We start from the raw sequence: 144179 nt of genomic DNA on the forward strand, positions 1-144179 counted from the left end.
GCTCCTGTTTCAGAGCCTGCCTTTAAACACCACAGAACGGTAGTGACAAGTTGTCTGTAGGCTGGATCCAGAAAATTAGGACCACAAACTACTCAGTCCACAGTAGATCTTCCACTGATAATGGGCTTGTTCTTGGAGTGATGAGCACTCACTTCCCATTATCTTTCATGGGAATTGCAGATGGCCTGAACCTCAGGAATAGATTCAATGTGAGTTTTACATAAAAAGAGAATGTAGAATTTTTTTTTTTATAATTAAACTTTTAGGGATTGGAAATCCCAAAAAATGTTAGATGTGATCTAATATTAGAAGTGATATTATGATGTAACAAAATCAAGAACTACAGGGCATCTACGTTAAATTCTGTTGAAAACATTTTAATTTATTTTCACATTTACAGTACAAAAGGTAGACAGACAAATATTTAAAGTCATATTTACATATATACAAACACCTAAAATTTAACATACAATTTGGAGAAAAGTGACAAACCATTTCTTTAGCAATGTCACAATCTATTTTTTACTTTTTGGGATGGAGTCAGTATGGCAAGAGTCCTAGGTCAGTTTGTAGCTCCTTGATCATACCAGCAGGGGAGGAATGAAGAAACACCAGTCAAATCCAAGATTAATTTCAGGTAAATCATCAGACCAGCTAGTGTTTTGAAAATTAAACTAACGTACAGTTACAATTTTAGACTGATGAGGAAAAGCTCAAACGCAAAGCACGTACTCTAAAACGAAGAGTCCCACAACTTTTTATATATAAAAGGACCTCATTAAGATGCACACTCCAATTTAAATTTCCACTGTAAACTCATTTAAAAGACTTTTCTGGAGCAATAAAATCAAATATTATTTAATTACAACAAAATTTAATCCTTCAAACAATTCTTCCACCCGCCATTGAAAAATGCTAGCTTCAGACATGTAGGAATACTTGCCAAAAATGACCAGTTAACCTTGCTCTTTTTTTTTTTATAAAGTTAATAGTTAAGAACATTTTTTAAAAGACACTGTAGAATTCATATCCAAAATTTTCTTTTAAATTTTATAAATCAGTAAAAACATGTTTGGGTATGGACAAATTTCTGAAAATTCTCAAAAGTTTTTTTAAAAATTGCCTATAACTGAGAAATGGATCTAGAATATTCAACTTATTTTCTTTTTAAAAACAGATATTTACTAAGAACCACTTCCACATTCACTTATCTTTAGTGATAACTTTCATCTCTGAATTAACCTCGGTGATATAATAGCTGCTCCTGATAGCACAACAGATCACAATCTCCGCAAATTTTGTTTGCTCTTTTTGGTGCCAGGAAGAAGTCCTAGCTGAGAGCTTGATTTCACAGGTTTGCCACTTGCACAGTCTCTGGAATTGTGGTAGCAGCACAGGCACTTGGTGCAAAAGTCAAAGCTACAGCTTTCACGGCTGCATGTTGCCCTCTGTAGATAGGAGTCATATTTTGCAGGTGAGCTGCAGCGACTACAAACCTTAAGGCTTTCAGTGTTTTTCAAGGTCTTGGCAGCCTATTAGGAAAATATACATTTATTTTTAGTGAAATAATCACTGGAACAAGTAAATGCACAAACAACAAGTCTTCCTCCTTGTTTTATAAGAGCCTGAGTTTATTAGTCTCCAGGGAATGTTGCAAGACCCTTCTTTTCTCCCTTCTCCCTAAGGATGAGTGAAAGAGCTGGAGAGTGGTAGTGTGGAACTCTGGTGAGGATTCTGTGGTGAGGTTAATCAACTTACTAGAGTTATACTGTTAATGAGCTATTGGATATGTACAATTTTAGGGAAACAGATCTAAGACTTTTAAAAACATTGTCAAGGGTAACCAAAACATTGGACTAAGTCTCTCATTGCAGAGTAATATATAAATAAATAAATACAAATAAGGCCTGGATGCCTCAGCCCTCATCTAAAGAACATATATGATGGGGCCTCAACTACATTTACTTTCATAAGGGACAACATCCATTTAGAATTACATTCAACTTAAAACGCTGTAAATAGAACTAATTTTCAGAAGTGGTGAGCACCCACCCTCTGGAAATCAGCCGCTGCCTCCCAAAAGATGCCTCAAGTTGGGCACTCAAACAGAGGCAGTCAAAAAATCACTAATCACTCTTCAGATTACATTTCAATTTTAGTCTTATGGATTTTATGGAAAACATTATACTAGAGTTTGATGTGGAATGGCTAAAAGTAGCAGCAAAAGAACAGCAACACTGAACGTTATGAATGTGGGTTTACAGAAACTTTATACTTGTTTGTATTGGTGAAGTCAGTATCTAAATGTATCATTAGATGAAGTAACAGATCTGCCTAACCTGGACACTTTGCTGTGGACTGTAATATTTGTAACTTATTCCAATTATGAAGCACTTGGTTAACCTCAAAATCATCTCGAAACAGGTAAAATACTGAATTTGCAGCAGCTATTAGCCAAGCAATACACCCAACTAAAATGAAGTAAGAAACTACTCTGATTTGAAAGACACCAGGCAAATGAACTGAACTGGAAAATGTGGAGGTTAGTACACTGTTGAACAGCAAAAGCCACTGGTCCTAAAGTGCAGATTCAGCACATCAAGGACAACAGTCCAGTGGCAAACTATAAAGACAAAACAAGAGATACAGTTTACCACAGAAACCACACAAATCTATGCTGAATATTCCATACAACTTGATCGGGGAGGAGTGGGGGGAGATTCAGCACATGTATTTGCAATTCATCTTTAATGAGTAATTAGAATTCTCTCTTTTCACCATTTATGCTTCTTGGGAGATAGACTGGTGTGTTTAGTCAGTTTCACCATCTGGTTGACAATGCTGTTATTTGGGGAACAACATTTTTAAAACATAGTTGTCAAGAAGTTTCATTGAAACACAGATTTAGCCTAGTTTTAGAGGCATGGCTATGATCCCTTCTATACAAGATGAACTGTGTTATGAAAGGCTTCTTCAATGAAGGTTGCAGAGTAGGTGAGGCCTTACTCTTGGGTGAGTAAAGGGGCTAAGAATACAAAACAAAGTTTCAGCAGTCTCATTATAAGGAACGCTAGTATGTACATTTTTTGAAAAAGTTTTTTTCAATTCCATACAACTAGAAGAGAAGCATAGCATGGGCAGGCAATATACAGATTTCCTTCCACAGTTATGCTGATATATGTCAATCTTTAAAAATAAGCTAGTACAGGCCTATTAGTCATTGACTTTTCTTGAGTAGTCACTGCTAGTCATGTTATATTACAAAGTGAGACAGTTCTTTGAGGGCAGGGACTGTATCTTACTGTATGTTTGGAAAACACACTGTGCATAGATGGCAATTAGGGGGAAGCCACAAAATTACTTTTCGCTTGTGCCCTGAGCTAAGCTTTACACCCAAGTATTCTTCTTATTCAATGAAGAACATCCCATTGTATTATATAACTCCCCACCCAATTTTATACATATAGCAAAAACAGGTTCCATAATCTAAATTTGACAGTTATGCTTGGAAAGTGTTACTAGCGGTTAGAGTTGTGGTGCTCATTTTAGAAACGCGAGTTAAAAACTGCTCATGTGCTATTCTTGACTGCACATCAGTAGTTGAAGAGGAATAAAAACATCAGCATTACCTCAGAAAACTCCATGTGTCGGCTGTAAGAACCATTTTGATTGCTCTGGTTGGATGCTTTGGATCTGGATGCTTTTTTGGATGAGCTGTTTGGAGGGGCTGCTGTCTGAACAGAAGCTAAAGCTGCTCGATACAGAACATATTCCCTTGTTACAGTATGTTCTGAGGGCTGTACACTACCATCCTGTCAAGAGGTAAAATGAGGTTAAGCTTTAACAAGGCTCCTCTTTAAGTAACAGTCAAAATAAAAATTTAACTTTGATGTAAAGTAGCTGTGTTGTCTTTAAAATAAAGTATTGAGGTTTTCTTTGTAAACTTTTCTCTGGCTACCATGGACTTGCTAATTTTTTCAAACCTTGATAGTAAGCTACGTGGCTATCATTTTACCTGTACCTTTGGTGTAAGTAGCTATTCTCATTACTATTTTAAAGTAGGGCTGTCAAACGATTAAAAATATTAATTGCAATTAATCACAAGATTAAAAAAATATGATTAATCACACTGTTAAACAATAGAAGACCAATTTAAATTTATTATAAATATATTTGGATGTTTTTCTACATTTTAAAATCTATTAATTTCAATTACAATGCAGAATACAAAGTGTAGAGTGCTCACTTTATATTATTTTTTATTACAAATATTTGCATTAAAAAAATGATAAAAGAAATAGTATTTTTCAGGTCACCTCATACGAGTACTGTAGTACAATCTTTTTATCGTGAAAATGCAAAAGATAGTGCAATCTACAAGTCGAAGCATGAAGGGGCATAGGAGCATTCAGCATATCTGGCACATAAATGCCGGCTACAACACTGCCATACAAACACCTATTCTCACTTTCAGGTGACATTGTAAACAAGAAACGAACTGCACTACATCCCGTAAATATAAACAAACGTATTTATCTTAGCAATTAGCTGAACGAGAAGTAGGACTGAGCGAACTTGTAGGCTCTAACGTTTTACATTGCACTCAAAAACAAAACATTATGTAAAAAAAAATAATTCTACATTTGTAAGTTGCCCTTTCACAATAAAGAGATTGCACTGCAGAACTGAAAAATACTATTTCTTTTTTACAGTGGAAGTGAGCACTGTACACTTTGTATTGTGTTGTAATTAAAATGAATTATATTTGAAAATTGGTATCTATTATTTAAATTGATATCTATTATTGTTAAAAGTGCGATTAAAACTGCGATTTTTTTTTAATCGAGTTAATTTGTTTCGAGTTAATTGCTTGAGTTAACTGCAATTAATGGATAGCCCTATTTTAAACATCCAAGGGACAACATGGTTTAGGCCACCATTAACTTCAATAGTCTTCAATTATGCTGAACATTATTTCCAAGTTACCACAACTTTTAACCATTTAGACAAATCATGAGTCAACAGCAAAATTTTAAAACAACAAAACAATTTTTTCATCAATATTTTGTTGTGATGAATAGGAATGTTTGTATCTTTTCCACCAAGAAGTGAACTTTTAGTTCAGATTTTTCAGGTTTGCACTTCAGGTTAAAAAAAAGGATGTCAACCTGAACAAGATTTCAACACCTCAGTTTAAATATCACAGGACCCAGCTTAGAGAACACATTTTCAATATATAATCAAATAATTTTTTTAAGATCTTCATCCTCAAGAGCCACAGCTAGCCCTCAGGCAACAGGTTGTATATCACTGATTCAGATTTAAGTAGTTATCAAATGCAGGAACTTACAGAAAGGCTTTTCATTGCTTTACTATACACTTGGAAAGCCCATTTATCTTCCTTCAGAATTTTCTTCCATGTTGGACTCACTTTAGCCACACTGTAGTGAAAACACAAACATCTTAACAACTTCTGAAAGTAAAAAAGAAACTTGTTGCTCAACAATATGTCCAAGATCTAGTCCACTAATGTAAGTGTCCTCAAGAGACTGAGTCCACACCCTCTCCCTCATCCCTGCCCCCCCTTTCAAGAGGCAGGCTACTCCATCACCTCATTACTATTTATATCTGGCAGTACTCAAAATGTCCTAGACTTGTGCAAATATAAAAGGTGACAGGGTGCCTGTCCAAATGAGCGTACCATATGAATGGAGAAGAAAATTTTTTTAAATTTTGAACAAGCAAATAAACATTGTGTCATGGTAAGGGCGGATGAGCAAATTTTGGTAGCTTTTCCTGGTAGTTTTGTAGAGCTGGAGTATTATATATTATAATTTTTCTATGAAAGATGCACATCACTACTATATAGGAACATGCATCATGTTGAGTAATGCAACTTTTTAGAATACTTTTGAAGTTATAACATAATACTAACCAATGTGCAGAAGTCAAGCTCATATGGACAGAGCAGCATCCCTTCTGGTTCCCACTAGCACTATCCCTTTCCCAATGACAAACTCCCACAAGGTTAGTAAACTTACTTTATTAAGTCCATCTCCTCAAGATGTCTTAAGATGTTTGCTAAAAGATGTCTGAGATCCCTTTGGAAAAGTTCACCAAGAATGTCTATTGCATTTAATCCCATTTTCCTGCCAATTAGATTCCTAAGTCCAACGCTTCCCCGGGAAACAATTCTGTCCACAATAGCCCATGATTTAAGATTTCTTTTACCACTTTTTTTCAAAGTTGAGCAAACCAGTTCTTCAAAATGGGTAACTGGTAGCAAGGTTTTTTTGGAAAGCTGTGCTTGGCTTTGGTTCATGAGACAGTGATTTGGTGTGCCATATATATTTCCTGCCAGTAGTATACTGTCCTCATGTTCTGTTGGATCATTGTACTCGCTGCTCAACATAGAGGAGTAACCACTCTCCTCATTAAACCTACTGTTTTCTAATGCCTCCATTTCACAGGCACCTTCCCCAGATCTGTACAATACTTGCTGGTTTTCTTTGTTATGTACAAGCCTTCCTTCAGTTTTGTGGTCAAAATTCCTGGGGGTTGCATTCTGCAGTTCACTATGCAATAGCCTCTGAGATTCTTTAACACAGTCTTTACAAGACCCTTCCTCATAATTCGAGATAGAGGATTCTTCTAGTCTTTTCTTTACTGCATCAGTCTTTAACTGTGCGAGTCCAGAACGGACATGGTTACAATTAAAATCACATTTCATTTTGGCGGAGTGGTTAAGGTTTGCTTTCATTATTTTCTGGTTTGTATCCTGCAACAAAACAAAAAAGTATTAATCCAAAACAGCATTACCCAGAGCAAGTCAGTTGCATAGTTAATCCACATTTCTCTACGGCAAACAAGTATTGTAGGCTTCCACCTAAGTGATGAGATTCCCTGTGACAAGAGGATTCACTAATCCCTATGCTAAAAGTACACAACACCAAGAAGAAAATGTTTAAATTGGAAGACATTTACCGTCATATAAATACCAGGACAACCTGCCAAACTACTTGGCTCACCTGTCCATCTAAAATTCATCCTATATAGAAATGCTCTAAGAACCTATCAATACAAGACATCCGTCCTTTCCCAAGAGGCCTTTACTCAAAGAAAAACATTCAAATAAATGTTTGTATCAAATTTAATACTACAGAATAGATTATGATGATCTTTTTAATGAAACAGCAAGTAAAATAATGTATTTGAATGTTTCACCATGCGTCTTACACTAATGGACAATTTGTATCAATTTCCAGTTTTTCACAGAATACACACCTATTCTCCTATACCTTCTGAGATGTCTGGGATGGAGAGTACTACCTTCTCACTAGCTGCTAGATAGCATAAGTGGGGAGGGGGAACTTTCCTCTCTATCCTTAGAGAAAAATGCTGTGAAGGAGGGAAAGGTATCACATAGCTCCGCTTCATTTCTTTTCATAGTAGATAAACTCCATTTTATAGTTTCTCTATTTCTCTCCTGCAGACATGAAACTCCAGAGTATCTTGGACCATCTGGTATGTGCCTAGTCAGCCAGCTGCTCTGCATTGACTGAGTGAGCATGTGTCCCTGAGCTGAAGTTCTACTTATACTGTCTGAATTTAGTCAGAGCCAGTTCTTTTAATGGGGCTCCACAAAGACCCAAATTCCATAACTGGGAATTCCATCTATCATTTACAAAACTGACATTCACAGCACATTTGAACCACTTGACTGCAGCCAATTTGGAATGAAATGCAGAAGCTATTTTAGACCAACTCCACTATACATTTTTCAGAACAAAACTGAATAACTTCTCTAACTGAATATGCAGGAGGGTGAGTTAGTGGGCAGAATGCAATTTCCAAATCGTAATTTGGATACAATACAGGCATCACTTTTAACTCTTGCATAAAGTGCCATCAGATCTTATTATGAATAGCTAGCTCTTCTCCAAATCCACACAACAGTACTTACTGAAAATAGTACTAAACAAAAACGTATCTTGCCAGTTTTCAAAAGCCAAGCACAGTTGGGCCAAGTCAGTACTTGAAGGAGACCCTGGGAGAGGAAAACAACACAGTGCTGTAGAAAGTCAAGTAGGTGATTCAAAATGTGGCATTCTCTCCAGAGACAGTTCTGAAGCTATACTCCAGCATGGTGTTAGGGCACTCTACTGCTTGAGTGCATGCCTTTCAGGTCCCAACCAGTGATAATTAAAATTCCAACAGCATCTTTTCATAAGAATAGTGTGTTACCCTGGATATAATTGTGCTAAAAATAATTCACTCAAACTTTTCCCCCCCTGCCTTTTAGGATGGATATAATGGCACTCACTTCCTGTCTTAAACGCCATGGTACAATTCAATGTATTTCCAAGTGGCCCCTAGAACAGTGGTTCTCAAACTGCAGGTCGTGGTGGCTCTGGTCAGCACCGCCAACCGGGCAGGCTAGTCTCTACCTGTTCTGACACCGTGCTGCACCCCGGAAGTGGCCAGCAGCAGGTCCGGCTCCTAGGCAGGGGGACCACAGGGCTCTGCGTGCTGTCCCACCCCGAGCACTGGCTCCGCACTCCCATTGGCTGGTTTGCACCCCAATCCCAGCCCAGAGCTCCTTCCCACACGCTAAACTCCTCATTCCCAGCCCCACCCCACAGCCCTCACCCTCGCATCCCAACCTTCTGCCCCAGCCCTGATCCCCTCCCACGCCCCAAACCCCTCATTCCCAGCTCTGTTGGGTCACAGGCATCAACAATTTTCTTCAACTGGGTTGACAGAAAAAGTTTGAAAACCACTGCTCTAGAAGGAACAGAGTGTTAGTGAGAGGGTTCCATGACTTAAGGAGGACAGTTGGGATGCAGCCAGAAGTCAGGCAGGCAGCCACTGAACTGGACATACTGCTTCTTGGATATTAATTTGCCAGCAGGCAGAACCATAATAGGGGCTCCTGCACAGAGTACCAGGCCAAAATACACTTCAGAGGCAAGGTGGAGGTGGCCCAACCCCCCACCATGAGGGGGCGGAAGTGGTGGTTGAGGGGGAGGAGAAGCCACCCCCAGGCACAATTTTGTTGACTGGGGGCAGGGCATGTGTTTGGGAAGCTAAGAAGTATCCCTTAATGAAAAGATCCCTTCATATATGTTAATGGTGCAATAGGAGGGGACCCCATGTATGCTGTGATGGATATTTCTCCTATGTGTTCATAGTGTGGGGAAGAGAAGTGATCTCATACACACTGGGAAGAACCTGAGAAGTGTCCTTCCATGTGGTCAGAGTACAAAGGCAAAACCAACTCATGTGTTTGAGGAGACTGAGGAGTCTCCAGGATTTGTATGTGGTTACAGTCATAGGCATTTCCAGGAGTTTGGGGAAAAGGGTGTTCTATAAATTTTTGAGGTGGAGGGAAGAAGTGTCCCCTGTATATTTAGGGTGATGCATATCCTTTTTTTTGGAGTGAAATTAAAATAATTGGTTTCCTCTGTGTACTGTGAATGGGGCAACGATGTGGTTCTTGCCTAGCTGAACTAGTGAAGGTGAACCCCCCCCCTCCGAGGTGTGGTTAGAGAAGGTGCCCCTAAAGGCCTAGGTTGCAGCACAGATAAGGTCGTTGCCGCCTTCTGGGGTCACTAAGCTACATCAGCTCAGTGCATCTGTTCCTAGCGTGGTTAGTACATTGCAGGGTCTGAGAGCTGTCAATCTATTTCCATGCCCAACACCCTGTGTCTGAGCTGGGCCGCTGCCGGCAGAAGAGCCCCCAATTCTGCCATCCTCACACCGAGACAGGTCTTGCCTCCTCGTTCCCTCATTTTTAATCGTTTCCCCCCAAAAGGAGGCCGTGGGGCCAATCTGCCGCCAGTTTGGGCAGTGTCCCCTCCCGGCGGCATGGCCTGGGCGGGCGGGAGACGGGGCGGCGTGGCTCCTCCTCAGCCTTCCTCCCGCCCGCCGAGACCCTCAGGACTGGCGCTTCCCTCTTTTGGGGGGAGCAGCGCGGGGCCCGCCATCCCGCGGCAGGGGGGGGAACCCGAGGGAGTGACCGGGGGGAAGTGGCTGCAAGGCCCTGAGATGGGGGGGGGGGGGGAGAGTGATGGGGGGCAGGCGGCTCCCCAGGGACCCCCGGGCTACCCGAGTCTGTGCCACTCGGCGGCTGCCCTGGGGAAGCCCCCGCCCCGCGGCACGTTCGGGTTCCCCAGCACAAGAACCGAGGCCCGGAACTAGAGCCCCGCTCCCGCCATCCATCCCCCGGCGCCCCAGCCCAGGGGAGGATGCCCGGGCACCGAGCCCGCCTTGACCCGGGACGTGTCACAGCCCCGCGGCCCACCGCCTCTGAGACGGGGGCAAGTCAAACCTCCCACCGCTGCGGCGGCGGCGGCTCCTCAGCCCCGTTTCCCCCCCCCCGGTCCGGCCACAGTACCTGGGCGCTGCTCCCTCCGCGCGAACCGCGGCCGGTGAGTGACTCTGGGCGGCTACCGCGCTTGCCGGGTACTTTTAAAAACTTTGAATTTGGTATCCAAAATCCCGGCGGCCAATCAGGTGCCGCCCCACGAGCTCGGCCGCCAATAGCGGGGAGGTTGTAAACGGCGGCCAATCCCGGGCCTCGCGCTGAGCCCCGCCTCCCTCGTATTTTCCCTCTTTTGAGGGAGAAGAGCGAGGCAAGCGCGAGCCCGCGCCATGGGCGTGTCCAAAAGCAGGGAGGGAGCCTGGCAGCGCGCGCGCGCTCTCTTCAGGGGTGGACACGTGGAGCGCGGGAGAGAGAATGCGGCGCCGCTCCAGAAGCGGTGGCGGCTTTTCTGAACCTCCTCATTGCCTCCCTGCGTCCCAGCGCTCGCACTGCTCCATATAGTCACCCCGCGCCTGGGTTCTCTGCACTGGCTGTGCGGATCACTTTTTCAGGGGAAAGTATTTACTGCAGAGGACTGGGACATGCGGTTGCTACTGAGATTTAGTTCTAAGTTCTCTGACCATGGGTAAATCATTCCCCCATCTTTGTGTCGCAGTTTCTCCAATCTATAACGTCGGGGTACTTGTACCCCATTGGCAGCCTGTAGGGCGGCCTACCACCTATGTAAACTCCTTGGGAACATCCCAAGGGAGATGCGGAAATGAAGATCATGCCAATGTGCTAGCAGAAGTAGAGCAGGCTCCTGTTAACCATAAGCTGCAGTGTAGTCTACTCCCACTGGAATGCTACACAATGCAGAATTAATATTCTCTGCAAAATTTTATTTTTTCCTGCAGAATTTCTTCCCCCCTCGTCCCCACCACCAGCACTCCCTGGCAGAGGCAGCTGGGGCTCCCACAGCCAGAGAGCCTAGGTCTGAGAGCTGGAGCATGATGATACTGTGTTATTCTGACAAATAAGATGTGCTGAATTTTAAAATATTTGGTGCAGAATTCCCCTAGGTGTAATATTCCCTGCAAATTAATGTTTCCTGCCCCTTTATATGTTATGCCATTTAATTATTCCCTTGAACTACAGGAGCTGCAGTTTCACTTACCCTTTGCTGTGGTTTGGTTTATGTTATGTTGTCAGGTTCCAACCTTCTCCCTCACCCCCAGTTGTGAGCTGACCAAAGTTCTTCAGTAACCTCAAATATTCAGTGTCACCTAGACAATAGTGGAACAGAGTTTAGCAGGCAGAATCCTGACGCAGCACTGGCTTGTCTAGCACTTCTAGGCTGCACAAAATATATTTAACAAGGATCCTCCATGTGAGCAATGTGGGATTTACTTTATTTGGAGGAAGGAGAGGACGAAACAGGTTGCCATGCTGCCCCCATAATAAAACCAAAAATCCACTTGCTTTAGACTCTGCTTGACTGGCTACTAAATAAATTTCCAAGGCTATTAGAACAATGGCAATGCTTATTCCTTTAAATACTTCTGGTCTATAAGATGCTCAGTTGCAGTGGAGAAGCAATTCAGGATTAAGTCCACCATCTGCATAAGACAAGAGTCCAGGTCTAGAACTAAGCAGCAGCAAAGGACACTGGCTGTGGCCAAAGGTCTAGCTGGCAATGGAGGACATACTGTCCACATGGGCAACTGTTAGGTTTAAATAAGCCCTTCTCTTTCCAGCAGCCATTTTGTTCCCTAAGTGATCCTGTATTCTGACCTTAGTCAGAATGGCAGGGAGGTGATTTTAAGAACTCAAGAACTTGAAGAGAATGGGGGTTGCACTTACAGATACACAATATGACCGTAAACTTCTGATTTTCCATATAAATATATCAAAATTGTGAAGAGTAGGGCTCCATTCTTGCAAAAAGTGGTGCAGATACCTAACTGAGTGTAAGTACTCCCATGACTTCAAAGGAACTAATTTAACGGGTAAAGTTAAGCTTGTGCATCACTGCTTTACAGAATAGAGCTTAGTACGAAGACCAGCATACAGGATCATCTTAGGAAACAAAATAGCCTCTGGAAAGCCAGGTTTAAATGAGCCCTTAATTTTATACAAAGAGCTTGTATATTTATTGGTTCAAACTAGAGAAGCAAGTAAATGTAAGATAATGGAATGTAGATATAAACTTGATTATATTTCGTTTTATAATTGCATTCCTTAATTTACAACACATTAAATTACATTTTATATATACTTTATTGAATTTATGCTTTTTATAAGCAAACTCCTGCTAAGTTTGTTGCAAATACTAACTTATTTTTATTCTAATATGTTATGGTGATTTTGTTAAATAGAAGTCGGAAGTAAATATTTTTACCCGTAGCAAATTTTTTCCTCGTTATATGACTCAGTTGTTGCCCTATAGATGTTATTATACATGCAATACATGATGGTATGATCTGGTATAAAGATTGTGCTGAGAGAGAGAGTGTGTGTGTGTGTGTGTGTGCATGTGGTCACAATTGTTTTCTGTGTGTGTGGACAGTCACAATTGCTTTCAGTGTTTGCATACCCAAATATAAATGTAATGTTTCTCATTTATCCTCTGTTTTAACCACACAAAAAATACCAGCATATCAGAAAGGCAGAATTTTTCTTTACATAAATCATGATTTGTTCCTATACCTGATACTGAAATAAGATTCACCCCTCTATAATTTCCAGGATTACCTATACCACCTTTAGAAAGACAGACTCAAATATAATTGCTACCTTCCAGTTCTCCAGTACAGTAGCTGATTTTAAGGAGAGAACAGATATTTTTGTTATCAGCTAAGATACTTTATATTTAGTTGGCATTTGCCTTACACTTGCAAGAATTGCCATCTTTAATGACACTGGCAGGACAATTTGCATTGCCATCCCCAGGCTGGACCATTCTGAGTAAAGGACTTCAGATCTCCAGGGCTGCTAATGTAACACTTACGCAGCAATGATTAATCAGCACAACAATGTATAGAGACAATAAAAACTCCACCTTTAAAACTGAGATTAGCATCTTGCTGAAGGTTACAGAAAACAGTCTAGTCACCATTAGTTTTCTAATAGCATATAACCTTGATATGACTGATAAAAAGAGGAAAGCAAGAAACAGAAGATCTGAAGTTCAGGCTTTAAGAAAGTACATCCAAAATCCACAAAAAAGGAACATGGGCATTGCAATACTGAGCCTAGCTTTCAGATGCCTTGAAAATCACTGGAACCACAAAGCCTATGTTAGGTGCTTAGGCTCCCTATACAATGCATGGGGAGAGAGAGCACTGGAAAATGGGATCCACGAATGTCAGCAAGCTAGGCACGGTAGGAAATGCTGATGAGAAAGGTGTGTCCTAAACCCGGTCATCTCAGGTGCCTGTTAAAGTTCAGTGCCTAAATCTGGTCTGCAGGGAGGCACCTATTTCTACTTGTGATCCACAACCAGGAACCCCTCTCTTGGAGTCAGGTGACTTAGGTGCCTAAGACATTTTCACAAGAAACAGTTTAGGTGCCTGTCTCACTCCACACAAAATGGCTGTGGGGAAGAGGGGGTCTCCTTTGTAGTTTTTAGCTCAGTGCTTGAGGTACTCAGTTGAGATATGGGAGACCCTAATTTAAATTCCCCCCTTTGCCTGATGAGAAGGGATCTGAATAGGGGTCTCCCACCTCTCAGGTGAGTACCTTAGCCACTGGACTATGGAATATTTTGATGTAGGTCTCTCTCAATCTCTCGTTGAATTCATTTTAAGATAATTAAATATTAATTAGTCCAGAGACAGAAACAGAGTCTTTGTATAGTCAAGTGGCTAGGTCACTCACCTGAGAGGTAAGAGTAGCCCACTCACAGTTGAGCACCCTAACCACTGGCCTAAATGTTATAAAAGGGAGGCTCCCTGCATCCTTGGCTTTATACTGTATGGAATAGATTTTTATGCTCAGATGAAGCCTAGAACTAGAAGCAACTCAGTTTTTCTGCATACCTTTTGAGAGTAGAGCAGCAATGTCCTCAGGTGAGAAAGTAAAAACTGCAATCACTTCAAACTCAATCATATTTACTTTAGATTTTCTACACTGTAGTCATCTCATACACAAGTCTATAGTCTTCTACTCCAGCAAGTAGGAAAAACTGTTTAGCAGTCATGAAGAGATAAATTAATCCTTTTTGATGATCTGAAATGCAGTTTACACCTCCTGTGTGATGCTCCAGCAAACAGCCATGCAGCTAATTTGTGTCAGGGTAGCCATATCTGTCATTACAGGGCTTAGCAAAGAACAAAGTTCAGGTCAGATTTGTTTTTACATTTTCTGAAATAATTTCCATTAAAGTTTCATAATCAGCATATTCCCTCAGGGATGTTATCATTTCATCTAGCAGTTCTTCCCCTAACATAAAACTTTCAATATGATGCACTGTTTTGTTTATCCTGTGGTCAGTTACACGATCCTGTGGAAAGTTGTATGTTCTGATCTTCTCGGATCTTCCTTTGGTCCCAATCTACCACATAAGAAGAATCAGTTTATTATCATGGTATTCTTTTTAAGCATAGAATAATATACTGGTTAAGCATTTGAACATCAGTTGTTTACTTCCTAATGGAAATACACAATATTCATGACAGAGATTTAGTAATAGGATTAACCTACAGACCTGTTCACTATAGCTATGGCTAAGAAAAACAAGTTCCTAGAATTCTTAGATCATATATATTATATATGTATGAAGAACTGTAGTGTTCTTATAGTTACTACAAACCTATATGAAGTGCTAGAGTAGCCATCACTGGATAAGAAATGTGCTGTATCCTATTGCAAAGCCTTAAGTTTTTCCTTTCTAATGGCACATAGTTTCTAATTGCGATGGGTTATCAGACATCAGACCTTTACCCCGTCATTGACCCAGGACTGAATATTGTCCATCATCTACCTGAGATATTTTTCAGGTATGTTAATTTAAAAAACAAAGTCAACAGTTTGAAAGCTATTCAGAGATTTAATATGCGTAGTACTATGTCCTGATGGAACTAGATGAGTAGTCAAAAGTGCAGAATGCGTGATCATGCTGCTATTGACATTACATGCATGGTAGATAAGTTTTTTTCAATCCCTGTGTATGACAGCTAGCTCAATGTGTAAGATTACTAGCCAGGGTGAAAAATACCTGTGCCACCAAGCCCTACCCAATCCTTATGCACTGCAATTTAATGGAATAAGACAGCAGTTCTCAAATTGTGAGTCAGGACCCCATTTTAATGGGGTTGCCAGGGCTGGCTCAGACTTGTTGGGGGCCAAAGCCTGAGCCCCACTGACTGGGACTGCAGCCAAAACCCAAGGGCTTCAGCCCTGGGTGGGTGGCTCAAGTTACAGGCCCCTGTCTGGGGCTGAAGCCCTTCAGCTCCCCCCCCCCCCCCTCCCCGGGACAGTGGGGCTCGGGCTTTGTTCCTGTCACCGGGGGGCAGCTGGGCTCAAGCTTCAGTCCCCCCTCCTGATGTCATGTAATAATTTTTGTTGTCAGAAGGGGGTCGCGGTGCAATGAAGTTGGAGAACCCCTGGAATAAGACATTTGTGCACTGCATTTAACTATAATATATAGCAATTAACTTTCTTTTTAATCTAATTTTAAAATGTAATTTGCTATCAGCAGCCCCACATGCACAGAGCTATTCATTTGCAAAGTAAATCCTACCTGAATCTTTCTGGCATTGTATCTCTTGGTTGTCTCTTCTTCTACTTTGATGTTGTATAGTTTAGCACGAAGCATCTGCAAAGCCTTCTCTTTATTTTTGATTTGAGATCTCTCTTGTTGACATTCAGACACTACACCTGATTACAGCAAAAATGTAATCAGATTTAACATTTAATAAGAATAAACAAAAATATTGTTGTGATTGCATCTTCAATGGAGATTATTTTTATTTTAAAAGTAAAAACAAGCTACTACCTTCTTTACCACGTTAAGGGAGGCAAAAAAATAAAAGCCAAAATCTATAATAGTTAAGGATGCGATTTAATCAGGGAGGTCACGGATTCTGTGATTTTAATAGAGCTCTGTGACTTCTTCGGCTTCAGATTCAGCCCTGCTCCAGCTTAGGCTTCAGTCTCGCTGTAACCATGCCCTGATTTTTTCCTTTTTGTACTATGACAATTCTGTGAATTTTGCTTAATTTTACTGTAACAAAATTGTATCCATAGTAAAAGTTTAGCCTGAGATTCAGATTAGGGTTGAATTGCGCAGGTCCTTTACCACACACACAAGATGTTTAAATTTATAATTGAATATGATACGCTATAGGGAGTCTGTGGAAGAAGAGATGAGTGATGTAATCTGATTCACTGGTGTGGAAGATAATCTTAGCATCTATGTTTTGCATGATCTTGATTAATGAAATTTTGAAATTAGGGAGGCCAGGGAAGAAGAGGCTGCAGTAATCAATGTGGGAGAATCAGGGTGGGACAATTATTATTATAGCACCACACAAATGTATGCTAAACTCTTCTGCCATAAAAAGACATGGTCCCCACCCCAAAAGCTTACAGTCTAAGCTGAACAAGGAGCAAGAGGTGTGAGTAATGAATACCGGGAAGAGAAATAAGCTGGTGGGAATACAGGGGTTGCAAAATAATTTCATATAATTTCTTGGATTTGTTTATATATCTATCTTGCTGGCTCTGATAAGATTGTGTTTTTAATACTGATTGTTTATAACATAGGTTAAAAACTATAATTTTTTTTTCTGTAACCATAAGGTAGTGTGAATGGAGCTGATATGATAGGAATAATGGAAGTGGGAGAAAAGGAACATGAAAGGAGGAGGTGTGATGTAGACAGGCACAAGAGGAAAGAAGAAACGAAATGGTATAGGAAAAGATCAAGAGATGAGGTGTGGCATAGCATGCAGATCAGATTCATTAGCTCATATAGCAACCAATGTAATTGGTTGCTGAAGTCCAACATCTTGGAGTGTAAGTCTAACGTTAAGAAAACAGTGACTGTAAAGATATGATGCTGCTGCTGTTCTGGTTCCCAAGGGAACTGGGATATTTAATGCTCTTTGGGGACTTGGCTTCCTATGTGCGTGTTCCAATGTTCAGTGGAGGATGAAGTGAGGCTTAAGAAGATCTAAAATGCCCATTGCTAGATGGGACAAGTATTTTAGTAATCAGAACAGAGTAATAGTTGTCCTCTTCTGTAAAATAAGTGGTAATATTCTGGATACGTTGGGAGAAGGAGGAGTAAGAGATGACTGATGTTGCAAGACTGCTGGCAATGGGAGAATAGAGGGAGCTCAAATAAAAGGGGATGCCAAAATAATGAGAGAAGAATGGAACCTTTGAAAGAGATATCTGAGAGGTCGGAGGAGAATCTGGACCCGTCACGGCTATGAGAACCAAGGGAAAACAAGGTGTTGAACACTGGAGTGATCAGCAATACTGAAGCTGCAAAAAGATCAAAGAGGAGAAGATAACAGAGATTCTGGAATTTGGCTCTGATGATATGTTGGAGATGTTGGTGAGAGCAGTTTTGGTGGAGGTGAAGAGAGGAAGCTAATAAGAAGGGTCCAAAAGGATGCTGGATGAGGGGAAGTCAAGGCAGCTGTTGTAGATGGCACACTAAAAGAGCTCAGAGGTGAGTAGAAAGAAGATTGCGTGGCATTTAAGGGCATTTGAGGATGAAGATACGAGAGCATACCTGTATGCTATGAGGAAGGAGCCAGAAGACAGATGAAAGTCAATAGCTGAGAATGGGAGACAGGTGGAGGAGTTGCAGTTAACTGCATTAAGGTAGCACCAATGCACTTCAGTTAGGAGCGGGGCCCCACAGCAATAAGTATAGTGTTAAATGGAGAAAGACACTGCCTGCTTCAAAGAGCTAACATCATAATGCTAAGTAGAAAAGGAGATACTCTGTTCTCCAGATGCTGAGGGGGGAAGGGGCGAACCACCAAACACAACTGTTCAGTGGGTCTCAAGCTGGCTCCTGAAGATCTGTCTTCTACTGCCTCTCATCCTTTTTTCAGCTGCTAAATTGCATTAAAAAACTAAAAATATAAATTTTCCATATAAGCAACTGCTGCAGTTGTCTCAAGGACGTTATTGTGAATAAAAAGGGAGATGGTTTAATGAACTGGATTGTAAAAGGAGGTGGTCTGCAAAACTGTGAATGGGGGAAGAAGTGGTCGACAAGACACTTTATATTAATGAGTTATGAAAACATTTGAGAATGGAACTCTAGTGTCTTCAAGGTTTCAGAATAAGCTAGAATTGTGTCAAAAGCAACAGAAATTGATTTGTGTGATAAAATTATCATTGCTAACTAAGAAGAGGTAAAACTCCAAGTATAGAGTACTGTACTTCCACTCTCAAGCAAATCATTGTCCTAATAGTCTACCCTGCTTTTAAGCACTACTTCTCTTTATATGTAAAATTTAATAAACATGGAAAGTGATAAACTGTAATCAAGAGGATTGTAGGCACCCCAATCTTCAGTTCCAACACTCTAATAATTTAGTACTGGACCTATGAAGCAGAAGCCACCAGGTATGCCAAATGGGATAGTGGTTTTGTACTGTGGAGAAATGTCCACTGAGATCTAAATTTGGATGTAGTTTTATAAAGTTTGTAGAAATGAATGGTTATTTCATTAACCCTTTCCAAAACCCTTATCCCATAAGGATTTTACAATATTAAATTACATGAATTTTTGTCTTCCAGTACTGAAAATTGTTCTTACAAAGAGAATGAAGAAGTAGGAGGAGAACATAGGTAGAATTATTTAGCTTTTTGACCTTTCAACCTGATAAGATATCTGCATTTTAGTTATGACAATAGTTTTACATTGTAGATCCTTTATTAGGAGTAACTTTTAGGTACCTGTTGGAATATGAACTATCCGTACAGCACTGTCAGTTGTATTTACATGCTGGCCCCCAGCTCCACTGGCTCTCTTAGTTTCAATTTGTAAATCTTTAGGATTAATTATCAGATTGATCTATGATAGGGAAGAAAAAAAAAAAAACCACACACATCTTTGTTTTTCCTTTCTAGACAAATGACAGTTATTTTTAATATAAAAACTTGGATATTTTTTAAACAGTATATTTCAGTAGGAGATCAAAACCATTTTAAGTTCATGAGGAGTGTGATGCAATAACCAAACAGTTTCAGAAAGCACAATACAGTCCTGGTGATCAGATTGCAGTGCAAGCTCCTGTGAGGCAAAGATCAATACAAAGTTTTAATTCTCAGCTAGTTCAGGGTTGTTAGCTCAGCAAACCCCTGATGAGAACAAAATTCTCAGCAAATCATTTTAGGAGGAGGAAAATATGGAATTTAGAGAGAATGCATAGGTAAATGAAATCTCTAAGTTCCACATTTTTTTGTTCCAGTTTTTTTTGTCACTGTGTCAGAGATACAAGTCCCCGTTGACATACCTCTGCTGAAGTCCAGCTAGGAAGAGCCAAAATTTGGATGAGGGATTCCTGAGACATTTCCCTCCTTTCTCTCCCCGTCCCCAACCAATTTGTATTCCCACTTCCCATATATTAAAGCAGGGGTCGGCAACGTTCGGCATGCGGCACACCAGGGTAAGCACTCTAGCAGGCCGGGCCAGTTTATTTACCTGCTGACGCGGCAGGTTCGGCCGATCGCGGCCCCCACTGGCCGCGGTTCGCCGTCCCGGGCCAATGGGGGCGTCGAGAAGCGGCGTGGGCGAGCGATGTGCTAGCTGCGGCTTCCCACCGCTCCCATTGGCCCGGGACGGCGAACCGCGGCCAGCGGGGGCCGCGATCAGCCGAACCTGCCACGTCAGCAGGTAAATAAACTGGCCCGGCCCACGAGGGTGCTTATCCTGGCAAGCCGCGTGCCAAACGTTGCCGACCCCTGTACTAAAGCATTCTTCTGGAATTGTAATAGACTTTGGTTCTAAAATGTTGTTTTTGAATGGAACATTTTTCATGCTTAGCAAACACTTAGTGTATATAAAATATAGAAGCTAAAGAGATCTTACTTCATACAAAGTAATTTGCCACAAGCTATGTAAGAGAAAATCCTATTGAACTCACAACAGTTTGTTGGTGGGAAAATTTTGTGAGGCATGAATGTGAAGAAATCTACAAACACACACACTTGTGTGTGCCCCTGCTATCTAGCCTCTCTGGACATAAATATGATAATTAGACACAACATGACTTGGGGTTTTGGAATAACCCCATAAAAATCAGGGAGAGGTCAAAAGATTGAAAAGGGAAAGATTTTACATGTCTTCAAGATGGCAGATAATGGGGGTTGTTCATGGGACAAGTAGTTATATTTAAATACATCTTACCTCCACGGGTTGGGGTAATAGTGCGATAGTCATTGTACTGGTGTGAATACGGCCTTGCTTTTCTGTCTTTGGCACTCGTTGAACACGATGCACGCCTCCTTCAAACTTCATATGCTTGTATGCTTCAAGACCTGCTATACTAACAGCTGCATGTCTCAGGCCACCTTAAAGACAAAGAGAAAATTGTCTTACTATAACTATCCTATTATAATTTGAAACATTTTATTTAGATGATACTGACATTTGTTCTTGGGAAAAAGTTAGGAATAATTTATCAAGTGACTTATGTGTAGTCTGAATCAGGCTTTACTTAATTATAAAGTACCTCCTCACCAGCCAACCTGTGTTCCATTCCTCAACATTCTGCAGCACTCTTGCTTTCTGTATGTTGTCTCATGTATCTTTCAGTGTTGGGGAAAATCAAGATTGCTGATTACACAATGAAGAGGCAGACTTGTCTGAGTGTTCTACTAGGAAATTTCCATAGGAATTATCTTCTAATTTTTTTAAAAAATAAGCAGTTAACAAGGAAAAATGTTTTAACTAATATATTCAGTCAGGTTTATACCCAATGATGAAAAAAAAAAAAAAAAAAAAACGCCCAAGAACAAAAATTCCCTGCAGGTTGTTTGTTAAAGGGAGGCGTGTCAAATTCATTCTGTGGAGGACGCCAAATGCCATTTTAAATTATGTCTGTGGGCCATGATATATATTTACAACTACATATCTCCCTCCATTCATGGAACTCCCACTGATGTCAATAGTAAGTTTACAAAAAGATCATGAGTGGAATATGGTCTCTGTATAGTAACAAACTTACTTATTATTTGTTAGTATCTTGCCATATTCTGCATTACTCAATGGAAAAATTTGCTCAACTTTAGGACCAAGACTATTTTTGTTCTTTGTGTCTCTTTCCCATCCACCTTTAGTCCTCTTCCCCTCTTCCCCGTTTTTGTATTTCTCTTCCTTTCTTCTTTCTCTGCATTTCCTTTCCTGCTGAGAGGTAGGAAAAACCCTCAATTCCCAACCACCCCTTTCCAGTCACTAAAATTATCAGCAATGAAATAGTTAAGGCTGACAATGTGTCACAACTGGAATTTGGAGATAAACCCAATGAGATTAATAGGAATGGGAAGGTACATATCACTAAAAGCCATTCCTGCATCAGTATACATGTTAGGTTATCTCTTCAAGGGCTAGATAGAAGCTTTCTAAAATGAAAGCCAAAACAGTGCAGAAATCTGACTATGCAATCTAGGCCACCAAAAATACATTTAGCAGGCCAGATCCACGTTGTGGAACTGGTGTTTGACAACTGTAATTAAGGGGTTTGCAAATATTGCTGTTCTCTGCAGACTCTTAATATTCTATTAACATTTTCTCACAAAAAAGAAATAAGTTTTGATTCCATTAAGTCAGTCTGTAGGGAACACCCTCTCCCCTCCCGCCCAAATGGTCTGTATGCCAACCTTACCATTTCCCTCCCTGCTTCCTTACAAAGCCATCTGACCTATCGTGGTGATTTCTTTTTAAATTTTACCTATACTTGCCAATAAAATAGGGTTTTATATGAATTTGTAAATGTATCGCTTTGTTACCTCAATGCATAATTAAACAAACTTTATAGCTTAAGTTATTTGTCAGCATGTATCAGTTTATTATGTTAATGCTGTATGTTAAATCCACCACTTAATACCGACACTAATAAATACAGCTATCCAAGATACAGTTTGGATATGTCTGTTAAATAAGAATGGCTGCCAAAGAAATCTGAAACTTTAACATACGCTCTCCATGCTAACAATTCTTGTGAAATCTTTCAATTGTATAATATGGCCATCATCAGACTGAGTAAAAGATTTATTGCTGTATATTCAAGGATTCTTGCTCAATTACATAGAATGTAGGCTTACTATAATATTAATGCTTAAACACATTTATTTCTAATTAAAAAGCTAAATAAGTATCTCTTCTACATAGCAAGCTGAAGAGGAAGTTGATTGATGATCACAGTAAAAATATTTGAAAGTGCACTATGGTATTAGTGATTATTAAGTTAGTTTCTAGTGTTTTTTAGTGATTCAGCTTCTTCTCTATCTTTCCCATGTCTTATCCCAAAAGTTAGTATGTTTCCAAAATAGGTGAATGTTTAAGCTATACAGGTCAAACATCTTATTTGTTTACCATTTGGTGAACCTACAGTCATGTCTTTTGTGAAATGTTTTAGTGAGTTAATCTGCTTTAGTAAACCATTGTATATTTAATTAGAAGCTACCACAGCATGTGGAAATAAAAAAAAATAGAATGGACATTAATTAACTTGATTAAGAAACAAAGTAACACCTACACCTAAGGCATACCCACAGGAATGCCTTATACCATCTGTACTGTGACTTGGAAAGAAAATGTACTGGCAAACTGGGTATGCTTGACCACAACAATCAGTTTACTTGTGATAGAATTAGTCTACCTGATGGATGTCCTTGAATTATAAATCTTGGCATGTTTAAGAATTAGCACTTGGGGAATTTGCTTAATCCAGTTAACAACATCTCTAGAAGGAGATTTTGAAATAATAGAAAACTTGAGCTCATCACAGTCATTCGAAACTAGCAGTCCAAATTTCTCAGCTGACAATGAGAAAAAGAACTGAAGAAGACTGTAGCATAGACCAGTTTTATATATTTGAATATTTCTGCTTTTAAAAAAAATCCTGTTACACAATTTAACTTTACTAGATTGAATAAAAGATACAAATGTATAAATCCGATCTTCATTAAGATGGAGTCACAAGGATGATTTTACGACAGTCAGAAAGTGACCAGTCTAGCTTACGAAGAGGATGGGTTTCACAAAGGAACCAGACCTACATTTTCAGAAGTACAATTGCATGCAACAACTAATTCATGTGTACAAGGTTTGCCCATTAAAATATGGCCCTATAATTCCCAAAGGGTAATATTCATTTCAGTGAAGAGTTCCAGGGAAAGGTCTTGCACACTATTTAAGCCTTTATCATAAGAGTTATATGGTTAAATGGAGATCATGAGGTTTATGTAATGGCTCAACCTTTAAACTTACTGTTCAGGTGAATTTACAATTGAGCACATGTGTGATATTGAGCATGTGCATTTTTGGTGCAGATTAGTGAGGTTTTATTGTACATTTTTACTGAAACAAAACTTAAATGGATGAGAAAATATTTGGCAGAAGACAACATTTCAGATAAATTCAAGATATTTCAGCTTAGACACTGAATATAATTTTAATTAAATAGTGCCCCTTTTTGTGCCAAAGCACCCAGAGCACTGAACAAACATTCAGAATACAACAGAATGAATATATTATAAAAACAAGAATATTAAATAGCTATATAAAACTACTGTTTCCAAATCAATAAAAATATACTTAATATATAAATATACCAGTATGCAGAGATCTTCACCCCAAACATGTAACTTCAATTCATATTGATTTTTCTCAAGCTACGCCAACTACATTGTGTGAAGCTATAGATTTTCATCCTTTCATTCTCACAGTAAAAATTGAGAAAAATCTTGTTTATATATTAAAACAGCTCACTGATTCTGTTTACTTAAATTTGGAAGTGAAGTGCTTGTAGGCAGGCAACAAAACCCTCCTGTAAGTACATTGCTTTTAACTATACAACTTTTCGATTCAAGTTATTAGAACATTAATTACTAACCTATTTCACTTGGAAAATATTCCAGTATTTCAAATCTCCAGTTTTTATATGCAGCATATTGTTGGTACATATCAAATATATCTGCAGTGAACAGCATGGCTTCCTGTCCACCAACTCCAGCAGTTACTTCCATGACCAAATCACTGTCGTCTGTTTCTTCTGAAGGAATCAAATGCAATACTATCTGTAAATACAAAAATTACACACCTTTTTACCTGTTTAAGGGCTTGTCTACACTAGCAAGTTTCTGTGAGTAAAGCAGCTTTTTGCACTCAAACTGCAGACGTGTACACACTGCCAAACCACTTTGTACGCAGAAACTCCTCAGCCGCAGCGCTGAAAAAAAACCACCTCGACAAGAGTCGTAAGGCTATTTGCACAGAGGCTCCAGCTCTCTACTGCCAGTGTAGACACTTGATTGCTTTCTGCGCTGTAATTGGTCTCCGGAGCTGTCCCATAATGCATCAAGTGACCGCTCTGCTCATTGTTTTGAACTCGGCTGCCCTGGAGACATGCGCCCCTTCCCTTTCAAAGCACTGTTTCTGACAGCGGTTGTGTGCTGTGCTGATCTGCTCCGGGATACAAAGCAAACCATTAATGTGGAATGCTTGCGCTGTTGAACACAGAGGTAGGTAGGGGTGCGTGTGTGTGTGTGAGTGTGAGAGAGAGATTGCAGTGCAGAGAACCCAGAGAGGGAGGCGGGGGCTGATGTCAGGGTTTCCCCCTGCATTAGGACTGGCTGCTTCCTGTCGCTGTTTAAACTTACAAGACAGCATGCTGACACACACTCTGTCCCCCAGAACACATTGTCTCTCTCCCCCTCTCCATACACACACACACTCCCTGTCACATACTCTTCCCCGCCACCCCTTCAGTTGAAAAGCAGCTGGCAATGTAGTCGGATACCCCTGGAACAATGGGATTGGGAAACCTGCATTATGTGACGCTGTGCCTGCCCCATGAGGCATTGCAAACCCTTCCCAAAAGCACCCTGTGGCTAGTTGCACAGTGGGATAGTTACCACAATGCACTGCTGTTTTTGCCATTGCAAGAGCTGCTAATGTGGATGCGCTGCAGCGTCACAAGGAGCACAGTGTGGACACGCACCAGCGGTTTAATTCCAGCGTTTTAATAAAAGTGGTATAACTTGTGGCGCAGAAACTTGCCAGTGTAGACATACCCTAAGATTTTCTTCCCCTGACACCTCAATGCATACTTGAAATATTTCACTATGTTCAGATGGTATGAAAATGTCATACAAGCCATCAATCATTTTATTTTGCAGTCTGTTACAGTAGCTCCTTGACATTCTCCAGCTAGGTAGTTTTCTTAATGCTCTTTCTCCCTACTCAGTGTTTAAGTTCAACCTACTTTTTTTGTACTATAATTTTCCCCAGGCAACTCCCATTAATACATGAGTATATAATACTTACTAGCATTTATCTGTAGACTTCAAGGAAGGTAAGTATCATTATCCTCATTTTATAGGTAGGAAACTGAGGCATAAGTGAAATAACCCGCCCAAAGTCATACAGCAGGTCAATGGAAGTCCTAGGAATAGAACCCAAATCTCCTGACTTCCAGTCAGTGCCCTTTTTGTTAACACACTACCTCCCTGAAGACTAACTCAAGTCAAAGGTGCGTTTGTTGAGAAAAGCCTTTTTTGTGTTTGTCTGTGATGGTGAAAGGCTCTCTTCAAGTTGACCAACAAAACCTTGTACAGATTTCCATTAGCCAGAAGAGGCCTCTGCTTTTGGAGACTACAGAAATCACTGACCAATATCTGGAAACGGAAAGTCTTTTTTAAATTGAGATTTTCTTTTAACTCAATACTAGCTTATCAACTAAGTAGCTCTATGACTGAAAAAGTTCGGAAGTATGTCATGGAGTTGTTGAGGATTTTTGTTTTGTTTTATTTTGTTTTTTTTTTTTTTAATCAGGAGAGATGTGAATTTGTATTGAATCACAAATTAAAAATGCACTGATATTAAAACCTGAAAATACACCATTAATAGCCATTATAAAACAATTTTACACATTGGACCAAGCTCGCTTTAAACACTTCCCTGTAATGTTTTCCACCCATTACTGCTTGCTTGTACTGTGTAAAGTTTCTCTATATATCTTTGTCCTATCTGTTCTTCCTGTACATCTATACATTTTTGTATGTTTACAAAAAAATAAACATATAAACCAACTGTCATTTTGGTGCTGGATGAGCATGTGGCAAAATTAATCAATTTTCTTTAACAGATCAGATTTAGAAAAAAGCAATAGCTTTTTATCTTGTTATTGTGCACATTCCAGAGGAAATTATTTTGATGAAACTTACTACTATGCAGATGCCTATACAAACTAACAAGTGGGAACTAGTTACATAGTTTAAACATGTCTTTTGTAAAAGCAATAGCCTACTCTCACAGTGATCCTATGTGTATTTGCCCTGATCAGTTGATAAACGCCCTGGGCTCATATATATAAGCAGTAGAACTAATTAACCGTTTCTCTTGCAGCCAGAGAACGGAGGAAGCCTTATTAGCGTTTATAGTTTGAAATTCTTGAGAGGTGCCCACATAGGGCTCTATAAATACAAATAAATGCCTTTCAGGGATGGTCTAAGGATATTTGGTCCATGGAGGGATGGACTAGATTACCTCTCAAGGTCCCTTCCAGCCCTGTATTTCTGTGATTTTATAATATGTCAACTTTGCAGTTCTTAGAATGAAACACAATCCCATGTTTCTAGCAATCAACTATAAAAAATGAAAAACTAATTTGAATGAGGTTGTATGGTTGTAAATGAGGACAGGATTTGGCTAGTGCTCATTTAACTTTGGATAGTAGACAGATATATGAGGTTACTTTACAAAGGACTATACCTGGCGCTTCAATTCAGTTATCTCTTCCTGACAGGAAACTATTTCCTCTTCTGCAAGCTTCTGCAAATCTTCATTCTCATCTGCAATATTGGAGTGGGTTAATCCTCAACATCTATGATTTACACAATCTCATTAATCCTCCCTCCACAATAGCTGTATGACAAACCACACTTCTTACTGAATAAAAACATATTTTGCATGTCATTAAAAGTTGAAGAATATGATATGTGATTACCTTAGACCTTAGTCCATCCCGTGCTTTGCTGCACATTGGGCTACCCGCACATTTGCCATAATATGTGATAGAGATGAATAATTATTTTAATAGTATTTTCTGGTATTGTCTAGATTAGATATGGGGAGATCCACCCTATTTAATATCTCTCTATTCTCTCCAGAAAGAAATGTGAAAACTAACTAGGAGTTAAGCTTAAAATTCTCTATTTACCTAAGGGTTTGGTTGTATCACAAAATTCCCACCTCTACCCCACCCCTCAGCACAGATAACATTCCTTGTGCCACAGGACTGGGGCAAGCTCATCACACAGTCCCATGAATGTGGCTTTCCTCATCCAAAAGTTCTGCAGCCACTGCTCGTCATCCCAGACGTGACTGACAATGTGATCCCACCACTTGGTGCTTGTTTCCCAAGCCCAAAAGCGGCGTTCAACTGTGGTCAGCACCTCTGTGAATGCCACAAGCAATCTCATGTTGTACCTTCTACGCGTGGCGAGAACAATGTCGCACTCCTTTTGCCTTTGTAGTTTAAGGAATAACTCCACTGCCACTTGTGACGTGTTAGTCAGAGCGAGCAGCATACTGCTCAACAGCTCAGGATCCATTCCTGCAGCCTGAAGAGGCAGGGTGCACAGTACACAAACCATTGAAAGATGGCGCCAAAGGCAGATGGAAGCTAAGGGATTTCTAGGATGCGAAGCAATGCATCACAGGTCATTGGGACAGTACCCAGGATGCCCCACGATCCCCTCCACCTTCCCACAAGTCTTTGCAGCAGAAGGGAAAGAGGTGCTCTGTGGGATAGCTGCCCAGAGTGCACTGCTCTGAATACTGCTGCAAGTGCCGCAAATGTGAACACATTATTGCGCAGGCAGCTGACAGTGTGAACACACAACAGGTGTTTCCCTTCAGTGCTCTCTAAATGGCGCTGTAACTGCTGCTGCTGTAACTTTGCCAGTGTAGACATGCCCTTAGGCTACCAAATACAGTTTCACATACAACAAAACACCACACCCAAAACAATCTCTTAAGAGAACCCTCTGACCCCACTGAAAGGAGAAGGCTCTTTGTGTACAGTCTACTCAGAAAATGAAGGTGTGACTGGAGTGGGCATATCCACACTAGCTTTAATCCAGCTAGCATAGATAACAATAGTAGTGAAGACATGGCAGCAAGGACTTCAGGGCAGGTTAGCTCAAGTATGTACACAGGGTCCTTGGTGGGCTTGTACTCAGGTGACTAGCCTGCACTGAAGTCCATGCCACCACATCTTCATTACTGTTGTTATCCATGCTAGGTAGATTAGTGTGGGTATGACTACCTGGGCTACAATTACACCTGTGTAGATATACCCTCAAGTGTCTGCTGCTTGAACACAGTGTGGGATAAGGAAAGAGTATCAGCATGGATTAAGCAGGTGTGCGTTACACACACACACCTTCCCTCCCCAGTTCAGTTAGTAGATACAGAGCATCTCTTTCAATGAGTCTGCTCTCTACACTGCATTGCTTCGGCTGCACTGCTACTCTTCGCTGAGAGTCTTTCACTCCCCTGCTACGTCTGTTGGCTTCCGAGTTTAAGTCTGAATTAATCTTTTGACACAACAAGCCTAGAGTAACATAGAAAAGATGCTCTGTTACATTGCCAGCCTCAGGAAAATAAAAATATCCTCCGAGAGAACACTGGTAAAGAGTGCAAAAAGTGGTGTTTGCCTATTTGCTAGATGTGCTAATGCAGGTTAGAAGCATAAATTGTCATGCACACTCAAAAGACCAGATGATGCTCTAAACAAGGATGGATGGATGGACTCAAAACTGATTTGCAATAAATGCTTTTTTTATTGTGATTAAGAAAGTAGCTGTATCTTTTATCTTTCTCTGTCTAGAAGGGAAATGCTGGGCACTGTCCAGTTACTGGTGCTTCATTATTTCCCACACATGTCCAATTCTAAATTGACCTGCAAGTATGTTTAAAGGATGGATCATTAAATAAAGCTGGTGATCTGCATTTATAGAAAGGCTCTCAACACCACGTAAGCCTCATGTTAAAGGCTTAAGTAGTGTGTAAAACCTTGAACTGGCACTCTTCACTAAACTGAATATTACCCATTACATGTAGCGTAGTAGCCATGTTAGTCCCAGGATATTAGAGAGACAAGGTGGGTAATGTAATATCTATTACCCCTTGTGAATTATAGGGCCATATCTTTATAGGCAAAAAAAGGTGAAGTTTTGAATTACGATAGCTTAATCAAGTTATCTTAGCACAGCCAAAAGCCCCATTAGGCCTTACTGTCACTAGGAAAGAAGGTATGCTTTTAACAGATTAATTTAACATGTGTTAAAACTCTAGTGTAGTCAACGTTATTTTTAGTTTTAACATGTTAGTTGGTCAAGTAAACTGTAGGCTCCCCACTATGGTTTACCTCAATCAGCTAATGTGTTAAAGTACAACTGCTTGTCTACACTAGGATTTTAACGTTAAAATACACATTTTTCCTAGTGACAATGAGGTCTAAGGCTATATCTTCACTGCCAAAAAAGGTAGGTACCTTTTTGCAGTGAAATAACTAGTGCAACCAAAACAATCTAAGAAGAACAGCAACAACAAAACAATCTAGGGGCCTGAGCCACACTAAAACTTATTTCTACATAGTTACAGAGCTCAGGGCTGTGAGAAATCCACACACCTGAGCACTGTAGTTATGCTAACCTAATCCCCAGTCTAGACACAGCTAGGTTGATGGAAGAATACTTGTGTGGATCTAGCTATTGTTGCTTGGGAAGGAAGTGTTTCTGCAGCAACCGAAAAACCTACTCCATCACTGTAGGCTGCATCTACACACTATGAGGTTATGCTGGCATAGCTATTCCGCCAAAACTATGCCACTATCATCCCCATAGCATAGACATAGCCTATGATTAAAAAGTCAAATGATTGCCAGGTGGAGGTGGCTGAATTATTTCTATTTAAATCTTTTCATTTGTAATTGTTCAATGAAGAGCCTATACAAGCAAATTTTAGCCCATCATCTATTTGAAAACTGACAGTTATGATCTTTTATAGTCTGGGGAAAATATACCATGTTAGTAAATATTAATTTTGGGCCTGCACACACTAGGATAAGGTAAGTGTTTTTAGACTGCATTGGCTAGCACATTTTAACACAATACTGCCAACATGCAAACATTAAAAAATCATGAGTCAGGCCCCTCAAAAACATTAGTTTTTCTAAAAGTAATTTTAGTATTTGCTTTCTTGTTATGGTGCCTTTAAGGTTCACATTTGCAATTTTTTCTCTGCATCCCCGAAGGCTGGAAACTTTGTTTTTATTCAAGTGAAAATCACAGCTTTCATTTTTGAAAAAATCGCAGGAACTATGGCCCAGATCCCCAAGGGGATTTAAATCCTAGACAGGACCGTCAGGAACACAAGCCCAGTGAACACTCACTGATACTGAAGAAATTATTTCAGATTAAGGTAAAGTGTGAATTTAAAGCAGAACAGCTATTGCTGATTAACTCCTTGTGTGCACGCTCTTATTCTGCAACAGAAGTGCCTTAATCTGATTTGGATTAAGCTAAAATGCAATAAGGCACTCTTCATTCCGGAGTTAATCAGGAACTAACTCCCCGTGTAGACAAACCCCGGAGTTAGCAGCCACAGGCGCGCGCACACAGCAAGTTCACCTGGAGTTTGCGTGTCCGCGCGGGGGGTATCCAGCAGAGCAGGTAGGCGGGGCCAGAACCAGGGGGCGGGGCCATGCGCGCTCGGCCGTTGGTGGGGGTGGGGGTCTCTCACCTGCTCGTGCCAGCTCTTGCGTGTCCCGCAACTCCTGCTCCTTTGCCCACAGCCGCTGTATCCGCGCTCCCAGCTCGGGGCCGGCTCGACCCCTCGCCTGCTCCTCTAGGAAGCGGCGCAGCGCGGGCGCGGCGAACAGCGTCTCCAGGCCGGGCCAGGAGCTCAGCGGGCGCCGCGTCTGCTGCGCGGCACGTCCCCAGCACATACCGGCCCCGGCGGCGGCCCCGCGGCAGCTCCTGGCGGGGGGCGGGGCCTCGCGCAGCCCTTGCGCCGCGCGGAGAGTACGCGCGAGCAGCCGCATGTCCCAGGCGAGGGACCCTTTGCGGAAAAGACCGAAGAGACTCGGGTTGGTCTCCAGCCGCGGCCGGAAACGCTCGGGTGACATCCCTTGAATACCGGAAATTGCCGAAGGCGCTCGGCTCCCCACAAGCTTCGGAAATAGCCGACGAGGTTCGGATTGGTTGTAGCAGGGATCGGATTGGACGACCAGGAGACGGGGGCGGGGCGGAGACCGACCCAAGCGACACTGACGTGGGGGTGTCTGAGCCGTCGGCTCCTCTCTCGCTCCAGCACGCGGCAGCCGGAGCCTTCGCTATAGGCTGGGAAACGCTCAGGGAAGCGAGACAGGCACCCGTGATCATCACCCGGCATCCCCAGAGCCCCTGTCCCCCTCCTAGCTAAATATCCCTTTAGCCCCTATGCATCCCCACAGCCCCTGCTCTCCTCCTAGCTAAACATCCCTACAGCCCCTGTTCTCCTAGCTATACAGCCCCTATGCATCCCCACAGCCCCTGCCCCCTCCTAGCTATACATCCCTACAGCCCCTATATATTCCTACAGTCCCTGCTCTCCTAGCAATACATCTCTAGAGCCCCTGCTCTCCTCCTAGCTAAACATCCCTACAGCCCCTGTTCTCCTAGCTATACAGCCCCTATGCATCCCCACAGCCCCTGCCCCCTCCTAGCTATACATCCCTACAGCCCCTATATATTCCTACAGTCCCTGCTCTCCTAGCAATACATCCCTACTGCCCCTGCTCTCCTCCTAGCTAAACGTTCCTACAGCCCCTATATATTCCTACAGTTCCTGTTCTCCTCCTCGTAATACATCTCTACAGCCTCTGCTCTCCTCCTAGCTATACGTCCCAACAGCCCCTATACATCCTACAGCCCCTGTACAGTTCCTAGCTATACATCCCTACAGCCCCTGAACCCCTCCTAGCTATACATCCCTACAGCCCCTGTGCCGTTCCTAGCTATACATCCCTACAGCCCCTGTGCCGTTCCTAGCTATACATCCCTGCAGCCCCATACCCCTCCTAGCTGTACATCCCTACAGCCCCAGTACATCCCTATAGCCCCTCTACCCCTCCCTTTTAACATCCCTCCCTCCTATACTTTGTCACAGCAGCCCCTATTCCCCACCTCTCTATAGATTGATACAGCCCTCCTATCTATACATTGCTAAAGCCCCTGTACACTTCCCTCCCCTACATCCCTGCAGCCCCTCTTCACCTCCCTCTCCTACATCTCTACAGCCCCTCCAGTTTCTCCACAAACCATATTTGGTGCAGTAGTAGTGCAAGCTTCCATCCACTGCCCACCAATATGTCCACAGTCCTAACCTTGAGGCCCTATATCTATGGGATAATGATAGTTCATTCTCCATTCCTTCTGAATGTTTGTCTTTAGTGCGGAGACTGACAACAAGAGTACCAATTGTGGCAGTGATTTTGACACGTGACTTTTGCCCACTGGGAGATAGACTGAACCATTTCTTTACTAGTAAGTACATCTTCACATACATACATGAGCTGTCAAATGTTGTTTCAGTAAGGTAACTGTATCATCTCATTGTCTCTAATGCTTAATCCTGATGCACTTAAGGGCAGCGTGAAGGCTGCTAGAACTCCACAACCAATCTTACTCTGTTAGTAGATTTTAAGACTAGAAGGGACCATAGTGATCATCTAGCTTGATCTCCTGCATAGCACTGGCTGCGGAATTTCACTCAAATGCTGCCACACCACTTGCATACTGATGGAAGGACCACCATCTGACTCTACCCTTCTATGAATAATGATGGAGAGCTTTTGTGCATGTGCAGAGGTTGACTCTGGAAGTAGCAGGGAGGATTTCTTCCCAGGATTAACTGCACAAGAACACACCTTGACTGAAGAGAGGGCAGAAGATATGTCATCCTATTCTCCCCCTCTCCCCAATCAGCACTAGCTATTTTTTCCTTGTAAAGGCATTCTTTTCTCCTTTGGGGGTAAGCTCAGGGATCTAACCCACTCCCTTTCTCCCATTTTGTTGCTGTTCCATATGGGTAACAGTAGGAACCTCCATTATTCCAGCATAGAAACAAAGGGAAACATCTGAGGGACAGGGATCTTATTTCCTCAAACTCCTATGACTTAGATATATGATGGACACTGTAGATAAGCCCAAATACAAAAGCCCAGATCCTCCAAGGTAGTTAGGCATCTAACTCCCATTGATTTCAGGGAGTTAGGTACCTACAAACTTCAAGGATCTGAACTTAAGACCCCAAAAAACACTGTGGATCCCACACCTGCTCAGACCTGGTCACTTCAACCCCATACTCAAATCAGAGCAACTATCCTCAAAATAAGGGCTTGTCAATATTGAAGAGTTTTAACAGTTATTCTAGTATAATCCTATGTTTACACATTTTCAGGTATAAGAATTGTTGTTTGTTTTGTTTAGTTTAAACCTTTCCTGAGCAACATAAGCTAACATGAAAAAGACGTACTGGAATAAGAGTCAACGATGTTTAGACTGGTATAACTATATTTGTTTAAATTCATACCTTAAGTTATTTTAAAAAAGGATAAATAAGGCCCAAGTCAGTTTACTGAGGCGCTGGTCAGCATAGGTGTGAAGTGTTTGTAATCCTATGTAAAAGCTGTACCAGGATTGGGCTCTTGTTATGTATAATTTCCGAGTTCTCAGCCACTCCTCCTACTATAAGGAGTCCTCAAAATATAGTGGTGAAGGAACATCCTTAAAATAGTTTAGGCATCTTTGCATATGTATCCTGTAGTTACAGCAGATGCAAAAAATCAAACATTCAGAGTCAAAGCAGAACTAAAATGTTTTGTAAGAAAGAGAGAAGGGCAATTTTCAAGAATTATTTCAGTCAAAGCTCAGTGGATAGGGACATTAAAGATGACCAGTTTCTAAAATACATCTGCTAAATACATTTTAATGCTCAGTTGAATTGGAAATGTAAAAGCTATACAAAGAGGTCATTTAGGAGGCTGTGGTGTGATAAAAGATTGTGAGATAATACCAGACTGCAAAAATAAAGTTATCAGTTCATCCCTTCTGATATCTCCTTGTGTGCAAACAGTTTGCAATAAAGTCACTTTCTTTTGGATGACATCAGAAGTAAGACTCTCAGCTAAACTCAGAACATAAGTAGTTTAAAGAATATACTTTATTATGTTATAAAAAGGTGCAATTATCCGTAAAATTGTGTTGAGCAATAATCTTATAGTACAGCCATTGGAAGGAATCAAATCAAAGTATTCTGTTCTTCCTTTCATATTCACAACTTAAATTAACAGAAGTAAATAAGCATACTTTACAACTAAATTAACACATACCTGTAGAGTAACAGTAAGTTCTCCCAAGCTTACATTAGTGAGTTGTCAATTTCAAAAGATTTATTTAAAAAAAAAGTTAATGTAATGCATATTCATGTAAAGTTGCCAAAACAGTCAGAAATGAAAATTTGTAATCCAGATCAATTTTGGAAATCCACAGGAAATACATTCAACATGAGAAAATGGTTTGTGGATATTAAAATGAATGGGTGATCAAAAATGGTAATTCTGCAATGTTTAGAAAACCATTTTCAGCAAGTCTGTCACTGTATACAATTGGATTGACAAAATACATTGTAACAGCAATATTTTTAAAAGAAGAAAATTACACTTAGAGGATATGCAGTGAATTTACAGTCTTTGAAGTTAGTCTGGCATTAAGAAATAGCCTAAAGCACTGCCTCTGAAATCTTATTCATGCATGCAAAGCTTCTTTGTGATCCACTGGTACCTGTCAGTGGAGTTCACTGAAGTATGATGGATAATTTAATACAGTAAGCATCGTTGTCAAAGGGAGAAAAGAAAAATGATGAAGTTTTATGGATTTCATAGGACCAAATACTTGAGTTCCTATGAATGTTAGAATTTATGAAATTCATAACTACTATGTATAATTAACATGCTTTGTGACAAATAGTCAAAAGCCAGGAAATTTAGAGTACAGGATGATTTAGTGTAAATTAAAGCTTGTAAGGAAAAAAGCCAGCATGAATTAATGACTTACTGTCAGCAGTTGAATTATCTGGCTTGTATCACAATTTTAAATTGTAGGGAAAGTTTTTGTGCTGATATCTTAGTTTATGGGACCAGTAGGGTCAATTTCTGGCTCCAGGCATTAAGCTAGCGTACTTGTTTTCCAAGTGTGTAAACAATATTAATGTGAATTCAAACAGTTATGGATTTTGGCACCACCATGCACTGTCCTCCCACCCCTCACAGATTACTACTGTTATTGGCAGAAGTATGCAGGATAGGGTTGAAGGGGTTGAAGCTCAGTCAGTGGGCATACATATTAAAAACACAGGTCTCCTAAGCCCCACATTGGGGTTGGTAGCCAGGGAGGAACAAGCAAGTTTAAACTGACATTTTGGTTATCCATGTATGTAAATTCTAAATCCATTCAGTCACTGGGTTCCATCAGCAGGATACCTGCTGTGGGTCCTTGCCTGCAAGGAGAAGGTTTACAGCCATTGATACTGCAGGCCTTACTCCTTGTGGGACATGGATTCTGATTCAAAGGCCATTGAAGCAAATAGTCTAACAATTTCAGTAGGCTTTGAATCAAGCTCACTGAGCACATATCCTAGTCAGCCTCTGCAAAACAAGCCTTCTAGGAAGCTCTTACTGTAATTTAAAGTTGCTCTCCCCTTTATGGCCCCCCAGCCTGATGTATGGCAGCAATTATATCCACTTGCTCTCCCAGCGAGAGCATCCCCCTCCATAGCACCTGCCTGTGAAGGTAGGTGCAATCTGTGTAGACAGCCTATGCCAGGGGGAGAAAATATGGCTCCAAGCCAGAATTTGGACCATATTTATTAAACCTGAAAAATGGGAGTAGCTTCCTGCATACTGTTGGCTTAGAGTACAAAACCACTATGCATGTGAATAATTTAAACAGAACCATTTATTGGCTTCAATAAGACTATTTGGGAACCCTAAGTTACTCACGTGGTCCCCAATTCAGCAAAGCCCATATTTAGTTTCTCTGAAGCCAATGGGATTTAGGCATATGCCTAAATGCTTTGCTTATTCAGGGCCATGCATAGGTGTCTGCAGGATTAGGCCCTATGATGTATGTGCATTTAAACTTATTTTTTTCTTTTTTAAAGCTTACATTTATATTTTGAACTTGCATTTCAGTTTTTCATGAGACCAGAAGTGGCACGGTATATACATATATGTTATTCCAGTCTATAGAGTAAGCATATTGGGCAGTTTAAAAATTGTATTGTACATTATATGTACAAGTAAATCAGTTTTCAAGTTTAATAGCGTGGCTGTTTACATTTTTTTCAAAATACTGTACCAAAAGCAATGAGATTGTGTTATGACCTAATTTGTTGTCAATATCAATTTCAGAAATGTAAACAGTTTGAGATATCCAATAAGTTGACATGGACTGTAGTTGACTATTCATATAATTTTGAAAACACCAATTATTTAAGTTTATATTAACAGTAATTATATTAATACTTACTCCTTGGAAGCAAGATTCTATGTCATAAATAATGGTCAGTTTATAAATCCCTGAAAATAGGGGATTTAGAACATAATCTCATTGCAATATTACACTGAAGACCTATGTAATATTTCTTAAAATAATGTAACAGTTTCCAGATATAGATTTCTGGAATGCCTATGCTAGAAACCAACATGTATTTTAGGGCCCTTATCTTTAGTTTTAGTTAGAAGTGTCCTAAAAAGGATGAACTGTCTGTTTTGACAAGAACATCTACTTGTCTAAAGTATCTTATAAAGATAGCTTATGGCTAGCAGGTCACCATCAAATGGTAACATCAAGAATATTCAAGTCTACATTTTTAAAGGCTTATACATGCAGTATTGTCTTATTACACATTGTCTAGTTGTTTGCACCAAAATGCATTGTGCCTCAAACACTAGCAAACCTAAAATCATGCCATATAAATATATACATATATGATGCTATATTTGTATAGTACCATAGTAAATATCATTCTAACTAAATGGCACAGTAGATATGTAGGACCAAATTTAATTCTAATTAAGAAAAAGCATCTTAAATTCATTTTTAAAATTGTATTTCACAGTAGAAGGAGGCAATTCTTCCTTGTTGAATTCCATCCCCCCCTTCAGGAAGAAAAGTTTTGTAAACATCATAGCTATTACTCTATCAATATAATTGAATATTTTATTCATAATGGTAAATAGCTAACCAACATGAATAAAGTATGTCATAACACAACAACACTTTCAGACAAAACAGGTATTTATTAAAAGAAATATTTATAAATATTATGTCTTGCATTTTAAACTACATTTTCATAAACAACAATATTTAAAAGTGCTGAATATAGTAGGATAGTCAGCAACGCCACTGTAAACAGAATTTTGTTTTCTGCCTTGCAGAATTTGTTTAAAATCCCATTTTGTCATACACTACAACATTTAAAATATTTGCATAGGGAATAAAGAATAGCCCTTTTAATAATCTCCTGAATTCTATATAAATTACAAAACCAAATGAGTTTAAGAAACAATTCTTCAAATTGTTCATATTCATCCAGAAAAAGCACACAGGTTTCAAGTAAAAATAATTTAAAAAATTCCCCAAACCGGCTATTTGAAACATATTCTATAAATAAAATAATAATAATAATAAATGTGTGAGAGAGGTAGTAAAATAAAGGAAAAAAATAACCCCCAGAAAATAAACTAAACTCCAAATCCTGCAAGTTATTCCATGCAAGCAGATCCCTGTGTCTGTATCATATTGACTTCAATAGGGCTCTGTACAGAGGTCAGCCCATCAGAAGTAATTTACAGACTGAGGGGAAGGGCTCAACATTTCAGGGCCAGATTCTGCTCCATTACAAATTGGTATAATCTGTCAACTCCAAAGTTAATGGAGTTACTCCATATTTCTATGGGTGTAAGGGAGAAGACTCTTGCCTCTCTCTAAGCCTTAGTATAAGGACAATGTTCCCAGTAATAAGGACATTTAAAACTTTTATTCAAAGCCATTCTATCATTTATCTTTCAAGATAGTTTGCAGGGGATGCTAGCACTCAGAATATAGTTTTGTGTACTTTAAGCATGAAGATGGTGTTTTGTAAGTTACAAGTTATGGTATATTTAAACATCAAAGTGCATATCAAAATAGGACAATTTTTTTTAAAAAAGGCCAAGCCAGACACCTGCAAAAAATAGCCTGGCAGCAAGGCGATTTGAGCACTATGCTGCCTTCTTAGTTCTGATTGTACTGGGCCGTTAATATTCGGAATTCTTTACCCAAGAAGGACACCTGTTAACTTCAACTTTTGCCTGGGTAAGGAGTGTAAAATCATAAGCCCTTGAACATTAATCTCTACAACCCCTTGTTTTCAAGGAGTTTTTCAAAATCAAAGAGACAACAAGCTGAGATAAGTCTTCCTTAGCCCCTCTCCCCCTTTGTAAAATACTGCTTTTTAAAAAAAACATCTTTTCACTGGATTTCTCTTTAAAAGAAAAATATCTTACAGGACAGATGCAATTCATCAAAATGTTCTAAAATGCTCTAAAATGCTACATGTAGGCAATCTTTTATTAAACTTCTTTATTCAAAAACTAAATTATAAACTTTTTTTTTTTTTTTTTGCTGAAGTACATAACATTAGACAACAGTGTTAGAACTGGATCGCCAGTCTTTAATAAATCAATTACAGTATCTGACATCTGAAGTGTACATTGAAAATCTTTGTTCTTATAACAATTAAACAATATCAGCGCATAAATTGTGTCACCCAGACATGGATCCCTTTAAGTGGTTTGTGCTTTTTTTTTTTTTGACATTGCAAACGCTAATGAAAATGCCAGTTTTGGCAGTGACCAACCAGAGGAATCCCCATTTTGATTTATTTTAAATAAACAGTGATAAATAGCTCTTTTTCCCATACAGAATTATTGGCTTCAAAAAGTCAGTGTATTGTACTCAGTAGAGCATGTTGAATAATGCTACACGTGAAAAATTGGCTTTTTTCTGTGTTAGTGATGTTAAAAAAAAAAAAAAATAGCAAGCCTCTTCCTGGTTTGCTGCAATTATTTCTATGTACCATAATACTGTATTGCACAAAAAAGTTCTTAAATACAGATATAATTTATGTTATTGAATTAAATATTGCAACAACTAAGTGGTATGTGAAGCAATTTTATCTTGCACATGCAGTGTGAGAATACACAAGGAGACTGTTCATAAAACTACAAATACATCATTGCAATCTTGACTGCAGTTAAGTGAAAGGAGTGTGAAACAAATGTATTTTGGCAAATCCATTGTTCCCTCCCCCGCAAACTCAAGCAAGGGGGACCTTGGTAAAAATGTAGACAGAGACCATCATATGTATTTGTTTTCTTCACAGTAGCCTGAGTAGTGCTAAACTGTAGTTCTCCAGGAACTCAGCGCCAGATGTTATTAAACTACTTTTATTCCCTCCCACCCACCCAAAAAACCCCAAATTATTTTATCCAAAAATTAGAACTAAGTTTCAGAAGTAGAGCCTACAGTACTTTCGATGAGAGACTTGTACATCTGAGAGTTCAAAAACCTTGGGAAAGAGTCTCTGTGCATTAAGGTGTATATCTGAAGTTGGGCATCTTCATACATGTGAGGACTGGGATCCAACAAGTTTCTGTTGATCACTTCTCGCACCCGAGAATCAAGACTAACCTGAAGAGAATAGAAAGAGATGTCTGTTAAACAACAGATTTGGAAAGGGCCGTATAAATATCTATATTTTCCACCCCCCCTATCTCCCTCCCCCCCAAAAAAATCCACAGAGGACCAAGAGCTCAGTTTCCTTTTGTCAGTTATATTTTTTTGTGTACTTGGCTTCTTCAAAAGTCAATTTTATACAAGTATGGGCAAAACTACCCATTTTGATTTGCCTTGGTCTTTGTGTTCACATTAGGTACTATGAGAAAAAGATGCCATTATATCACAGCAAAAATGCAGGGCAGTTAAAGCTATACATTAACATGGATCTCTCCATATACATTTCATTTTACATTGATCAATTTACTCAGTTTTTCCAAACTTAAACATATTCCTCCTGGGAAATACTGAATGAGTCATTAATTGGCTGAAATGCTTTCTCCTAGTTGCTTTTGTTCAGTCTTCTGAAATTTTCTGCTTACTGTACCATGGTTGTTGGGTTTTTTGTTTTATTTTTAACACTATACTTACTAGTCACAAATTACCAAAAGTTTCTTTTTTATATTGTTGTGCTAATGTTGCTATTAGTCTTAAGTCTCTTTTTTTTTTCTTCCATTCAAGGCCTTTTAGATTCTGGTAATTTCCTCTTTTAGGCAATTTTATATTCATATTTAACTTGGTAGCAATTTTGCAATTTCCACTTGAATTTCTGACTTTATATTCCTTTTGTAATGAACTCTGACATCTAGGAAGGACAGAGGCACATTGCCCCTGATGTTCTACTAAAACACAAGATTCATATTAGATTAAGTAAAATATGGATGCAATAGGGAAAACTATAAATGGGTCCAGTTAGGAAAATATTAGTTGTGGAGAAAAAAGATAGAGCATTGATATGGAAGAGCCAAGAACAATTTGTTGCTTTGATCCTTCTATTTGAGCCATGCAATGAACTTCAACGGGCCTATGCTATTTAGATCAGCTGAGATTCTGGCTCTATATATCTACACTTTACCCATATTAAAAAAAAAAAATTATTGTCCAAATATATTTAGTCTATATAAACCCAAAAGCACCCTGATGTTAGAGGAACATTAAAGGTACATGGTAAAGCATTAAAAAAAATCAGGAATGAATATTGCATATGCATTGCAATAAAGTCTTTAAATATATAACCAAATACCATATTGAAATAATTAAGATAACATGCAAGTTTTCTCTACAGCCTTACGAGTGACATGTAGCAACCGATATTTTTTCCATTCTTGTATGCTTGTACTATTGTCATAATAGTCTAATACATCTTTATTGGCTTAGTCTTTGTTTAGAGTAAGTCCACTTCTCCAAGATGCATTCTATAGTCTAATCATTTATTAGTCACAAGGCATTATTATGATGCCAACTTAACTGCAAATATCACATTCCTAGCAAGTTCTTCTATTACTTTTTTATATTTAGTCTGTAGAATATTTTGTGTCTTGTTTACTATGTACTTTCATATAAATGTCTGTTGTGAACTCTGTCCTATCATGCACACAGCACTATGTGATGCAACATACATCACTAAAGCTGTAGACAAGATAGTGTACAGGTCTGTCTCATCTTACGCTGGGGTTACGTTCTGCAGTCAGTGCATAAAGCGAAAATCACGTATAGTCAAAATTACATTGAGTGTAATGGCGGGCGGAATCGCCCGCACTACAGAAACAGTATTTAAATTGTTATTTTTCTCTTTTTGGGGGTTTTGTTTTTGTTTTTGCCGACCGCGTAAAGCTTAAATCACACATGTTAAATGCACCTAAGATGCGACAGACCTGTATTGTATTATAGTACTGAAGAAGCAGCTGCAAAGGGCAGTATTGCAACCTTGGAACTTGCTTGGGGCAGATTTCAACTCCTGACCAACTGAACTTCTCTATCCTAGACCTGAAATTCTTAGCTTTAAGTGATTTTTCCTTGGGTGATTTGCCTTTGAGTACATGAAGTTAACAGCATTAGGCTCTCATTTTATGCAGCTAGCAGATTAATTCTCTTTGTTAGAGAAAGTGGCATCAAGTAGTCCTTATTGAAGATATTTGCTGGTGAGTGTTCTGGTGAAAATTGGTTGAGTTTATGGAATTTAAAAAAAGAGTCACCTTTCACACCTGTAGTCTATTTTGACCAGAATTTTCTCAATGACCCTGTAAAGTGTGCAGGCAGTTTATATGCATAACTGAGTGCTGGTTGTGACACTCTGTATCTTGGGGGAACACCCTGCATCTCCACGTTCATCCTTATAATATGATTGTGGGTGGGAGGGCAAAGCCAAGAGGGAAGAAAGAACATGATAAAAGGGAGAGACTTTTGCCATGCTCTTCCTCTCTCTTCTACCTCCATCTACAGACATCACCACCAAGCGACTGAAGCGCTGATCAAAGGGGGAGCCTGGCTGAAGAGCAAACAGCCTGCCTGTGGTAGAAGCATCTAAGTTTGTAAGGGCACTAAAAGTGTTAAGATCAGCTTAGAATGCATTTTGCTTTTATTTCATTTGACCAAATCCAATTTCTTGTGCTTTGACTTATAATCATTTAAAATCTATCTTTTGTAGTTAATAATTTGTTTGTTTATTCTGCCCGACACAGTGCGTTTGGTTTGAAGCGTGTCAGAGACTCCCCTTGGGATAACAAGCCTGGTACATATCAATTTCTTTGTTAAATTGATGAAATCATATAAGCTTGCAGCGTCCAGCGGGCATAACTGGACACTGCAAGACGGAGGTTCCTAGGGTTGTGTCTGGGACCAGAGATATTGGCTAATGTCATTCGGTTGCACAATCCAAGCAGTTTACATACCAGAGGCTGTGAGTGAACAGCCAGGAGTGGGGGTTCTCACAGCAGAGCAGGGTAAGACTGGCTCCCAGAGTTGAGGATTGGAGTGCCCTAGCAGATCACCGGTCCAGATAACACTAAAGCTTTTGCACTAAAGTGGTTGTAAACAGCTATAGTTCAGACAAACCCACAGCAGCATAGGGAAAAGGGTGCATAGTGGCTGGGGCAAAGGTTCCCAGCTCACATGCCCGTCTAAGTGGTTTCAAGAGGTCTCCTGCTTGCCTCTTAAGATCTACAGTAATGGCAGGAGATGATTTGGGATAGCCATTGAAACTGAAGGGGATCTGCATGGAAGGTTTTATGTACACTGCGCATGAAATTTGTTATCACTTTTGAGCTATTAATGATGAAACTAGAATGCTACAGCAGTCCTAAAAGCTGGGGAGAGTTGTGGGCTACATGATGGCTTAGAAAGCCATCTGAGTATTAATAAGTGAAAGAGAAAAACATTATTAGCTTAGCATACTACAAGACAGAAGAAAGGCAAGATAATGACAATGGAATCTATTACCTCTAGCGACCATCCTGGAGGATAAATGTATTGGGCCAAGTCCTCAGCTGGTATAAATCAATATAGCTCCATTGGCTTAGAGCTAGAATGGTTTACAAAAGCTGAGGATCTTGTCCAAAGTGTAGGGAAAGTAAAGGAACTAATTGTACTTGACACGATCCAAGCATTTATCTAAAATATTGAGAACAACAAACAAATAGTGATTGCAGGACATCACTCCACACACAACTTTTTAAGTATTATAAGAGATTATTCATTGGGATGTCACAGTTGTTGATTGGCACCATCTCCTCAAGTCTTCTTCCCTGGCTTACTCCCTATCTCTAAAAGGAACTTTCCGCTACAAAAGCAGAGAACAACATGCATCTGCTGGCCTTGTGATCACTGAGCCTTGCTTCATTACCCAGAGATTTGAGAAGCTGGAGTGAATGATGCCAAATGCCCCCAACCCTGGCCCCTTTTCATTGGCTGGAGATCCTCAGTGTGAAGAATCTGTCTGATCTAGCAAGTCAGGTATGTTTTCTGACCCCACCACATGAACCTGCAGCACTGCCATCCTTGATTACAGCAAATGAAAGTTTAGTATTTCCAGCTTTACCTCTTTTGGTGAAAGTATAGAAATATAATCTTCATATATAAGCCTCGCCTTTTCTTCAATAACTTTCTTGTTCTGTTCCTTCTTTAGGTCTTCACACGCAAGCCAGAAAAGTAGGTTCTCTTCGCTGTACTCTGTTCGAAGAAACTCTCTGAAAAGGTTCCTACCAGCTGGTGTTTTCATCATCTTGTCAAAATTCTGAGCCCAAGACATAATTTCATCTGCAGTAGGGTTTTGGCTGCAAAAAGAAAGTATCATTAGAATATGCTTCTGTTTTTGTAATAGTGTTTACATACATTGGGCCAAATTCTCCTCAGTTACGCTGTAGTCAAGAACTAATGAAAACAATGGGGCTTCATTCATAACTATAGAGTTTTGCACGGTGTTCACTTCTGTGTTCATAATCCCAATACCAATTAAATTTGTTTTATTTTAAGAGGCAGGGTACCCTGGTTTTCTATTGATTTTCTGCCAAGATTATTTGTTACCCATAAAACTCAAGAATAAAGTGACATTCCCACTTTTAGAAGAAAGCTTATCCCCCGTTTGTTATACTTTAAGCACTGGATAGGTGATCAGAAGACTACATTGTTTAATATGTAAATGATAAACTGGAGGGTTAAGTCGTTCAAGTTATTTAACTACTATTAAATTTAATACTGGGTACTCATCCTGTCTTTCCTGCACGATGGAAGCCTCTGAAAGTTCCAGTGTTTAAGAGCTTTTGAATATACATCTCACACAATAAGCAGTATTCGACCATATGTCTAGTGCTCAAATCCATTTAATCAACCTTTATTTTACAAGCCATACAGGATATACAAGTTATTTAATATTTATACTTCCAGAAAGCTATCCTGAGCAAAATGGGTATAACTTTTTAGTTAACTAATACAGACTCCATATTTTCTGTTCTGTCAGTCAATGATAATTTCTTGGACTCAGAGGCCTGGATTCTCTTCTCAGAATGGTCAAAATAAGAAGCAACTCCACTGAAGCTAAAGGAGTTTGTGGCATGTATACATGCAATGTCCACAAGACAGCACTTCCAGGAAGTTCAGAAACAGGTAGAAGTAGGATAGAGTGTCTGGAATTTATTCAGAGTTTAGGGATTGAGTAGGGCATCGAATCTGGTTTCATCCATTAAGTTCCTTTTTTTGTAACCATTAACTCATTGCTCTAAAACTGGACCCTCCTTGCTTCGTGAATATTACAGTCTGATGAAGATATCTGAGCAAGATGGCACTATGCCCCAGAGTTACATTAATTTAAGAAGAGAATAATAAGTAGAATCTTAAATTCAGAAAGTTAAGGCTAAAATCCTTTCTCCAGCATTTATTCCAAATAACTCAGCTGGATGCTAGGAAATTTTACAGAGAGAAGGAGAAAAATTTCTGCTCCCCAAGGTCTTGGAACAGCAGCAGTTGCACTCAAAGTTGGAGCAGCAACTGCATGACCCCTGAATTTGTGTATATGGAAGGAGGGCCAGAAGATATGTAGTGACAGTTCCTCTAGTCCCATCTTCTCTCCTCCCCACGTGTTTGGGCAACAACATTTTCACAACTGTATTTAAACAGTTATTTTTGTAGGTAAGATAGGACTTGGAATGCCTTTACTTGCGTTTCATCATCATGTCTGCCTTTTATCCAAAGATTTAAGAAGGGAACATCAGATAACTTCCTAGAATCCTCAGATCAAGTGAGGTTTTGATATTACTTACAGACAAGTTAGAAATACAGACATTTGATTTACTGGATAGCTATTGTGAGCACTGGAAGATTTAACGTGACAAACTTACCATTCCTCTATGACCTGGATACTCTCCATTTTGGTTGTATGTGTTGGCCTTCCTGCATTGTCCCCTCTATCTTCATTCCTAACAGTGAGGCTGCAATGTAGTACAACACTTTATTTTGTCTAGAGAAAGTTAATTTAAAATAAGGACTATAGCAATGCTCCAATGTATGGAGTATGAATATATTTAGAGCTACGTTTTCCAAAGTGGTTTCACACCAGCCTCTAAATATGAACTGAGTTTTGGGAGAGTTTTTCAGTCACAAATTTTTGCATGCCCCAGAACTCAGATTAGGAGGTACAGATGCTATTTCCATATGCAATTTACTACAAGTTCATAGTTGTGCACCCAAAAACTAGCATAAATTTAGAGATCACTTTTGGAAAGATTGCCCTAAGTGAAGTCAGAATAATACTGGTAACAAGTAAGAGGAAAGGAAGAAGAAAAAAGAGAGAGAGACGGAGAGAGACTTTATTGGGCACTTACAAAAATGCCCCAGCAATGTTGGGGATTCATTCATTCTTTGAGTAACAAAATTTCCCCCACATTAAGATTATGTTGTGTGGTTTCAATTACAAGATTTAGCATGTAGCTGTTCTATAGAATTCCTTCCCTCTTTAACCAAATTTGTGAGGACTCCTGGACACATTACTTTGAAAACTGACTTTTATTTTTAATGGACTGCCAACTTAGCAGATATCGTGCTAAATGGATTACACTTCATTAAGTGGTAAGCCATTTTGTCCATATGGCAAGTACTAGTAGTTTTTCATACTGATAAAACTTACTGGTTTTTCAGTAGAAAGACTTCCATTAGCGTTCTGTAACTAGGAGCTGAGAGAAGAATGACTTTCCTTTTCTAAAATAAATAAATTCATACATCTTCAAAGCTAGGTGAAAATGTAAAAAAAAATCTGCAAATATTTGTTTCTGTTTTGAATCCTATTTGCTTCATTTTTCTTTGCTGTCTATGAATATTCTAGCAGGTAAAATTACTAGCAGGAACATATACAGCAGGGATCAGCAACCTGCAGCCCACGAGGGTAAGACCCCTGACAGGCCAAGACTGTTTGTTTACCTGCCGCGTCCGCAGGTTCGGCCGATCACGGCTCCCACTGGCCATGGTTCGCCGTTCCAGGCCAATGGGGGCTGCGGAAAGCGGCGCGGGCTGAGGGATGTGCTGTCCGTGGCTTCTCGCAGCCCCCATTGGCCTGGAACAGCGAACTGCGGCCAGTGGGAGCCATGATCAGCCAAACCTGCGGACGCGGCAGGTAAACAAACCGGCCTGGCCCACCAGGGTGCTTAGCCTGGTGAGCCGCGTGCCAAAGGTTGCTGATCCCTGATTTACAGAAACAGAATTAATTGAATACTGGAAGATGCTTACAGGAAGCAAATTTTGTATGGCATCAATATTTGCATGGGAAATCTGATTATAAGTTAGGCTTGGGAACTGGAACATACCACGTGAACAGTCTGTCCAATGGAAAAAAAACACAACCATTATAGCTCAGGTTTTGAATATCAAATATTTACAATGCCCCTGATCATCTTATGTAGTTGCAAGTATAAAAAATTGAAATGGTTTCTCGAGTACCTTCCACTCACATTGAAAGAGAAATCCATCTCTGAGTCACTCTAACTGTAAATAAGGTTTCCCTCCACCCCTTCTTCACTCAGGTGCGTGATTAACACTTTTATCATCAGTTTGGCAGAGTGTATGGTGAACTCAAGGGCTCTTTTAAAAATCCACAATTAAAAATCCCAAATATTGCAGATTACATATTAAGACTTAAACATTACAAAGATATACACTTTCAAACAAAGCTGCTTGAAATCAGTTGCTTCTTCACTTACCTGCCAAGACCTGAGTTCAGGCCCTTGGTTCTGCTTCCCCTGTTACAGCGTAGGAATGCAGCTCCTGTGCTGCTTAAGGTGTTAGGATGTCATCAACTGCTGCAGGAGAAACAACACATCCTGAACTCTGGGGTTGGCAGGTAAAAAGCTTTTTCCATCTCCTTTTGACCCATTTCCTGTCAATCTATAAAAGGAGCACCCACCGAAGCCAATGGGAGTTCCATGTATAGAACAAGAACAGGATATGGACCATCCACTTTTTACATCTTGTAATCTTTAAGTCCACACGTGTAACTGCTTAGGGTCAGTTTGTACCTGTTTAGAGCACAAAGGTTTATTTGGGGAGGAGGGGGAGAAGATGTCACAAGAAGCCTCCCTCCCTCTGTCATGGCCCCTACACTCCTCTAGATATAGGGTTTCAGTGCCTCTGTGGTCACAAGTCACTCCATGGAGGAGATACAGAAAGGTGACCGGCAGCTCCCAGCCAACTCCACTGGTTGGTGTAGGGTAGGAGCACAAAAGGATAGTATAACAGATGTGCTCTCCCTTGTGCTTCTCTGAGGGATTGTACCCAAGGCACAATCCCTCCCAAAGCTCCCCCTGGGACAATACAGCTTTTCATCACAGACACAATCCTGCTTGCTAGGTACAGCAAGCTCTTATTAATTTATGATTGCAAACAGTTTTTTAAAAATAGTTAAAGCATTATGATTCACCACATCCTACTCATCTTATTCATGCAATTTTAATGGGAGCGCTCGCGTGATGGGTAAGATGAGGAAGATTCAACCCAAAGAGAATGAAATGATCCGTCTTTTTTCTTCTGCGTTGTGAGCAGCAGTTAAACTGCACTGAGTTCATCAGCCTGCCTCAGGGCTGAGCCACTCCAAACCACCCACACCCCAAGTTTTAAATGGGGCTCCAGATTTCTCAACCGAGAGGTGTAAGATTGTACTGTTAGTTTAAGTAGATATTTGGGGTCAAATGCTACTTGCTTTGCTCATGCAAAGCTTCTGCTGAAGTATGAGAATCATGACTGGCTGCTGAAGTTGGAAAAAAATGAATAGGGTACTGAGTTCCAAAAATGAAATAGGAAACTAGACACCAAAGCTGTTATTTATCAGAGCAGTAACTGGGATAGGAGCTCTATATTTTGCTTTGTTAAGAGCTTTGGTATACATCTAGATAGAAGGTTAAAGAAGGACCAAGAATATTTTGTCATCTGCGATTTTGTAGTTGTGCTAGTGTGATGGTATCAAGTACATAACTGGCACTAACGCGTTCACCTCATTGTTAATAAATGAAGTTCAATGACCGAATTAGTCATTATTAGAATTAAAATTAGAAATAGCCTTGGAAAGCTCAGAAAACTCTGATGGGTTGATATGGTCAGTTGGAACAATTTCTCAAATTCAATTACTTTAGTGAGAGATGCGCTAAGTTCACAATAGTTGTTGACTGACATTTTCCATTACATTTCTGGCTATCTTGGTTTGAATGATTTTAGTACAGTCCAACTTGATTTTCTGCATTTGACAGAAGGTTAGTGTTTCATCAGACATATGACATCTTCTTGATGCGAAGGCAACTTTCATTTGAACAAATGAGTTAATGTCACTCAGGATAGTTCTTTGTTTTTTGCTCTAGAAACTGGTCACTTTCATTTAAAAAAATAATACATTTGCATAAAGTTTGTGAGATCTACAATTTCCCCACAGAGAGAGTCTATTTTCAGCCATGTAATGAAATGTAAAGAACTTTGAATGCCAAGCAGTTTTTCATTTTGAGATGAATATTTTGAATGCATCTAATTTTAGTGAAACCACCTAGGGCAAGATATTCAAATCCGGGTGTTATGACTGTACCTACAGAAACATGAATAACTGTGAGCCCAGTACCAGTTTTCTACTTTTCATTACTTGTTACCTTCATTAATAATATTGCATTGATATCAGCTATGTTGCAACTTTCGTGATAATGTAAAAATAAATAAATAAAATTAATTCCTCTCTTTTTGTGGAAATCAAGCAGTCCACAATGGCAAAGTGTTTGCATATTCCTCATTTTGGGGGACCTGAAAACCTCAAGTTAACATAGATGCAGTAGTCTGCGTTGGAAACAAGTTGCAAGCAAGTTGTGTTATAGAAAACTAAACAAACAGGATAAAACTCAGTTTTACCAAGCAACTGATTGTGAGCTTTTAGGAAGAGAAAGTGTGTCCATTGGAAGGTATCAGGCAACAGTGAAACAATAGTAAGCTGATCAACAGTCGGACCCCATAAATCAGTGGATAGTGCCCTTATAGTGTACTGTACTTATTCAAATACATCCAGCTAACTTCCCTGAAAAAAAGTGTAGTCTATAGACACAGATTCTACATGCTAAAGTTGCATCAGAAATAATAATGCCTTGAAGTGGATAGGTCTGGAGTGCATAGGGGCATAGTGAGGAATGAAAAGTGCTGCCACTTAATGGATTTTAGTTCCAGTTCATTGAGAGGTTGTGCTCCATGCCTATTTTTGTTCTTGTTTTATTGTTCTGAAGAAAATACTAAAAACATTACAACAGGCCAAATGGGGTGACTTTCTTCTTGCTTTCAATACACCATGAGCTTCCAGCTTTCTGCAATAGCTATAACCATCTTACCAACTGCAAATAATATTATTGAAAGAGTAATCCATGTTTTCATTTGGAACTTCATGACCATAGCATCTAAACATCTGACTAATCAGACACTGCAGTACACCATTTAAAATAAATGTACAAATTCAAATGCAAGCAAATACCAGGTTAAACTTGCTCAGAATTCCTTGTCAATGATTTTGGATCAGCTGTTGGGGATCCTGGTGTTTCTACTCTCCCTTAGTCTCTATGTTCAACAATTATATATTTGTCCTGTCAAGTAATTATTTTACTAGGCCAATATTGCAAGCCAGCAGTTTTTGTACCTCACAATACACTGAGTAGAGATATCAAAAGAGCCTAAGTAATCTAGGAGCACAAATTCCACTGAAAGTCTCCAAAACTCTTTTGATAATTCCACCCAGTTCTTTCAGCCACTCAAAAAGTTCCAGAATGTCCTTACAGTGAAACTTTTGTCCTCCTGCTATTCTGAAACAATGGAAGTAATTTACATTTGGGACCTGATCCTTTATGCTCTGGGAATCCAGTACTCTTGTGGATTTAAGATGATGCATCAGGAGCCAGATTCTAATCTCAGTTACACTGGTCTAAGTACAGTGAAGTCAGTGATGTTACAGCAAATTTACACAGGTGTAACTAAGAGCACTATTACTATGTTATTGTAACTAGGTGATTAGGCTGATGTCCTATCTATGCATGGCTGTCATCAGTTAGTATTTATACAAGCATGATCTCAGTTATCATCTCCAAACTGTTAAGATATTTTTGAAATCACTACATACCCATCAATGCACATTCTATACCTCTATCAACATAAAATAAGGAAGTTATTAAAACTCTTTCCCTGGTGTCATTCAATATGCTACAGGGTATATGGAAAGTAGAAGTCAAACTAAGAAAGCATAGTCTAGTGCAGTGGTGGGCAACCTGCGGCCCGCGTGCTGCATGTGGCCTGTCATAAACATACAGCTAAGGGTAGCATAAAATCCCTCTTTATCCTGTAAAGGGTTAATTCCTCTTTTACCTGTAAAGGGTTAAGAAGCTCAGATAACCTGGGTGGCACCTGACAAAAAGGACCAATAAGGGGAGAAGATACTTTCAAATCTGTGGGGGAAGGTTTTTTGTCTGTGTCTCTCGGAGCCAGCCAGGAAACAGGACAGGGAAATTACATCTCCTTAAGCATATCTGAACTAAGCATCTAGTACTGTAGAAATAGTAAATAATAGGAAAGAAATGCGTTAGGTTATCTTTTGTTTTAGCTTGTGAATTTTCTCTGTGCTAAGAGGGAGGTTTATCCCTGTTTTTGTAACTTTATGTTTTGCCTAGAGGGGAAATCCTCTGTGTTTTTGAGTCTTTTGTTATTCTGTAAAGTACTTACCATCCTGATTTTACAGAGGAGATTCTTTTACCTTTTCTTTAATTAAAATTCTTCTTTTAAGAACCTGATTGATTTTTCATTGTTCTTAAGATCCAAGGGTTTGGGTCTGTGTTCACCTGTACCAATTGGTGATGATATTTGGGAAATGTAGGGCTCCAAGTGGCCCTCCCTGAATGTTTGTTTTAATCACTTGGTGGTGGCAGCGATACTAAGGCAAAGAGGGAATTTGTGCCTTGGGGAAGTTTTTAACCTAAGCTGGAAAAATAAGCTTAGGGGGTCTTTCATGCGTGTCCCCACATCTGTACCCCAGAGTTCAGAGTGGGGAAGGAACCCTGACACGGCCCATCAGGGTAATCTGATTGCAGACCACAACACCGACCGCAGCTCCCAGTGGCAGCAGGTCACCGTTCTCAGCCAATGGGAGCTGCGGGAAGTGGCAGGCTGCAGGGACGTCCTGGCTGCCGCTTCCCGCAGCTCTGATTGGCTGGGAACGGCGATCCGCAGTCACTGGGAGCTGCGGGGGGCCATGCCTGCAGACGGTCAACGTCAGCAAAATGTCTTGTGGTCCACAATCAGATTACCCTGATGGGCAGCACGCGGGTCGTAGGTTGCCCACCACTGGTCTAGTGGGAAAAGCACTGGAGTGTCAGGAAATTTGTATTTTATTCCCACTTCTGCAACCTTGGGTAAAATCCTATCACTTCTTTGCACCTGTTTCCATCCCATCCTTTGTGTTGTATGTTTAGATTGTAGGCTTTTCATGGCAGGGACCATCTCTTACTATGCATTTGTATAAGTAGTGAAATGGGGTCCTGATCTTGGTGGGGCCTCTGGGCACTGCTGTAATAAAAACAAGAAATTTATCCTCACCACGGCCTAAGGACCAGATGAAGTCGATGGAACTTGCATGCATCCAAGGACAGAATTTGGCTCTAAAACTAGAAATCAGCATTGTATACATTTAGTATCAATGTATAGTTTCAGCTAAACTTACTGGGGGCTGACAGACATTCTCACATGTTTCTCTGTAACCTGTTTGTCCTCAGGAAGTGTCTGTTTCACGGGGTTATAATTCATAGTATTCACAGACACTTCCTGCTGCTGGGAAGTCTAATTATCACAGAATTAAGAGACTGGGAAAAAAAGACAGTTAGGTTATAGATACATATATTTTAAAGACAGATGGGACCATTGTGATCATCTAGTCTGACCTCCTGTATAACACAGGCCAGGAATTAATTTCCACTTCAAGTCCAATAACTGGTTGAACTAGGGCATATCTGTTAAAACATCCAATTTTAATTACAAAAATCACAGTGAATATACCACAACCCTTGCTATGTTGCTCCAATGGTTAGTTACCTTCACTGTTAAAAATATTGCACCTTATTTCTAGTTTGATTTTTTTCCTAGTTTCAGCTTCCACCCGGAGGATCTTCTTATATCTGTCCTCCAGTTAGTTACTAGCTCCTGCATTGGCAGGGAGACTAAGAACTATGCCCTGTAGCAAGCAGTAGCGATGGAATGGTCATCCCCAAATCAAGACAAAACTAAATACATCTCACAAGATACTAAGGGACAGATTCTGAAGCCATTGGAATTAGAGATTAATGTAGTGCCATGATATTGCAGTGCATATGAGCAGATGACTATTGGCTTTTTTTTTATACAATAGAAAAGAGAATGAATAAGTTGTCTGGCGCCTTACTTATAAGTCAGCTGGAAGCTTTGAGCCATAGGCCAGTGAAAACTAGGCAGGACAATGTTTATTTAGGAGCAGAGAAGCATGACAATGTTGCTCTATTATATGAAAAGATCACTGAAATACCAGTAAAATTCACTGACAAAGCTGTATAACTATGAATGATACAGCCAGGCAACCTCCAAGCTATGTTATACAGAACCTAGCTAGTCAATAAACCTCTCTCCTACCTCCCTATTTATGTTTGCCAAAAATAAACTTATCTGCTTGAAATTTCACACACTCAATCTTATACAGCGATAGATTTTTTTCCTTTTGAAAATGTGAAGCCATAAGGAGAATACCAGTATTAGGTTTAATTAATTTAATATTTTCTAAATTGTTTTTGGCTTGCCTCAGTTCCTAAGACCTAGAGACTCCATGTTTATTTGATCTTCACAAGAATTGGTACCCAGTGCTAGTTTTTTGGGTATAGAGGGGTTTCTCAGCAAGATTTAGAAATTAAAGTTAGTTCATGCATGCACTTTGGGCTCTGCAGTATTAAATCCTCATGCTGGCTCTGTATTGTGGATTTTTAGAACGCTGCATGGTGCAGCTACTTTGGTGCCAGCTTCAGAAAGCTCATGTTAGAGCAGTTCATATTCTCTTCTAATCTAGGTGATGCATGCAGAGATACGTCTCAGAACCTGACCCTGTTTTCAGTTGCCTATAACTTTGTAAACTTTAACCATTCGACCTGAAGTTTTCCATTCTGAGTGTCTGCCTCACACTGACTTTTCCTGGAAAGTTTCAGCAAATAACAGTTTCTCCAAACAATTATAAGGAAAAATATATATTTGCCCACATTAAAAAAAAATTCTATAACTGTTTCATTGAGAAGCTCTAGCATCTCCATATGTTGAAGCAGGGACTAGAAGTTCAGTGGGTTGTTGATGGTAGGAAATGCTTCTGGTGTCAGGGATGTGCCTTTTGCATTCTGAAAATACACCCTCTTTGGGGCAAATTGTGAGCATCTGAAAATTTAAGTTCAGGCATGCTCAGTAAAGACTTGTTAAGTGTTCAGCAGCTAAATTTTCTGGAGGACCTATCTGCACTGAGCATGATCCAGCTCCTCACAGATCCCACTTGCTGACCAGACTGTGCATGCGCCATCCTGGGCTGAGCGGGTCTTTTCCTGTAGTTGCTGCTCTGGAGACTGCAAAAAAATCTGCTGGATTTTAATACAAGAACTCTGAAAACTAAACCAGGTAACTTCACTCACTCACTAGGAGGACAGCTGAACAAAGCATTTTAAAAAATGAAGTGTCATGTATTTCACTCCTGATCAGTTATTTTTGCTTAATTCTTCTCAAGAAGGTCTCTTTATAGGTTCTATATTTAAGATGTTTAGCTTCCCTCTTAATATGAGGTGACCAGTCAGTATACTACCCCTTAATGCACATTCAAGGGCCAAACACTGATGTCCATGATCAATTTGGTCTGTGGCTTGTTGTAGTTTTGCATATGTATGTTTTTTGTTCCACAATCACTAGTGTATTATTCAAAAAGGTTTGTTAGCCACCTGCTAGAAGACAGCAATTCAGACAGTGAAATATGCATGAACATGCACATCACCATGAACAGGCAAGTTAGTCTTCAGCATGCAGTAAGAGTCTCCATGATTTTTAGAAAAGTTTTATAACCTTTAAAGGTCACCTCCTACTAGGCAAAACCTAGCAGGTAGTTTGAGGCAGGTTTCATTGTATTAGCATGCAATTAGTTTTGGCTCATATTCCATGAGTAAGCTCTCATATAATTTGACTTACTCTTCTCTTCCCATTGAGGATAGTGAGAGATTGGCAATTGGCTTCAAGGAGAGTAGGATCATGCCTTTTATTTCTACATGTCAAACTGAAGTATGGTCTCTATTAGATACTTCCTCACCCTAACAGAACCTACAAAAGCAAGAAGTTTTGTTGAATTGTCTTCCTAAACCTGGGGGTAGAGAGGGGTAATGTGGTCCTGCATGAGATTCTGCAAGTCTTTCAATAAACTAGTTACAATGGAATGAATAGAGGAGAGAGCTTTAGCCTTTATTGTGAATTTCCTTGGTTTAGACAGTGTTTTAGTTTTAATATGAAGTGGTGTTGGTGCCGTATATTTGCTATTGCAGTATACAATCTATGTACTTCTATATAATATGAGTTTAATAAGAGTGTAGGGAAGAATTTATTGCTCTGTACATTCATATGCATTTTCCCAATTAGATAACAGAAATCTATATTACAAGAAACTCTGGTTTTAAGTGGAGCCTTTCATCTCAGCATCTCAAATCCATTAAGATGTCATTAGATGCTGGTGGTGGTCCTGCCATGGAGGCAGACACAGGAAACATTATGCACCAAGCTGCAGTTAGCAGCCTTAGTATTAGACTGTATTTTACTGAAGGAACTTTGATCAATACTCTGAAATTCTATCCCTTCCCACCTCAACTCTGAATGCGCCATGGAATCTCTCTGCTGCCAAGATAGCCAAAGATGTGGAGAAGGGACCCCCCTTTCTCTGCAGTATGGCACCTCTAAACTCATCTTAGTACCATGCTGTCAGGTATGAGCCTAGGTGCCGATGCAGTACAGCATCCTAATAGTTCTACTTACAAATATGCACTTATTTTCAGGTTTTGAAGTTGTTTTTCCATATGTGCCAGTATATTACTACTTCTTGGCTTTCAGGATAAGGGCAATATGTAGATAAATACTTCTCTGATGCACTGTATTTACTGAGGGACAACCAGTCCTAAATGCTCAATTACTGAGGGACAATCTCCACTCATTGCTATATTTGCTTTCTACCACCAACTCTCTGTAAAACTTTTCATGACTGATATACCCAAATATTTGGATGCTAACACCTAAACTGTATAATTAAATTTATTAATCTAAATTTGGGTTATTGCTGATTATGTACTATATATATTTTATGATTTTTAAAGCATACTTTGTACTTTTGAATGATTTAAGCACTATACCCAGATGAACCAACGCAATTCCCTTAACCTGTGCATTATAGAATTTTAACCTTAGCTTTAATAAAAATTCAGATTGTGAGTTTAGTCTTTTTCAGGTAATTTACAGTCATTATGATCATGTTTATAGAGAAAGATTTGAGTTAAATGTTACAGTTTGGGGGCTATTTTAACAAAATTTAAATGAAGAAATACCTGTTTATAATTTTATTATATATATTATTTTGTATATTTTATATTAAATTATATGGATATTATTTATATATTATTATATAAAAAAGGTGATGGTGGGAGATGATTTTGAGGTCATTGATGACACATGTGAATTTGAGGACATACAAAAGCAGACAAGCATTTTAAAAGGTCTAATGATACAACACTGTCCACAAGGGGGCTTTACTAAACCCTGATTATTTCCTAGTTGTCTCTCTCCTCCCAGAATTTCATAGTGAACACTGATGGAAGAAAAAAATTTTCAACTGACCTCCGTCATAAAGAAATCACACTGCTTTTATGTAGTATTTACAGCAGAAGCTATTAAATAAATATTTTGGAAACTTTTAGTCTTCTCTCAGAAAAGGTGTCCTATTTTAGACTCAAATGTGGAGTGCACTTTAAGAAATCTACTACTGCAATCTGGTGTGCTAAGTCCTCTTACCATTGATTTTAATGGAATTATTCTGGTTCTATTTCACTACAGCAGGGCTGGCCTCTGGTTCATGAACTTAGGCAAATATTAGACTTGGGGTGGCCTTACCCTACTTTGATCTCCATCCCACCAATTCACCCAACAGTCCACTTGTCTCCCTGTCAGTTTCATTTCTTCCTTCAAAAGATTGTTGTTCTTTATATTCTGTTGCGTGCGGAGGGTATGTGTAGTTTCTAGACATGCCCCCGAGTCCTTAATACTGACTGCAGCTATTCTACAAGTGATTGGTGTATTTGAAAGACATAAAGGCACCTGTCGTCTAGGTCTCAGAGAACTAGAAAGGACACTAATTTAAAGGGACACCAGGTGAACAGAAGCTTCACCATCAGAGTGGTTTGGAGCAGTCTTTTGGCAGATGACTTTAGTGATTCCAATGCTATTCCAACAAATGCACATTGGGTCTCAGTTCTCTGCTGCCTTACACTTTGTATAGCCACTTACATTTGCTTTGCACAGGTGTGAGTGACTATCCAAGATATAAGGCAGTGGAGAATTGGAGCCCATTAAGAAGTTGTCAAGGGCATGATGAGAGTTAGCTTTGCTAAGTCCATCCACTTGTTGCACTCTTGTTGCTTCTTTCACAATGGGGAGAGATGACCAGAATGTTCCTGCTAAGCTCTCATAGCTTTATTCAAAGGTATTATTAAGTTTTTGGGTTAGGGAGTCTAAGTTTTTTATAAAGATTCCTATTATGAGATTGAAGAACATACTATCTTAATAAATTAAATCGGATTAAACTGGTTTTGCACAGCATTGCATTATATTTTGTTACAGTTTTGAAATAACGGTTTAAATGGTTAAGTAGGACCTTCAGTCTTCCACTTCCACAGATACAGATTGAAACCTCCAGTAGGTCACCTACAGAGAGGAGCATTTAAAATAGCCACCACACAATTTAGTACAGATGGTCTCTAGCAAGAGAGAGATTCAAGACTGGATTATAGCAGAGGTGTTGCTATTTGGGACTGAAGTACATTGGCAGAGTTAAATATAAGTGTTTATATACTTGCCTATACGCTTCAAGTCAAATTAGGGATGTTACCCCTTCATTTTCATTCAACCATTCATTTTTTAATTTATTTTTCAAAACACTGCTGGGTTGAGATCATTAGATTGGTCTGTATGGATACAGACAGAAGTTTGCCCTATTTCACAATGGACTTCAATTGCTATTTTTCAAATTTTCCATAGAGCGAAGGGCTCAATTGGAGTAGCATGTGCCCCCAACACAGAGACGTCAAAGGGAGTTGAGGGCACCCTACATTTGCTAGTTTATAACCACGAATGCTGCCAGCTGGCTATGCGTTTGTATTTCCAACTCATATTAAGATGACTAGATAAGACTGACATCACCTTTTTTCTGCCTTGATGAATAACTGGCCTACTTTTAGCAGAAGATTCTCCATCTTCTGGGTTTTATCTACTAGGACTTAGCCTCCAAAGACTCATTTCCATGATCTAGCCTCATTTTTATTTAAAAGCCCTAGACATTTATTCCTGTTTTAACTGACATTTTAAACTGATTTGGAATAATACATAGTTACATGATAAACCTTTACCAGTTGGAAGTTATGCTGCTAACAAATTGACTGGAGCTAGTACCTTTTCCCTTTCAGTTAGGAACCAGTGTCTTATTTGGATAAGAATTTCTCCTGATAGAAACTTAAATATGTAATGTCCTGTTATATGCCACTGTTGAATAAAATTGAAAACTTACACAATTTCCCCTTGTCCTTTAAGGTACCATACAGAGTGTCCTAATTCCCACTTTATTTTCAATTTAGGCCTATGTTAAGCCTCTCCCCTTGCAGCAGTTTTGTGTTTTTTTCAGGGTCTGAAGTCAATGCATCTTTGTGTAGCTATATAAATGTCACACCTGAAAGGAGAAGACAAAGCTTCTTCACAATATGTTCTGGACTGACATGGGGCCAATGCTCCTACCCACTGAAACTCACACAAACTGGATTCTGGTGCCCTAGCTCTCCAGTTTCTTTTCCAGCACCACAGCTTTGCTCATCTGTCCTGGTGGCAGAAAGTCCACCCGTGGCAGGACTATAACACTTCAAGCCTCCCACAGCCCATTCTCCGCAACCCTGGAGCTGAATGACATTGCCCAGAAGGTGGGTGAGGTTGGCTGTGAAGAGGGAGAGCTAGGATGCCAGCATGATGTGCTGAATCAGCACATCTCCCTGAGGGTTTTCAAGCTACCCTCTTCTGATGGAGGGGGTACCTGCACTCCTTGCCTTCCCCTCAGGGATGAATTTCTCCTCAAGGTCAGCTACCCCTACATGCACAAGTGGTGCTGCAACAGGCTGGAATCAAGATCACTTTCTAAAATTAACTAGGTTTAGTCTTAGATCTCCTTCTAAGAAACTACTGCCAGCAGCTTAGGTGTGGCTGAATAAGATTAAGAGTCATGTGATCCTACATATTTACTCTTCAAATCAGGGGGATTGTGGGTCTGATTTTTTACACCCTAATTTTCCCAGCAATTTCCAATTGTTTGTTTGAAATGGGGCCACCAGATTTTCATTGTGGGGGATTTCAACTCTCCCTCTTATTTTTTCGGACTTTGCTATCAGAATGAGGGGGGTTCTGAATTTAGCACTATTGTATACACCAGGGGTCAGCAACGTTTGGCACGCGGTTCGCCAGGGTAAGCACCTTAGCGGGCTGGGCCAGTTTATTTACCTGCTGACGCAGCAGGTTCAGCCGATCGCGGCCCCCACTGGCCGTGGTTCGCCGTCCCGGGCCAATGGGGGCGGCGGGAAGTGGAGCGGGCGAGGGATGTGCTGGCCGCGGCTTCCCGCCGCCCCCATTGGCCCGGGACGGCGAACCATGGCCAGTGGGGGCCGTGATCAGCCGAACCTGCCGTGTCAGCAGGTAAATAAACTGGCCCGGCCCGCTAGGGTGCTTACCCTGGCGAGCCGCGTGCCAAATGTTGCTGACCCCTGGTATACACAAAGGTATTTCCATTTTGTTTTGTGATACTTCAGTTTAAGTTATGGACTACCTGCTAATTCCATACATTTAGGGTTTTCCCATCAGCCCATCCTTCCTGGGTTACCACAGATGGACAAGTCATAGTAAATACAGACACGAACCTCAATGCATCTCAGAACTAATGTGAACTTTTGAGGTTAGAAAAATTAGGTTACCATTTCAGAAACACACCCCTTCCCTCCCACCACCCTAACAACTGGCCAATAACAGTGCAACAATTTCCTAGAATACTGCAGTATAGTGTCTGTTCTATATTGCTACATGTTAGATTCTCCAATTCATCTGAATCAAAACTCAAATTCACAAGTGGAATGGCTGAACGTAGGCTGTGACTTTAAATGCCCCCCTCCCCCTCCAAAAACCCCAAACCAAATAACTCTTGTTCTGAAGTCATTGTGGAATAGTTACTTAAGTAGTTAAGTAGTGCACGTGGTACCCAATTGAACCCCCACCACACCTTGTGTAATCATTTACACAAGCACAGAGTGGGTATGAAGTACTACCAGTTAGAATGGTACCATTTTACACCCACTTTGCACTGGTGTAAGTGACAATAAGGTGCCGGGCAATGATCTGTCAGTTTCTTGGTTATCTTTGAAGTTCTTCAGCCCAGATCTCTCTCTTTCTCTCTCGCTTAAACCACACGTGAGAAGTGTTTGTTAATCTCAGCCTACTAATTGCTGGAAGTTTGCCCTTTTCATTAAACCAGAACACAATCTGGCACAGTATATCAGGCAGGGCCCAGGCCCAAAGGTTTGCAAGGCAGACTGCGATGCCCTGGGAGAGTTGTGTAAACAGTGTGCACAGAGCCACCTGTTTCTAGCCCTGTTACAAGCACTAAACATTCATAAGGCTCCAGTACAATCAGCAGGAAAAATCCTTGCCCCTGCCGAATGATGATTTGAAGAGTGAGCATGTTTATTTTTAATGTTATATACTCTAGGACTATACATGTTTCCCCCCCTCTGCTGTTTCCCTGTTGCGGCAACAGCTTTCTTTCTTTCTTTCAAAGAAGTGTTTGGAGTATCGCTTAATTTAACCAATTAAGGCATGAAAAGAGTACTCTAACAGACAGAATGTCTTCTTTTTGGTTGTCCAATGCTGAAAGTTAAGTTTTCCCATTTTAGGTAGCTTGGAGAACCTTGAGTGGGGCCAGTTTTCAGGACTAAGTAGTTAAATCTCTGCCCTGTCCCCCCAGTCTTGTGATGCAAAAAAGAGAATGTTTGCTAGACAGCTCTGTCTAGCAACCTAGAAACTATGAGTTAATGGATCCAAAGAGAAGACAATTTAGAAGATTGTATGTACAAGAACATTTTCTGCATAGTGTGAGAATTAGGCCCAGATTGTGAGTTTTATTCAGATTTTACTGGTTTCATTGGGAATTTTGCTTGAAAGGGAGCTCCGGTGCACTCCCTTATAGTTACTCTGACACAAATCTAGCAAGACTGGCCCATTGAGGTAAGAGGCATGAACTGAACCAGCTAAGCCCATTGTGACCTAGAATGAATTAATTCCCATGGAAGAGAGGTGATGTTTCCATCAAGGTATTAGACCTGGTCAAAAAATGGAAAAAAAGAATTGTGAACTATTCTGAGTTTGTTTAGCAGGGTTTGAAATGGAACAATTTCTATTCAACATTTTTTTTTAAATCGCCTTCTCCCCTTTCCCCTCCAATCCCCATAGTGTAATAAAACGGAGTCGTGTCCAAATTTCTTTTTCATTCTAAGTCTCCAAAGTCAGAAATGTTGACATGAGTGGTGCCTTTCCATTTTCCAGAAGAGGAGGGTTCGAGAGATACCTTCAGAAGCTATTTGAATGAGACCTTTAAAAAAACAGATAAGGCCTTTCAGCCTGGGAGTTTGTATCAGACTTCAGAACCAAGGAAGGCTTCGTGGCTAGCTTACTCTTTCCTGGGGAAGCCATCTTAGAAGGTCTCCCAAACTCATGTTACCAGGTTCTCTTGCAGGAGCAGATCTTGAACCAATCTTTTGGTTTTGGTGTTGAAGGAAGAGGAATTTGCAGACATCATACTTTGGTAGAGTATCTTTCAAAGGTGCAAGTTGTCCTGCTAAATTTACGAGGAACACCTTTTAAAATCCTTTAGATGCACCTGCCAACTTGGGTAAAACCTCAGCAGAAACCAACTAAAAGAGGCAAAATAGTTAACTTCCATATATGTGTTCAGATTTAGAATGTTTTGAACTTTGCAATTTACAAATATTTATACTAACATGACAGAAAGGAGTTGGCTCTGTGACTGCTCTACTAGGTGTTAAGTGGAAACAAGGGACTGTTAAAGAAAGTAGGTATGTAAAGAGTATGTGTATTTATTGGCATATAAAGCTCCAATCCCCTAACTGCCAACTATAGCTAAAAATGATTAGTTAGTATTAGAGCTAGGCATGCAGTTCCCACAGTGTGGAGCCAACACTGAAAAAGTTAATCTCCTAACATGGTAAGTTAATCATCTTCAGTCTTTACTTCTTGTAAGTTTTGCATCTCTAGGGCCAGTCAAACAAATCAAAGTGGTTTATGTTGGCTAAGCCTTTCATTTCTGGCTCTCCAGGTTTCTTGCGGTGCTACCACCATTCCATAGAGCATTAAGACATTCTAGCTACTGTACATTTGACAACACAGCAAGTTTGCTCACAAAGAATCTTTAACTATCCAAGAAGACAGACAGATGATCCTTGCTGGGGATTCTATACTAAGAAGAATCAAATGAACATTCTGCAAGAGACAGGCATGCCTTAGGACGATGTGCTCTTTTCCTGGAGCCAAGACACGAGATCTCTCTCTAAGATTGGATGAGCTTCTGAAATTGATGGGAAAGGATCCATTTGTGATGGTTCCTATCAGCACTAATGAGAGTACATCACGGGATAGGTCTCAGACAACAGATGACTTCAGGGAAGAGTGCTGAAGAAAAATCATATACAAACAAACACTCTCCAGGGAGATCCTTCCTGTTCTGTGAGTGAATGAAGACAGAAGGCAGAAGATTCTGGAAGTGAACCACTGGTTAGATAAGTGGTGTAGGGTGGAGAGTTTTGGTTTTGTGGAACATTGGTTTCCCCCTCCTGCTGAGGTTGAGGACATCCAAACTATACAGTCCCCTCTCCCCATGGAAGGTGGGCCAATCTCCTCGGGGGCAGGCTGGCTAGAGCAGTCAGGAGGGCATTAAATTAACAGCAAAAGGGAATGGTAAAAGGCAGGAAGACATGAGTTCTCAATTAGCACAAAAATGAGATTTGAGAACAAAATTAATCAAGGACCAAAGGAGAAGAAATTCTTTAAATTACATTCACACCAGTGCTAGGAGCCTGGATAGCAAACAAGAGGAATTGGAATTGCTCATTTATGAACATAAGTTTGATCTAGGTAGTATCACCAAAACCTACAGGGTGGAGTCACGTGACTAGAATGTTATAGCCATTGATTTTAACCTCTTTAGGAAGGATCAAGTGGGCAAAAGGGGAGGAGGAGTGACACTATGTCAAAAGTGGCATCATCTGTTTCCAAGTCATTGCTAACTCAGAAAAAAATTATCTTGAATGCTTATGGATCAATATCCTAACAGATAAAGCACAAGATGTTACAGACCACCAAATCACCCTAGGGAACAGGATGACCGCCTGCTTATGCACCTAACTATCAAGTGTAGGGGGGAAAAGCTGCGTGATTGGGGCGGTGGGATTTCAATTTGAGTGACATATGGGGATCTCATGAATTTCTGAATATTATAGGTGACTATTTTCTAACTCAGAAAGCTTTGCAGCTAACATCTGTGATTTCTATATTAGAGCTTGTCTTGACAGAGAAAGAGAAATTGATTACAGAACTAAACATTAATGGTAGTTTAGGTACAAGTGATCATAATTTGGTCTCATTTCTAATGTGCAAACAGAACAAAGTCCAAACCAATTATATACATTTGGGACTTTAAAATGGGCAAGTTCACAAAGATTAAATGAATTATGAGATAAATCAATGTAGAGGAAGAATTTAAACCATGAAAATGTGTGTGATAATTGGGAATAGTTCATGAACACTTTACTAGATGCCCCAAAAGCTATAATTCGACAATCAAGGAAGAAGGTCATACTGGTAAAAACACCTAACTGGTTTAGAGGGGAAGCAAATGCAATGATCAACCAAACAACCAACCAAATAATGTGTATATTTATATAACAAATGGATGAAAGGGGAAGTTGATGGTAATGAATGTAAATCAGAAGCCAGGAATTATAGAAAATTGATATGGGAATCAAAGAGATACAAGGAGAAGTTGATGGCCAGCAGAATTAATGACAAGAAGAAGGAGTCTTTTTAAGTATATTGTGAAACTGAAAGAATCCTAACAATTGTATTGGTCCATTACTAGATGGAAATGGTAGAATTATCAATAATAATACAGAAAAGGCAGAACTGTTCAATAAATATTTCTGTTGGGGGGGAACAGATGATGTAGTCATATCATATGATAAGACTCTTTCCATTCCAATAGTATCTCTGGAGGACGTTAAACAGCAGCTACTAATGTTAGACATTTTTAAATAATCACATCTAGGTAACTTGCACCCAAGAGTTTTAAAAAGAGTTGGCTGAGGATCTCACTGGACCATTAATGTTGATTTTCAATAAGTCTTGGAACACTGGGGAAATTCCAAAAGACTGGAAGAAAACTAATGTTGCACCTCTATTATGAAGGGTAAATGGGATGACCCTCTAATTATAGGCTTGTCAGTCTGACATTGATCCTGGGTAAGATAATGGAGTGGCTGATATGGGACTCGATTAAGAGAGTAAATGAGGTTAATAGAGCTGATGCCAATCAACATTGATTTATATGAAATAGATCTTGTCAAACTAACTTGGTATTTTTTTTATGATATTACAAGTTCAGTTGATAAAGGTAACAGTGTTGATGTAATATACTTAGATTTCTTTAAGGCATTTGAATTGGTACTGCACATTTTTATTAAAAAAATTAAACAAATACAAAATTAACATGGCACATGTTAAATAGTTTAAAAATTGGATAACTGATAGACCTCAAAATGTAATTGTAAATGGGGAATCTTAATCAAGTGGGTTTACTTCTAGTGGGATCCCGCAGGGATCAGTTCTTGTCCCTGCGCTATTTAACATTTTTATCAGTGACCTGGAAGAAAACATAAAATCACATTGATAAAGGTTGCAGATGACATACAAATTGGGAGTGGTAAATAATTAAGAGGACAGGTCACTGATACAGAGCAATCTGGATTGTCTGGTAAGCTCTATGTAAGCAAACTACACATTTAAATATGGCTAACTGTAAACATGTCCATACTTACATGATGGGGGTAAAAGAGTGACTGAAAGGGCGTCATGTTGGATAAATCAGCTGTACGTGAGCTCCCAGTGAGACACTGAGGCCAAAAGGGCTAATGCAATCCTTGGATGCATAAACAGGGGAATTCCAAGTAGAAGCAGAAAGGTTACTTTACCTCTATTGAGCACTGGTGCTACTGCTGCTGGAATATTGTGTCCATTTCTGGTGTCCACAATTGAAGGATGTTGGTAAGTTAGAGAAGGTCCTGAGAAGAGCCCTGAGAATGCTTAAATTAGTAGAAAACATACCTCACAGTGGTACCCTCATGGAGGTAAGGGGTGACCTGGTTACAGTCTACAAGTACCTACATGGGGTATAGATGTTTAATGATGGGCTCTTCAATCTAGCAGAGATAGGTATAATACGATCCAATGGCTGGAAGCTGAAGCTAGACAAATTCAGACTGAAAATAAAGCACACATTTTAAACAGTGAGAATAATTAATCACTGGAACTATTTACCAAGGGTTGTGGTGGATTCTCCATCACTGGCAATTTTCAACTCAACATTGGATTTTTTTTTTAAAAAGAGATGCTCTACTTCAAGAGGAATTATTTTGGGAAAATTCTATGGCATGGTTACACAGGACATGAAACTAGATGATCACAATGGTCCATTCTAGCCTTGAACTCTAGGAATGTGTTTTTAAGTGTAGTGAAATGGTTAACAGAAAGGGACAGTTTCTTTCCCACCTCTCCCTGTAACGGCCAGCATTGACAACCCACACCAATAGCGCTGGAACACTTTTTATAGTGGGGGTGAAGAAAGTCAGCTAACTGTAAAGCAGTGGTCCTCAAACTTTTTACCTCATGCCCCCCTTTACCCCTGTCCACGCCCCCCGCCCCCCAGAGCTGGGGCCGAGAGTGGGGCCATGGCTCTGGGAGAGGAGGATGCGGACAGGGGCAAGGGGGCTAAGGTAGGGGCCACAGCTGGGGTGGCATGGGGCTGGCAGCTGGAAGTGGAACCCCAGGCAGGGGGCCAGCAGCTGGGAGTGGAGCCCTGGGCGGGGCCAGGAGCAGAGCTTCAGCACCCCCGGCACCTATAGTTCCTGCCCCTATGACCAGCACTGTTTTGTCCTTCTAAACTACTAATGCTTCTATCACTGGACTTCCAGTGCTATTGGAAATAGCTTCCAAAATTAACAGATGACACTTATTTAAAAAATACATAGTTTAAAAAATATAACCCACAACATACCTAATCATTCTCATAAGGTACACGGAATAGCTTTCTGAATAAAGACCTAATGCTGCTAACAAGTTCTCTGTTAGGAAAGATATTATATCCACAAACAAAGGTGTGGGTATTTGACTAAGTTGCTATGTAAACAGAATCTTAATCCTCATTTGACTTTAACACTGGGTGGAATGAAAGAAAACTGAAATATCACATGACTTGCTAGGATATTTTTAGAACTGTAATGACTTGTCCAGAGCTGTCAGCTAATGAACTAGCACCTTGAACAGATACAGCCTTGTTATTGACAAAAGTGAAAGCATTCATTATAAGCTGCGCAAGCCACGCTCCAAGGTGGGCAAGTATTATACTTATTTTTTAATAGCAAGGAGATTGAGGCACAGAGAGGGTAAGTGATCTGAATTGTCTAACGTCACACAGGTTGCTGGCAGAGCTGGAAATAGCCAACAGCGTCAGTACTGGCAGGTTCTATTAGAGCATTGTCACCAGTAATGAACCCAATGATGTCTCCATAAAGACATCTGGTGAGATTCATAATACTCCAGATAGAAGGACTGATGGAACTGGGGAGAGTCTGGGTAGGTTTAAGGCCAGCATAGTCTGTTATGATAATCTAATATGACTTCCTGCATAATATGGCTCCAGAGAATTTCTTGCCTGCAAGAATAATCAGCAAGTCCGGTTTCTCATGTATGTTTTTTAATATATATAAAAGCTATTAGAGAAAATGAATGAGGGAAATAAAGTAGCATGCTGGCTCCCTGTAGCCATAAACAAGCTCACAAGACAAATTCCACACCAAGACAAATATTTCATTTTGACTCAAGCTCTAAAAGGGCCAAAATTGCCTTTCAGAAATGACTCCCCCTCAACCCCTCCTTCCCCTCACATGCCTTCTTTGGGCTTTAATCACAGATTCAGAAGTTAGAGGTGGGAGACCCATTAGGTCATCATTCTGCCCGTGCAGGATTTATTTTCACCATTATATTTTCCAAATATTGTCCAGGTTAGTTTTAAGAGTCATAAGCAATGGCATTTCCACTACATCTCTCAAGCTAGCCTGTTAGACTTTACTTTTAAGATAGAAAATAGGCTTAGCCAGACAAGGTTCTTCATGCACAATCAAGTCCACATTAAGAAAAAAAAAGTCAGGATCTGATCAGCAATAAACACTTCTACAAAAGCTGTTGAGAGTACACCCAACATTGTAATGCAATGATGGATCATATCTACACTGAATATGCACACGCTGTTCAAATGTATGGGAACCATACTGCTCTGGAGGCTCTCCAAGGGAAACAAAGCTCTAAGAATGTGTGAGGAGAACTGATTATTCAGATATCTATCCCAGTGCAGCCTATAAAGATCCATAAGTAAAGTCGATACTTATGGCCCCGCATACCCTTTACACAAGCCAGAGAAGAGCAGAGGCAGCACAGTGCTTGTCTTCACATTTAAGACCCTTTCAGACTCTCTGTGTTGTATGGAGTGAACATATAGCAAGAAGCAGGATAGCTTTCTAATAGCATGTCCTCACTCACTCTTTCTTGTTCCCACGGATCCTCTGGTTCTGTGAGAGCTGGAAGTTTGTGCCATTCTGTTTCTGCCCCTGTAGCAAAGAGGAGGATGTGGCAGGGAAGTGGTTCAGAAGAGGCTGTTCCACCATTGTGATATTTGGTACCCTCTGATGTGCATTTTTAGATGCAGGAAAAGGAGCAAATGGCTGACTTAAGTGTAAAATAGGAGAGATGTACACAGAATGGCCACTCCAAAAAGACTCAGATGATTATATCTTTGCATAGGCCCCTGAGCAATTCTGAGGGTAGCTTTATGCTTCATTAGGACTAGCAATGTGTGTAAAATTAAGTATGTATATAAATTGGAGTCTTCTATATTACGGCAATAGATACCTTAGACATACAGCTCAGCAAAATGATTAATTAAAGTTATTTTGAAACAGAAGTTCATAGATTTAAGCTTCAAACTCCCCAATCCAATTCTTTCTTTAAGAATAGCTGAGTAGCAACGATTTTCCCTGCTAAAATAGTGCTTTTTGCTAGTTGGAAGATCACAGTGGAAATCCATTTTTTTATGCTCTCAGACTAGAGAATTTAGTTAACAGTTTATTAATTCAACAACTAAATTGCTACAGCACTATATAGTTCCCATTTCTGTCCATTTACCTCCCAATGAATGCAAAGATAAAGTGTTTTGAAACATTTCTTATAGTTTAGAGTGAACAATGTAAATACTAAAAAATACAAACTGAGACAAGAGTGTCTTAAATGTAAAATTAAGACATTTTCAAGATCATCTGCCCAAACCCATCTGAGTTTTACACCTGCTACTTCCTCATTTTATGATAATAACTTTGCAAAGGGGGCAAAATTAAAGTCGTATTTTCAATCCCCGCTGCCTCATCTGTAACACAAGAGGTCCAAAGAGCAGAGAACTATTTAATAAAATTTGTATGTAGAAAAATAAAGTCTGACTTTCAGCAGTATCACTCTCAGAGAACTCCATACAATCCCAGCAACTGGTAGTTTTCACTCTCATTGGTTACCTGTGTTGAATAGGATACCAAGTACACTACGGGACATACCATGAGCAGCTGCAACAACAGCACCAACAAAAGCAACATGTGTTGTTGGGCCTTTGGTTTCCAGGTGCTTGAGACACAGCAGATGTTCCTTCATTTTGTGACTGCTGCCTTTTTCTCATTTCAGCTACTTCAGTACCCAAGTGGCTACAAGAACACAGACATAAGAGATTTATAGAATTACTACAGACAAACATGAAGTACAATCACATTTTCTACATTAATTATATTAAGTCTCTCAAAAACTTTTGGCAATGAAGACAAATAGCCATCATCTGTGCTGCCTAAGTAGTAATTTTACAATAAAAATATTTTGCTAAAACAATACATTCCAGTGACGTGCTTATGCTCCTGTTCTGATCACTTTGACTAGAATAAAAGGCTGTTTGTTATCCTTACAATCACTAGCACACACCTCACCACTTGTTAGAGCTTAAAATATTAATGACAATATGACTATCCAACTTTTTTTTGTTTTTTCCATCTCTCTAAAACTATTGTAAGATGGTAATTCACTTAAAAACATGAGCCTGACTTTGATCTTTGTTATTCCAGTGTAAGATAGAATTAAACTGCCCTGAAGTCAGAATTGGAACACTACAACTGATGTGATGCATCAGTCAGGGCTAATACCTATTATTTACCATTAATTAGTCCAGATTAGCATTACTGTGGGTTTGGCTACTGGAGTTATCTGTGCAGCCAAGGAAAAGCAAACATTTCAAATCTTTCCCAGTGTTAGGCTTTTTGGCTAGGCAAGTTTTTCCTTCCCTCATCACCAGTACTTCCCAGATTTTCTGAAACCTAGCTATTTTTTCCTTCCAGTGGTTTGTACTTATTCCAGCTGGAATTAATATTCCATGTATTAGCTGAACTTTTCATATGAAGAGAATAAGAGTAAAGTTAGGTTTATTAAGGGATTTTATTAAGGGATTTTTTTTCCACTGGTGCACACAGTATGACTCAGTTTGCATACACCGAAACAGCAACAGTGAAAGTTAAACCTTAAATGGCTTCTTTCTAAAATCACCGAAGTATTTTCAGCATTACATTTCATAACAGTCGCTAAGGGAGTCTGTGGCTATACAGCCACACATTCCCACCTGTCATGTGACAGGGGTATTAATTACATCAAGTCAAGTTGAGAGACTGGGGCTTGGAAGCATTTCAATTTTTTGCCAGAACTGGTGTGCTTTCAGACTCTCATACCTTTCTTAAGTGAGTTACTCACAATCTCCATCCCCTCTCCCAACTCCCCCCCCCCCAAAAAAAACCCCACAACTCTCTACACCAGCAGTTTTAAATCAGAGGTCTGGGGCTTCCTGAGGAGGCTACAAGCAGATGTCAGGGGGTCCGCCAAGCAGGGCTGTTATTAGACTCACTGGGGCCCAGGGCAGAAAGCCGAAGCCCTGCCACACAGGGTTTAAGTCCAGGACTCTGAGCCCCACCACCTGCAGCTGAAGCCGAAGCCTGAGCAATTTAGCTTCATGGGGGCCCCTGTGGTTGGGGCCCCAGGCAATTGCCCATCTTCCTACCCCCTAACTCCAGTCCTGGCTTTTATATGCAGAAAAACAGTTATTGTGGCACAGGTGGGCCATGGAGTTTTTAGGATTCAAGTATTTGATCAAGTTAAAATGAAAGATCATATTAAACAGTGATTGATTTAAGTGAAAGCCACTACATTATATATATATATATATATAAAAAGAACTATCACTTCCACCATTCAGGTATGAATCTCAGAAGTCATGCCCTGCATGAAGGTGTGTGTTAATGTTACTGATGCTATTTCTTATGGTTTATATTTGCAATTTATAGGGAGCCATACACTTGTGTAGCGCTGGTTGAAGGTTTAAAAAGGTCAATTTTTTGTAAAATATTGAAAGTTACAGGAAAATTCTTAATGTTTCAGCCAGCTCTAAGTGTTTATTAACCCTATACATTTGCCATAGCTGAGAAGAATGCCTTCATTCTTGTGATAGTGTTATATTTTGTTTGCCAATAACAGAAGGAGGGAAGAGTGCTACAGCATGACAACATGTAGTTCAAAACATCTGACATGTATAATGTCACTTTCCCTGAACTAAATATAGGGACGACTCTGCTGGGCACGCATGATGCAGTTAATCTGCTTTATAATTACCATACCATGCTCTGAATTGAACCTACAGAAACCATGCACTGACTAGTATATGGGTGCTGACGAAGGATCTTTCATATGGTATGTTCTCTTCTTGAGGCCAACACCTGAATTCTTTGGACATAACTTCCCATAATTTAGCAGTCTCAGAAATCAACAGGACTACTCATGGGTCTAAGTGTTTGCAGGATTGGGGTCTTTGTCAACAAAGAAATATTGGGCCAGTAGGATAAAAATGAAAAAATTCTCCATATTCCACATATCTTTAAAGTTGTACAAGAAATGTAGGATTGTTGCATGTCAGAAATACCCATTCCCCACATTTCCCCAGGAAGAGCAACAAAAGAGAGGTTCAGGGGGCACAGTCTCTTCCAAGTGCTCTGACTATGCTATACAGGCTGATGTAAAGGGTGAAGAGAAAACACTAAACATGATGGCAGGGCATACAGCGGTGCAAAGGCTTGTGTTTTGTGGGGGGTCGAGAATGTGGTAGATTGACCACACTCGTGCCTTTATAGTCCCAATATACAGACACTCCCTGACTTACGCACGCATTCTGTTCCGGAACGCCTTGCGTAACTTGAATTTTGCGTAAGTCGGAAACATATCTCCAACCATTATGCCAAAAAACCAAACAAACACCATACCTCTTATTTCTAGCTTACGGAACTTTTTCCATAAGTGTGGATTTGCGTAAGTCGGGTCTTGCGTAACCCAGGGAGCGTTTGTAATGTTCAGGGAATTTGGTGGCACAGAGGGCTTGGGCACTATTTGCTCTCTGCAACCCCATCAAGTTCATTTTTGGTCACAGTTGATACAAGTTTGGAGCCTCAACCTCATTTCATAGTACATTTATCTGAAAATACAAAACATTGCTTTAATTTGCAACAAAAATGATTAGGGGTCTGGAGCACATGACTTATGAGGAGAGGCTGAGAGAACTGGGATTGTTTAGTCTCCAGAAGAGAAGAATGAGGGGGGATTTGATAGCAGCCTTCAACTACCTGAAGGGGGGTTCCAAAGAGGATGGAGCTCGGCTGTTCTCAGTGGTGGCAGATGACAGAACAAGGAGCAATGGTCTCAAGTTGCGGTGGGGGAGGTCCAGGTTGGATATCAGGAAAAACTATTTCACTAGGAGGGTGGTGAAACACTGGAATGCGTTACCTAGGGAGGTGGTGGAGTCTCCTTCCTTGGAGGTTTTTAAGGCCCGGCTTGACAAAGCCCTGGCTGGGATGATTTAGCTGGGAATTGGTCCTGCTTTGAGCAGGGGGTTGGACTAGATGACCTCTTGAGGTCCCTTCCAACTCTGATATTCTATGATTCTATGATTCTATGAATTTGACGTGACTGGCAGTCTGCTCTATTGACGTTCAAGACTAGAATAGCAGAGGGTGTTGCTCCCACTGACTGAGGTGCATTTGCAGAGCTTACACAGCACCTGGCTTAAGTCAATGCTATCAGTCCTACACTTCTGTGAGCATGACATTCCCTCAGATCCTATAAGGGAAAGTTTACAAGCAATCAGCAAATCCCAAGGGTGGTGGTGCAAGCCAGACATTCATTTACTGAGCACAGAGGTGCGGGGGTGATCAGGAGTCAAGCTTTTCGTCTTTGCTTGCTTTGACAGTTAACTATTGTATTTGCAAATATCAGACCTGATCCTATTGTCTTCTCTGACAAAATTCCCATTGATTTCATTAAGTGTTTAGGCTGTAGGAGAGGGATTATCAAACTCATTCTTTGGATATATTCAGTGATTGAGCTATGGAATGTAAACAGTGACTTAGTCATATGATGGGGATGCCTTTTGTCTGATCCAGGTTATGAAAATGAAGTTTAGAATTCTAAACTCAGATCAATCTAGTGAGATGATTGTTTGACTGGAACCAAATGTAAGGGAATGACAATAGAGATCCAAAATTATGCGACCTGATTTTGAACAGAGATTCTGTGATAGTGATACAAGCTGGAATTACATATTTTGAGTTTGCATTTTAGCTTTTGAAAGGTCTCACTCTTCTTGAGATCCCAGAGAGAAATTAGCTCTGTGCTGGGCATGAACACTGTGGAAATAAGGGGCAAAAGTCCATCTGCCCAATAGAAGCAGCATCTCTTCCTAGCACTACAAAGGAGATTAGATAGACTCTCCTATATCAGGCAGCACACCGTGGGCCCAATTCCCTTCTCACTTTTTAACATCTGGATATTCCCATTTGCTTCAATTTTATGACCTCCAATTTGTGAGATCAGAATCTGGCACCATTTTACACAAGAGTTCAATTCACTTTCTAGGGGTTATCTAAGTACTATGGCCCTCATCACCATAGCATCTGAGCATCTCATGATAATTAATGGATTTTATCCTCACAGTGCCCCTGTGAGGCAAGAAATAACTATCCCCATTTTACAGATGCAGAAGTATGGTACAGGGTAGATTAAGTAATTTAGTAACATTTACATAATTTTTTAAAGCAGCAACGCAAGAGAAACATATGTATCCTTTGTGTGCAGTCAGACCCATATTAGTTTAAGATGAAATGAACAAACCCTGTAAAACTTGGAGTCAGGCTCATTGTCAGTTGTATGGAGTTGACTGCACTAAGACTCCTACTGACATATTTAGGACATAATTACCACAAAATTCACTGTAATTAGTACAGAAATCCCCTAGTGCACAGAGCAATATCTTGGGACGCGATCTCAAAAAGAAGGGAATATATTAAGAAACATTTGCTTCATTACACACCTTACAACTGGGAAAGCATAATGGATATTGACTGAGGAGTTCAAACCCCAAATGATTCATCCTAGAGGATAAAGAGATGATCCTTCACAACCCATTTCACATTCTTGTCCCCTACCATCTCACATGGGGCTTACACTTAAATTCTTAAATTTCTTCCCCAGAAATTCCCAAGATACAGCGTTCTTCACTCGCCTGCCTTTTGGACATTGCACCAGACCCTGACCACATCAACTCAATTGTTCTATTGGCTCCTCTCCTCTGATGCATCAAGATCAAGCTTCTTGTCCCTGCTTCAAAGCCATGCAGAACAGTCCCTCCTCGTATCTGAGCTTTTCTTTTGATATTGTCTCGTCCCCCATCAATTGAGCTAGTTTTGATACCCCATTTACCTGCATCTCCTATAAATGTTCCTGCACTTTCTTCCACACTGCCCCTTATGTTGGAAAGTCCTTCCTGATTTGCAAACTTTTTCCTCCTTCCCCAACCCTCACACCTCATTCAAGTTTCTCCCCCATCACCCTTCTGCTGCAACATCTACAAGAAGTTAACCAGGACATCCATTTAGTCAAATAAAACCCACCTTCTTTATTCCATCATGCGGTGCAATAGTCCTTGTTTGAGGCAGTGTTTGAGGGAGGTTTAGGTTGGACATTAGGAAAAACTTCCTAACTGTCAGGTTGGTTAAGCACTGGAATAAATTGCCTAGGGAGGTTGTGGAATCTCCATCATTGGAGGTTTTTAAGAGCAGGTTGGACAAACACCTGTCAGGGATGTTCTAGATAATACTTAGTCCAGCCATGAGTGCAGGGGACTGAACTAGACGACCTCTCGAGGCCCCTTCCAGTCCTAGGATTCTATTATCGTAGTGATGTTGCCCCTAGCATAAGCCTTAAAATAATGTTTTATTTAAGGGCGGACCCACTGGTATACCAGAGCAGTGCAAAGCTGCCAGAGTGCACCAGCCTGTTAAGCTGGTTGACAGCAGCTTGTGCTGCTCTTGTGATGCAAAGCAGAACAAATCTGGCCCTTCCTTTACAATGTACTCATGTTTTTAGAGGGCTGTGTTAGTGAGACCAGTGCTAAGTGAAGGCAGGCAGGGAGAATACAGTCCTATTGTCCATCCCTGCACTCCTGCCTCCTTTCTCCTAGCAGTGCTGCCTCAATGCACAGTGGAGCCAAGGCCGCATGCCATTGGGAACCTTTCAAGCACTGATGCCCAAGCTAGCATGCAGCTACAGAATTTTTAAAGAGCAGTGACAGTTGGCTCAAGTAATTTGCCAATGAGAACTTTAGACTTGTGTTCAGTCTCCCTCACACCAACTCATTACAACCAATAGACTTTGCAAGTTAGGTGTAGAGGAATGGTTGTTGGTTGAACTACCTTCGATGTCACAATGAATGGCCCCACTTGAGTTACCTCAGCCTAGATGTTAGAAGTAATTAACTTAGCTTAACTGCCACTTAGTTTCTTAAAATATCAATTATGCATAAGATTTAAATGCATTGCAATTATATGGAAAGTGTTTGCATTATGCACTTGTTAACATCATTTGGGAAGAAGAGACTGACAGATGCCAAGTTTCTTAAAGGACCCCTTTAAATTGCAACTCAAACTGATTAACACATTTACTTGTAAGTTCTCCAGAAATTCATTCTGCACTCCATAAGTTCTGTACATTTGAGGATACATTAGTTTGTACCAACTCCCTCCCTCACAAACCACGAGATTGAATCCTGCTTTAAGTGCAAAATGAACTGCTTGAGCTATGGAGTTACAAGCTGCAACTTCATAATATACAGTGTTAATGTAACATGCCGATCAGCGTGTTAACATAGAATGGGAGAGGTCAGTCCAGAGGATGTGTACATTATAGCTCTTGAGCTAGAGAGATGAGCTTTCTAGCTAAGTCCTAGAGACTAATGCTTTACACTTTGAAGGCCTCCCAGTGTTTGCCAAGATGGCAGCCATCATATTATGAAGCCTTGTTTTTCTTTAGTTTTCAGAGAGGTCATGTAAATACCTCATCCTGCCTCAAATACTTGTACTCCCCCAAATTACCTCCTCTCCATTATGAATGACAGGTCTAAGCCTCCTCTTGGTCCATTCCTTTTACAGTTCTATGTTGTAAAATACTTGCTTGTCTCTTAGAGCAGACTACTTCTCCGCCTACTAACTTTTCTTCAGAAGCTGGAGATCTCAAGTAGCTTCATAAGTAGTCTTATTGCCTCCCCATGACTAGAAGTTTTGACTGCAGCTGCTCTTGCTGCACCTCTTTCTTTCCCAAGTGAACTCAAGATAATGCGAGTTTTCTGCAAATAAAACATCTTTCTTATGTCAGGCCCTTCTATTCTGGATATGTTTGGCCCTTCAGCATGGTTTTTTAAAAACCGGTTGGAACATGGTCATAAAACAATTTGAGGTCACACAGAAACTCCCTAGCAGTAATTCATTTCAATGTTAGATACTCTCAAAAGCACAGTATTTTTGCATTCATGCATCACATTGCATCAGTTTTCACTGGCAGTCATATGATTTGTAGAGCTGGCTCCTACATCTATCTAGAATGCCTGATCTTTGGTCCCTAATTTAAATTGATCCTAGCCTGCTCTGGTACACAAGCCCTGAAAACTCTTGCATTTAAGAGTCTATTCTTCATACATTTTTGTCTGTTTCCTCAGTTACAGGAGCAAGCATTTTTCAATTTGTGAATCACTGAATACAATAAGTGGAATTGTAGGGAGAAGAAGAATTGCTGTCAGAGAGTTATAATTTGGTCACATCCCAAGCAAGTCAATCTCTTGAAAAAACAAAAACAAAATTGTTTTCCTAAATGCTAGCCACATGAAGTAGTCATATGCAGCCTCTTTTCAGAACTGGACCCCTTGTGTCCAGGAGCGAAGACAAAGCCTCCTAGGATATTAAGAAATTATATAGAAGCTGTTCAAATATTTAATATTTTATTGGACTATCTGGGAATGCTAACTCAGCCCTACCAAAACCAGCTTGAGTAATTTGTTTGGACACTACAGAGACCTTGCTCTGTGTACAACAATGCCTTTTTATGAATCTGCCAGACAGCCTTCATGGTTGAGAAGGTTGACTGAGATGTCTTGTTATCATTTTATAGTGAATTTAGTACCCTGAGGAAGCCCCACTTAAGTCTCTACATTACAGTGCAGCTATGGATTAATACTTCTAAATCAGACAGTATTGCCCAGCTACTAAAGATTAAGCCTGACAGTAATGCATTATTTAAAAGTTTGAGATGGGTACATGAACAGTTTTTTGCTTCAGTGTTTAAAAGGAAACTTAAAACATTTAACAAGCTGTGCTAAAATTATGAGGAGCACTCTGCAGCCTTCAGGAGCATTTTATAAGTGCAGGATGTAAAACTCACCAGGAAGCCTTCCATATTTCCCAAGCATATTTTATATTTGTATGTGTAGCACAGCATTGGAGATTCCCATTTGGTGCTTCACTTATCTATCCTGCTTCTTTGGCTAGTACTGACTTTGCCAAATAAAGCCGCTGGTTGCAACTGGTGAAAAAGTTATTTTCCCTCCAGAGAGGGCTTGCAGATCCTGACATAGACGTCTTTGGTCAAGTCTATAATGTACTCCACTGAGAGCTTACTCACGGGAGCCTTGAATGACACAGAAAGCAAGCAGCTCTGCTGAAGCCACCACTGTTGTAGCTCCTACATAAGCATTAGATTTTTCAGTGCACTAAAAAAGCCAGATCTCATTTCACAGTTCTACTTATTTTACTGCTTTGTGACCTGCATAGATCCTGTACAATTTAATCAGAAATTTAGAATAAGTAGGTCAGTCGAAGAATTTTGACCAGAGTAAGGAAAGGAAGATATTTGTTCAAGAATTTTTTTTTTAATTTTTTGTAGGAAGGTTTCTGTGGGTTAGTGTGAAGAATACCCAGAAGTCACCTACTACAGGACAGGCCCAACAAAGAGAGTAACAGAACGCCACTAGCCGTCACCTTCAGCCCCCAACTAAAACCTGTCCAGCGCATCATCAAGGATCTACAACCTATCCTGAAGGACGATCCCTCACTCTCACAGATCTTGGGAGAAAGGCCAGTCCTCGCTTACAGACAGCCCCCCAACCTGAAGCAAATACTCACCAGCAACCACACACCACACAACAAAAACACTAACCCAGGAACCAATCCTTGCAACAAAGCCCGTTGCCAACTCTGTCCACATATCTATTCATGGGACACCATCATAGGACCTAATCACATCAGCCACACCATCAGAGGCTCGTTCACCTGCACATCTACCAAGGTGATATATGCCATCATGTGCCAGCAATGCCCCTCTGCCATGTACATTGGCCAAACCAGACAGTCTCTACGCAAAAGAATAAATGGACACAAATCAGACATCAAGAATTATAACATTCAAAAACCAGTCTGAGAACACTTCAACCTCCCTGGTCACTCAATTACAGACCTACAAGTCGCAATTCTTCAACAAAAAAACTTCAAAAACAGAGTCCAATGAGAAACTGCAGAACTGGAATTAATTTGCAAACTGGACACCATTACATTAGGCTTGAATGACTGGGAGTGGATGGGTCATTACACAAAGTAAAAACTATTTCCCCATGCTAATTTCCTCCCTACTGTTACTCACACCTTCTTGTCAACTGCTTGAAATGGACCATCCTGATTATCACTACAAAATATTTTTTCTTCTTCTGCTGATAATAGACCACCTTAATTGATTAATCTTATTAGAATTGGTATGGCAACACCCATTTTTTCATGTTCTCTGTGTATATATATATACACACACATACGCATACATATACATATACATATACATATATACACATACATATACATATATATATATATATATATCTTCCTACTGTATTTTCCACTGCATGCATCTGATGAAGTGGGTTTTAGCCCACAAAAGCTTATGCCCAAATAAATTTGTTAGTCTCTAAGGTGCCACAAGTACTCCTCCTTCTTTTTGCTGATACAGACTAACACAGCTACCACTTTGAACCCTGCTCTAAGGTTAACTGACAGAAACAAATCTGTCTCCCTCATATGTTGGAACCACATATCCCACAAATGATCTTGTCTCTAGTTATGGATCATGGTTACCAGCCTTCTCAGCTCTAATGTTAGTATTTATTTCCTCTTCTGTTTCTTGGTTTCAGGCAAAAAACAAAACAAAACAAAACCAGTATCTACAGTCTCATTCTGTCTGGAGTCACAGTATTGAAACACTTATCAGTGTTCCAGTGTTTCCGGCATTATTCCTGGCAACAGCGTCTCACTCACTTCTCATCCCCTTCTGCCCTCAAATGAGGTAGTAAAAAAGCTCTACCCTTATTTTTCATCTTTATCCCTAATAGTCAGTTTTGTATGCAGACTCAGTTCTTGCTTCCATAATTATTGAAGGGATTTGTCTGGAAATCCAGTATTCATTGTGGTCTGAGTTCTTCCATGCTCTGCTTCTAGTTGCTGCATTGTTTACCTGTTAATTATGCTTCCTGACCAGGGGTCTTGCTAGACTGATTGCTGCCACCATGTTTCATGTGCTGTATAATGGATAACATGAAAGGACTACATGCTTCTAAAACTAAATTGGCTATTTATTAAGAAAATTATTTAAAGCAGCACTGCAACTGTAGCTAGCATTCGAACCATGTGCATGCAGACCGACTAATGAATGCCTCCCCCATACTCTTCACTCCTGCAACCTGTGCACCTAAGCTCCATGCAGGCTGCGGGCACAGACAAGGGTTATACAATCAGAGACACTGATGAAAGGTCAGATATTGGGCTAGTCACAACCACAGAAGCAGTACAGGCTCAAGGAGGAGAGTTCTCTTCTACCCTCACTTTCCCTGTTAAGGAGCAAACACTAAGCCCCAAAGAAAGCAAAGGCATGGAAACCAAATAGTGACAACATCATGAAAATGAAAGGGCAGCAGACATCAAAGGATGAGGATAAAGAAGATATCCTGAGATCTAGCTAGGAGAAGGTAATCACTCACTTTTGTCAGGGAATTACAATGGAGAGGGAATAGACAGCAAGTGGGGCTGGTTGATAATTTGGAAGTTTCTGGGTTTGTTATGCTGCAATCCACCTCCTCCCCCTTCCCAAATAAACACTTTCTAAAATATATATATATGTTTGTTTTGGTCAAATATGTGGCGGGAGAAAACTTAACCAGCTTTCATGACAAGTCAAAGCAGAGCAAGTAAACCGCATGCTCCAGGCCTATGGAGGCAAAGGATGATGAATAAATACTGTTTAGAAAGGCAGAGTTGAAAACCATGGAAAGTCACTAGCTATTTAAAGCACACCCAGACCGTCTTCAGAAACACTCAGCTATGTGAGAAAAAGGAAGAGTAGAAAGTATGAATACAGGGGAAAGCCAACACTGGCAGAATTAGAGAGAGAAATTTTTACATGGGTATAAATTAGGAAGAAGTCAGTTTGCCTCCTCCTGCTGATTTCTCTTCAATTCTTTCAATATAGGACCTGCTTTAAGAGAACACTTCATTTATTAGTCTTATGTTGGGGAAGGGGTTGCAAACATTTGGCTTACTCCTACAGGAATTTGTTGGAGACCTAGGGTAAAGTTTTTTCAAAAGTGCTTAAGTGACTTTTGAAAATCAAATTTAGGAATTTAAGTGTTACAACCCTGGGTGAGGTCCCTGGTAAACATCACCAGGCTGCTGTACTGGGTCCAACCCTCATGTCCCACATGCTGTTGGCTTGTTGGGGCCAGGCAGAGTTTAGGTACTATTTCTCTGGCTCTGGGCACCTAGACTCTCACTCCAGGTGCAGATTCTGTGTTGGACACCACACTTGGCTCTGGGGACCCTGTGGTTCACTTTTGTAGGCCCTGAAACTAGAGTTGGATTTCCCAAGCCTCCCTATCAGAGGGGTAGCCGTGTTAGTCTGTATCCACAAAACAACGAGGAGTCCGGTGGCACCTTAAAGACTAACAGATTTATTTACAAACAAATCTGTTAGTCTTTAAGGTGCCACCAGACTCCTTGTTATTCAAGCCTCCCTGGTCACTACTACACATTCCCAGAGTTCCACCAAAGCTGTGGACTTACTGTTTCCCTCTTCAGGGATTGTGACAGTGAAAACAAGTAACACAGGCGCGACAAGGAAGTTCTAAACACAGACCAATGTAGCAGCCCAAGAGATATACAGATCTATGGGAAAAACAAAACTTGCATGCAAATCCCTGCCTCTCTTTCCTCACCACTCCAAATGCCCTTTGGGGTTTGGTCAGTGTCTGTACAGGGAGTCCAGGATTCCTCTTCTTCTCATCCTTGTTTGCTTCTGGTTCTGGCCTGCTCCACTTGTTTGAGTGAGTCCTTTTTATGAAGTTGCAATTCCCTTTGTCAGATCACATCAGTGATTTCAAGTCCCTGGCCAGGTGATCTGTCCTTTCTTCCTGGTGAGTTGGTAAACTCCTAGGCATTGTCCTGCTAGAGCAAGATTATTCAATTGTTGATGGTCCTTAAATGTCCTGTTTAGGGGCAGACACTCATCTGCCAGTCCCTCTGCCCTTAACTTGAGGGATGATGCAAAGATACAGGCATATTCAAACTGGATTTCATAAATTCACATGGCCAGATTGAGCCTTACTGAGAGATTTTGGCACTGAAAAAAAATCAGAGGGACTTGGAGACTAGGAATAGCATTTTTCAAAAGGGCCTAAAACTAGTCATAAAATGGAAGAAGAAAAAAAACAAAACATAGTAGCTGTCATCTCCCCCACACCATTTTTCATCTTTTTTTTTTTTTTTTTGCAAAAAATTGAGATTTACAACCAGAAATAAATGAAACATTCTTAGCTGGCAGATCAAGTATTTACTCATTTCTTTGCTTCTCACCAATAATTAAGACCAAAACATATCTTCCCATAGAAAGCAATAGATGTCTTACTATGGAAAGCTTTGAAAATGGTCATATTTGATAACTTGCCAAGCATTTACGGTTACTCATACTGCATTTTGTTTGCATTTTAAAAGACATGTTCAGGTAGAAAATCAAATCTCTTCTTTTAGGGAACACTTTAAAAAAAATACAGAATAAGCACAATTATTCATATGAGAAAATGATATTTATGGAGCCAAGTTTAGTCCCTACTTCCTTTTAAGGCACCATATTCAACACAAAAACAAGGAAAAGTCCTTGTGGCACTTTAGAGACTAACAAATGTATTTGGGCATAAACTTTCGTGGGCTAAAACCTACTTCATCAGATGCATGGAGTGGAAAATACAGAGGCAGGTATAAATACACAGCACATGAAAAGATGGGAGTTGCCTTACTAAGTGTGTGTGGGGGGGTCAGTGCTAACGAGCCAATTCAATTAAGGTGGAAGTGGGCTATTCGCAACAGTTGACAAGAAGGGGTGAATACTAATGAGTTCAATGTAATCAAGGTGGCTCATTTCAAACAGTTGACAAGATGTGAGTATCAGCAGGGGGAAATTAGTTTTTGTAGTGACCCATCCACTCCCAGTCTTCATTCAGGTCTAATTTGATTGTGTCCAGTTTGCAAATTAATTCCAGTTCTGCAGTTTCTCATTGGAGTCTGTTTTTGAAGTTTTTTGTTGAAGTATTGCCAGTAGGAGAACACTTCAATCTCCCTGGACGCTCAATAACAGACTTAAAAGTGGAAATTCTTCAACAAAAAAACCTTCAAAAACAAAAAGTGATGAATTTGATATCTAGACTGAAAATATCTAAGGCAGGAATATTTTGAAGACCATTTATAAGGGAATTATAAACAGACATTTCTATGTAACATCTCACTTTTGATGAAGTTTAACAGCGAGAACTTGAAGCTACTTTTCAGTGATACCAGTTGTGATTTATCAGAATCCATTTCTATATATTGTACCAGTATTAAATAGTTTAATGTTCAGAGGCAAAGAAAGAAGAACATGCTATCAAAACTTGAAACATAGTCTTTCAAAATCCTTTGGGTACATGCAAATTTGCATGTGACAGTGTTTGCTTAGTCAGCTCTGTATGTTTCCCAGTTCTCTAATCTTATCCTAAGCGTTGTAAATTGAGCTAATCCCTTAGCTGTATTAACATACAGCAAACCATTAAGTAATTCTTCCATTCAACTATGCAATGGGACACAGTGAACACATTTAATTTTGATAAACAGGTCCCTAATGATCAGCAGTTGAAACCTCTTAGAATGTCGTCTTTATAGATTACTGAACAAAGCTTGACATGCATATCTGTCACTGATCTTCCTATAAATTGTGTTCCTAGGCAATTGCAACTTGTTTGATATCCTTATTTACTGCTGCATAGACTATGGGCTTCCTGAGGGAAGTTCATTAGTGTCCTGTCATCCTTGTTTACCTAAACTACTTTAAAGTAGAAAAATAGTTGCATACAGCAGCAGTTCTCAACCAGGGGGGCCACAAGCAGGTTTTAGGCAGTCCACCAAGCAGGGCCAGTGTTAGACTCACTGGAGCCCAGGGCAGAAAGCTGAAGCCTCGCTGTTCAGAGCTGAAGCCCGGGGCCCTGAGCCCTGCCACCTGGGGCCGAAGTCGAAGCCTGAGCAACTTACCTTTGCGGGGTCCACTGTGGTGTGTGGTCCCAGGCAATTGTCCTACTTCCAACGCCCTAATGCCAGCCCTGACTTTTATATGCAGAAAACCAGTTGTGGTGTTACAGGTGGTCTGTGGCGTTTTTATAGCATATGCGGGGGGGGGGGGGGGAGGGGGAGGAGGCTCAGAAAGAAAAAGGTTGAGAACCCCTGGCATACAGAACTATTTCCTGAAACCAATGAAACATGGACATTTGCATGCTGAATTTTAGAAGGTTAAGTTAAAGAATCAGAAGAGGGCCATGTAATATACATAACTGAGACACCTATACAAAAGCTTTGGGTACCCTGACAATTTAATGTTTTAACATTAGCATTAAAAGAAATACAAAAAACAGGAACACAACTTAGTTTGGCCAGCCAGCCACCAATCAGTGCCTTTTCAACCCCTGCCTCGCCCCCAGCCCCTCCAAACAAAAAAACCTCCTGCCGTTAAAAAGTTTAATGACAGAATCGATACACAATTTGGACCAAATGCAGACACCTCCCGGGTGGAGGAGTCTCTGCTGGCTAATGAGTCTGGTGGAGAAGATGGGTGTATAAAGACTGAATTCTGCTCAGTTATACCCAAGTAGCTCCGTAGTCAGTTGTGACACACTTGATATACACTGGTGAAACAACACAAGCCAGCTGAATATGCACAGCCCTCCTGTGGCTCCGATCAACCCTGCAACTGCATGGCTATATTCCCTACCCGGGTGGGATCTGGGCAAGTTTTTATTCCAGTTTTTGAGCTGAGTGCACAGCCACAGCTGTTCTGTTGCTTTAGGTGTTGTGGTATTTGGTAGGGTGTGGGGTTCCCAGTATCTAGCCCAGCTACAGGGGCTAAGGAGTAGGCTTAGTACTACTTTAGTCCATTTTTGACACAAACACAGACTGCTTAAAATAGATCCCTTTTAGATATGCTCTTGCTCCCATTACCAGCCAAAGTCATATCTAAAGCTCTCTGCTTAGTGCCCCATCCATTTTTAATTTAACTCTGTGAGAGCTTGATCAGGCTATAAAAGCACGTTTGTCTGCTTAGTGACAGGGAGAGTCGGTAGACTTGCATTTATCTCTGGATTCTCATTTTCTGTAGTAATATATATTTTACAAGAGACCAACAGTGACTCTGCAGTTTTAAACTAAAAGGCCTGTCTTTTATTAGCATCTTTCATCCCAAAGCACTTTACAAGTGATGTATGTGTTTAAGAACCATATAGCCACCTCTGCCTAGGCTGACTGAAATGATAAAAAACTACTTCCGTTAACTCCAATAGGAGTAATGCTAAGTGCTTTTCAAAATCCCACCTTTAATGTTTGTGCAGGACAAGGGGACTTTTTGGATGAGAGCTTAAAAATAAGAGATCTAAACACAGTGAACTGCATAGGATTCACTTCACTAGCTGGAGATCTACATATGTTAAAACACAATACTAAACCCACTTATGAGGATGACTGGTTATAACATATGCCTTTAAGGCAGTATAATGCTGATCAATGACTCCTCTAGTACTCTAATTTAAAGTAAAAGGCTATTTTGGACAACCACTCACTGAGCAATAGATAACACTATGCCTTCATACAGCTAATGGAAATTATTTTTTCCTTTTCCTATGTGGCAGAAACACAGAAGTATGGCACGCCATGTGCTACATCAGGGATCTACTGTAATTCTCTTTTCGTGGCTATGCCCTGTTAGAGTGCAGACGTTAAATGTGGGCAAAGGTTTTTATAAAAGGACATAAACATTGTGTAAAAGCAGCAAAGAGTCCTGTGGCACCTTAAAGACTAACAGACATATAGGAGCATGAGCTTTTGTGGGTGAATGCCCACTTCTTCGGATGCATGTAGTGGAAATTTCCAGAGGCAGGTAGAAATATGCAAGCAAGAGTGAGTCAGGCTAGAGATAACGAGGTTAGTTCAATCAGGGAGGATGAGGCCTTCTTCTAGCAGTTGAGGTGTGAACACCAAGGGAGGAGAAACTGTTTTTGTAGTTGGCTAGTCATTCAGTGGGCATTCACCCACGAAAGCTCATGCTCCTATATGTCTGTTAGTCTATAAGGTGCCACAGTACTCTTTGCTGCTTTTACAGATCCAGACTAACACGGCTACCCCTCTGATACTTGATAAACATTGTGTTTATCTATAAAAGAGGCCAATGTTTTGCTTCAAAACACTTGAGCCAAGTGATGCCTTAGTATTATGTTTTATATTTGACCAGCAATGCAAGTAGGGCGGTCCGGTCTGGTCCGCCGTACCAGCAAGATATTTATAGTTGGTAGGCAGGGCCGGCTCCAGGCACCAGCCGACCAAGCACATGCTTGGGGCAGCACCTTAGAAGGGGCGGCCAATGTTGGGGTACCGGGGGGCGCTAGCGGTGTTTTTTGTTGTTGTTCGGCGGGGCGGCGCTCGAGGGTTTTTTTTTGTTTTTTGTTTTGTTTCGGCCGGGCAGCGTGGGGGGTATTTCGGCAGCGTGGCATTCGGGGGGGGAGGGGTGGGGGTTTGCCTGGCCCGGTGCTCTGGGGGTTTGGGCGGCCTGGCGCAGCGCTCCGGGGGGGGGGGAGGGGGAGTTGGCTGGCCCAGCGAGGCGCTTCAGGGGTTTGGCCGGCCCGGCACGTCGCTCATGGGGGGGGAAGTTTTGGCTGGTGCGGCACTCCAGGGGTTTGGGCGGCCCAGCGCGGCGCTCGGGGGGCGGAGGGGGGGCAGTTCGGCGGCCCGGCGTGGCACTCGGGGAAGAGGGGGGTTTGGCGGCCTGGCGCGGTGCTCGAGGTTTGGCTGGCACGGTGCTCGGGGGCAGGGGGTTGGCCGGCGTGGAGTTCCGGGGGTTTTGGCAGCCCGGCGCAGCGCTGGGGTTGGGGGTGTTAGGGCGAGGCAGCACTCTTCTTTTTCGCCTGGGGCGGCAAAAAAGTTAGAGCCGGCCCTGTTGGTAGGCGTACTAAAAAGACACAAGAGGAGCAGAACGAGAACTCCTCTGGTGCAGCTGTACCGCCCCCTGCCCTTCCATGCAGGGTCTCCTCCATCTATACAGCCGCCCTGCCGGAGGGCAGGGCTGGGGGCGGTAGAGCTGTGCTGGAGGAGCTGTGGCATGGAGCCACCCGGTGGCCCCATGTTCTGTTTCTTTCACCCCTGTGGTTCCCAAGACTCTGGTGCAGCGGGAGGAGGACAGAACTCCCCACCAGGTAAGAGGGGTGGATCATGGGGAGGGGACAAGGAAAGCGTGGGGGCCCCAGGCGGGTGCGGGGTGGAGTAACATGGAAGGTCATGTGAGGAGGTCACAAGGTCCCTGTTAGCTGCTGCCCCCCCCCCCCCCATACCAGTAAGAAATGGATTCCACTTGCACCACTGTATTTGACTCATTCCTCTTACAGAGTTCTGGCATATTCAATAAATCCACAACTGAAAAGCCAAACGCTGCGCTTTTTCTTAACATGTTTGCCACAAATCAGTCTGCCTAACTCCAATCTGCCATTCTTTGCTAATAAAGTTCTACTAAATCTCTCCTGTGTGGAAGTAAACCATTTGAAAAGACAGTACTAATAAAGAAGTTCCACTACAGTTTGTGGCTTAAGTGCTATGAGATGACTTGCTGAAAGTGCTCACATACATGGTAAGTACTGAAAATGTAAGCAACACACTGATGTACTAAGACTGGTGGCAGAGAGTAGTATGCCACATCTTAATTTGAAGCCACCTGTCCCTTAGGGGAGAGTCCACTGGAGGGAGCGTAAATTATGAGAAACAACTTTAATTCTTGCTGGAGGAACTTCCTGTGGGGGTGGAGAATAGATTTGCTTTGCGCTGGAACGGACCTTTGTGTTTATAGTCCCTTAAGAAGCAATATTTCCTGAACAAAGTAAACTAGAAAGTGTAGATCTAAATCTTTAAATCAAGTTATTGGTATTCTAGACAGGGCCCTATGGACTCCAATTCTGCAGCCTGGCATTCTCTCAACATGCCATGGATTTTTTTTTGGCTACAGAATGTCATTTGGCTCTAGCCAGGTATTGACATGGTTTCTCCATCTCCCTGCCCTGCTAGGACCTGCTTGCAGCTGGATCTTGATTTCCCCAGAAAGGGAAGTTAGTTATATTACAGTGCATGACCACTACCCTGTTTCATGGAGCTAGGCAGCAGGGAATCTGGGACCCTGAGCTGGAGCCCAACATGCAGTCAGAGATTAGGGCACCTAGAAGCATAGGCTGGCCAGCCTGACGAACAACACAGCAACTGAGGCCATCTCCAAGTTCCCCACTTCCTAGGCACACATGGGAGGAAGTACAGGTTCTGAGCCCAATTGCCTAGGCAACATCACAGGAGCCAAGAGCCAGATAGTGGAGCCAGACCAACTAGCAAGCACAGAAAAAGACCAGACAGACAAAAGTAATTGAAAATAGACTAAATCAGAATATTTTCAACTATGGTCAGCTCTTGCACATGTGGGTGAATGAGAATGAAGGTCATTACATGGGAGCAGAATAAGTTAGTATTGCTGAAGAATTCCAGAAATAGGCATGTTAAAAATAACTCAGCTGTTTTTTATTCGCTAATATTGGAAAATCGCTATTAGCCTGTCAAAATGCAATACATTTTTTTTAACTCTTCTAATCATTTGAGGCTGGTTATAGCAGTTATTTACAGATGAGCTATCCATTCTGCACTGCTTGTTTATAGTTAGTGTCACGGCCTAACCCACTGAGGATAATATTCAGGTGAATGGTTTGAACATAAGAGGGCCAGTGCAATGCAAAGAAGAATTGTGTTTTAACTATAAATACAATATTCAAGTGCAATATGGAACCAGATTCTGAATTTAATCTGGAATGACAACGGTACCCAAGATCAGATTCTAGCTGATGTAATTCAGCCCCTTTTAGTCCTGGTGTTGTAAGCAAGAACATATTTCCAGACTGCAGTAGACCTGAGTTTGGAGAATGCCCACTAGAATAACTGTTGTGCTCTATCTCCACTTTAGTTTTTGGAGGTTTTTTTTTTTAACTGTATCTCTCAGGAACTATTATAAACAGCTGTTCATTTACTATTTAAGATCCCAAGTATTATGATCGTGAGATAGATTGAGGGCAGAAGGGACCATTATGATAACCAAGTCTGACTTCCTGCATAACACAGGCCAGGGAATTTCACCCACCACATCCACTATTTAGCCAAATCTGTGTTGTCAAGCTCTCTAGCATCTCCGTTCTTCCCCTCTCCACTCCCTCCCCACAGGACTGAAGTAGAGGACAAGTCTTGGGCAAACCACATTTAAGATAACAACAACAGATTGTATGTCTGAGAAGTCTGAGACGATTGATGAAGCCAAATGTTCTTTTGCTTAAACAGCAGCTTCTTTACGATATACCTATGTTTTGTTTGCCTCCAAGTGCTGTTAAAGGATGCCTGTTGTACAAACATTCTACGGAAAGTGCCAATCTACTTGTGTTCTTAGGGGACAGTATCTGCAGAAGCAAGCAGTTTACATTGCAATATTACAGTGATTTACTGGAAGTCTGTTAAGATAGGTGGACAGCATGTTGCTGAGGGAAAACCCTAGTGGGAAATATACTGAAATACTTATTAGGGTACTTTAATACTTATTAGTGGTCCCATCCTGGATCCCCTTGGCCACTGACTTCAATTCAGTTTCTCTATATAACTGTTTCTCACATCCTTCCTGCAGTGAACCCCTCTAATATTTCCTTTGATTGATCTAACCCTTTTGAGACACCAGAGGGAAGGCCTGATTCTGCAATCCCTTACTCACACAAGTCTTCTATACTCATGACTTCAGTGAGACCACCCCATTTTTCAGGGTAAGTTACTCACACGCAGTCAGTGGGACTATTTGTCTGAGTAAGCATGACTCACACGAGTATGGGACTGTGAGAACAGGAATATCTGTACAGTCTGATAACCAAGATCAATTGAACAAATTGGTCTTATAATGTGAGAAAGTGACAAAATAAGAGAGATATTTGTCTGTAAATACATCTACCATCCTTCTTTCATATGAACAAAGGAATGTTTACAATGAGGCACCAAACAGGAAATAATTAAATGCATGTTTTCAGACAATTTAGTGAAGTTGATTAATTCTACCCCCTAATCGGACTATAATTAGGCAAAGTGTTATAGCACACAAGCCAGTACTTGTAGTGTCTTTATAGGATAGTATTCTGCATCACTAAAGAGATACCACAAATGAACATGTAAGGCCCCTGATAAGTTATGTAGATACTGTAGGTGGCTGTTTTACTTACTCAGACTGTATTAATTATTCAGGCTCTTATGAATCCTATATTTATCCTATTCTACTGTGCTTGCAGTTTTCCAGTCAACTATTCACACTTCTTAAGAAGTTGTGATTATCTATTAATATGCACAAACGCCTCCACAAAAGTCTGCCCCATCATAATACATCTAAGTTAGACAATCACTAAAGAAATTTAACTATTGATGTGGTAGTAGATAAACCTTCAACATTAAGCAGCATCTACCTATGGTGCCTGATACCTCATTCTCCCCTATGGGCTGGGCTCCTTCACTATATCTTCCATGATGCACTGTGATCTCCCCTGTGACCAAGCCACCTGGTGCATCATGAGAAATGTAGTCCAGGCAGGGAACCTGTCCCATAGGAGGAATGAGGCACCAAGTGAAGGTTCCATTTAACAATGAACTAATTTGAAACATTTCAATTTGGGGATGTCAAAACGAAACTTTGACACTTAAAGTTCAAACACTTTTTGTTCTGCAAAAATTGCTCCTTCAGATTTTCATCCCAATTCAGAACAAATAAATGTTGAAATATATCAGAATTTCCCATGGGATGGGATGGAAATTCTGATTTCTGCTCAGCTCCACTTCTGATTATGTCAGCTCCAGAGGAGAGGATGAAAGTTTCTGTTGACACCTATTCCACTTCTGCAGTCTTTTCCCAGTCACTCTAGTCTGCAAACTATTGCTTGAGTAGGTTCTTCACCCTCACAAAAGGAATAGTATAGCTCTCCATCATTTTAGTTGCCTTTATTGAAGTGACTACTTTACTTTCATGAATTGTACTAGTAAGGACACTGGGCCAGACTCTGATCTCACTTGCACTGGGGTAAATTTGGAGTAACTTCATTAACTTTGCAAATTGGGAGCAGCTCTAGTACTGGTGTAAGTGAACATGGATTTCCTCCCATGTAGTGTATCAACCAACAGATTTGACCACTATAATGTTATTACAGCAGCACAATTGTAGAAGACCCTTTAACTATGTACCCTCCAGACTCTCATTCAGTAGTGAGAAGACCACAGTATACTTTTCTTTGATCATCCATCTTCTAGGCATTAGTGTATCTGACGTAAATAAAGCCAGGGCTGGCTTGAGGCCCCAGTGGACCCTGGAGTCTCCACTTCTTACTGGCCTCAATAAAAGCAGTTTGTATACCCTTGTTTACTCTCTGCCAGTTAAGCGTGATACACTTATACAATGTGATCTAGCCTCCCCTGGATGAAGGCACATAGCTCTCAATAACAACAGGAAGAGCTGTGCCGACAAGACTGCTGTATTTCTAGTTTCACTGGTGAAGGAAGGGGTTCTTCTGCTACCTTGTTAAAGAACCAGAGATTTGGTTTCTCTCTCATTTATACCATATAAATCTTGTGCTGCAGCCACTGCTGTTCTAGCAGACTGAGTCTCAAAGGGAGTTCTGTCCAGTCTATCTGTGCTTCTCCTTAATTTAGATAAGGTACACTCTCTCTCATGGAGAGCTTGTTCCTAGAGGGGTTTTTTAAAATGAAGATTAATTCAATATTTTCCTATGTACCTATCTGCATGTTCAAACTGAGCAATTTGTAGTGGTGAATAAATCCCTCACAGATAGGGTGACCAGAGGGAAAATATGAAAAATCGGAACAGGGGGTGGGAGGTAATAGATACCTCTATAAGGAAAAGACCCCAAAATCAGGACTGTCTCTATAAAATTGGGACATCTGGTCACCCTACTCACAGATATCTTCTGAGGAAGAGAGCTTTAGGCTTTCTCATGCATTCTCTGAGGAAGAGAGCTTGAGTATCTCTCATGTGCTTTCAAGTATAATGGTCTCATTAACATTAATTATCTACAACCCAAAATGGTTGGGGATAGAAAGCTAAAATTTCATAAGAAAATAGTTGTCAGTGTTACCTTGCTACATTCTGGTGACAAAAAAGTTGTTTTGATTGGACAGTCTGAAGGATTTGAAGATTGAAGTCCCTACATAAGCAGTATCTTCCTTCATGCATTGTGCACTTACTGGGGGCAAAGTGTTTTGGTAGTTTCTAGTCAAGAGTTCCAGAGTATGGAATTCTCACCCCTTTAAAAAGGCCTAGGTAATTCCATTAAATATTATGTTGCGAAGATTAAGCTTTACAATGCAGTCTGACTACATGGTCCCCTGCAGCCTTCCATGCAGCATATAAGGTGTTTAGCGGGCCTTGCCTCATTCACGGGGGGTATTTTATGAAGCACAATGGATTGTGACTGACTCTGGGGCAAAATCTGGGAGAACAGAGCATAGTACGAAGCACAAATTTCCCTCTGCCCCAAATACAGGCCTATTGGGCTGAGGCAAAACTCCACCCATTTGGTCCCCTTGCTGTCACCACATACAAGAGAAATCAGTAATGGTGTGAGTTCCCTATGAAATCTTAGTGGGAAAAGAAGCTCCTTTAAGTTACATCACCATAACTGTTATGCCCTCAGCCTCCAGCTTCCTTTTCAACTCCCAGCTGCCCAAATATTATGTTTCCTTAGCACAGGGTCCAGCTGCCAACCATTTCCTATATCAGTCTGGACACAGAGCCAGACTGCGTATGAACCAGTTGTCAGGGGCTATGGTAGATTAGAACTAGAATAAAATACTCTTAAGATAAGATGTGTTTCCCATTTGCCTATAACTCACTAGTTCCAGCCATATTCCCCCCCCCAACCCAGTTTACCTTGTTTTCATGTGGTTGTGATAAAAATACCTTGAATGTTCACACGGAAGTGGGGAGGAGGACTGCTGTGGCATGATTAAACAGGAGAAGACAACTGAGCAGCAGTATCCATAAATATGTGGCTGCGAAAAGGCAAATACATACATTTATTATTATTAACTGAGTGCCTCCCTAATGTGTCACTACCCTGGTTTTCTTGAGAAATGAACAAACACCACCAACCTGGTTGTAATAAAATGACTGCTACTGTTTTGATATGGTATTTATAGGTAACCAGGTACAAAGCATTGCCTAATAGCCAGTTATTTATTTTAAGTCAGATACAAATAACAGCTTCTCACGTTACCAAAGTTTCTCCAGCTAATAAAATCATTACTACTGAATGATGAACTACACACAAAGTTGTACTCTTTTCTCAGTTGCAGGCAATCTGTAGTAGCTGGTGAAGCAAATTAATTACTTCAACTTTACAGAAATTGGTCCTTGAACTCCAAGTAGGAGGAGTTTTTTCTGTACATTAATAGCATCACAACTTACATATTTAGGGGCATTACGATTATTTCAACTCTTTTGCTAAAGGCATCTAGCAGCAGCCTTGGAAACAGGATTCCAGACTACTGTAAATCAACTATTGCTCTGTTCCAGTTTGGTGGTAATTGTGTTCTCAAAAGAAGGTATGCTGTGTAGTTTTAGCCATGTCAGTCGTAGGATATTAGAAAGACAAGGCGGGTGAGGTAATATCTGTTATTGTACCAACTTCTGTCGGTGAGAGAGACAAGCTTTCTAGCCACACAGGGCTCTTCTGCAGCTCTAAAGAAAAGACCTGAAGAACTCTGTATAATTCAAAAGCTTGTCTCTTTCACTAACAGAAGTTGGTCCAATAAAAGATTATTACCTCACTCACCTTGTTTCTCAAAAGAATGTCAGTGTAAGTTAATTGAACTGGATGTGTGGCCATACACATCCCTGCTTGTGTCAGATGTCTTCTACACACTAACAGCAATATCCCAGAATGCCGTTTTGAGGGGTAGAAGCAACAAGAGGATACCATGGAGCTTGGTAATAGGTCTTTCTAATCCTCTTCACTCCACATAAGGTGAGTGGATGGCACGGACTATAACCTTTAGCAGATGTCTTTTGCTCTCCCCTCAAGACAGCTTAATCCACCATGGTCTGAACTAGGCATTTAAAGTGGCAACATGCTTTAGTCTTAAACACAAAGTTTGCCTTGTGTGAATTTACACCCACTTCCAGATTATAAAGATGTCAGTGGAGAAACTGGAGGAAATAAGAGGACCAATTTCCTTTACCCCAAAGGGTCATTAATATGAGAGGATTGTCAGCTTTTTAAATGTACTAGCTAGTAGAGCTCTGCAGAGTTGTACTCCCACTTGGAAGAGGCAAGTTATGGGCAAGTAAAATTTTGTTAGTTCTTTCCCTTGATGTGATAATGAAAGAGGTGGCAGGTTTATTTTGTATGCATCCTGAATATATACCACATGACTGCTTTCTCTTGGATGAGATAAGGCTTGCTCAGAAGTTTGTGATTATCTTGGTCTCTAGTGGCCAACCTACTGAGAGGCTATAAAACCATATTGTTACAGGCTGCCACCACGTCTGCATTTGGTATCAAATGGTAAGCTCTCTAGTAGTCTATATAGCAGACATGCCAGAGACTGAATGGACCTGGAGACTAGAATACTTATTCCTGGATATGCTCACTCTAGAACAGACATTGACAGGGCTATCCACAGAGGCTTGCAGTGTTACTACCTGCGCTTTATATTGCATAACTGTGAAGAAGATCAATTTCTCCATCAACCTGGCACCTGCCTAACAGGGGTGCTGGAACAATTTCTATAGTGGGGGTGCTGAGAGCCATTGAACCAAACTATAAGCCCTGCATATGATTGAAATTATTTCAAACCAGGGGGTTGCACCCGCAGAACCCCTAGTTCCAGCACCTATGCTGTGTAGAGTGCTAGAAATTCTTTAAGAGCTTGTTTTATCCCCGAGGATAGTTGCTGCTTACCTGCCTGTTTAAGTTTACATACACACTTTAGATATTGTAACCAAGAGTTGATTTACAGGTCTGTGTAGATGTCTCTCCCATGCAAATACAATAACTTGACACATGGCTACTTCCTTCTATCAGATTTGCAGAGGTTAGAAGGGTGGAGCATGACAGTTTACTAAAGATATCATGAGTTGGTTTTTCCTGGATTTAAGTTTGTTTAAGCTGTCTAGCCAAATTCCTGTCAGGACACTATTCTACAGCAACTATGAGTGATCTGCAGGGATGACCTCCTGAAAGTTATAGTTCAGAGAAAGAAGAAAGAAAGAACTATCATTTTTATGTAATAAGAGATACAGGTCTATTGTTAGCATTGCTGCTTTTTTTAAAGTTGGAAATAAACCTTGAACAACAAATACTAAATGTTTAACCAGACAATTTGTCCTCCCTGTAGTATTATGCTGGACAGGCTATTGGAACAAGGGTCTTAAAAAAATGACACTTGATTAACCAGTGAGGAGTGTTCCATGTGTGATCTGGTATAGAGATGCTTCATTTAAACAGCTGCTCACTTTCTTTACTGGAGGCTAACGCTGTTAGGTAGGTTTCCTGGTTTATATCTGTTTGAGCTATTGTAGTACAGATCTTTGTTCTGTAAGAAAGCAGCATTACACACTGTACTCCATCTATTATCTTTTATGCAATAATAAGACTTTTCACTTACCTAGCAACTTTCATCAGCCTCCAAGCATTTCAAAAACATTAAGGAATCAAGTCTCACAATAGCCCTGCAAGGAAGGCAAATCTTAATTTCCTCATTTCTCACATGCAGAAGGGTAAATTGTGGAAAAGAGGTAAAGTTTTTTTGTTTTTTAGGTAAGGTCACACAGTGAGTCTATAGCTTAGCCAAGATTAAGATCCTGGCTTCCAGTTCTCTTCTCTAATCACTAGATTGCCTTTTAGCAATTTTAGCAATTTGCCTTTTAGCAATTTGTCATGTGACAGTTCCACGCAGTGATGTTTGTTATTGAAAAGAGAGAGAATTCCATACACAAACCAAGGACTAGACTGTGGTTTTGATGATGCAATTGTAGAAAGGAGTGAGGGGCAACAACCCACCCCTCTATACCGTAGAATGGCCTACCCATGCCTGCTTCCTTGCCTGTGGAAAAGGGGAGTGCACAGAACTGGGGATCTACCCTCTTTACTGCCTTGCCAGTGCGGATGAACCAGCATGGGGCATGCTGCTATATAGGCCAGAAGGAAAACTACTCCTACTCCTACTCCTACTGAGAGGAAGGTAGAAGCCCGGGAGGCATTGTGATTCAGAAGTCCCTCAGGGTCACTCCTGGGGAGATACAGAGCAGTGTAAATTGTGCACCACCCATTGCTAAAACTGTAGGCACATGCCCAGGCCTGGGAGTGTGCCTTTGTGGAATTTGTTTTCCATTTTCAAAGACATTGTCTTCTTCTTCCTTCCCCCATCCCACAACCTCCATCTAATCCCACCCCATCATCTCAGTAAATGCTCATGTTCCACCCACAGACACACCTACTGAAGTTCAAGTGAATAATTCACAGTCAGCCAGTAAAGGGAAAGTGGAGCTGTGTTTGCCCTGCTAGTCAAGAAATCACTGAGTAAATGAAATGCTAAAGCAATGTAGTTTCTTTGATAGTCCAGCCTACAGGTTTTGAGTAATTTTTAAGTTAGCTATCTAAGAAATTACTCCTCAATGTGGTTCCCTGAAGCAGCATTTTATCTTTCTAGTAGCTCAGTTCTTGCCAAGTTCATTAGCTCAAGTGAATTTATGGAGTCTACTCTGCACTTAGATGGAGAACATCATGGTCCTTACCACCCAGATAAAGTCTATCACAGAACTGAGATGGAAGAGATCCAAGGTCTTCCAGTCCATTTCTGCTGGTACAATAGTGTTCTTTTAGGTGTTTTCTGCAGTTAATTCTGTCCAGACTAATATTAATGATCTTATAATTACACTAGTTATTTCTTTATGCCAGTTTGAGGAAAGGAAACTAGCGAAAGACTTTTTTTATATATATATATATATATATATAAAGTACAGCTTCTTGGAAGGCAAAGTCCCTGTAGTCTAGGTTAGCTAATCCAAGACTTTCCTGCAATAAATAATTATACTGACCCACAAGATGCACTAATTTCTAAGATACCTAAAATAAAAATCTGTTTTTGTCAAATCTGATAGGTAATATATTAGCCTCCAAATGATACACAAAATTTAAAACCATCACAGGAAGTCAGAGCAGCAACGGATGCAGGACCATATGCTGAAACACTCTGACAGTTAGTCATTTTTAGGCAGGTCTGGCAACTTTTCCTGGTAAAAGCGCTGTCAGTTTGGAAAATAACTTGGAAGTGAAACAGGCCTCATTTTAGTGAAAGTCAGTTCACCCCTAATGGTATCTCTGGTGTAACAGGGTTGGCACGGCTCTATTCAAGACAGATGCTCTGTTTTTCTAGTATTACCATAATCAACTTTATGCTGCTTCTTTCAAGAACCAGTCCCTAAAATCCATTAGAAGCATTTTATTCACTTGACTCACATAGCAAAATGTAGGAATTTGTCTTCTGAAAGCTACTCCACTCAAAAGGACACAGAACACTTACCCTGAGAATTTCTAGCTTTTATAGCTTCAAGCACATAAAACATAGTACTAAATAAATAGATATGTATTTATCGCCATTTCCTTTTCCATGCTATTTTTCACCAAACACTGCGTACAATGGGAAGGGAGTATTCCTTCCCCACTTGATTAGTTTATTCCTGGTTTTGTGCATTTGTGTCATTTGCATAGCAAGCTTGAAAAATGTACCCAAAGCCCATTAGCCAGCGTGAAAGACCTCTACCATCATATCATGCCTTTTACATAAAGGAATAAGAGTTCTGTGCTCCAACTGTGGCACTGGCAATTAAAGTTTTACTTAAGAGCTGTAGCTCATTAAGTCTCTTTCTTTGTTTTACTGTTGTTCCCTTTCTGGATTCACTCCACCTTCTCTTTCCTACTATAGATCATGGTGCATCTTTGTCTTCCAGTGTCCATTTCCTCTTCTTTCCCCTTCCACTCCCTTAAATCCAACAGTGTATAAGCTCATTTGGTGGCTATTCCTTTCTAGAGAATCAGCAGCACAAGAATTAGTGTTTACATTTAAAATAACTAGGCTTTGAGAAATACCCCCATTGATATGAATGAGGGAATTTCATATCCCTTAGAGCAGTGTTTCCCAAACTTGGGACGCCACTCGTTTAGGGAAAGCCCCTGGCGGGCCGGGCCGGTTTGTTTACCTGCCGAGTCCGCAGGTTTGGCCGATCGCGGCTCCCATTGGCCGCGGTTCACTGCTCCAGGCCAATGGAAGCTGCTGGAAGCGGCCAGCATGTCCCTCGGCCCGCGCCACGGGCCACAGGACCCTCTGTCTTAAAGGTGCCACAGGACCCTCTGTTGTTTTTTACAGATTCAGACTAACACGCCTATCCCTCTGATTATTATGTGTGATAATCCAAGGTGCATCTTGTTTTCGCTCTCCAATTCAGTGAGAAAATTTAAACATGAGAACCACCAATAAGCTTCTAGAAGGAGTTTTCAAATGCAGTTGCCAAAATTCTCCCAGCCTCATGAATCAAATTGAATCCAGTGCTATTATTTCTGAGCCACACTTGCTATTCAGCCAGCTCTGCCCAGGCCTTAGAGAAGAGTTATTGCTCTGGTGAGGCTGCTGCAGATATCACATAGCATTTAGTGCCATATGGTCAGTAATGGCAAGTATAAGGAGGAGGGCTGGGACAAAACCAGCCAGGGCTGTAGCAGACATTTCTACACACCTATCTAAAGGTTAGACTTTGGTTCAGTGAAATTCATTGTAAAATAGCAAAGAAAAGATCACCCTACCCCTTTAAGAGCCAGAAAAACTCCCAGCCATAGCTCCCAAAGTAAAGTTATAAATTGTGACACGTTCCAGCCGAAGCCCCAAAAGCAAAGATACACAGAGCAGCTCACCTTGCCGTACTTCCAAGGAGAAAATAGAGAAAAAGCCAAGACATCACTCCAACCTCCCAGTTCTTCCCCTCCTCCCCCCTCATCAGATTCAAACTTCCAACCTGAGACCCACTGGTCCCCATCCTTCTCTGAATGTTCTGTGGAAAATAATTACTGGTAATTCCCTACAGCTGACCCACCTAAGCTACCTTGTGACTCCAAGTTTGGGCAGCAGCTGTGGTTTTTCTTCTAGCCCAAGAAAATTAACTACTTTCTTGACTTTTCTGCAGAGCCAATATACCCCAGTGAAGGCCACCGTGCTGGATATGTGCATGAAAACTAGAGCAGGTTGAAATTTTTCAAATGAAAAGTTGTTGTTGTTTTTTTCCAAATCAAAAATGTTTTTTTTTCTAAAATGATTTTTGTCACAGAAATTGCTGGTATGGCTGACTTTTTAAAAAAAAATTATTATGCAAAATTTTAGGCCTTATAAAATTCAGTTTTTAATTGAAAATATTCTGGTGATTCATTTTTTGTTGTTTGCCAAAAAGTTGGTTTTCAGTAAACCAAAATAGTCAATAACTATTTTGGTAACATATTTGATAATGCTTTCCATACATTTTTTGAAAAATGGTTTAAGTTTCATAAACTTCAAAATATGTTGGAAATTTTACATTTTTTTCACAAGGCTACTTTTGGAGTCTGGCCCAAATGCTCAAAGTTTTTTAGGCACCTAATCTCCAGTAATTTAAATACCTGGGAACCTAACTACCTTTGGAGAGCTGGGTTTTTTGGGACCAACTCTAATAGCAGCAAAGTCATCTGGTGGCATGTGACTGCGTCACTTGTACATTCTTGACCCAGAATAGGGCTGGTCTGCACTAAGGGGAGGGGATCAATCTAAGATATGCAACTTCAGCTACGAGAATAGTGTAGCTGAAGTCGACGTATCTTAGATCGACTTACCGTGTGTCCTCACGGCGCGGGATCGATGGCCGTGGCTCCCCCGTCGACTCCGCTTCCAACTCTCGCCCTGGTGGAGTTCCGGAGTCGACGGGGAGTGCGTTCGGGGATCACCAGAAGGGCTCTATTAGCTCGTTAGCAGACTTAGCATCTAGTGCCACTGTGCCCCTGCTCGTACCATACCTCTACTGCCTTCTCTCCAGGTGTGGCTCCCTAAAGCCATAGAAAACCCAACCACTGAGGCAATGGAGCCCCTTTACATTCAGGAAGGCTCTACAGATGTATAGCTATAGAGGGGACAATCAGATCCTCTGTTTTTAGGGACATGCAACTGTGCTATCTATGGTGGTGTCCAGACTAAGCAGAGTTTTTTGTATGGTATCTATTTTAAATGGCTATATCAGAAATCTTATTTACCAGCTAGCAAAGGAAAATTAAACATTTCTTGGCTATGGTACCCTGTGAGTGCTATTTTTCATAGCACAGAACACAATTTTTTTTAAAGAAAACCTTTAAAACATTTTAATGACTAGGTATATAAATGAACTAGGATTTCCTTATGCTGAATGGTTGCCTCCCACTGTTACATTCTGGGGTGCAATACAGACCACTGAGGGTTTGTGTCACTGCCTGCCCCATAACTCTGAGTGCCTTAAAATGCCCTGCTGATATAGCTCTTTTGTCTGGACCCTTCCTCCAGCATAGAAGCATATACTGAGCATCCATGTGTTAAGCAGTCTGACTCAGCAATTCTGATTCTAGCAGCTGGCTTGTTTCATCACTGCCAGGCTCCACCAGCCTGGTTACACCTGGCAAGATGTCCCCAACATCCCCCAGTCCCTAGTTTTCCCCAAACCATGTGCTCTACAATGTCCAACCCTCTCCTGGACAATTCAGAGATATAAAATATAGAATTAGAAATTGTTACAAGCAAATAAAAGTGAAAACATTTTCTAGAAGCTAAGACTTAACACAACAAGCTACAGCCTTTGGTCAAGGTAATTTCCTTACCAATCTACCTTCCAGCAAGATAGCTGACCACCCTTCTGGACAGTATCTCTCCAAAATCCAAAGTGCTCACTTCCTTTGTCTTCTGGGGTGAAAGATAACTTGGGGTTCTCTGCCCTTATCTTTATAGTCCATGCACCTTTAAAATGGATTCTTTTCAATCCCTAAAGTAAAGTTCATTTGAGCTGTGAGGAAGGTGACATGAAGACTCCTGATGAAGGAAGTTCCATGCTAATTTCTTTCCCCTCTTGTGTTTGCTAAAATGCAAATTGATCTGTTTCCCGCAATCTACTCTCCCTGCTGTGATACTGAGTTGTCGTTCCCCCCCCCCCTGTTGGCTTGATGGTCCTGTTTACCTTCTAGGTAAATTCCCATTGTCTCTTAATGAACCCTGGAAATACCTTCCAGGTGGTAAAACCACATTCCTTTGTCTAGGACAGGGTAACTTTACCCCTGCTGGCAGACACACTTTGATAAAATAATTTCCAATATATTTGTAATTCTGAATCCGTCCTCTGTACATACACCAGGCAATAATATCAATGATCAGTATGTTATTAGCTCTCTATTGATATCTTACCTGACGTCTTCTAGATTCAGTCTATATGCATCCGAAGAAGTGGGCTGTAGTCCACGAAAGCTTATGCTCTAATAAATTTGTTAGTCTCTAAGGTGCCACAAGTACTCCTGTTCTAGATTCAGGTTATGATATTAGTGACTTGGGATACACTGAATTGGTCAGACCAGCTGAAACTTACTACCAGACATCAGTGAGTCCCTTGCCTTCTTGCATGGGGATGCTGTTAGGGTCACACCCACTTCCTACAAATAACGAGCTGGTAGAAAACAAACTTCAGTTAAAACAATAAGTATAGAAACATCTCATCACTGGCTTTTCTAGACTCTCTATTTGCCTAGTTCTTCTCCTACCTGACTGCTAGCTCCTTCAGAATCTCTGTCTTCCCCCTGCAGCTCTCTGTTGCTGGCAGTCAGTGTTCTAGCCTCAGTCTTCTCCCTCTACACTCTGCTCCTGGTTTCTCTGTGCTGATGACTCTGGAATCTTTCCACTTCTGGTGATCTCTGTTCCTCTGTTCAGCCTCTCATCTGTGACAGTCTTTCTAATATCTCATCCTTGATGTCCCACTATCAATTTAAACTCAACTGAAAAAAGACTGATACATTCCTCATTTACTCAAAAAGAAAAAAAATCTCCCTTCCCCTTCTTTCCTGCACTGCAATCTATAGTTCCATGATCCTCCCTTCATTCCTGCTCACAATCTCAATGGGCGCCTCTCACAATTTGGCTCCTCTTTCTGTGAAAAATATTTTTATCTGCCACCGCTCTGATCATCTCAGTCCCATCCTTGAGCTCCTTCCCTATGCCACATCCAAACTTCTTACCCTCATTTTTTAGACCCTTCAAATTATCCTGCCTAACTTTCCACTCTGGACTCTACTCTTTTCCTTCACACATCCCACGCTCTGCCACATCCACTTGCCTTAATATTCCTTCCATTTCCTTCTACCTCTCCTAAATCTATGCCCTTTTACACACAGCCCCTTAAGTGTGGAATTGCTTGCTCAACTGGAGAACTGGGGAAACCAGTTCTGAGGTGGGTCCACTGTACAATCTCCCTGTAGGTTGTTTCTATAAATAATTCAGACTCTCTACTCCTCCAGTTCAGCAACTCTTGCCTCAGGATGTAAGCAGGAAGACTGCTGGAGAGACAGAGGCAGAAGGCCCTGTCTGAATGTGACCAATTGTGACATAAACATTTTCTAAGCTCATATAGTATGGCTATGCAGGAGACAAAGAAGGAAGCATCTGCAAAATCTTGAATAAAAGATTTATTCCATTTAATGAATAGCCTGCTTAATTCAAGCTGCATTCTCCTGGGAGCTGATTCAAGTATTTCCCGCTGTCAGGAAATTTCTTGTTATTTTGCAGAGAACATTGGTCAATTTCAGGCTCAGCTCAACTGTTTTCAACTGTGGCAGCAGCGTAGGATCTTGAGGGGACAGAAGCTCCTCTGCTTCAGTTTAGGCTTGTGCTGCTTATGGAGGTTCTGGAAATGCTGGAAGAAGTTTGTTTTGTAATTTTTGCTTTTGCCATATACTTCCTCCCTGTTGAAGGCTTGGGATCATTTTTCAGTGGAGATTCTCAGTGCTTCATTTAAGGAGAACAGAGTGTGACAAGCACTCTTAAGGAAGTATGTGCCCTTCACTTAAGAAACTCTCTCTTGACACTGACAATCTAGCCAACTACATGCCTATCTCTAACCTTCCACTTCCAGGCAAAACTATGGAGAAAGTTGTGGTGAGACATGTCTCACCCTATCTAGTTGCCTCAGATCTTGACGCCTTGTTGGTCTGGCTTCACACCTGATTATGGCATTGAGCATGCTATGGTGACTCTGGCTGATGATCTCTTTAGAGGGACTGATAAAGATCAGATGTCCTTGCTGACATTATTAGATCTATAAGCTACGTTTGAAACTATTGATCCTGAAGTGTTGCTGAGTTGCGTGAAGACCTGACAAAGAGTAGACAGGGCTGCTTTGTGGACGCTTCCTTCTTGTCTCTCCAAGAGACCCCCAGAGGGTAACTGCTTTTCTGTCCCAAGGGATCTCTCACATGCAGGTTCCATCTTGTCACCCTCCCTGTATGTTGGCCATTGGAAGGGATATCAAGGAGACATAGGGTGAAGTGTTTTCAATATGCTGATGGCGCTAAGCTTTGTCTCCCCATTTCATCCTTCTCAGAGTGTGGTTAAGTTTGTCTCATTGTATAGTTGTGGTTGGGGCATGGATGACCACAACCTGGTTGAGAGTCATCCCAGAAAAGACTGAGCTGATGTTGGTAGGACAGTGGAATCAACCATAAGATATGTGAAAGGTCACTTTGATTAAGGGTTTGTGTCCTCTGTTTGTCAACTGAGTTTGCAATTTAGAGTTCTTGTTAGACTCCCAGATAATCATAAAGCAACAGTGTGACTGGAGCTCCTTTGGTATAAAGAGAGGGACCTGTGGGAAGGGCGTTCTCCATGAGGCCTATAAACTTTAGAAATCAGTGACCCTCTTGGTTCACAATACCCATATCTGTCAACCTTTAGGGTTGCAGCAAAGATCACATATTTCATCAGGCATTTGGGGAGGATTAAAGTTTGTGGAGTCTGGCCATTGTGTATGGATTGCTATTTTGGGAGAGGAAAGGCTTTGCTGGAATGTTGATGGGGAAATTTCAGTTCCGTGGCCTGACTTCTTTTGTGTGGAGAAAGATTGTTGGTTTGCCACTGCTGTTTTTGTCATAGCTGAAGTGTAGTTTTCATTATTTAGTTATCTGTCAAGGGTACAGAAGCCTGGATTAGGCCTTTTTGTGTTTATGTGTCACAATCAATGCAACAAGAAATAATATGTGTCATGTATAGAATCCACCAACCCACAGAAAGACTGTGCATTAGCTTTCAATAGTCCACAAAGGACTAGAGGGAACCAAATAGAATGGATGGCTTGAAAAAGACTTGACAGTCAACAGCTACATTGACTGCTGGCTGTCCTGGCCAATGAGTGAAGAGTAGAAGATGTATAGTGTGGAATGACACTCCAAATGAATGAAAAGGACCTCAAGGATCTGACTCCCACTGACAGATCTTTTCAAAGACCTCTATGGAAGAGGAGAAAAACAGCTCCCTCAGATATAATATCCGCTGGAACCTATTTCATCAAAGTGAGAACAAGGATACAGTTTGTTGGGAATTTTGTGACACAATGCTTTTTTTCAATCAGAAAATGCTTATTTGTCACAATCTAAACTGATTGTGGGAAAGGGTCAGTTTTGACTCATCTCGCAGTTCAATTTTTAAAAAATTGTTGAAATGTCCATTTTGACATTTTCAAAACAAAAACGTTTTGTTTTTGATTCAAAACAACTTTGTTTTAGTTGAAATTGAAACAAAATGTTTTGAAATTATCAAAATTAAATGTTTCAATTGACCTGATACTATTTTATTTTTGATTATCAGTTCAAGAAAAATTAAGAAAGTTTGACTTTTCAGCATGATTTTTTAAATCTCAACAACTCTTGTGGGATGGAAAAATTGTTTGCTGCCCAGCTCTAAAGAAGACCTCGCTCGCAGGTGAATGATTTGGTGATTCATCCAAGCAGCCTGAATTTGTCCACCATCGATTGATTTCATTTTTTACTAAGAAGGGTATTTGAATAGCCTCAGATCAAAGAGAGTGACACCTTGTCTGTCCCATGTCAGTTGATGTAGGTGAAGCCAATGCAGTTGTCTCACACAATTATTATTGCTGGGATCATGATCCTGTTGGCAAAGAGCATATGGCCCTGATTTCTAGCTAGGTTATGTCTACTTATCTGATTTATCTAGTGTTATAAGGTTCTCACATAGATACTCTGGTGCTGAGCACAGGAGAGACAAAAGTCTCTTCTGAGTAGCTTATGAAGAAAACTAGATCTATTGAAAAATAAATTTTTCATATTGATGTTGAAGCATCATTAATGTTTGCCTTAAGTGTGTCATCTTGGAAAGCATGAACTATTGTTTTTGGGATGACAAGGGAAAGAATCTTTAGACTGTAATAAATCCACTTGCCATCAAGAAGAAACTTTGGATTCTTGGGGTGACCTTATCCAGAATTCCATCACAACAGATTTTTAGCTGTTAACTTATATTTGTTGCTCTCTTTATTAGCTTTGCAATATCCAACTCTGATGGTTGTTTAAGAAATTTGATCTATCCAACTTTCATGAAGCAACAGTAATTTGCTAGCATAAGTACATTTTATAGATTGATCAGAATCCTGTCTGGCTGTGTTATATCTAAATGTCCTCCCAGTTTGTTTATACTTCCATTTCTTTTTTATTTCTCTTTTTGTTTATTTGGAACTTTATTGTTGTACAACGGGGAAACCATATACAAAACCGAATATGCTGTCATTTATTTCTTTTCTACCAGGCAATGGTAAGTGTCATATTGTTGTGTTTCTTTGTATTTTATATGGTGTAATTAGTGATTACATTGATTATGTGCCAGATACTGCCACCTTTACTCATGTTAAGTAGTGACATTCACATAAATAGTCGTCAATTGGATTAGTCACAGAATAAGTTACTACTCCAAGTCAGAGTGGCAGAATATGGCTCTAATTTAGGGCTAGACTGCAGTCCTCACTCACATTGGTGTGCACTCTCTTACCTGAGTAGTCTCATTGAATTCAGTGTCACTATTCATGTGAGTAAATGCACAACAATTTGAGAAAGGGTTCCACAGCCTAGCTTTAAGTAAACAGAAAGGGCCCAATTATTCCTCCTGTGGAAAAATCTGTGGGAGGCAGATAACATGGAGAAAAATCTCTTCAAAATGTTCCTTGTAGAGACTTTTCCCCCTAATAGCTTCTTTGCAGGTAGATACAACAGGCTCAACTACAAACCTCATGGATCATCTGGGATCCCCAAAGCCCTGGCTGGGATGATTTAGTTGGGGTTGGTCCTGCTTTGAGCAGGGGGATGGACTAGTTGATCTCCTGAGGTCTCTTCCAACCCTAATCTTCTATGATTCTCTGACCCTGGGGGATCAGCAGGAAGCATGTGCCCCTATGATAGTTCTGTGTCCTATCCTCCCATCCCATGGCAGCACAGTTCTAGCCATTGAGATTTCCTCAGATGACAGGTGCTCCTAGAAAGCGTCTTAAAAGTGGATCCCCACTGTGTAAAAGGGGGTGGGGAGAGACCTGTGGAAATGTAACACAGCCTATTAAACTTTCATTGTGAGTACCACTGGGCCCAGGTGGCGGAATGATATAGCCTCCCTCTTGCGTCACATCCCTTCCTCAACCCCTCCCCCCACAATCCCCTGAGGAACTCAGATCCACTGAGGGCCTTTTTCATGGTTAGGTATGGAGAAAGGATGCTGCTGTCGAGGGGTCTGAGCCAACTGTCTGTGTAAGAAGGGGAGGGCTGCACACAGAGGTTTCATTCCATCTGTGGATCTCAGAAGCATAACTGGGTCAAATGTTATCTAAAGTGCCTTTCTAGGCCACCCATTGGAGGTGGGCATGTACATAAGAAGTGACCTAATCCACTGAGATGCTGTCAGCCTTGTGAGGCTGAATTCAATAGGAGCTAAGTCATTCAGCACCTCACTGGATACACTCAGTACCTTGCAGGACTTAGTCCTAACACATTCTATGGCTACCTCTACACAGGGATAAAAATCCCAAAGCTGGCCTGGGTCAGCTGACTAAGGCTTGAGGGGCTTGGACTCTGGAACTGCAAAAAATTGCTGTGTAGATGTTTGGGCTGGGGCTGGAGCCCGAGCTCTGGGGCCCTCCACTGTCACAGGGTCCCAGAGCTTGGGCGCCAGTCCCAGCCCAAAAGTCTACTCAGATTTTTTGCTCCACAGTCCGAACCCCTCAAGCTTCAATCTGTGTCCATGCTACAGGTCTTTTATTCCTGTGTAGACATACCCTAACGTGCACACTGTAGCACACTCTAAAACAGTCACTAACCTGCTTGCCTGTGGGTTTAACACAGAAAAAAACAAACTTTAGCTGTTTAAACATTATGTGTCTTGGTTAAATGAAAACCATAAAAGTTCTGCCTTCTCCTTGTTAGACCCACGTTACGTCCCCTGGCCAGAAAAGTGCTGTGCACCCTCAGCTTGACTAACTGTGCTGGGAGTTGCTGGTGCTCAGCACCTTACAGCATTGGACCCTATCAGAGGAAGAAAAACAGTTTGCATTAAGTAATATCTGGGCTCCCATGCATTTGTTGTTACAAATGATGTTACTTTTCAGCAGTATGGCTGCTGCCTACCGGGAGATCAGATATACTTTTGTAATGATAAAGCTGAATGTATAACATAATTGGTGACTTATACTGTGTCTAGGGAGACTGTTTTTCATTGTGGGTCTAGTCCAGCTCCACTGATGTCAATGGAAAGATTCCTGTAGACTTTAATGGGAGTTGGATCAGGCCCCTTATGGACTTTCAAAACACCAGCTAGCCTTATGGGTGCAGTTTTTAAAATAATTACACACAAGCTACAGTTGTGTCTTCAGTGGGTCACACATCCAGATAAAATAAATCTAGCCTTCTTACAGCAGAGTTGGTTTATATATTCATTGCTAGAACTTAGCCATAGCTCAATCAGTTACTGTCTATTGTAATCAATTGTACACATTTCTAGCTGTGCCATCTACATATAGAGACTGCAATATTATGGGACGTTCTATCACAAAAGCTAACAACGAGGAAACAAACAAAATTTGCAGCATATTATTTTATACATAAATTTGCTGAAGCTAGAACAGATCTTATTTAACTAACTTTAATTGTCTTGGCATTGCCTAGACTAAGGCTAAGTTTTAATGAATCACAAAAAAGGCAGATTGTGTTAAAGAACTGATCAAAGAGGAGCTGAATATTCTGACACAAACACAGCAAGTAGTAGGTTATCTACTGGAAAATTTCCAGTATTTATAGCTTAATCCCTAGGTTACAAAATTTAGAGAGACGTTGTTATAAGGGATCCTGGGCCTCCAAATTTTGTAGGTCACCTACTCACTATGGATTTTGATTTTAACACAATTTTTCAATTGCAAATTGATATTCATTTTTTCAAGTTGATATTCAGGTTACATGATCAGATGTAAAAAAGAGTAAATATTGAATGAAAATGGTTGGTGTTTTGTTCTAGTTATTTTCAAAATGATTGAAACAATGGGGTGAATGGAGAGACCAACCATGTTTACTTCGCTGGAAATCCTCTTGCTTTGTTTTTAACTGGACCTTTTAGGTATCTTCAGCTATCTACAGTGTTTTGATACAGGGAGTGTTTGGTGGTATTTCTACACAGGGAGTGCTGCCTAGTGAGACTGGGAGTCAAGACTCTTGAGGTGAAATCCCGTCTCCAGCTAAATCAATGAGAGCTTTGTTATTGACTTCACTGAGGCCAGGATTTCACCCCAGGATTCTATTCCTCACTCTGCCATGGCTTTGCTCTGTGATCCTGGAGAATCACATAACTGTTCTGGGTCTGATTTTACCCATCTCTCAAATAAACACAAAGCTGTTTAATTACTCCTCACAGCACTCTGGGACACAGTAATGTTTGAAAAGTGCTTTGAGATTCTTTGATGAAAAGGTGATACTTATGGGCAGTCTTCTAATATTATTATACTAATACATTCTGTTAATTCTGAAACCCCAAACCAATACCTATAAAGATAATAAATAATAAATACTACGATTACTACTACTACTAATGGCCATCAGATTATTTATTTTGTAATTGTTCTCAGTATTTACTAAATTGTCTACATGTTCAAGATTACTGCACTCTCTAGAAGAAAGCTCCTTTCCTCTGGGGATAAATATTTTTTCCTTTTGTTCTGTCACTGATATTTTCCTATTGCTGTTTTGGTCTCCATTTTTTTGTCTTCTTGGGTTCTCGGTAGTTTTTCTCAAGCCCTCATGAAATACTACTAAGTTTTAGATCGAATATATCTCATACAATATCATTAGGATTCCTTTTGTTTGTTAATCAGACTGAAAACAGGTCACTGTGTTTTGTTGTGGAATGAAATGCCTGAACCAGAAAAACACCAGTGGAAGTAAGGGCACAAAGTATACTAGCTTGATTTTCACATTGCATCATACACATATAATATGTCACTCCCTGATCCTAAACTATAATGCTGTCCTGCTGAATATGCTTAAACAATTCTCTCTGCTGTATTATATGAAGGACTCTGAAGACAGAACATAAAACCATAACCATTTCTTAAAAATTGTTGTGACTACAAAAAGGGATTAGCATTATAAACATCTGTCATAATCAGCAGAGAAATCAAATTTGTTGTCATTTGGAAGTCAAGAATATTAAGACCTAAAATACATAAGGACAAAAAGGGACAAATACTTCCCACTTTTAAAGGGCATGCAGATGATCTAAAGGAAGAAGAACTGCTGTGTTTCCACTGCACAGAGGGTAAGCTGGGGAGAGGCTGAGTAGAGGACTTGCTCTATGTGGGGTATGTCTGAGTAGAGGGACCCATGTTGCAACAGAGCAGATCTACCCTGTGCTCCTCATCATGGCATATGAACTTCTCAATAGTTCTCTCTACAGCTATGCAGACAGGGCTTGAAGCAAGGGAGTGATATGGACATGGCCAATGAGTTTTCAAATACATGAATCCACTGACCAACCCAACTCCCACTCCTGCATGAAGTTATTGAGCACAGTTGCCACTACTACAGCATCCACATTTGTGAAATGGCTGCACTGCTGCTCTAGCCAGTGTGTGGAGGGTTACCCTCCATAAAAAACATTTATTTGGCTTGGTGGAAATTTCCAGGATTTGGCCTTAAGTGTAAAATAATCCAATATAATGTTTGATAGTCATTATCCTCTGCTCTGTTCTTGTATGCTGCTTACTTCTACGGTTAAAGATCTGACAGAATTTCTTAGCCCCACTTTCTTATATTAGGAAGATTAGTTAGATTTGTAAAATGTTCTGAACACATTTAACACACTACATAAATATGAAGTATTATTACCAGGTGTTCAGGCTGCTATATTACAGACACATTAAATCCTATTGGTATGAATCTATGTGCACAAATATTTTTGTACCCATTTTTAAACCATTGTGTGACTGAGTGGCAAAAAATATCTTATATGTCTGTTCCCCCACAATTATAACCTTTGCAAGTTGCTGATTATTATTAGTGTTTTGCCATTTCTGAATAAATTAAAACAGCAGACTTACAAAACGAACTACGTAGTAGGGACTGAGTAACTAGGATTACATTTACCACCTTACTTATGTTCAATTTAATGGGGCTACTAATGGAGTAAGATATTATGCGATGGGCTAGATCCCCAGTTGAGATAGTTGGCATAGAACATTGGTTCGACAACCATTTACAGTAGCTGAATATCTGGCCCAGTGTGAGTAAAGACGGCAGATCTAGCCTGTAATGATTTTGCAATAATGTGAATTTTGCACTGGATGAGGAGTTCATAATTTCAGAAAGTGATGTCAACAGAGTAATATAAACACTAGGCAATGACCATGCAATTTGTCATTCATTATACCTTTTCCCTCATGGAAGTACTCTAATGTTTTTATTGGTCGGAAACAAAGCAAGAAATACAGGGACTTCTTGGTAAGCCTTCTTGCTTCAAGCCTGCTGTGTGCCTAGGAATGCGTGACAAAGCATCAGCCCACTCCTGTCTCTTTTCTAGACACAAACTGCTCGGAGACCTTCTTCTGGGCAAACGCCTTGTGCAATGTATTTACAGTGCTCTCCCCACCACCTTTACAAACATGTGCAGCTCTGTATTTATAAGCATGCAATCCTTAGCTCATTCAGCCCAGGAGTGGGGGAAACAGGTCTTCAGGAAAAACTTCCTAACTGTAAGAACAATAGGAAAAGGAAAAGGAAAAGACACCTCAGGAGGTGGTGGAAGCTCCTTCACTGGAGGTTCTCAAAAGGAGGCTGGATAGCCATCTGTCTTGGATGGCTTAGACACAACAAATCCTGCATCGAGGCAGAGATGTTAAACTAGATGATCCTTGCAGTCTTTTCTAATCCTATGATCCTAGGATTCCCCCTGAGAGCTCTCTCCTGGCGCTGCCTCTCAAAAGCTTGCCTGTCTCTCTCTCTCTTTCCCCATACCACTTCCTTCCTATGTCTTTTCTACTTTCTGAGCTAATTAGCTTTTGGGGCTCTCCGCAGCCTATCCCAATCTATCTGTTAGGCACAGTTTGGCCCCCCAGATTTACTCCAGGGCAATTTAATTGCTGATTCAGTGATCAGAGTGCTGGTACAGCTGTCTTTGTCCAGCACCCTGTCACAGAATGCCAGAACAGGTTATATGTCAAAACATCCTGTGCTTTGAGATTCCCTGATAAGAGCCCTCTGAGCTGCAATACCTAGGCATGACGGCACTGAGTTAAGGATATCGTGCAGCCTTCATCCATAATTTCTGTAGTTTAGCTGCTTTGTCTCAGACTCCTTAATGTTATTTTACTGACACTATTCAGTGATAAACAGAGCTTTTGCTATAGCCTAGGCTAGACCTATTTATAAAGTGTGGCACTGACTTTGCCCGTTTTATCATGTTTCCTTTTAAAAAAAAATTAAAAATGAGTCTTACACAAAATGACAAATATTTCTCTGTCAGAGATACAACCATATTCTATTTTCCTAAAGCCAAATGAAAGTGAAGGCCTGCACAGAATCATATCAAATAACGATCCAAAGGGAGGGGGAATATTCAGTAAGTTTCATAGCAGTATCAACGGTTTCATAACGGATCAACAATTTTTCTTTAAACAGAGTGGGCCAGTTTTTCTGGTCTGCTCCACACTTTTTTGCTCTGACCAGGTGACACCAAAGAAGTGGGGACTGCACATAAATCCCCAGCTGGACATACCGCTGGCATGACGGAGGCTCAGTGGGCACAGAGCTGGTATAGTTGACTCTTGTTCTTCCCTCCCCACAGCTGTCCCCTAGCATAGGGGGCAAGTCCAGGGTGGGAAGAGGTGTATTATTGACGAGGAGTGGCCAGAGCACACAGTGCTCCTGCTAACCCCAGTTTGGATAATCCTTTGGGGACCAGTTCCAGCGGCACAAGTTAGAATGGCCCCCAGGCTGGTCTCATCTGTGCCAGGACTAAGGCTGAGATATTGTCCCCCTACCCTGCTGCGATCACCAAAAACAGCACAGCAAAGAATCAGGCCCAGTGAAAGTTTCGCCTTCATTTTTCAACATTTTACAGGAATTGAGAAAAAATGCCCAGGTGTATGGGCATTAGAGGCCCCTGGACTGTCCAATATAGAATAGTTATAATACACCAGGCAGCATTAAGACATTTCTCTCCTGATTCCCCTCTTAGTGACTGCCTACTACTACTACTAATTCCCAGACAAAAAAAAAATTACATTTCCATAGAGTTACAGTTAAGAGTATGTCTTAGTAACTTAAGGATAAAAAAAACATTACGGGGATGTTGTCATCATCCAAAAGACAAGCATTACAAACCCAGGAACTGCATAATCAAGGTTATACTTAAAAGAAATCCAGACCTAGTAAGGTGAGAAATGCACAAACAAACTTAACTCTGCCTTGTAGTGGTGTCATGCAATAACCATACAATTATGATTAAGCTATTGTAGTGTTTGTGGTCTCAGATTAGATTAAACTGATTTTTAGACATATTAGAGTTTTTCATATGTTTTCCCCTTCCTGTTATCACAAGAGGGCAGAGTTAAGGTTGTCTAGGTACCATAACTGTGCATTTCTTAACTTAACATGTTTAGATTTCTTTTAAGTGTAACCTTAATTATGTAGTTCCTGGATTTGTAATGCTTGGTTTGGGGAAGATTACAAAAGGCCCATAATGTTTTTTACCTGTTCGCTTCTGATACATACTCTCAACTTTAACTCCATCTTAACATTGACTTTTTTTGTATGGGCAGTTTCTTATTTTTAAGAAATTATTAAAAATTTCATATATGAAAACTAAACAGGAAACCCAAAGAGAATGCTCAGAAAGAACCCATGTCCTGAGACTCAATGTTGGTGCAGTTTAACAGTTTACCCTGGACTCCTGCCCCATTTACCACCCCATCAGTGCTGCCTCTGTGTACAGAGGAGCTGAGATTGCAGTACCATAGGAAGCTGTTCAAGTTATGATGCCCAATCTAGCATACAGACATTACATCTTTAAAGAACAGTGACAGCTGAACCAAGTAAGCTACCAGTGAGAACTCCTGACACATGCATCCAGTCTCCCGCATACTGATGACTAATTACAACCAATAGAATTGCTCCATGCAAATTTACTGCAGAGGAAGGGCGATGATTGGTTGAGTTACCTCTAGAGTCACAACGACCCTCCCTTAAGAGTTACCTGAGCTGTTGACCTGCACCTGTTTGCAGCCTATATATTCATAAGTTATTAACAGTTGCATCTAATTGTTATCTTAATTGCAATTTAATTTCCTCAAATAAAGCTTATGAATAAGCTTTCAATTAATTTTAACAATATGGAAAGTGCCTATGTTATTTCATTATTAAGATAATTCAGCAGAAAGAAAAGATTGACATGAGATGTGAAATTTCTTAAAGGACCTAGTTTTTAATTAATTTTAACTCAACCTAATTAACAGAATTATTTGTAAATTCTCAGAAAATTCATTCTGCACGCAAAGAGTAAACACTGTAAATACGGGGAGGATATGTTGTATTGTTCATATGAAAAAGAAGTTGAGTCCTTGCTTTAATTATTAAAAAGACCTCTACCTTAACTATGGTTTCTTAACTACACCTCCATAATAACTAATATTGTTTCATTGGGTACACTTTTATAACACTTACAAGTATTTCCACATTTTTCACATTCAAAGATCTCTGCAAAGTAGATAAATGACAAGGCCCTATTTGCTTGTTATAGAAGTGGGGAGAGGCTAATGTTAGATGATTGTAGAGGAAGCACTGAATTTTTTTCAAGCCACCATATTTACCTCGAAGAAAAGTTTACATATAGATGCTATTGCTGAAGTGGTAGGCCATACTTGTGTCTAGCTGGCTTTACTTTCAGATCAGCTGGTATCTTTTCTCCTATGTCTTAGAGTGCAGTTTGCTTTAATCTCCTTTTCAGCTCTTGGGAGAGGAGTATTCCAGCATCCTGCATCAATGTTTTATTTGTTATGGAGGGACCTCCATTCAGATGAATTTCTGCTATACTACCTTACGCCTCATCCATGTTGTTTCTGCCGACAGTCATGTTCCAGTGTCATGTGGACCCTGCTACTGGCAGCCTGACAGCGCTTTTCCAATATTGTAGCAGTAGGTCATGATGTCCCTGTTCCTCTACAGTTCCTGAGAGATAAATTGAAGCACCCCTACTTGTGATCCTATGGCAAGATTGGCAACCATTTTCCTAAACAAGCATGATCAACTCTAATGCTCTTTATGCATGATCCTCACTCAAGTCCTACTCTCTGGTAGAAGCAATTCAGTCACAGGGCCTTCACTGTTATCTTGCTTTTGGTAAGAGAGTTCTATCATACTTTTCAAACAATGCACATTACACACAATGAACCTTAAGGCAATCAGCAACAAAGCCGTGGTCCTATATAGCTTGTATGTCACATTTAGATTAGTTTTTAAGAAAAACCAAACCAAACTAAACCAAAAACAATAGTTTGAGAACAATGCACTGCCCCCGTCCCAAGGCTCCCTGGAACCAGATGGCTCAGATAACAGGAATAGGATAGGGATTTTTTACCAGGATGTCAGGTCTAAATTTGGTCTAATCATTAGTGAAGGAAAGTTATTACCATCGAATGACTGCTCAGTAGACTTTATGAACTGAGTTGATGATTTCAAGCAATTTCTGTGTGTCCATCTCTCTTTCTCACACATACAAAATCAAGCCCTCATCACTGCAATTCTTATTTGTAGTCTCAGCAGCAAGACCAAAGATTGGCAGAGTGGGAGACTGAATTGCCTTTGCATCCATAAGGACAGGACACTGCTAGGCTCTAGTGCTGTCAACCCAGCATCTTTTATAAACACAACAATCACTTAATGTATATTTTAAGTACACTTTTTCCATTTCTGCTGCTCAGAAGCATCTTACTTCTCAGGGCTGGGACTGTGTCTTCCTGTTATACACACAGACACAGAGAGCGAGAGAGAGAGAGAGAGAGATGGTGCCTTGCACATTTGGGTGCTGATGAAATTCAAATAAATAATTATTAGCAATAATAATATCTTAGGTAACAATGTTTCTTACAAACCTCAAACAATGGATTATTCCCATTCATTTGCTTAAATAGGTGCCAATTTTTCATGATGACACTAATTATGTATCTTATAATGTGGCTGATGACACTAGCTTCCATTGATGTGAATGGGAATTAACTTCCTTTTAAAAACTTGTAAAAATAGACAGCACATATGCATTCATTTTGCAGAGTTATTTATTATTTATCTATAAAACCTATCAACTAATAAATCTGCCTACTTATATTTTCCAGCTTTTAAAAAAAATAATGCAATCTATTATTGCATTTGAGATTTCATCCATTTTGCCCAACACTTGATAAACTAAACAAAAAGCAAGGTTTATGTATGTATGTATTGGTAAATATAATTATATGCATCCCAGCTGCAAAGTTGATGACAGGTTAGCCCAAATCCGTGGCCATGCGTAAAATAAGGATCCCCTCTCAATACTGGAAACCCTAACACATAGTTATGCCAGTTCTAACCTCATTATAATGGAGTGCTCAGATAGTATGGTGATGAGCGCTCTGGAAATAAACTAGATAAGCTAGAGCTTGTTAGTTTTCTTCATATTCTAGCGAGCTCATTGGTGATAAAGGTAAGAACTCATGTTTTTTAATCCCGGATTTAAAATCAAATCCCTCAAAAACAACCTCGAATGGAAAGGAACCATTCCTGACAGGGTCTTCCTGCACTCTCTCTTCCTTAGGAAGCTGGGCATCTGTACAGTGTCTGTCCTGTGTCAGAGAAAGTCCTCGCCAGTGGCTAAGGGCGGTGGGCTTGATCTCCTTTGCCAAAGCGTTGGCTTGTGAGCGCCTCTTTGCTGAGCGCGCTGCGCTGTTCGTAACTTGGTGCCGGCCAGGAAGGATCCGCTATTGCTAGCGCTAGCAGCCACTAACCAGCCTCCTGCTTTCCGAGCCTCATTCTAAACCATCTGTAATCGCCTGCTTTCCCCCATAGGCTCTGTCCTTCCTCCAGCCTCCGACATTTACACACACACACACACACACACACGGAGAAGAATCCGGCCAAGCCCCAGCTCCCTGCTGATGCCGCAGAATAATGAGGGGGGAGGATGGATGGGTGACATGAAAGGCTATGGAGAGAGTGTAAAGAAAATCCATAACTCATCAGAATAATGAACGGCAAGGATAGTGCCTGTGAGCCACCTCTCAGTTTGCCCTGCACCGAAGCAGCTCCTATAGACTTAGTGGGGGCCTCGTCCTTGTATTAAGCCCCCCCTTCCTCCGGCCAGCACTCTGCACCGTGTTACATGCCTCTGTTCAGGTCTTACAGGGAATCACTTCCATTTCCAAGGCACCTAGACAAACGGTGTGTGTGGTTTCTAAAAGGCCACGGTCTCCGATTGTTTCAAATCAGTCCAAAATGCAAGGGTGTATTGCTCCCACTCTCCTGCCCAGCAGAGAACCTGCCTCAAGGGAGCCAGAGGAGAAGGTCAAGAGGAAAGGTACGACCCCCCCCCCACCCTTTCACATCTGCAAACGGACATTTCCCGATATCCCCCCTCCCTTCCCCCACTATGGTAGGAACCCCCCTCCCCCGCCTGGATTGATCAGGATTCCTTGATGCAGCTGATGCACAGCAGCAGCATCGCTCCACAGAGCCACAGCCCAGGAGCCAATATCTGGGGAGTCCAGCGAAGCCACCGCCAAGCCCCGCGCTCCCTTTCCCCACCCCTTTGTGCATCACTGGAGAGGAGCGACACTCGCTCGGACCCCACCTTGCAGCTCAGCCCCCGGGCCACCGCGGCTGCCGCCCCCCCCCCCCCCCGCTACACACACTCACGTCCCCCGTGTGAGTGCATTGGCAGTTGTACTCCCTCTCCACCCCCCTCCTCTCCCCACCCCTCGGTCTCTCTATTCCAGGCACCAGGATAAAGCAGACATGTTGGTGCCATTTAACAAGGTTCAGGTTCAAAATAATAATAATAATTTTTTTAAAAAAACCAAAGCGGTCTGGCTTACCCACCCCCGCCTGGCTGCGTGTGCTTGGCACTGAGCGATCCCGGGGAAGGGCTCGTGCAGCTGGTCCCTAGCGGAGCTGGTTTGCTGCCATCCGCCCAACTTCAGCACCCAGCCGGCAGGGAGAGAGAGGGAGGGAGAAGGGAGGCAGGGAGCGAGCGCACATGCGCCCTGCCACTCGCGCTGGACCCAGCTGAGCAGCTGGAGTTTCCCCGCTTCTCCCCGGCGTGACTCACTCCCAGTCCCCTGCCTCCGCTTCCTCCCCGGGGAGCTTGCCCGGAGCAGGCTGGCGGAGAGCAAGGGGCCAGGCGAAGAGCCCCGAGGAGGGAGTGGTCCAGAGAGGATGCACGGGAAGGGGAGAACCGGTGCTATTGGTCCCCTAGGGCTCTGGGAATGAGTCTCCAGCCAAACATGGCTGCTTTGGAGAGGGAGACTCGATCTCTGGCGATGGGTTTTTAAATCACCTGGCTCTGGGGAGGAGTGAGTTGGGGCTGTGTGCCAGTGGGGCGCTGGCCACCTCACTCATTCCAGCTGTGCTTTGTATGGAGAGCAGGGGCAGCTTCGGACAGGCGCCACCATAAAAAATATTACCTCAGCCACCTTGTGTCTCATGGATAAATACAGAGGGGAAAGATAACAGCTTGCTCTACCCGGACCCTTCTTGTTTTTGTACCTTAACCTCCAAACTGGACTAGCCAAAGAGACAAAAGGTCGAGCTGCTCCTACTGCACACACAGAAAAGACCACCCAGACCCTGATGCAGCCCAATGCAAGTGACACACAAAAAAACACTTGCATAACTTTTGAATTCCATGCCACCCAAGTTCTAATGCCTCAGTGGACCACCAGTGGTGGGGGTGTTCCAAGTGCAACAACAAAACCAACACCATGATTCACCTCATGGAACAGTGATACAAAAATCTGGATCCTGCCAACTTTTTTGCCAAACTTCCAAATTCCACTGCCTAAACAGAGGATACATTTAGTCACTTTTGCTGCACCTTACAAAATCCCACCCCTGATGTGTTCCAGTGCAATAGCCCCGCTATAGCTCAGATCTGACATCTAGATCCTACTGAATCTTGTCACAAATCCAGAAATCCTAACGTTAAAATTGAAAATAATTGTTCTTTCTACTAGCCAACCAAAACAAGCTGCCCCCCAACACATCATGGTATAAGGAAGGAAGGTGTAATACCTTTAAAGGAAGGTGTAATACCTTTAATTTGGCAGCTGTATCCTGCTAATTTTTGGTTGCATATCTCTCACTTCCCCCCACCCTTTCCCCCAGTTTTAATGTCTATGCAGCTTTTCTGAGTCCACCAGATAACCTAGATCCCAAAGTATTGTGGTGGAACAGCACTACAAATACTGGACCGATCTTAACACAATTGAAATAAAGGGAAGGTAAGCAGCCCAGGAGGACTAGCCTCACAACAGCATAAGCATCAAACACTTTATTTTCTTTTAAAATAAAAAAACCTGACTATAGCCAAATTACAGATTAAATCTACAGCTATAGTAATCATATGCCCCTGTCCCTGAATTCTGGGAAGAGGCACTTTAAGCTCCTAATGATGAGGGCTGAAGTCAACCAGAGTCAATGCTCAGCACCTCTAAAATCAGGCCATTTAGATGCCTAAACAAGGATGCAGGCACCTAACTTTATATATTTAAGTTTGACAATTTTGGCCTACATTAAAACAAACAAAGTACCCAAAGGAGCAGAAAAACTGACAAGTGAAGTGTCACAGGTACTGCGTGTGCTCCAAATCCAACTGCAATGGTCAGAAGGAAGGAAGGAAGGGGCAGGTGAAGCCACACCCTTTTTATACCTTAAGATCCATGACTGAGGGGGTGGAACAAGAGTCACTGCTTCTGGGAAGAGGATGAGTTTGTGCATTGGGATTTGCTTATTTTTAAGAGTGTGGATCCATATGGGCAACTCAGGAAGGAGAAGATAACAGCTTTACTACTCAAAATAAGTGCAGGTGATGGGAGAGTGAAGAGGAGGTTTATTAGAATATGTATTTTCCTATGACAACATCTACTCATTTCTCACTAATCCCATGTTTAGGGAACTTTAGCTGAGTATATTCTTCGGAATACAAGTACCAACAGACTTTTGTCAATTGTGGATTCTTTCTCCTCCACCATGAAGTCCCTTGAATAGAGAATGGGGATTTTATAGTGACCTACTTATTTGTTGTTTTGACCTTTATATATGTCTCTCTCTATATATATATTGCATATTTTAGGAGGGAAATGTAAGTTTCATTATGTTTTGGGAGTCAATAGGATTGATAGTACTAGTGAGTGGCAAAGGATGATGGGACAGTGGGAACTGTCAGCATTCCATATTTGTTCATATTCAGGATTCTTAATGTGAGAGTTTGTGAAGCTGTATAATTTTCATAAAGAAAGTAATATTGTTTTGGGGGTGTTTGCTGGATTCCAGCAATGTTCAACTGTAACTCCTTTTAAATAAAGCTTTTTGTTTTTAGATCTTCCTATATTTTTGAATGATCAACACAATTTTAAGGCTTCATTTTAGGAAAGCATCCTGTTTAGGAGAAACTCTTAAGCATATGCCTAACATTGAAGTTAAGCATATCAAGATACATGTTGATAAATTGGAGAGGGTTCAGAAACAGTCACAAGAGTAATTAACAGATTAGAAAACATACCTTATAGTGATAGCCTCAATGAGCTCAATCTATTTAGTTTAACAAACAGAAGGCTAAGGGATGACTTGATTACAATCTAGAAGTACTTACATGGGAAACAAATACTTAATAATGGGTATAACATGATCCAATGGCAGGAAGTTGAAGCTAAACAAATTCAGACTGGAACTAAGATGTAAATTTTTAACAGTGAGAGTAATTAACCATTGGAATAATACCATCTACTAGCCAAAGGATTCAAAAAGAGCGGTGGTAATTACAGAACTACCAGTATATACTTACTGTAAACTTCTTGCTAAACATTGGTAGCTGGCATCTCAAGAAGTTGCCAGTGGCCTATTTACATCCTGACACTGGTTGCAAGGATTAGGGGTATTTTTTCCTGTCAGTTTTATACTGCTTCCCATAACCAGAGTATGTGAGCACCTATCTTGTAAAATCAGTAGCAATTGTGGTTTCTCTAGTGGACTTTGTGGGATTTCTGGCAATTCTCCCTTTATGGCATAAAAAATCTGCTTGGGATAGGAATTAGATTTTTAAAAAATCTGTATTAATCTGCTGGTTTGTTTCAGGATTTTTTCTTAGTTGGGTGGAATTTTTGGAGTAGAAAGGGTTGTCAGTGAGGGGATCTTCATTCTTGGCCATTTTCTAAAGAAGGTCACACTCTGGATTATTCACTTAATTTCCTCTGGAAGCCTGGGCAGGTTGTTTCTGGATCAAATAGCTTTCCCCACTGAGGTTTAAATAATGTACATGCTCTGTCACCAGTGTGAGAATCCATTATTGTTTCATCCCTAATTACTTTTAAAGATAACTGGACAAATACTATTGTCTAGGGTGACCAGACAGCAAGTGTGAAAAATCGGGACAGGGGCTGGCGGGGCTAATAGGAGCCAATATAAGAAAAAAGACCCCAAAATCCAGACTCTCCCTATAAAATTGGGACATCTGGTCACCCTACTAATGTCATTACTCAAAACTCATTAAGGTTTTGTCTGAGTAAGAATTGAGTAAAAAATGAATAAGGATTTCAGAGTTAGGCCCAAGTATACTCAGGAAATACCTAAAGCACATGCCTACCTTTAAGGTAATAGTGCTGATGGAATATACTTAGACTTCTGCAAGGCATTTGACTTGGTATGCATGACATGTTGATTAAAAAACTAGAGCAATATACAGCTAACATGGCTTACATTAAAAGTGGCTAACTAATAGGGAATCATCACTGAGTGGGTGTGTTTCTAGTGGGGTCCTGCAGGGATCCCTTCTTGGGTCTACTCTGTTCAACATTTTTATCAGTGCCTGGAAGAAAATGTAAAATCATCACTGATAAAGTTTGCAGATGACACAAAGATCAGGGAAGTGGCAAATAATAAAAAGAGGATAGGTCACTGATACAGAGTGATCTGGATTGCTTGGTAAACTGGACAGAAGAAAACAATATGCATTTCAATATAGCCAAATATAAACAACAACGAATGCAGGCCATACTTATAGGACTGGAGATTCTATCCTGGGAAGCTGTGACTGAAAAAGCATTGGGGGTCAGGGTGGATAATCAGCTGAACATGAGCTTCTAGTGTGATGCTGTGGCCAAATGGTCTAATGAGATCTTGGATGTATAAACAGAAGAATACCGACTGGGGTAGAAAGGTTATATTACCTCGGTATCTGGGGCATGTGCAACCTCTGTGGGAATACTGCGTCCAGTTCTGGTGTCCAGAATACAAGAAGGATGTTAATACATTGGAGACGGTTCAGAGCAGAGCCATGAGAATGATTAAAGGATTAGAAAACATGCCTTATTGTGATAGAGTGAAGGAGCTCAATAGATTAACAAAGAGAAGGTTGGGGGGGAGGGTCATTTGATTACAGTTTATAAGTGTATTAACTACATGGGGAACAAATATTTGATGATGAGCTCTTCAGTCTATCAGGCAAAAGTGTAAAAAAACCCAGTGGCTGGAAGTTGACACTAGACAAATTCAGAATGGAAATAAGGCACAAGTTTTTTCACAGTGAGGGTAATTATCCATTGGAACAAGTTTATCAAAGTTTGTGGTGAATTCTCCATCACTGGCAATTTTAATAACAAGCTTAGCTGTTTTTCTACAAGATGTGCTCTAGTTCAAACAGGAATTAATTCAGGAACGTTCTATGGCCTGTGTTATATAGAATATCACACTCGATGTTCGCAATGGCCTTCTGACCTTATAATATATGAAAGTGCTTAACTCCCGTTGAAGTCAATGGGATTTAAGCACATGCTTAAAGGATTTTTCTGAAGAGGGGTAGACTTAAAGCACATGCTTTGATGTTTTTATGATTAGGGGTCAGTCACAGGATAGCTGGCCCCTGAGGATGGTCAGACTCTCAGCCTTCCTGTGACAGGCTCTGCCAAAGGGAATGTGTCAGCCCAGATCCTTCCGAGGATAAATGATTGCCTAAGGAGCTGGGCAGTAATTAATTAGTTAAGGAACACCTCGGCCTTATACAGGGTTATGTGTGCTTAGGCAAGAGAGAACACAGGAGAGGAAGAGCCTGGGGAAAGAACTCCTCAGGGGAGCTGGCTAGGAAGCTGCTCCCAGTGGGGTCTCCCTAGAGAACCGAGGCTCTTGGGGAAAGGAACTGTCCCTAGAAAGAGGAAGTTCCCAAGGGGAGGGCTTCTCAGGGGGAGCCTGGTGAAGGGGGTTCACCAGGAAAGAAAACAAAGGAAGAAAGTTCCTAGGTGGGAGAGGCGCTGAAAGGAAGGAGCTCTGAATGTCAAATCTCAGGGGAGCCTGGCCCCATGGAAGGGCTTCACCAGGCAGCAGCAGAAGCCCCAGCTCAGAGGACTTATATTCCTTCTGAGGAAGGGTTGTTGCAGTTTGATCTCTGTGGGGACCTTGTCCCAAGAGGAGAGACCCTTTCCCAGGTGATAAGAAGCCCTGGCTCCAGAAGAGGATATTGGCTCAAGACGGCCTCACTAATAAGGGACCTGGACATAAGTCAAGTTGATGGACTACGGTTAACTCAGCCCCTTTCCCCTCCAGCGAGGATACTGTAGTGGAAGCCTGTTTGTGTAATGTTCCACCTTTGGGTTAAATAAACTATACCCCTGAAGGGGCATGTTCAGTATAAGTAAGCCTCATTAGACGTATTGAAAGCCCACCGGGGGAAACTGAGGCAGGGATGTACTTGCAGTAAACCTTTACACCAGGTCTGGCCAAACTGTAGCTCGTGAACCATGTGCAGCTCTTTTACAGTTCAAGTGCGGCTCCTGGAGACCCCCACAGATCCCCCCATTCTCCGCTTACAAGACAGGGCAGTGGGGAGCTCAGAGCTTTTGCCCTGCAGGGGTGGTGAGACTAGGGGCTTCTGCCCTGCAGGGAGGGGGGGTCTAAGGGCTTTAGTCCAGTGTGGGGGCACCGGGGCAGAAGCCCTCCACCCTGGCAGGCGCCACCCCATGGGGCAGGTTGTGCATGTCTTGCAGGTCTCGAACTTCTGAAGATTATTGTGTGCGGCTCAGAGGGTCAGTAACTTTGGCCACTCCTGCTTTACACACACAGTTTTACTTCTACTTTGGCCTAGTCTTCACTTACCGGCTGGTCCGGCGGCACGCCATCGATGTTCTGGTTAAGACGCGATAAATCGATCCCGGATCGATCCCGGAAGTGCTCACAGTCGGCGCCGGTACTCCAGCTCGCCGAGAGGAGTACGCGGCGTCGACGGGGGGAGACTTCCGGCCGCGTCTGGACCGCGGTAAGTTCGGACTAAGGTACTTCGAATTCAGCTACGTTATTAACATAGCTGAATTTGCGTACCTTAGTCCGAAGTCCGGACTAAGTGGGGACCAGGCCTTAGTTTTAGGTGTTCATGTTCCCAATGGACTTTATTAAACTGAAGTTATGGTTGTGAGTACAAACTGGTAATTCACTGGGGAGGAACCTCAGAAGAACATGGTAGTGACAACCCCCCCACCCCACCCCCCAAAAAAACCAACAACCCACCAACATGAAAAAACTCAGAAAATTCAGAGTTAAGATTAAACTTAAAAGAAACCAAAATATATGAAGACAGAGAATACAAGAGAAAAAACGTGACTGGACCACCTCTAAAAAACAAGCATATATTTCATTTGAAGTCTTGTAGATGGAGTAAAGCAAGTAATTTTATTTCATCTAAGGGTGATATATCAACCATGAGAACAGAACTTGAATGAAAATGAAGAGCCTAAGATGATGAGACAAATCTAATTTCATATCCAGTAACTAACTTCAGCCCATTCCTCCCCCCCGCAATTATTTCCCACAATATAGGTTGCCCTTTTGCCAGGTGCTGTCAGCAGCAACAAGGGCCAGGTTCAAATAGTGAGGGGTCCTTCTTGAACAAGTGCCACTGGCTTGAGCCCCCACCTGGAATTTCTGGGATCATTAAATACCTTCCCTGAATACCCCCAAAAGGCAATACTTCCCTGTCCACAATCACTGAGTCTGCATATGGAACAAGGAGAATTTTACTAGGGGAAAAGACAACATAGCATTACTTTGAGGAAAAAGTAGCAACTATATCTGTATGAATGATAAATAAATACTCCCCCAGGGTACCTTTGGCAGCTGTTCATTAATTCTGTTCCTCACCTATTGGCATGATCATTCATGTGTCCCTTTACCATGTCACCTCCCCGTGTGCTAAACCCTACTCAAGTTTGGGGTCAGTGGTAGTGTGGTCCCAGAGTCCCGAGGTGTACATGGGCAGCAGGCCTGTCTCCAGTCTATTGTTAATTGCTGCTTTGACCTGTCTTGAGGCTCCACCACCCAACTCCGGTTCAGTGATTTCAGCTTTATGTAAAAAGCAACAGAGTCCTGTGGCACCTTTAAGACTAACAGATGTATTGGAGCATAAGCTTTCGTGGGTGAATGCCCACTTCGTCGGATGTCATGCATTCATCCATGAAAGCTTATGCTCCAATACATCTGTTAGTCTTAAAGGTGCCACAGGACTCTCTGTTGCTTTTTACAGATCCAGACTAACACGGCTACCCCTCTGATACTTGACAGCTTTATGTAGAGGTTAGAGAACATGCATGTAGGGGGTGGGGTTTACTCACCAGAGTCACCTCTTTCTGCTGGGTTTCAGTAAAGAGTCCTCTTCAGACTATACCTTTTTTGAGGACCTGCTTCTGTCTCATTGCCTGTGTCTTCCCACAGCACAGGATCCTTAATGGATGGGAACCAGGATCATTGGCACACTTGGCAGACTCCTTGCCACTGAAGATGAATCCCATTGCTGTAAAATAGAAGTTTTCTTCCCCTCACTCTTGTTCAGTTCCATTACCCGACCAATTCTGAATCTGCATACTCTTTTAGTGACTCCCAAATGAGTCAGCGGAAGAATGCTGGGTCGAAAGCTTATACTTTGAAGCTCTGCCTGTAGCTATACTTCTCCCTATTCACCAATAGATGGGAGCAGAGAGCTCCCTACCTTCTCTAGAGCTTCAGGAGACAGGGCTTTCCTATATGAATTAGAACTGGTTAAATCAAAGAAAAATAGCTCAGCTGTTTGGTCTGCCCATGTTCGTTATTCACTATCTGAGAACATTTGTGCACATGGGTTTTCTTTGCACAAGTATTTGGAGAACAGTTCTGTCTGCAAAAAATTCTATTTGCACGTGAACAAGGGTATTCATAGCAAACAAGAGTATTCTCTATTTGATACTCACTATTTAATATTTGCCATTTGTTACTAATGAATGCCTCTTCTTAAAAACGTTTATCTAATCAGAGTAGAAACAAAACCATGTGACTTTGCTAACTATTCACATAGCCCAAATAAAAATAGAACTCAGTGTGAATGGACACCCCACTAGGCTAACATTTGTCCTCTTAAACAATTCATCAAATATTTGTGAGTAACCAATACATCTGCAGGGTGCCTAGTCAAATAATTAATAAATGGGAAAAGAGGGTACATTCTTTGGCTATTTTATTTGAAACAAATAACCTGTCTACCTTTACAATAAATATAATATTTTAAAAGAAATTATGATATTTTAAATGTTTGTCAATATACATGTGATTAAAAACAACTGGAACTTTAAAAATTCTGAGGGGTTTTCAACCACTATTAGAGTCAGTTATTTAGTTGGCCATTAGCAGCTTTTTATGATGAATTGTCTGTCTGGAAAAAGATAATCAGTTGTCCTGATGTCAGATCAATAGATTATGTTGTTATGATGTAAGAACAATTGATTATGGACACAGTTCAGGTTGACGAGCTCAACATTTGCATTTCCAAAAACTAGTATTTTCTATTTTAAAATATTATTCTAATAAAAGACATTAAAACGAAACCCATCAGTCCTTCCAAAGCAAGAACTCAGCAGACTTAAAACAGAGCTCCTGAAGTGGGCAATAGACAACAAACATTGCAGATGTGAATGTGGTGCTCTCCTGCTGCTGTCTATGCCAGATTTACTCTTGTGAGAGGCATACAAATGGAAGTAATTTTCATTCTCTGAGCACTTGAGACAGAATTCTTGTCAATTTCAGTCCCCTGGCATCTCACAGAAGTGGAGCTGAGAGGAAAAGGGGACCGATATGTCATGACATACATGGTTGCATCATATTCAAGCACAGTTCCACCTCTCCAACCAATTCAGCATAGGAGATGGGATTTTTTGTTATGCCCTTTTTTGGGAAAATGCTGCTATTTAAACCTACCGGAGACACATTTTAAAACAGAACATGTCATTTTTAAAGTTGAAAAGTTGACGATTGTCATTTTTGACAATGTACCTTCAAGTACATATATCATAATCAATTGTTCTGAGCCCAGGAAGTTACTATGCAAAACTGTTATGCTCTATCTTCTACAAACTGCATCTATGTATATTAAGGTTAAAACTTGTATTGCAAAAGATCAGGACACACAAAGTTATTTTTCCTGCAGTGACTAACTCTTTCTTCTTGTTTTTATACATTATGCCAGGACAATGATTCTCAAGGAGTGGTCTGCTTCCCCTGAACAGACTGTAAACATTTCCCAGGAGCTTCTGAGAAGAGCTGCTTGAAATTTTTCATGTAGGAAGTTTTTCCACTGAACAATTTGGCTATGTTGTATGTAACCAAAAATTTGTTTAAATGGAAAATATCAATACTGATTAAAAATATCTATTTTCCCATGGAAAATGTCAAAACAAATGTTTTTGTGAAAAGTTCTGTTTTGGTTTTTTGGTGTAAAGAAACCAAGCTTTTATGTAAACTAAATAAAAATGATCATTTTGTTTCAAAATGTCTATTCAAAACAGAATTTTTTTTGTTTTTGTTTATAATTTCCTGCAGGAAAACTGAATTTTTTGACCCTCCCAGTTTTCTATTTGAAATTTCTCATGGCAAATATGTCAGTTTCCCAGCCAGCTCTACCTCTGAGCTCAGTGCAGCCCTTAGGAACTTGCAAACATGCTGCTCAGTCTGTCTGCTGCGAGGGACTAGACTGCCTCTTAAATCCACCCTGGGCCACTTCTGGATGAGGATGACCCCTTCCATCACTTCCATTGGAGAGTGGAAGGGGGCAGATGGAGGCTCATCTATTTGTGGTGTATGTGGCTAGCAATGCCTGAATAGTGTCACATATACTACGCTACCTCTCCTCAGTCCAGCTCTCGTTTGGCTGTGCTGAGTTCAGTCCGGGAGTGCTACCTGTGCTTCTGGCAGAGTGGCAGAGCAGAGGATAGGGAAATAGGCATAATTCAGTAACAAGTTGCTTTGAAAGTGTACCCTTTCCTGCTCATTATGGAGTCTCTGTGGCTCCTCATATTCTTATTATGTTTGCAAAAAGTTTGTTGTGGCCCTTACTTATTTTCTAGTTTATTTGATACCTTTACTTTGTGCTGCTATCTTTTGGCCAACCCTTCTGAACCTTCATCATATTGGCCACTATCCCAGCAAGTCCTTGTGAAATGCTGGTACTTCCCTCTTCACTATTTAACAAACGGAGTAAGAGTGGCCTTTCGCTTCAGCAAAATGAACTAAACCCAGAACCCAGCACGGAGACTGCGGCCATGTGCACTTAATACTGCCAACCAGTGACAATTTAAATTAGTAGTTTTGCAGCTTCACATTTGGCTACTGTGAAGCTGCAGACAAGGCTTCTGAATTTTACTCCCAAACTCATCTTGCTTTCTAGGAGAGAACCAGCGTGGAGGTAGCATGCTTGATCTCTGAGGACAAGAAACACCTTGAATCACTACCAGACTCTCAGAGAACAGCTCATATTAAGGAGAACTAAACTCCAAAAATCTGGGAAAAGTACTGTTTACAGCTGGCTGTATCCGAAGCATTCTGAACAGCCCCCCTGGCAATAAAGACACATATGTTCAAGAATCTGGCGGGGTACCTAATTTGTGGGTTAATGAGCTGCTTATCCCATTAGTCAGAATTGGCTCTTTTGTGCAGATTTACCATGTGCTCATTCTTTTTTGTTTTTATTAACGTGATGCAGACAGTGAAAAACCCAGTGCTTTCCCCACATTGAGCAGAGACAGCAAAGTGGGAGAGAGGCAGAGGCAGAGGGGTATCATTCCTTGTTCCCTGCAAAGTCAACAGGCTGTCATGAGGTTAGTTGGTGGCATGTTTAGGGTTCTTTAGACAGGTAAGCCTGCTCACTGTACACATTGTTTCTTGTCAGGGAAGAAAACACTACTTCCCAGAAGACAACATCACTGGTGTCAGACTAAACATCATCAACATATGGTTTGATTGTGTCCTTCATGTTGTCCTTCCACACTCACCTGTATATCTCCTTTTAATAAGCCTTCTCCACCTGGATGTGAGGGCTCAGTCCACCACACCTCCACTACCTCCTTTAACCTGCTTCTCAAACCCCATTTCTCCAAGGAGGCTTGTAATAAAGTACAGTCTTTACATAATAATTTAAACAAAACAAGAACCCCAACGATACATGCCACACTCATCTAAGCAGCTATATAAACTTACTGTTTTCACCTTCCTCCTCTTCTCACAAACTTTCCCTGTATTTGTTCTCTCCTTCTGGCATTTTTTTTTAAATTGTCAGCTCCTTGGGAAGTCAGTTATTTAACATTATGCCATCTGATGGACTTACCTATAATTTTCAGATGTGCTAACAATAATGTTACACAGAATGACATACAACACAAAGGCCAAACTGTGATTTAGATATTAATACACAACTACTAACTTCATAGGGAGTTTCATGACCACATGAGAGCAAAATCTAGTCTAAATTTTTTTTCATCAATGAAACACAACCGATTACCTCTAATTAGTCTAGAAGCAAACAAAGAGTGCAATATAACCATTTATGGAGGAGGTAGTGGATAGCATAAAATCCTGGCTCTTCAGATCAATGGCTTGTTTGCCCGTCTGGTCTGAAGATTAATGTTTCAGTAAATGAGATGTAACCAAAGTTGTCCTGCAAAAGACTGCAGAGAAAATAAAGAAATAACAGGATGTTCCTTTAGAAAAGAATTATTATTGTTGTTTGTCTGTGAGGAGCATTTCAGTGCCTGCCACAATCCAGAAGGCAATAGACCAGAACTTAAAAGAGCAAATTTACTCTGAAAAGTGACTATTTTAAAATGGCACCCTCTAGCCAAAACAGCCTCAGAGCTGCTAAGGAGCACTATAAGGAATTCATATGTACTATTTTATGAATTAAATCAAAGTGCACATGATAAAATAATACCAGAGCATCTTAGATTGCAGTAACAACGAGAAGTACTTGTGGCACCTTAGAGACTAACAAATTTATTTGGGCATAAGCTTTCATGGGCAATGCATCTCTTCCACTGACCAACCGTTATTTAAAGGTCTAGGCAGTTACTCATGACTCATGTGTTGTCAGAGGCAGGCAGAGCCGACGTGCTGAGATATAAGCTAACATTTTCCCAAGTGACCAGTGATTTAGAGTGCTTTAGGTTTCTGGCTGCCCAGCTTGAGACACTGTAAAGGGCCTGACTTTTAGTCAAGGGGTCTGCTTTGTACTTTCTGACAATCAAATTCCTTTAAGGCATCTCAAGTTGATTGCCCTGAAGCGGAGGCACCCAAAATCACCTGTCACCTTGGAAAATCTTGGCCCCAGTCTGATCTCTGGTGTAAATCTAAAGAAACTCCCCTGAGTTTCACAGAGTTAACACAGGATTACACCATGGTAACTTAGATCTGGACATGGTTCACAGAACCAGTTTTAGAGCTTGTGGGCAGAAACGTACAACCAGTTAATTTTCTCAGAAAGCCCCAGTGTGAAGGGATATGGCCCAAGGAGGGGTGCTCAGGAGGGCAACATGTTTTTAAAACAAAACAATAAAGTCTTTTCTCCCTTGGCACCGGCTTGGTAACATCACTGATAGGAAGAATAGGCAAATATAAGCATGACCTGTGTTTTTAAAATAACTTCTGCTCTATTTGCCACACTGTAAGACAGTGCTACAGAAAGAAACAGCATCTACAAGGTATATGTAGTCACTGGCCACAGGAAAAAATAAACCAAATGAGATTGTGCATGCACACACTGATCCAGATACGTTTGCAGCAATACCTTCACTGCTGCATAAAATAACTAAAGCAAGTGGCCAAGCCATTGCTTTAATGGATTGCTGTGTATTGAACCAACTGAACTTTCAATTTCATCAGTGTCATTTTAGAGTAACTCTGTTGACTTCAGTGGCCACATTTCAGATTTAAACAAGGGCAACAGAGAACAGGATTTGGTCCCTTGAGGGTGGACTAGCGCCTTTATCAATGACTTTTTACACCTGGAAGTAAATACAATGAGATCTAGTCATATAGAAGTCATCCTGCATTTCAAACCTTTTTCATGTATGGACAGGCTCAGTATCCTCAGCTTCCTTATGACCAAGCTTGACTTTGTCAGCAACTGGCATCTTGGATGGAATCTTTTAGAGGTTGTTTGTTAGACTGTGTGCTGTCGTGGAACGCAGTGTGGGGTAATTTGTCTGAGTTTTCTGGTGACACAGGCTATTAGAATGTTGTTTGTAAGAGTTTGTGCAGCACTGGATACTCTGCATGTGTGTACAGGAGCTCACAGGAAAGTTTTTCCTACCACAGCCCCATAGCCAGGGCCAGACCTTTCAATATGTTGAGGGCCAAATGCGGGACAAATCCCCCTAATGGGGGCAAGGTGGAAAATAATAGTGCAAAAAGTATAAAGTGATGTTGGATCCATTTCTCTAGCATAAAACGCGAAGGGTAAAATCCTGCCTCCAGTGAACCCAATGGGAGTTTTGCCACTGACTTCAGATGGATCCAAGATTTCACTCCAGGTCTTATTCAGCATTCCTTAGGGGCACTGGCACTAAGTGTACTGCAGGTGCAACAGCACCTCTAATAATGGCAACTGAATGCATGGCCTCCATCATAAACAGGTCGTATCATTTTGTTTAATGCCTTTCAGCATCCCTACTATAAAAGTTGTTCCAGCACCCCTAGCATTCCTTACTCAAGCAAAACTCCCCCTGACTCCAATAGGATTGCTTTGAATTTACACAGCTCTAACTGGCAGCAGAATTTTGTTGCAAAATTAGGAGGAAAGGGCTGGGGATCGTCATGTGTTCACGGGCAATGACAACACCACAATGATCTAACAGTGCTTGTGGGAATGACAGCCTTGCTGCCGTGTGGGAAGGGAAGGGAGGGACAGGAGGCAAATGAGTGAAAAGGTTTGTAACGCTGTCTGAAACTATTCCCATTGCAGCGGTGCCACAATACATTTTTTCGTTTTAGACTCTTGTTCTAGTTCATTTTGGAGGGTTTTGTTCTCTAGCCCAAGGGATTGTGAAGCAGAGGTGTCATCATCATTGCTGGCAGAAAGCTTAAAAAGTCCGAGTGCAGGAACCAGCCAAAGCAGAATGGTTAAAAGAGGCCATCCAAATAGATAGCTCTGCATATTTACAGGATGGTTATTGAGCAATAACTGTGCCAATCTCCGCACTATGATTGGCGAAAAGTGGGCATCAACACACTCAAAAGTTTGGCATTTTGTATGGTTATTGAAATTCCAAATCAACCCTAATTCAGGTTGCAAAACTGGCAATAAAACTACCCTCTGACTGGCTGAGAAAATGACTTTTCAACATAATTAGGTGATGTTGTGTGCCCTGTTTAAAACTTACTGCATTTCTCTTACACAAGAAGATCTGTTTGGATAGCATAACTCCGAGACACGGCATTGCCTTTGGTGGTGTGCCTAGGGGTGGGAATGTTCACAGTGTCACCAGGACTATCTCAGTGCTAAGATTTCCTTCTCCTTCTGTGATATTAGGCTGCTTTTGCTTACCAACACAATCTTCCCTGGCCTGCAGAATTAACTGCATACAAAAAGCTGAGGGGCAGAGCCCTCAGCTGGTGTGAACTGTTGTTGACTTCAATGAAGTGATGACAATTTACACCAGCTAAGGATTTGCCCTGAGTACTTGCAATTCTACCTAACTAGATGAATGGTTAGAAATGCTCACACTTAGATTTGTATGTGCAGTTCAGCTGTGGGTGCAAAGAATGAGATGATGGTTTGTGCTGGAGAACATGAACATATCTTCAGGATTATCATTTTTCCTTTTACAAAAAAAAAAAAAAAGTTTGGCTGTAACCCTTCAGAAAAAATGTGGATACTTAAAATATTTTCAGATTTCAAGGCTTTGAGTGTTCATTTCCTCCCCCTTTCTAAATGTATACAATTTAGAGGCTACATTTTCAGCCCTGCCTTAACCAGACCTCAATTTTTGTTCTTGCAAAATTATGTGAGAAAAAACTGAGACTGGTGTTTGAAAATCTGGCTCATAGAACAGGATCTTAGAATGGTAACAAGCCTCATTACTTTCCAGTCCAAATGCGGAGTTATCACCTTCAACTTACTTTCCCAATAAGCAGCACATAGCATATTTGAATCTCTCTGTCTCTCTTACTATACACACATATAACATTTTTAAAAACAACATCCCTCCCACACTACATCCACTTAACTTTTCCCTCTTGGGGAGGAATGGAGAGAAAACTTCACGACAGACACTAATCTTGTTTATTCTTAATCCTGGTAGGCACTGAGATGCTATGGTGATAGAATAATTCTGCCCTCAGTGGCACCAGAACAATCCCACTAAAGTCAATAAGCTGTAACTGAGGGTAGAATTTGGCTCAACACTTCAGAAGTAGTGTATAATTAAGGCCTGATCCTGCTCCCACCGAAGGGAAATGGTGAAACTCCCATTGACTTCAGTGGAGCTGGATCAAGCCCTTAATATGGAGAAGAATGTGAAGCAGGGAAGCAAATAGTATCATCCCCATTTTGAAGATAGATTCTGAGACATGTAGAAGTTAAGTTACTTGCCCAAAGCTAGACAGCTAATAGAACTCAGGAGTTCCTCACTGATAGTTTGTTGCTCAGTCCATTAAACCATAATGCCTATTTGAGCGAGAAATATTTCCCTGGAGCCCATTATCAATTGGATTTCTAACTGATGATAAAATCCTGAGCTACTCAAACCTGCATTTTATATATATGACAAAATAGTAGGTCCATCTTTTTTAAATGAACCACAAGTAAATTATATAGCCATTAAAAATGTTGAATTAAGACCAGAGGCAACTCTTAGTTTGCCCATAGGGATAATTAACTATATTATTACACTTAATTTTATGGGGAAAATAGTATAGTTGGCATGTTCTTTTTTGAAACGACAAGATTTTTACCTCTTTTTTCTCCACCTTTACAGAGCACAAAATGTCTATTCCCCCTGATATGTTAATGTCCTTAGTAACTGTGTTGAGTTGAAAGCACACTGTGAACTTAAAAACAAATATTGTAAGAAACAAATGTTCTTACCTATGTAACTAACAGCACCTTGGGTGATTAAAACTGAAAGAATTTTAAATATCCAATTTACATTCCAGTATTTATTTTCTGTTTGCTTTTTGCATCTCTCTCTGCTGTCACCATGACATTGAAGAAATGAAGTCCCTCTTAGTTTAGTTTATATAGTCTTACATTTCCAGACTCTCAGTGCTGCTAGGAGCCAGGCACTTAGAAGCTGATCCAGCAAGGCACTGAATACATCCTTGGAGGTGCTGGACTCCTTCAACTCACAGGGAAGTTTGGGGCCCTCTTAGCAGAAAGGAGATCAATTTGGAAATAAACAGGGTCCACTTTCTCAGTTGTTATTGCAGCTGATGTTTCCAAGCATTATGCGATGTATGGTCTGTTTGATGTAGTCCTTCCCAGTATTCCTGGGGACAGTTAATGCTTAATAAATCTATCAGACTGTAACACTATGAGTTAGTGAAACAGTTAGAGGGGGGAGGCATACCCTCTCTGATAAAGCCTGCTCCCTGAAAGAGCCCCACTACCTTCAGAAATCAAGCCAAAAAGCAGAGTGAGAAAAATGAGTGAAACCAGAAGGAATTTAAAAAGCAAATGCTACATCAAAGGGACAGGAAAGAACTGCAATAACATTGCTGAGATTGCAACTGGGCAAAGGCCCAGAAGCTGTACCTCCAATATACAGAATTGTTTCTGTATCAAACACTTACAAAGTACTGAAGAAACATGAAAATGTGCTTAGCCAAAGGTGGTGATTATGCATAGAGCCCCTCCTTACAAATGCTTACCAGTTATTCCCAATAGAAGTAAAACCCACTGGAATCCAGTTAGCCTTTTGCCACTAGTGATCTAAGCAAGAAGCTATTTCAACAGGGTGCTTTGTAGAAATACTAAAATAATTTTAAACAGCCAAAGGTGTTCAGACATGGTGATAGGCGTGCTATAAGATCTTATTCAGAACTGCATAATAGAATTGAAAAGATATGTATTTTATTCTATGCCTCTTTGTGTCTCAGTTTATTTCCCCTTAATTGCAGAAAAACATATCTAAGAACAGCCATTTATGACCACACAAACATCAACAAAGGTAAGTTTCCTATTGGGCTATTTATTGTGGGCTGAGCTAACCGTACAAGTCGGATCAAGTACGGGGCAGTGCATAATTCTACATCAGAGTTTAATTTATACTTTAACCCAGAAGTAATGGAAAAGCGATTTGTACCAGCTATTTTTCAGGTATAGATTACTTCCTCCTCTGGACCAACTCCCCTCCAACACTCCTGTCAGAGAGTAGCAGCCTGCTGGTTCCTGTTCTCCCCAGGATGTGGGAAGCTCATGTCTCTGGAGTGCTAGGTTAGCACCCTAACCACTGGCCAGTCCTTTCTTGCATTTCAGGAGCCTCGTTTCTGGTACTCTGTCCCCAACTGTGCCAGTCAGTCCTTCCATAGCTACTTTGAAAATTCAGTGCAAGACCCTTCTACTCAGCTCAATTCCTTCCTGACATTCTGACCACCTTTTAACTTTTCCAGTGGATTTTTGGTGCTCCTTTGCTTCCCCCTCCCCTATTCCTGGATCTCTTTTATGATAAAATTCATGCACCATCTTAGCCCATGATCCTGCAGTTCTGCCTGTGCTTAACTTTACACACATGCCTGACTTCAGTGAGACCACCCACCTGCTTAAAGTTATGCAGGTGAAACAACATGCCAGTAAAGTTAAGCATGTGCATAACTATTTGCAGGGTCAGGGGCTTTGATACCTACATTGCACACAATATAAAATAAGAAAAGACATGGCCATGATCACTGCCGTGCAGCCATGCAGGGCAATAAGGGGGCATATGAAATTCCTTTACAAACCTTGATTCCCCATAATTGTACTTTCCCTCCCCTATAGGGGTACTGTGAGGATAAATACAGTAAAGACTATGAGGTGATCCGACAATATGTTTATGGGGGCCATGTGAGTACCTATGGTAGCTAGGAATGAGAATCCCATGGCTCAAAGCAAGTTGAACATAATGCTATGAGATGTTCCCTGTGTGGATAAGGTTTTATATGCTGCTCTTTTAATTTTGCATTGTGACTGGATTAGGAAAGGTAGAAAGTTAAAAAGGCTGCAAGCTGACTTTATGAATGTCTAGTATTTTGAAACTAAAGCTGCAGGAGAGGAAAGAAGTGAACTTTCCAGAAGGAGCTCACTATGACAGACTGTTTCTATGAGTCTTGTTAGCCAAAGACTTTTTTGAAGAAATAGAACAATAGAACATAACCGTTGATCAGCCAAAAGCAAAATTCTCCTCTTTGATCTGTGCTCCAGATCTTTTCTTTGCAATGGGGGTATGTATCAGTGGCATATTCCGCACTTATTCAGTGTAGCATATGCAATAGACAACTGCAGTGTTGATCAAAGAGGAGATTTTCCCAGAATTGATAAGGAGGATTAAAGCAGGATTACAGACCCATATGCTCCTCCTTTGCACAAATACATATTAATACAAACATTCTGCACATTTGAGTTTGGTCTGCAGGGCTGGCAGGGAATGTGGAATGAGTAGTGTCAGGATCAGCAAAGGAACCAAAGGCTGGGACCCTCTGGATATCAGTGGCCCCAACGCTGTGGATCTCTAGTTAGCCATTTACACTAAATTTATGACTGCATTCCCCTTGCCACCAGTCCCCCAACTGTGTCGACCAAACTGGGCCAGTAGCCATTCTGCCATTGGCTGTTGACCCATGATGGCAAGCTATGACTCCACTATTGGGGGTGACAGAGTGCACAAGGCAGGTAACATTATTTGAAGCAACATTAGCATTATGTCCCTCTTATTGTGGAGGAGAAAATACTTTTAAATCTCTCTCTTCCCCTGGCCATGCCCCTTTTCACATACAATATCTTTTGCAGAGGGGTGATACCATGGAAGAAGAAAGATTCTGCACAATTGCCTTGGCCCTCTGCATTGCCACACCCCAGCTTCCTTTGTAGTTTATGCCCATCTGAACATTGCAGCACTGAGTGGCAAAATGATAAGAGTTGGAAATGACTTTCCCTATCATTGAACCACCTTGCTCTGAGCTGGACAATTTGGCAGCCACTGTGGTTTTGGACCCAGACACTTGGACTGACCCACCAACATTGGATGAAATGAAGCGCTGATGGCATCCCCCTAGAACTGCTAATGGGTGCTTTTCATCCTGGAGCGGAATCACTTTTGGCCATCTTTCACCTGGTGTGGAGAACTGGAACCTTGCCAACCTCTTGGAAGGACAGTATTGTGATCTCACTTTATAAGGGCAAGGGACTGCACAGTGAATGTAAGAGCTACAAGTTGATCACCTTGTTGTCCATGCCAGGGAAGGTGTTTGCACATGTTCTGCTGGTGCGTTTGGAACCCATGCTACATTGGAAACGTTGCCCCCTGTCACGGACTCACAGATCGTGCCCAATCTTGGCCCCGTGCGGTCCGTGGGAGGTGCCCCTTTCAGTGAGACAGCCCTTCCCGGGGGTCCACTCTCTCACGGAGTCAGGCCCCTCCACCTCCTGGAGCCGCACCACTCTGAGCCTGAGCACATCCGTCTCTCGCCTTGGGCCCCCTCAGGGAGTCCACTCGCTCTGGATCCCCGGGGCCTCCACCCCCCGAAGGGGTTGATGCAACCCTGTTCTCTAGACCGGAGTGACTCTCAGCCAGTGTGAAACAGGAGGGTTTATTGAGCGACTGAACACAGCACAGGAAACTCTCAGGGCCTCAGGCCTGGCCTCCCTCAGCCCAGCACACCCCAGTCTCTCTGCATCCAGGTGGGCTCTGCCTGCTCCTCCTCTCCAGCCCAGAGCCCCTACCTGCTTTCCCTCTGGGCCTCTGAGATCACTGGCCCCAGGCCCCACCTCTATCCTTTGTCTTCTCTCCAGGTAAACAGGGTCGTAAACCGGGGCCTCCTCTCCTCTCTTCTCTTCTGTCCTCTGGCCCCCTCTGGCTGGAACCGGCTGGTTAGGTCACTGGATCCTCTCTCCGCAGCCCATTGTTCTCCCACGGCCAGAACTGGCTGTGACTCCTGTGCTGTGTCTCCGGGTCGTCAGGTCACCAGTCGCCGGGGTGTCCATTCTCCAGGGCATCAGCTGTGGTCCCAAGTTCCCTCTCTGGTCCTCTGTAACAACAAACTCCCTCTCCCCTCACCTCATTAAACCAGTAACACCCAGGGAAACTGAGTCCCATCCCCTCTGCATGCAAACCACTGGAAAACAAGGAAAAAACAAAAAATCCCCCACTTCGTCACACCCCCAACCGTCAGGCTTTATGAGGAACAAGTCCACATGAGACACCATTTTGGCCCTCTGTTTGTTGTCGGAGATACACCATGAGTTCAAGAAGCCTCTGTACATAGCATATATCAATCTTAAGGCTGTGTTTGATTCAGTCGTCTGAGTAGTTCTATGGAAAGCCTAATAGGATGTAGGTGTCCCAACCACTCTGCCGGACTTGATTAGCGTATAGCGAGCTGCATAATGGAACCACTGCCTGTGTACGTCTTAGGAATTGGATGTTGGCACCTTTTAAATCAGTATCTGGGGTCAGGCAGGGTTGTGTCTTGGCCCCTGCACTCTTTTGTCAGGCAATGGATTTCATAATGTAGTATTCCGTCAGACCTTGACTATGCGGATGTTGTTGTTCTTCTAGTACAGAGCCCTGATAGGTTTTGCGAGGCACTCCAGCAAATGGAGGAGGAGCCTGTGGTCAAAGACAAAGTTGCAAAACCTAGGATAAGGTTTACTCATGACTCCAGTCTCTTTGAATAATGAAAGCGTCTCCAGCTTTTGCTATTTGGGCTCAATGCTCACCAGTTCCTCCAACTCTCATATGGATGTTCTTCACTGGATTGGCATCTGCCATGGGTCATTTATCACAAATATGGAATCAATATCATCTGAGGATGGTAACCAAGTTCAGGATCTATTTGAGCTCTATCCTCTCCATACTCCATATGGTTTTCCACACAAAATGCCAACATCGTATATTGGGCATAAAGTGGAATGACTTCATTTGTAATGCAGACGTTTATGGTTGCTCTGGTCTACAGACTACAGCGGACATTATCTGCAGCTGGCATCTAATACTTTTTGGACATGTTGCCAGAATGTCACAAAATATTCTGGCAAACGCCATTCTCCAGATGGCTTGTAACATCTGGGATAAAATTCCACCAACTCAGGGGTGGAGACAGCCCAAAGGAAGACCTGCTATTACCTGGGTGCATCAAGTCTGTTCCGATGTTGGTTTTTTGGACAGTCAAGCTCTTGCAATGAACACAGTGGGTCAGGCTTTCAAAAGAGTAGCCTCTTCTTTTTTCTGACAAGCACCATTTACCCCTGTAAACTGAAGAGACACATTTTTCACCTTCAATTTAATTGTGGGTGCAATTGAGCTAGTAAGAGGCACCAGTACTTAGATTTGTACCCACAATTCATTGTCTTGGGGGAACAAAAACGAAAGTTTGTCAGCCTTTTGTAAATGCACTCCAAAAGTTTAACATTTACATCTCTTTAACATGAAAATTCTGGTTGCATCTCCTCTTTATGACTTATTAACTTTAATCTTGACACTTCAAGGAATCATGCCCAATCTTGTGTCTCATTCCCTTCAGATGTGAGCAATCAGACACTAATAGACATTGCTTCGTGCAAACTACAGAAAGTGTCTGTATTTCAGACACTATAAGAAATAGAGAGGTTGAAGAGTTCAGCTGGTTCAGAAAAGTTAATATATATGTTGTAATTAGAAACTAAGAAAGTTATACAATTGGAAATTGAGCATACTGGGGCTCTCCAACCCCAATATTACTATGGAGTTAATGAAAAGTTCCTTCTACTCAGCACGTGCTGAGACAATTAATTTCATTCTTCTTCTCCAGTGTTATTTTTCTTCTTAGCACATAAAAATAATACCTGTCCTCTCCATGCATGGACAAACAGAGATCTAGAAATTCAGTGACTTCAATCAATCACTGTGTAGCTGGGATATACCTGAGCAGAGCAGGACCAATGCATATGTCCATTATAGAAAGCAGAGTTGAGCAGTTTAGTCACCTAAAATACAAACAGGGTGACACAGTATGCATGTGTAAGCATAATAGCATTTTGAACATCTCTAGCACTTTCTATCCCAGGATCTCAACACCATTTAAAAACGTAAACGAATTAAACTCAGAAAACTTCTGCAAGGTCAGTAAGTGATTACAGTTAGTCAGCAAATGGTATTTTCTTCAAAATAAACTTTTTTTTTTCCAAAAAAATGTTTTACAGATTTTTTTATGCTAAAATTCTCAAGAAATATTTTAGTTGTTGAAAACTTAGAGTAACTAAAATGTTTTTTTAAAAATAAAATAAAAAGGGACTTTTTTCATCATTTTGATCACAGCATTTCAACCACCTCTATTGTGTATTATTGGTCCAAATTCATCCCTGGTGTAACTCTGATGAAGACCAGAATGTAGTTTTTTATTAATTAAAAAAGATTATCTAAAGTATCTTCTACTGGTTCTCCCAGTGAGTCTTGCCTTTCGCATGTCACTTGTAGATTTTAAAGCTCTTCGGGGCATCGAAGGTGCCTTAATACTATGTCCTATACTAATACATGGTCAGTACTTAATCATTTATACAGAATCCAATAGTGATACTTACATATTTACAGTGGGCGAAATTCACCCCTGAACAGAGGCCTAGCACAAGGCCTATGTTATGTCCTGTTTAAGTCCTCAAAATAGTAGAGCTGGGTGGAAAAATCAGTAAACAAATTTAACTGATTTTTGTCAAACATTTTCACTGTTTTTTGAACTTTTTTTAAAGTCAACATTTTCCCAAGCACCAACGATTTCCAACCAGGTTTATAGCTGATCAGAATTTCTGCAAAAAAGTTTTGCTGATTTTTTTCCCCATAAAAAATACAATTTTCAAAAACTGAAATTCAGAAATTTTTTACCAGCTCTAAAGCCCAAACTGGAGAAGGTAAATGTCAGTAAACTTTGTGCTGGCCCTATGCACAGGGGTGAATGTCCCCAGTGCAATAACTGAGAAATAACCATAGAGTGATTGCGCAAACCCTTATACTCTTATTAATCAGAGTACACATATACTAAAGGAGTTGTCAGAATGATGCAAATCAGACACCCACAATCAGAATAGAGGAAACTGCACTACGAGGACAAACTATACACTTATGCTTCTTCATCTATAACATCCTTTTTCTCTAACTGGTGAACACACTTCCATTTCAGTAGAGTATATTTTTATTGCAGTTTTCTGCCTTGGTCCCAAAATCTAATGGAGCAAGGGTCTTCTAGGAGACATTGGAGAAACTACATTCCACAGCATGAGGCACCCGCTCTGTAAAATTAGATGGCATGGAATGTTCAGTCATCCATGCACTCTAATTGGCTGAACACTCCTGAGTGCTTTATCACATTATTTCCAAGGGTCACCATAAATGCTAGGTCATGAACCATGTCCCAGTGCATGAGGCCAGAAATTTTAATGTTAATTACAGTTGGACTCCATCACAATGTCAGTAGAGCTACTGGTTATTTGCAAGGAACTCCAAAAATAGAAAGCTGAAGGAACCAATTAAAAATCCAATTATTTACATTATGAATCTCTGACCAATTAAAAACAAAGGTTGATCACACAATCTTTCATAGTTGTTAAAAATAGCATGGATAAAAGAATCATTGTATTGTTACAATTGTGATAATACAACAGAAAATATTGTGCAGATAATATGACACAGATAACATTCAGGCCAGGCAAGGAAAATATAGATTATACTACCTGGATGGTTACATATAATTACAGAAATGTGATTTGACAAGTATAAATTATAAAAATAATTTCTATAAAATCCAGTAAAATCTTGTCTGGTTTTTTTTCATTTGTTGCAACTCTGTAAAGACTAACAGAGGGTCCTGTGGCACCTTTAAGACTAACAGAAGTATTGGGAGCATAAGCTTTTGTGGGTAAGAACCTCACTTCTTCAGATGCAAGTGAAGTGAGGTTCTTACCCACTGTAAAGACTGTATGCATCGGTAATAATCACTCCCAATCAATTTGCAAAGGTCTTGCATTCAAATGGAAAAGTACCAACTTATCAAATTATTTTCAAATATATACAAATGCTGTAAGATTAAGCATCCAAAAGAGACTTAGGTGGTGTTCAGACACAGTACAGATTATCCAGGCCTGACTGTAATTTTTACATTTAAGACTTTAACGTATGTAATATTGTCATATTCTATAAACACCAAAACTCATACTACATGTATGCTACAAGGTAGCGGTGTAATTCCCAGCCTGCATAGATATACTTGTGCTAGCTCTCATCTAAGCTAGTATGTTTAAAACAACAGTGTATCTGGGTGGCACAGACAGTGGCAGCACGGGCTAGACATGCCAAGTATGTACTCGGGGGGTTCAGACAGGTTTGTACTCCACATGGCCAGCCCCTGCTGCCAAGGTCAAGTCCTAAGGTCTTTATTCAGGTTTTATTCAATATTCATTCAGCTTTATTCATGCAATAGAAGTTCGCCTGACTAAAGTAAAAAACTGACTGAACAAAACACTGAGTAATATTTCTGGATTTGGCTCCAGATGTTTTGGTTTGGTCTTTAAGATGATATATGTAACCACCCAAATATATAAAACCTGCTAAATGAAATCTAGCTATACAATGTATTTATTTATTTACTTATCTGAGGTTTGTACTAGTGACAAAAGCATATTCATCCCAGGATCTGGCTATCCATGACAAACCCTTAAAAGTACAGTTCAGACCTAATAAATTCAACAACTGACCCCTTGAGAACACTATCATGGCAGCATATCTAAGAAAAATGCAGTAACAAACCCTACCAGCATTCCTAGTGTCACCCTCCTACCAACTCCTTGCAGGCCAGGGAATAAGATGGCCCTTGCAGTGTATCTGGAAGCTTAACAAACTCAGTCTTCTTTGCACCAAATTGGGAAGTAAGTTCTAAAGGTGTGGAACCCTGAAAAAGGGCTTGTCTTCACTAATGAGGTAAGTCGACCTAAGTTACGCTACTCGACCTAGCTACACTAGTCGACGTAGCTTAGGTCGACTTACCCCGGTGTCGACACTGCACTGAGTCAACAAGAGACGCTCTCCGGTCCACTTTCCTGACTCTTCTTGGAGAGCTGGAGTACTAAGGTCGACTGGAGAGTGCTCTGCCATTGATTTAGTGGGACTTCACTAGACCCGCATAATCGATCCCTGCTGCATTGATTGCAGCAACATCCATCTCCCAATAGTGGAGACCAGCCCAGAGAATGCCCTGCCAGTAGCCCCTTCCCTTTTCTACCAGTGGAACAGTAGCTCAGGTGCCTCCACTGACCATTACTGTGGCTGCATCTCATGAAAAGAGGAGCACTCTCTTAGATAGTTAGAGCTCAGGCTTTACTAGTGAAAAAAAATAATCTTAAAATCTACCCAGAAACCAATAGGCAGAGAGTGCAGATCATAGAGCATTGATTTAATGGGCTCACAGAATGGCACACTGCTTAAGTGGGCAGCTAAATTCTGCATCAGCTTCAATTCCCAGATGAATTTAAGGTGTAGCCACATGGAGGGTGATTTAGAAAAGCCTGATTTGGAGGACACAAAGGATAATGGTTGCAAGGGCCGCATCCAAAAGAAATGGGCATAATCTCCTGACCATAAAGAGATGAAAAAATGTTGATCTGGTTGTAGCAGTTACCTGTTCTTCTAATAGCAGTGGGAGGTCTATCCTGGTCCCATGACT

General features: G+C 40.9%; 3 protein-coding genes and 1 long non-coding RNA gene across 15 annotated transcripts; 1 reads left to right on the forward strand and 3 right to left on the reverse strand.

Annotated features, from left to right (window-relative positions):
* Positions 1–361: 361 nt before the first annotated feature.
* FBXO5 (F-box protein 5) lies at positions 362–14478 on the reverse strand. Of its 4 annotated transcripts, XM_005301416.5 has the most exons (7): positions 14344–14478; positions 11481–11589; positions 7964–8047; positions 6042–6778; positions 5351–5441; positions 3630–3812; positions 362–1532 (listed from the first exon to the last, which is right to left on the reverse strand). In XM_005301416.5, the coding sequence occupies exons 4-7, from the start codon at positions 6758–6760 to the stop codon at positions 1281–1283; spliced, it is 1245 nt and encodes a 414-aa protein (XP_005301473.1). In that variant the 5' UTR covers positions 6761–6778; positions 7964–8047; positions 11481–11589; positions 14344–14478; the 3' UTR covers positions 362–1280. The 4 variants fall into 4 exon arrangements, with proteins under 4 accessions (XP_005301473.1, XP_005301474.1, XP_023968179.1 ...); XM_005301417.5 differs by lacking the exon at positions 7964–8047; XM_024112411.3 differs by lacking the exons at positions 11481–11589; positions 14344–14478 and adding an exon at positions 10397–11418.
* MTRF1L (mitochondrial translation release factor 1 like) lies at positions 13342–31695 on the reverse strand. 2 transcript variants are annotated; one of them, XM_024112424.3, is made up of 7 exons: positions 31199–31240; positions 27273–27352; positions 24394–24577; positions 20685–20848; positions 19232–19349; positions 16047–16183; positions 13342–14858 (listed from the first exon to the last, which is right to left on the reverse strand). In XM_024112424.3, exons 3-7 carry the CDS (start codon positions 24524–24526, stop codon positions 14643–14645), a joined length of 768 nt encoding a protein of 255 aa, XP_023968192.1. In that variant the 5' UTR covers positions 24527–24577; positions 27273–27352; positions 31199–31240; the 3' UTR covers positions 13342–14642. The 2 variants fall into 2 exon arrangements, with proteins under 2 accessions (XP_023968192.1, XP_008176089.3); XM_008177867.4 differs by lacking the exon at positions 31199–31240 and adding an exon at positions 31311–31695 and having other exon boundaries at positions 14399–14858.
* On the forward strand, positions 31617–44741 carry LOC101938301 (uncharacterized). 2 transcript variants are annotated; one of them, XR_010599730.1, is made up of 5 exons: positions 31617–31760; positions 33002–33094; positions 42952–43001; positions 44039–44221; positions 44394–44741. It is a non-coding gene; the product is annotated as an uncharacterized LOC101938301 (long non-coding RNA). The 2 variants fall into 2 exon arrangements; XR_256398.5 differs by lacking the exon at positions 42952–43001.
* On the reverse strand, positions 39447–117974 carry RGS17 (regulator of G protein signaling 17). 7 transcript variants are annotated; one of them, XM_065588844.1, is made up of 6 exons: positions 95779–96250; positions 93041–93162; positions 69568–69711; positions 46102–46191; positions 44307–44541; positions 40121–40345 (listed from the first exon to the last, which is right to left on the reverse strand). In XM_065588844.1, exons 2-6 carry the CDS (start codon positions 93112–93114, stop codon positions 40157–40159), a joined length of 732 nt encoding a protein of 243 aa, XP_065444916.1. In that variant the 5' UTR covers positions 93115–93162; positions 95779–96250; the 3' UTR covers positions 40121–40156. The 7 variants fall into 7 exon arrangements, with proteins under 7 accessions (XP_065444918.1, XP_065444916.1, XP_008175813.1 ...); XM_065588846.1 differs by lacking the exons at positions 93041–93162; positions 95779–96250 and adding an exon at positions 117845–117974 and having other exon boundaries at positions 39447–40345; positions 46102–46179; XM_008177591.4 differs by lacking the exons at positions 93041–93162; positions 95779–96250 and adding an exon at positions 117845–117974.
* Between the last annotated feature and the right edge of the window lie 26205 nt (positions 117975–144179).

Source organism: Chrysemys picta, chromosome 3 (assembly GCF_011386835.1).
Source record: "Chrysemys picta bellii isolate R12L10 chromosome 3, ASM1138683v2, whole genome shotgun sequence".
Taxonomy (NCBI): domain Eukaryota; kingdom Metazoa; phylum Chordata; order Testudines; family Emydidae; genus Chrysemys; species Chrysemys picta.

Excerpts from the sequence above, each read along its gene's own strand:
- RGS17 (XM_065588841.1), bottom strand. The coding sequence starts at position 99,202 with ATGGGGACCAGTGGGTCTCAGGTTGGAAGTTTGAATCTGATGAGGGGG. Across the intron at positions 69,712-99,080 it reads CTCCTTGGAAGTACGGCAAG|CCACTTGGGTACTGAAGTAG; the intron begins GTGAGCTGCTCT and ends GTGTTCTTGTAG. Across the intron at positions 46,192-69,567 it reads TGTTGTTGCAGCTGCTCATG|CCTCACTGTTAGGAATGAAG; the intron begins GTATGTCCCGTA and ends ACTACATTGCAG.
- FBXO5 (XM_005301417.5), bottom strand. The coding sequence starts at position 6,760 with ATGAAAGCAAACCTTAACCACTCCGCCAAAATGAAATGTGATTTTAAT. Across the intron at positions 5,442-6,041 it reads GAGGAGATGGACTTAATAAA|TGTGGCTAAAGTGAGTCCAA; the intron begins GTAAGTTTACTA and ends TTTTCACTACAG. Across the intron at positions 1,533-3,629 it reads GACACATGGAGTTTTCTGAG|GCTGCCAAGACCTTGAAAAA; the intron begins GTAATGCTGATG and ends TTTTCCTAATAG.
- MTRF1L (XM_008177867.4), bottom strand. The coding sequence starts at position 31,695 with ATGTCACCCGAGCGTTTCCGGCCGCGGCTGGAGACCAACCCGAGTCTC. Across the intron at positions 20,849-24,393 it reads ATATTTTCCAAGTGAAATAG|GTGGCCTGAGACATGCAGCT; the intron begins GTTAGTAATTAA and ends TTTGTCTTTAAG. Across the intron at positions 14,859-16,046 it reads ACAATGCCAGAAAGATTCAG|ATTGGGACCAAAGGAAGATC; the intron begins GTAGGATTTACT and ends CTTATGTGGTAG.